Raw genomic sequence first — 144,179 nt, 5'->3', positions numbered from 1 at the left:
TCCAGTTCATCCTCAGTCCTGGGCCTCCAGCTGCATGCACTGCCTGCTGATCAGCAGCAAACCTGCAGGTTCCCTTGGGCAAAACACAAGGGGGAAAAAAAGAACATCAGGACTACAAGGGGGCTCAAAGGGTCTCCCAGCAGGCAGCCTGCCCACTACCTGGCAATTCCCATTGCAAATACTCTTGCAGCAGAACCTGCTTCTCCTTAGCCAGCCACAGGAGCAGACTTGGGCCAGAGAAGCAAGTGACAAAATTCCTGCTCATTTCAATGAGAAGCAGCAGGCCAAGCTCCAGTGCTCCAGATATTCCCACCAGACACCAATGCAGATTTTTTTCAAAGCTGGTTCCTGTTGTAGTAGAAGTCACAAAGCTGGCTTCTTCTGGCATCCAGAGCACTCTCCTTAGAGAGAAAGGATAAGTAAAGACTTTGGTAGTTGTTTGTGCAGCCAGGTCTTATGCTGCTCACTCCTCTCACAAATGACAACCACAAGCATGGTGGAGGGGACAGAGGCAGAGCCCTGAGATGGGTCTGGCTCAGCAAATGCTGCCCAAGACTTACCATGGGCCAGGGCCCAAACTCCTTCAACATCCACCCCTCCACAGTGTTAGCTCCTGTTTTGCTGACAGTTGCAGCTGTGGAGAGCCTTTTGCTGATTCACAGGCTTTGCAAGGGTTATTATTAGCTTATGGAGATGAAATGGCTGTTGATTTGAAAAGATTTGATAGAAAACCAGGGCAGGGTGATCTGAAACTGGGAGGATTTCATTTTCTTGATGGCAAATGTCAAGCCCATCATGCTTTGCCTGTATGCACATACAAGCTGATGAGGATTAATGCATGAGGACTATTGCCACTACTAAAACAGCAGCACCCTCCCCCTGAAGAAAAAAGGAGAGAAGAGAGAAATCGTTTTACATGGCTCCCCATCCCCCTAATAAACAGGGAGCTAGGACCTGGGGAATGACAGTTCTGGGAGATAAGGGAGTGGGGCTGATGGCCACTGACATGAGGTGTCCACCTGCTCTGGCTGGCTGTGTTTTATTATGCAATATTGTCTCCTAGAAAGAATGCCCAGTGTCTTTGCCCTCCATCTTCCATAGTCATCTTAATCCTTCAGAGCAAGAGCTCTTGTAGTAGTAGGTGGGAAATGGAGTGAGATGTTTCCTGAACTGTCCTATAAAGTTTCTCTGCTAGAGGGTTCAAGCAGCACTGATGCCATGGGGAAACACAGCAGGAGTGACTACATAGTCCCTCCACCACCTCAGCAAAACATTACAGGAAACCAAAGAGAATAAAATGGTCTGTAACAATTTATTTGCACAAATCATCCAACTCCACTTCAGAAGCAAATCAGATTGCTTCCTTGGTGCCTAATTAAGTTGATTTGCTCTCCCTCAGACACATGGGAGTAGGATTAGTTGCTGTCACAGCCTTGACAGACTTTTCAGGGTTCCAAACAGATTCCCACCTGGCTCCCTGTGTGGGTATCAAAAGGGAAGAACTGCTTTTAGTAGCTGATCCTTGGGAAACACTCCTTGACCAGCCACTGCACCAAGAGGTCAGAGCTGAAGTCCCTGCTGGTGTGACACCCCAGGGTCAGTATTTGGGCCGGTGCTGTTCAGCCTGGGCTTTGCTTTACACACCAATCCAGCTCTGCAGCCTCCTGCCGAGGGAAACAAGGGCGCTGCAGTGCTCCAGGCAGGCTCATGCTCAGCTGCATGCATCTGCCTGATGGATTCAGCCTGCGGAGCTACTCACACAGCTCTCCTGAATTTCTGCTCGTCTCAGTGAAAGAAGAGAGATCAGCAACAGAGCTGACAGCTGAAGCCAGACCTGTTCAGATCTGCTGCCACCGGTGAGCCTGGTTCAGGAATCTCTCTCTGAATTTCCATTTGGACCCACAGAATAAGTTTGAGTACAAGAGGGCAGCAATAACGCACCTAATTTGTTTCACCCTGGAATACATCACCATTTAAAAGCCTGGAATATTTATTGTTGGCAAAGAGATATTGATTGCTTAGCCACAGGCAGAGTAAAAATCATTCAGGGCAAAAAAAGAACAAGCAACAAAACAAACCAGAAAAATTGCTCCGGTGGCTTCCTTCCACACTAGTGTGCGATGCGTTGCCTTAGTTTTACTGCCTTCCAGCATCCCTCAGCCTTCCAGGGCAAAAAAAATGGCCTTTCCCTTTGAATTTATTGGAGAACGGATTCCAGCAGCTCCCGGGCACTTTATCACCTTCCTGCAGGGGAACATAAAACAGGGCCCCTGTCTCTGCCTGTGCCGTAGGAACAAACAAACAAGGGCAGCTCCCTGCGGCTCGGCCAGTGGCCCATCCACGCGGGGCTGCCTGCATTGTACCAGCGAGCTCCAGCAGCGCGCCTCGGAGTTCCCAATGCCCGCCGCCCCTGGATGTTTGGAGCCACTCACTTCCTCCTTAGGGTTCGCCCGACAGGAAGGCTGATCCCCACCCCTAAAACCTGGTTAAAAGCTAACGGTCCATTGTGGCTTTTGTAAAAGATGGATTTCCCTGCTAATGCGGGCTGCCGGCTTTCTTGTGGCGGCGGCTATTCCAGCGCTGCTCGGACGCCGCAGTTGAGTGCATGCGGCCGCAGCGGTTTCCTTTCAGCAAATTGCATTTTAATAGCCTGAGGGCAATGGCTCCCCTCACTGGGCTGCTGCAGTGGCCCTGTGGCAAGCCCCGCTGTCGCTCCATTTGCCACAAAACCCCTCACTCTGCTTCCTCGGTGGCCTCTGCTCAGGCACAGCGCCTTCTGGAGCAGCTGTGGGGCAGCTGCAGACAGGGACTCAGCGGCAGGAGAAAGTGGGGCTGATACTGCGGGCACTGGCCTGGCCATTCCCTGCCATGGGGGCTGGGATAAAACCTCCTGGGCGAGTGGGCAGTGCTGGAGGGCTCAGGGAATTGCCGTGAGGGCACCGCTGCTGGCCAGGGCCTGCTCCAGCCCCAGCCCCAGCCCTAGCCCCGGCGCGGAGCTGCCCGCGCTGCCTCAGGCCCGGGGAGAGGCAGGGTGCGCCGGGCCGCTTGATGGGATAAGTGAGGGGGCTGGCCCCCTCACCGGCTGCCTGGCCTCTGTAATCTGTCCCCTGGCACCCATCCATGGCCATCCCAGCACAGCTGGGCACGAGGAACCGTGCAAGGTGACTTCGGCCACGCGCAGAGCATGAGGATGGCAGTGCTGCAGCTCCCCAGAGGTGTGATGTACAAAGCTATGTTTAGTGTCAGGTATATACAGGCAATGTGTGTATTTGTGATTGTGATATGCATGGAAACTGACCATGGGACAGTTATAAAGACGAATTCTAATAATAATAACTGAGGAAAGTAAAGCAATGAAGAAGGCCTTTGAACCTATCTTTTGTTCACAATTAACCTTCGTTGATTTAGGACCATTTGAATAGATGTTAAGGATGTTGCTCTTTGCTTGTAGTTAAGCCTTATTAAAGAGTTTTGCAATAATAACCTTTTGAAGTATCATTTTAGAATATTGCATGTGTCCATGAAACTATAGCTTTGGAATATATATAAAGGAAACATGCTTATCTCATGCCTTAATAAAACAGAGAAAAGCAGCTTGAGAAAGGAAGATGAACATCAACTCAAGGATTAATAGTTTTGACCAAGGGAAGCTGGACATCACTGTTATGAGATTTATAGTCCTTGCAATTAAAAGATGGACCCACATCTGGGGAGCTGGACTTCACCAGACGGGATTCATCTTTCTTCTTTCAGAAATTGGACCACCACCATCTGGGATACTCCTTTTGGGATACATCCTGAGAAAAACTAACTCACAATACTGTATAGAATTGTGATGTAAAAATTTGGAATAGAAACTGCTGATGAGTAAAAATTGGAATAGAAACTGCTGAGAAAGCTGATGAGTACCCCTGTAAATACCCGTAAGCCCCAACTATCGGTGTGCAGTTGGAGGGAAAACTTCCCCCACTGTACCCAGCGCTGTATTGCTCATACTTTACCATATTAATTAATAAATTGATTGCTGCTTGAATATCGGCCTAGTCAAGCTTCTTATTTATAACAGAGGCAGGCACTCCCACAAACCCAGAGACTGAAATGTCAAAAGGGTTGTGCCAGCATCCAAGGGAGAGCAGGATCCCGGCACAGCCATGCTCCCCTCTGCCCTTTGCAGCCGCCCCTTTGCTGCAGTGAGGAGGAGCTGAATTAGCGCCTCCAAGGGTCTTTGCCACCCGCCTCTGGAGAGAGGGTAGGTGTTCCTCAAGGTTTTGAGTATTCTCATTTTTTGCCTGGTTTTAAAAGGAAAAAATAACATAAGGTGCCACCCATATTTCAAAAAGAAGAAATGTGGACTAACCTGTCAGTTCATTCACAGGGAACAATTTATTGTGTTCTCATCAAGCCATCCTACTATTTCTTTTATTTATTTTAAGTACTTTTCTCAGCCTAACCTTATTGATTATTCCTTCCCAAAAGCTATAGATAATTATTTGGTTCAACATTTATCACTTAAAGTGTAATTCATGTGCTAATACGCATAATCCAGCAGCACAGTTTAATTGCAAGATCTTAGCACTGCAGTTGAACTGCATTGTTGGGTTTAATTTCTCTTATTCTTTTATGGGCTCTAATTAGCCCCATGCAAAAACAGACTTTCTAGATGTTAACAGCTCTGAAAGCCTTTAGCAAAAACTACTGGGTCCAAATGTTTTGTTCTACTAAAAACACTGAGAGAACTTGAACATGTAATTTCACTTACAAATCTATTTCAAAACAGAAAGTGGTTTGGAGTCAGGTTTTTTTAAATAACTATTTTAGGAAGTTAAAGCATTTTACAAAACAAAATGTCATCATCCCTCAAGTCTGTCTCTGCAATGAAACTACCACCAGCTACTGAAATGTTTGTGCTGGTATTTTCAAAATTTGGGGGGAGGGTATGGATTTCTCTTCTTGCCTTAGCATCACTAAAAGGAATAGAAATTGAAAATATACAAGGTAAACCATCTGCTTATGAAAGACCTGAGCAAGGGTTTTGGGTGCCCCAGTGCCCCAGATCGTGTCTGGCCTTCCCAGTCATGCCACGTGACATGGCATCTCTGCTGTAGACATCAGATTTTTTCCCCAAACAGAATAGTAGCATTTGCAAGACAATCTCAGTGTAAAGCAAACAAACATGCTTTAAGGATCCTAAATTCTATGCAAGCTCACTTATCTAAAGTACACAGGGACTTGAGGGCACTTGGGGGTGCTACTGATGCCTCTGAGCTTTTTAGAAGCAGCATGAGAACATGGTGATTTATCCTTATGTTAGACAATGAGGTCCACAATACTTTTGTGATGCTTCTGTAGACTGCCAGCAGTCCTGGAGCTGGCTGTGACTTGGATGTGCTGCTTCCTTGCCCTGAGAGAGGACAGTGAGGGAGGCCAGCTGAGCGATCTGGGACAAGGTGGATTTACTCTCCACTGAACTCCACAGCTCTTGCTCACACCCAACTACAGACTCCTCATGAGCAGCAGGACAACTTCTTTCTTTCAGGCCCTCTGCTCCTGCCTGCGTGAGAAGCTGTGTGCCAGGGAAGCACTGGCTGCATGCAGATCGTGGAGGGCTCTCATTTCACCACCTGACACATAAAAGCAAAAAATAAAGAAGTCAGAAACATTATCACCATGGAACTGTTCTGGATGAACTTCATCTGAGATTAAAACCAAACCAGGAGCATTTTCAGCATGGCAGGCATTTTCTTTAGCTTCCAGAAAAGAAAAACATGAGTCAACGGGCTAAAGAAATCTCAGAAACAGGTGGTGAGAGACTCTGTATGGAGTTCAGTATTTGTGCAGTTGCTCTGGTTCTCACAGAGGCCTGTTTTAAATGAACCAAAATACCATTCTGTGTTTGTGGTTGACAGATATCTACTGTCTTACAAGCAATGGGCAGCTACCGTATCTTTGCTGCAGTGATGTTATTCATTTAATAAAACAGTCTTAAATCTCCTCTCTATAACCTTTAAGAAAATCAAAGTCTGACCAAATTAAGAAAAAAAAATCCCACCACATTCTTTTGGGCCTGGTTGGGTTTTTTGTTTGTTTGTTCGTTTGTTTGGGTTTTTGTTTCGTTTTGTTTATTTCCTGGTTCTTCTGGACATCAAAAAGAACAAAATTAGGAAAACCCTCGAGTCCAACTGCTTCTGTATCCCTCCTAATTGACCTGCACAGGAGTCTATATCACTTTCAAGCTGCTTTAGCTAAATTGCTTCAGGATACAAGAGGTTAAAGCACCCTGCTGGGCAGAAATCTTTTACTTTAGAGGTCTAGCAGCCTTTCCCTTAATCTGCAGAGTGGAGCTGTGATCATACAACAGCTAAAGTCATGAGCTTGTTAATGCTAAAATGACAGATGTTATAACAACAGGATATTTATTAAGTTTCCCATTACCCTGCTGGGTTGTCAGACCCTGATTTCTTTCTAAGACTGCTTTCTTTTAGTTTTTAATAACCAAAAATTAACAGAAGTCTGTTTCCAGCCTTCTGACAAGAAGTCACGTGAAAGGAAAAAACTAAAAAGAAAATATTTATGAACTCTCTGTCTCAGCTTGACTCCTGTTAAAGGAGGAAGCAGTACTACTAATTCTGTCTGTCTTTCTGCCTCCATGTTATGGTGTGGATTTGTTTTAGAGTAGGTATAGTTTTAACCTTTTACCTAAACACTGTGCAGCATTGCATGAATAGTCGGAGTCCATGTGATTCTGAAGTCCTGGAGACTTTAGTACCTATTAATTATTTAGTGAAGCACTGCAGACTCTCTTGGGGTGGGTGTTTTTCCTCACTGCCAGATTAGAAAGCATCCAGCAGCCCTGCCTGGAGGATACCTACCTCTGTGATCAGTGCTATGCTGGGAGGTGACAACCCCTGCCCAAGCAGGGCTTGGAAGTTACTGTGGAAAAAGCAGACAGCCTAGAAAAGCCATGTGCACAAGGAAACAAGAAATAACCAGGTTTAAGCAGTCATTTCTGCATAAATTGAGTTTCAAGTTTCATTCATCAGTTCTAAACTCAGTAACAGCATTAATCCCAGAACAGCTGGAGTGGCAGCCCAGTATCAGAGTTGTTGCACCACTGGTGGTGCCCTTTCCACCAGCCCATTGCTCCCTTTACACCTATGGCACACACGCTCTGGATGTGGAGGCCTTCCCTAGGGACTGAGGGGAAGTTTCAAACATCGAGGGCTGGGCAGTGCTGTGCTTGCCTTTGTTGGTAGGTGGGTGTTCTGTGGCAGGAGCTGCTCAGAGCACAGATTACCTGATTACAGCTGGCCTGCACGGCCCAGCTCATGGCAGTCGTGCCCTCACTTCTCCCATGTGCTGTGGCCCTAAAATTGGTGCAGCACAGGAGCAATCCAGGCCTCTCTGAGGAACGCTGCTGGTTTTCCATCCCTCAGACTGGGTCAGTTTGCAGTGCAATCCAAGAGAGAATGGCTTCTTTCCTTAGAACAGCTGTAGTCCTGCTGGATGCCTCTTGAGATTTCTACAAACCACCCCCAATCTCTATTTCTGAGGCCATCCTTAAACTGAAATTTCAGCTTTTGGGGGAAACTGAAATCTGTGTGGAGATAAAGGAGACCCCTCAGAGAAGCACAGCTTCTACTGTGGTCACGTTTTTGAGCCTCAGTGAGTACTTTGTATTTCTTTAGGCACTTTTTAGCAGAGTATGAGGGATGAAAAGCATGCCAGATGTCAGAGCCCTGCATGTGCTACAAACAGAGAGCACTTTTCACCTGTCAGAGTTCCCAATACAAGGCAGGCTCTTATATTCATAATCTACTTATAAGTGATGAAAAGCAAGATGGAAAACATGCTCTGAGGGGTCCTGTAACAATCATTACCATCCTATTCAAATTACTTAGTAAACATCTCAGACTTGCCAAAAGCACATCAGTGAAATTTCAGTGAATATTAAGTTCTCCTCCTCTACATATGAGTGGCTGCGTTTGGGGTTAGTCACAGATACAGAAAGTAAAAAAAAAAAAAAAACCAAAAAAAAAAAAATCAAAATCCAAGAGCTCAGCTTTTCTTAACAAAGGCTTAAAGTGTTGAGAATTAATCTAGCCTTATCTTCAACACATTCTTCCACATTTCCAGGTCTTTGATATCCTCCATCCAGCACAACTTGGTTCAGAGTCTTGCACTCCTACTGTGCACAGGAAAACACAGTGTCACTGACTCAGCCAGCCAGCATGTGGCCCCTGAAGGCATTATCACAGGAAGATACCCTGAAGCCAATTGAGTTAAGACATCTCCCTTCAAAAAGAATCTGTCAGAACAATGTTCCTGTCAGAACCAAGTTATTTGAAAAGTAGGATGGTCATATTTGGGTGAAACCCCAAACAAACTCTCACTTTATTTAAAAGAAGGATGACGTGTACTGGAAGGAGTAGCTGAATGATGTACAGTCCAGAAATGTATCTATCATGCTCTCCACTCCTCCCCTGCCATACTTTAAGTGGCTGGATAAATCAGTGCATAGGACAGGATCTAATCTGGTATTTATGGAATAAAGTCCCCATCACATCATTGAAGGATTAGTTTTTCAGAATGCTATGTATAGTACAAATGTATACGTATATACATATACATTTGTACTATACATAGCATTTTATGCATATGTATAGGCCAAAATGCAACTCAGGAACAGACACATTTTCTTCTGTATCACTAAAGCAGCTTCTTCTTCATGAAGTTCAAGCAAATATTTTTCCATCCCAATTTATTGTTGTGGTCCCTGTTTCCACAGCACATTCTACAGCTACTCAGAGCTCTGCAGAGGGCTGAAGTACTTGTTAGTGGCAAGTGACCTGCTACCAAAATTGTGTGGTTAGCTCCACTTTTTATGAACTGACACTTCCTCTTTTTAAGCTGATATTAAAGAAAAATAATATGTTAGCAAAAATTGGACAGGTTTTTGAAAATAAATTTTATTTCTATGTTCTGTGGATTAGAAACAAGGACACAGAATAAGTAAATAATTCATTAAATGTTTTATCAGGAGAATTAATTATTTAATTTTAAAATATTCTTAGTAATATAAAAAATAATTGCATTTGAACTTTAAAAGTCTAGAAATATTTCTGTTACCTGGAGGAACTTTAAAACCTTCATCATCATTGAAATAAGTTAGATCTATTAAAACATAGCTGCTTTCAGCAGTTGCAGACACACTGCACTGCATTAACCTCAAATTTGCAGTTTAAGGTTAAGGTTTAGAGATAAAGGGGAAGGGGAAGATGGCAGCAGTCCATCCTTGTTTATCTTGTTTAATTTTTGTCCTAGCCCAGACCAATGACTTTTTCTCTCCAAACCACTGTTTCGAAAGGGGAACTCTCATGTTGCATAAGAACCCTCCATATCTGACTTTACCTTAAGTCATTTGGAGAAATACTGCACTTTCAGGATTTCAGCCACTGCCAGCAACAAACCCCATGCACAGACATTATTTCTGCCAAGCTGCAGTCTCTTGCAGAGAGAGGCCACTCCTCATATGCTCGGGTGTGAAACTAAACTGCTGTTACCTGATTTTCTGCACCATTTCTCTAGCAGTGAGCTAGGCTTGGTACTTCACACTAACCTTTCCTGATGGAACAGCTGAGCCTGTGCTGGCTACCTTCTGTCTCAGGAAGATTAAGGTCTCAGCTTCAGCTGTGATCTGTTTGAACATGTTTTTCCATGTCTTTCACTAACTTGGATTTCCATGCACTCCAAGTGTAGGTCCCTCGGTAACAAGCTGTTAAGCACTGCAGAGCTATAGAGGAAAACCAAATAAAGTCATTACCCTCATTAAAGCAGCTGCAGGAGGGGGAAAATATAACCACTCCAAAATCAAAACCCACACACACTCCATTGGTGCCATAATTTCATTTGCTTCCTACTAACCAGAGAGACCACTATGGGAGAAGTGACCTGCCTTTTTGATACTATCAAAGATGAAAGAAGTTTTGGCAAAAATCTCATAGATCACAATTTCTATTATTAAAGAATAAATCTAAAGAACTCCAGTGTCTGCCCTACTGTTTTTCCATGCCACATTAATTATTGTGCACACATGCAGTAATAGTAACTCTGATTAATCTCTGGGCAGAGGACAGCAAATAAGAGCATCACAGAAAGCTGCTGCAGAAGTTGTAGACTTGAGTATCTCCCAAGCTTTCAGTAGAGAAACATTGTTTTGACATCACCTCAAAACATTGTTTTGACATCACTGTTTTTGTACTTTTAGGAAGGGCACACCAAGTGCAGTAGAGTCCAAACCCTGGTTCAATGGCACCTTTTTTCAGAACAGCACACAGTGTTACAAGGCAGTTGAGCTGCACACTCTCCCCTTGGCTGTGTGGATAAACTTCTCAGGATTAAGGGAATGGGAAAAGGGATAAAACCCCCATGTAAGTTTTCAATAAATGTTACTGAGGTTTTCAGTAGCACACAGAGCTTGGGTGAGGCTCTGGGCTGTTCACATGCAGCCTGTGATGTCACGCTGCAGCTGTGACATCAGCACAGCTCTGACACAGGAGCTCTGCCCACGCAGCTTGACTCAATATTTAGTTCTGCAGTTTTCCTGCTCCTTCAGAAAAAGATAACTGGGACATTATGGTGCCAAGTGTCATTCCACTCCCAAGCTCAAGCATATGTACCAAACACCTCCTTTTTAGCAGTAACTTGCCGACTAACTTGTCAGTGTCTCTACTGTGCTGCTGCTGCATGCAGGGAGGTTTTTAGCAAACTGGAAACACACCTACCAAGGCTGGGTAATAATTCTTGTGATAATTAAACATAGTTCTTTCCTTTTTTCTTTTCAAACAGCAATATAAAGAGAAAATCACTTCAAACTGTGATGACAGAGAAACCTAAGACCTCTGCCAGTATGGATATTTAGGATGAATTACTTGAGCCTAGATTTTACCTAGTACTTAAGCCCAACCCATCCTAAAGCTCAGCTGGAAGCATGCAGAATCAGCCCCATCCATCTGGGTCAGAACCTTCCCACATGCCCAAATACAAGTGAAAATCATCATCCCAATTTTGCTAATTCACATAATCTGTTTTTCAAGGAAAAATGTGCTTGTCTGCAATTGACTGGGAGAGAGCCCACGGCAGCACAGGATAAAACAATGGACTGAGTCTCCAGTCAGTGCTGCCTAATGAAAAAATCTTGAGGGTATAGCAATATGTGCAGCATTTATCTGTGGGAGTGTTGTTCACTCCTGAACTAAGGTATGAGCACCTAGCTCAGATGAGCAGCAGTGACCCAGTTACCTGCAGACTACCTGTGCTGTACTCTGCACCCTCAGCTACAGGGATCACACAGTAACATCAAACCAAGCGGTGAAGCTTGAATCCAGGTCTGCAGCAGGCCAGCAGCATCCTCTTACACTCAGCAGACACACTGTGCAGCACAGAAGACTGGCAGCAAGTGAGTATCTCCCTTGGCTGAGGCCTTACCTATACTGCAGAATGCACTTGCCTACAGCACAGAATACAGGCAACTGGAACACCTGTGGGCCAACCCACAGCAAACCTAATCCAAGAAATTAAATCTAACAAATCCACCCAGTGAGTCCAGGGGAAGATGAGGACAGGCTTCAGCACAGGCCAGCAACACGAGTACAAATGCAGGAAGCCCAGCAGGTTGCACATCCTGTTCCACAGCATCACCAGGGCTATTCTTAGCTGCAGGAGCTGGTGCAGGAGGAAAATGCTGGGAAGCCAACCAATGCTGTGACTAGAAACAGAGCTTGGGTGATGGGGGGTGGGGATTGCCATTTGGTCTCAGCAACACTTTAAGACTTGTGTTGATTGTCAAGAAAATTAAAAAAAAAAAAAAGGATAAAGCAAAGCACAAATATATATAAATGCTAGCCAAAGTCTCAGTGGCAAGGCTTTCATGCCAGGTTTGGGATGCTAGCACAGATCAGCCTGGGAAGGTGCCTGTGGAGTCAGACGCTCCCATCCCACCCCTCTTCTGTGGCACTAGCTCCTCCAATGGAAAAGCAGCAAGGAGTTGTTCTGGGGGCTGGATCTGGTGGTCCCTGAGGTCAAGCAACTATCTGCAGTCAGGCAACTATCTGCATGAATGACATGGCAAAAGTAAGCTACAGACGTGAAGCTTCCCTTCCTGCTAATTTAAAATTCCCACACCAGCATGTCTCATAAAGGATGTTCATAATAAGTTCAAATCACATCATTTCATGGAGAGGTAGAAGCAGCTTTGGGAAATGGCAAAACTGAAGCTCACATGCAGTGTTTACAGCACAACCAAACATACCCTCCTGCACATATAACTAATAATGTGGAATCGCTTTTCCCTCTTGAAGCAGAAAAATGATGCTGCTGAAGGGCTCCAAAATGAACTCATCACTACAAGCTTATTAACAGCTCAAAGCAGGTATTGGTCACCATCCTGCCCTCCTCAGTACTAGTGCTGGCATCTGCAGTCAGTCCTTTTCTCCCAAAAAACTGTGCAAACTGCAGTTTTTCTGAGTTGAAACAAATGAAACTGAAAAGCACCAAAGCATCTGCTCTAAAGCAGATTTCTTCCAAACACATTGAAAGAACAGTATCGAGTCCTGTTAGGAAGCCTATCTTATTGACCCTTATGGCAGATATTTAACCATGGCAAATTAACAGGTCAAGATGATTTTTTTATTATTTTCAAAAGCTGTTTTCATTTGAGATAAAAAAATGCCTTTTGCATAATTAACTCTTTACCATACTAGAACTGAGCAGCTATTCTTTTAATTGCACCTGGAACCCAGACAGTTGGAGGCCAGGACTTTACAACCCATTTACTAACCTCCACCTCCTCTATTTGTGCTCTTTTCATCTCTTTTTGATGTTCTGGGAGATAGTGAATGTATATTTCTACTAGTTAGATTCCTTCCTGGCAGCTGATCTGAGAAAGAAATCCCAACTAAAATGTATTTGATAGTCAAGAGCTCCATTTATTTTCTCAGCACTTTAATACTTAAAAACAAAAACAAAAAAAAAAGGAAAAAAAAAGAAAAAATAACATTACTCTTTATTTTAAAAGAAGGCAAAAAGAAATATCATTAATGAACAAGCTATGCCAATTATATTTTAACATTGTTCAGAAACAGGATCCAGGACATGAAAAAAAAAAGAAGCCAAATTAATCCCATGTGCTTTTTGGAGACATACAGATGAAAGATATTTTTCAGCTTTGTGGTTTTGCTTTTCAACTAGTTAGACAACACAGTGAGTGCAAAAAATATAAATGTGAGCCTGCTAAAACATGGTGCTGTACCTCACAGGCAGCTAACCACACAAAGCAAAGGTCACAAGGAATAATCAGACCTTCTGTCATCAGCAAAGCTACGTTTGATTTGGAAAATTGTCAACTCTGGCTTTAGCTCAGGCAAATGGAGCATCCACCTCTTTCTGCCTAGCAGAGAAAGGAAAAGCCAAAGATACTGTGGACCTGAACCACTTAAATGCATACCTAAAAAGGGTGTAACTGATGCTATGCTATGGAGCTAAAATAGTCAGAGCATATTTATATGCTTTTAAATATAGTTAGCAGTATTTCCCATTCCCTCCACGTGGAACTCAGAACATCTAGTTACAAAATTCACCCCCTCCATCCCTCCCAGTCTCTCCATAGCTGAAGAGATTAGAAAGTACAGTCAAAGCAGGGGGCAGGGGAAGGGGAATGGCAGGAATCTTTATCCCTCCTCCCCAAACTCCACCAGGCAGTGTTTAATAAATTCAGATGGCCCAATTTCAGAAGCTAACAGTGTCCATTTAGCTAAACTTGCTAACAAGTCTTAGGACACTCAGTGGGCTTTTTTCCCTTTCTTTTTAGAGAATGGGGAAAAGGAATAAATTCTGGAATTACACCAAACTGACAGTATTTCTACAGCAAATTTAGAAACACCATAGCAGTCCTGATTTTAATACATCCATAAAATCTAGGTACTTTTTTCTTTAAAGCTAGGCTACACTGGCAGAAGCTTTGGACTCCCTCCCACAAGTAATACCTGGTGTGCAAGTAAGCACTCGTCAGGCTGACGAAACTATTTAAGAATAGAGAAATTTTCAGGAGTGAGCCCTTGCCATGACTTTTGGGGAGTCACAAGCTGGGGCTGGTTCTCTTACATAACTCCGTGTACATCCATACCGCACACTGCGATGTGGCAACTGCAGACATTAACAAAGCCCACGCTGGCTGTTGAAAGCAAATGAGCTACAATTACTAGGGGTTGCACAGAAACAATTTACTCTGCTAAAAAGGAAGACTGATGGTACTGTGGCTAGCCCACTTAGTGTCTGAATTCGTTCTGCATCTCACCTTAGGTGCAGATATAATCTAGGAAGTGATTCTAAAATAGCATGTTCCTGGATGAGGCATGGAGTAAAATATTTCATCTGGTGATGTTTGGTGTATCTCTGACACATTTAATCAGAAGTCTAAACAATCTAGACACTGAAATACAAACTTATTTTTCCTTAAAATCAGTGTTCCATAATTGCTTTTATTTTAAAAATTCAGGAATGTGATACACAATACAATTAGCTCCCCACCACTGCAGTGTTCACTTACATGAGATTCACTAGTTTCATGCTTTGTGGAAAAAAAAATAAAGAGAGACTGTGCAGTGCTTTTGAATGCTCTCAGTATTCTTAAACTGTGGTCTTCAGAACAAATCAAGTCTGTATAACCCCAGACAGAGCAAGTTAAAAAAAAATCGAGCTATTTCACAAGCTAGTGGGCTACAGTCAGGTCTCCTACAGCCAGAACGGAGAAATTGTGTTCCTGCTGCTGCATAGCCACCATGCTGACCTCACTCTACTTTCAGGGAGTTTATCATCAAGGGCTAAGGAGACTAAAGGGCCCTGATAACACCAGCCGGTGCTGCACGTGCAACAGGCACATGACAGAGGCCACACAACTCCCCCCCTGCCCACATCATCATCACCATCATCACTGTCACCTCTCCATCCTGTCCTGATACTTAAAATAACCAGGGGGAGAGCTTTTTGTCTTTTTAGTTAGCCATTGCCTGCAATGGACACAGAAATAGAAAAATATGACTTCTGGCACCAAAAAAAAAAAAAAAAGATTAAATAGTTTAAAATGGAGTTAGTGACTACAACTCCCTCTATTCAGATGCATTTACTGAGACTATTAACCAATGATGATAACTGTTATGACTTACCAGTTGCCCTCTTTTTATAAGAGCAACAGGAAAGAAGTTAATCAGACTTCTCAGTGCTACCATGGTTAGATTTGTTGGTACTTTTAAAAATAAACTAAAGAACAGTAGTTCTATGGTGTGTTAGTGATATATGGCAAAACCTCAAGAATTCGTACTAACGACTGAGACAAATTTTAAGCTAGTGATGAAAATAATTAGTGAAAGTTTACCATAGAAAGCAAGGATACACATTTAAAAAAATAGTACTTTGTTCATTTCAAAATTTACTAGGTTAATACTCTGTAGTATAGTAGCAGTGGTAGCATACTCAGCAAATGTAGTCTCATACAAGATCTCCTTTAACAGTCAACTCTAGATCATATACAGGTAACAGAAAAAAGAGTTAAGATAATTCAGAAAAAACAAAAACATATATAAATACTATATTAACACATTTAAGTTAGTTTATGAGACTATACAACAAGCATAAACACAGAGGAAGGTGAGCAATGCTGGTGGCTCCGAGGCACCAACATCCCAAGCCAGGACAAAGCCAAGCCCACCCATCCACAGCTTCCTGCAGATGCATCTGAGCAGCCAAGAGGCAGAACCCTGGGCAGTGCTGTGCTGCACCCCAGCAATGCAGCCTGTGATGGGGCTCCCTGGCAGCAGAGGCAGCACCTCCAGCTTTCCTGTGCTTTGGCACACGGGGCTGGTGCTGGCCCTGCTCACTGCACAGGTAATGCACAACACTGTAACCCACCCCTGGATAATCGAGAGTTGACTGCAATGCTCTGCTGAGAGCTTGGGTGAGACCACTGACTGACTTGGCCAATCCAGGTCCGATGAGCAGCAGGACTATTTTTTGTACTGTTTAGGAGCAATTATGATGCAAGACACAAATTAGAAATGCAAACTAGGGAGGTGTTCTGTATCTGGAGGCAAAGCTACATTCTCTTCACTAACAAAACATTCTTTTTTAAAAAAATCTATATTTAAATACTGTTAAAAACCTGAAAACCACAGCATCAAAGAATTTCATAAGGCCAAAACTATCCTCAGTTCCCTCTGGTTGTGCCTAGGTATTGCAATGCATTTGTAGAAGTAGTAAAGGCCAGGTAATCTAGTATCTTATCCTCTTTCCAGTGCCTTCCAGTAACAGATCTCAGAGCTCTTCACACAATAGTTAAGCCTCACAACACCCCTGTGAGGTAGGTATTATCCCCATTTGAAGACAGGGAAACTGAGGCAAAGTGTTTATCGTGTCCAGAGTCATAAAGCAAAGAAAGGAAGATCTGAGTTGTTTTCCAGTTTTGCACACAGGAGCAATCTGTTAATCACAAGACATTAGTTCCCATACATGACATGAGAGTGGATCAAAAGGGCCAGGCTTTTAGAATAGATTTCTCGTATGTTCTGTCTTTCAACTCTCACCTCATCTCTGCCAAATTCACGGAGTCCACAGAGCAAGTTTCTCCTTTCCTAAGGTGTAAGTTGGCAGCACACTGTAACAGCTTCTTTAGAGACAGTTGTCAATTAACTGAGTCAAGATTTTAAACCATAGATGCAGATACTGAGTAAGTGAAATGTGATCCATAAGCATCTCGAAGTGTGAAATACAGTGATCCCTGCACCACTTCCTCAAAAGTCAGTGGAGGGCTCCTGAGGACATGGTGGGGGACCAGGACTGAAGTCACTGCAAGTGTTCACAGACACACTCAGCTAGAAGCAAAATGCACCATTATTTTGGGGGAGCTGCTGTCTGTGCTTGAAAGCAGGAGCTACACTGTCAGTGCTTGGCAGACCTTCCCCAACAGAGCACTTACTGACAGAACTTATTATTTTATCTTAGTAAACTCGGCATCAGCTGAGTATTTATTCATAGCACTGTTGAGTCAAGGGTTCCTTAAACCTCAAAGACTTTCATGACCAGACACAACTTGAAAGTAAGACAAAACAGCAGAAAATCCATAAAACAGAGAAGGCTGTGTTACTTTATCAACTAGTCTCATGTCTGGATCACAGAGCAGTATACAGTAGCTTGAACTGCCATTCTGACAGAAGAAACCCTTTCACTTCTGTTGTTTTCAATTACCTAGCTACCTTACCAGAAGAAGAGGGGACAATTTCTGACAATCACATGATGTTGTCTGTAAAATATGCTGTGCGATAAATTCACTAGAAAAGCCTTCACAATTTTTATTATTATTACATAGCTTTAAGAAAAATATGTGAAACTGCAAAGTGGTTTCCAGTTTTTAGTAGTTATATCTTTAAAAATGTTCTATGAACTTTGGTTTTCTTAGGGCTTCTAAATAAACAATATATTAAGGTATCTACAAATCAAATATTAAAGGAAAAAGTAGGTCCAAGAAATCTGTAACACAAATTGAGTTCCTACATGCTTATCCCTCAAATACCTTTTCACTGGAAAAAAGTATCTTAATTTGAAGCACAGCAAAAAGTGTCTCTGCTGAAATGTTGAAACTGGTTTTCTGAAGTGTTACAGCATGGATGCACTTTCTGTCTGTCCCAGTCAAACAAAGTCAACACAAACGCATTGTATCATGACAGTGACATTATATTCTTTAAAACAAGCATTCTATATTTAGCAATATGACAAGAACAAGGACTTCAGCAATTACACTATTTGGCAAAATTGCATCTCGAACGTCTGTCTCTTCCTCTTGCAACACAGCTGTTGACAAAGTCTCCACAGCTCAGGTAGCACCCTTCAGGGAGTTACAAAGATGACTCAAACTGCTCATTTTGATCGGCGTTCGCCTCCAGCTTCACTGAAGGGATGCTCTCCGACTTAGTCCTCCTCGTTTTCGGAAATTCAATGACAACTTCTGAACAAGAAATACTAAGTGATGATGACTTTTCTGTCTTCTTTGCAGTACTAGCTTCTCCTGCTCCACAACACTGCTTCAAAGCACACTGAGTCCTGCAAGGAAACTCGCATTTCCCTCTCCCTGACTCAGAGCCAACGCTGGCAAACTCGGGCTGAATGGTCGTTGCGTGAATGCCTTCGTCGTGAAAGATCTCTTTGATGCGCTTGGCCACCATCATGTACGTGGAAGGGTCAGGACACTTGATGTGAGCGGTGCCAATGATCCTGCTGCCTGCTAGCTGCCAAATGTGTAATTCGTGGATTGCTTCGACTCCTTCGAGGGTACGTAGCTTTGAGTTCAAAGAATGGACGTCTATTTGTTTGGGAACAGTCTGTAGAAGGATGAGGGCTGACTCCCTAAGCAACGGGTAAGTTGTGTAAAGGAGTATACAGACCATAATCAAACAGAGGACAGGATCTAAATATAGCAACCAGCAAGGACCAGCCACCGTAATGCCATCTTGCTCTGACTTGTTAGTGCTGCCAAGTGCTTGGAATAAAGTAACGTTTTCCATGCAATGATCATTGACACATGGATTATAGCAAGGCCCATCTTCAGGGCATGGATTCCACAAGCCATAGAAGAGCAAGGCATTCACTACCACAATTACTGAACCTAAGGCATCTCCAAAAACATGCAGAAAAACTCCACGCATGTTAAGTTGTGCACTAGAGTCTTCTTCAACTTCCTCTTCATCCAGAGGATAATGGCCAGCATTCCCATTCACTTGTACGTCACTCAGGTCATCCTTCATATCACCTGACAAGAAAACAATAAAACAGTTAGTCACGAGCTATAATACAACATGGTACTGTAATTCCTTATAAAATCATATCCAGCAGTAAGCATGGCACACTTAGTATGAAGCCGAAAAGCAGCTCAACCCACACACTTAGCAACATCTTTGGCTGAGGAAAACTCAGTTTTCCCAATAAGTGATCTAAATAACCTAGAAGGCTACTGTTTCTACATGGAGATTAAAGACGTAGAGTGGCACAGAATGAAGATGACCACATTTTAATTACTGTACTGAAAAACTACTTTCACCTTTCCAGCCATATAACCATTTGCCTATTCACTGCTTGTTTCCTAAACAAAATGCAGAGTTACAGAGCATATGAGAAAAAGCTGGTTTAAGTAGCTTAGTTAGGTACATTTGTTCCTTCTTTTGAAACACCAATAGACTGATCACATTGCTAAAATCCATCTTTACCCATAGCATTGCTATTTCATATTAAAATCTGAAGCTAGAAGCTCAAAAGCTGTGTGATACAGCTGTGTAGTAGCTTCTTTTCAGGTTTACCAATGCCTTTTCAAGAGGCTTCTGAATTCAAGGAAAAGGAAGATCTTCCAAGATGGTGCATGGAGTTAGCAGGACTATGAGATACAATCAGCTGAAATTTTAGGTCTAAAACACAGAATTTACCAGCAGAATTTACTCTAGGACAGCGTAAATTATCACTGAAACTCTGAGGACATGAATTACTGTTATTTATATTTCAGAATAAATAAATAAATAGTAAAATTATATTTTTATGCAAGTGACATATAGCTGTTGAGTGACATACAGCTTCTGATGTCCAAAGTCATATGCCATGGACTGTACATAAATTAACATTTCAGTGCCCTCCTTTGCCACAACTGTCTGCAGTATTTATCACTCCAACACACAGCTAACCAGCTACATGGGAATAAACATACACATCACTACAAAGAAGAATCCTTTCAGAAAGAAAACAATCTTCCAATGTTCAAATTGGAGGGAACTGTACATGATTAACCTCCTGCTTTTCTTCAGCAGCTCTTCTTTGGCTATTTCCAGTGGTAAAGAAAAGCAACAGGCACTGGTCCCTGGCCTGACAAACTGAAACAAGGAGCTCTTACTGCCTCTGAGGTTATTGAGTTCAGAGCTTTGTAAACATTAACAAGACGTGCAGCTTCTGCTGTTCTGTCCTTGTGGCTGCCATTCTGCAGTTGCAGAGTGCACTCAAGTCCTTTCTTCTCTGAAGAGGGAGTGGGCTCCCACCAAGGCTCAGTTCCAAGCCCCAGCTCTTTACCTCACCCAGTACATTTCTACCCTGAAGCTCCAGCTACATTTTCCACACTACCCCTAGGAGTTATGGAACATGGGACCTGTAACTTTCCAGAGAAGTAAATACATTAGAGGGAAATATCTCAGGTTACAGAGTTCAGACCTCAAGGTCCACAATGAGAGCAAGGAAAGAGGAACGCTCTACTTTGTACCAAGTACTTGGAATAATGGAAATCTAAAAAGTACAGCTATCTATGAGTGGGTAACAGGACACATAGTTGCAGAAAGCTCTTGAACTAACTTGGAACCTTTTTTAAATGGCAAATGGTTAAAACACGCCCATTTGAAATATGTTCATTGAAATGGAACAAAAACCAGATTATTTTGCATAAAGTGCATCCATAGAAATATCTGTGCAGGACTAGACCTTAAGGCTATGCCTATTTTTCACTTCCACCTTAGGAAATCAGGACTACCCCACTCTGTGATTTCAAGTGAAGGCACAGGACCACCTTTGTCATCATCTCTACATCTTTTATCTTCTCCTAAGCCTCCAATCACCTCTACCTGCAACTTTTCATAGGCAAACTATGAGTAGCTCCAAGCATTACATAATCATGACAGGGCACTGAAGGAAATACAAACTTATTTCAAAGTTTCACTGTGACCAAAATTATGACCTATTACCACCTAAACACCCACAACAAATTATTTGTTATTGCCAGAAGCACATCCATGAGACATTCCAAACAAGTTAGCTCACAACAATATGCATTTTAATCCATGCTATAACTTTTTTCTCTAACTAGTCCAAAACTTGGTTAAAAGCACAACTTTTCACCATTAAAGAATCATTCCCAAGCCAAGATATGTATGAGACTAAGGGTAAAGGTAATTTTACATTGTCTGAAACTAATTATTAGGATACCTTGCTGGAACTAAACCAACATTAAGAGCTTATTATGTGATCAAGAAGATGGTGTAGTGTTTTCAGAGGAACTTTCCTATCCTCTTGAAAAACCTGTCTTTCCAAGACCAACATGGAGTCAGAGAAACAGAAACTAAGTTTCTCAAATGTGTATTGGAACCTCTGATCACAGAAAACCTGAAACTGTAGCAAAGTTCACTCTGATCAATTAAAGCTCCCTTTAAGCTAAAAAAAACGGTCTGCTGATGTCACCCTGAAGCAGGAGGAGAGAAATTGGTTCCAAAGCCTGAAGTCCATTCTTTCTGGTGACAAGGATGCCCTAGGAACAGAGAGGTGGCAATCACACACACCTTTCACTCCGCTAGCATGCAATACTTGGCTTCGACCAAGCAGCTTCATTATCAGCTATCCAGGCTTGTGGATCCACTAAAAAATAACCCTAGAAATTCCTACCCATGAAACTGCTTAACCACAGTTGGGAAGGGAAGATTTTAAACGTATGCCTGTATGCAGGTCAGTGGGAAGGTGCATGCTTTAGAAAGCTAAACAAAAATTATTCCAGAACACCACACGTGTGTCCTGACACCAGCATGCTCCACATTCCGGCTTCCACAGTTCTGACTGGCAATCTCCAAGACTTTTTCCTATAAATACCGATGCTATGAAGAAGCACAACGTTACTGCAGTGGAATACACATCGGTATCTTTGGTTTAATGGAGAGTAGCTTCCAGGTAGCTGATAACCGACCCAATGGAGCAATCCAGCTGCTGGGACCGAGGCACTGAGCCGCGCTCCATTTGATGTGTAGCCAGTTGGGACGGCATTAGGAGAGCGTCTTGTGACAGCTCGTGTCGCTAGGCAAGGAACGCTTGTCATGTGCCTTCCCTTGCAGAACCAACTTTTTTCCCAGGGCAAACTGCTTTATCCTAAGACTCTTCTACACTCTGACCAGTCTGCAAGACAAACATGCAGCTTAGGGCATCCGAAGGAAAGGCGCGAGGAAGAGGTGCGACAGCCATGTGCGCCAAGAGCTGCCGAGAAAGTTTCTCGCCTCTTTCCCAGGAGTGGGGACAGATGGTCCCACACAGAGCCCTGACAGAGCCCGCACCAGGTGGGACCAGGACGGCCACCGCCCCACTCGGGGAATGGCCCTCTCCCGCTTTCCTACGCGAGGACGGGGCAGCGGCGCTTGCCCGCGGGGCTTACCCAGCTTCTCCTGGCTGACTCCGTTGGAGCTGCTGGAGTTCTCCACCAAGGTGCTGGTCTCGTCGCGGTTAAGCGCAGCCTCGCCGTCGCCGGGCGGCTGCTCGGGCTTGGGGCCGCCGCGGGGGTGCTGCTGCCGGCCGCCGTGCGAGTGCCCGTGGCCGTGGGCGTGCCCGTGGCCCCCGACGCCGTGGTGGTTGAAGAGGCAGAGCCCCAGCAGGTTGATGATGAGCCCCGCCACCCCCACGGCGATGACCACCAGCGGCTGCTGGATCTCGTGGGGCTCCGTGAAGCGCTCGATGGCCTCCAGCAGGATGGTGAAGCAGAGGGCGGTGAGGAACACGGCGTTGACGAGGGCGCCCATCACCTCGGCCCGCACCCACCCGAACGTGTTCTTCTTGGTGGCGCGGGTGCGCTGGGCGAAGCGCACGGCCACCAGCGCCACGACCAAGGCCATCACGTCGGAGAGCATGTGGAAGGAGTCGGAGAGCATGGCCAACGACGAGGTGACGCGGCTCACCGCCACCTCCACCACGAAGAACAGGAAGGTGAGCGCCAGCATGCACAGCAGCCGCGCCCGCCGGTTCTGCCAGCACCGCGGCCCGCCCGGACCGTGCGCCGCCATCCCCCCGCACATCGCGGCTACCCCGGCGGAGGCGCGAGGAGCGTGGCGGGCGGTCGGAGCCCCGAGCGCTCGGGCGGCCGCTCCGCTCCGCTCCCCCCGCGCCGCCGCCGCTCCCTCCGCAGGCGCCGGGCGAGCAAACTTTGCACCCGAGCCCCCTCACTCTTTTCACACGGAACCCGAGCGCCGCCTCGGCCACGCCCCCGCCCGCGCCCCATTGGCCGACGCGCCCCGCCCGCCCGGCCGTGCCCTCCCGCCCCCGCGCCCGGCACCGCTTGCCATTGGCCCGCGCGCCCTCGCGACAGCGGGGCCCCGCCCCCGCCCGGTAACGCCCAGCGAGCCGCGGCCTCCCCGTTCCGCCCGCCCGCGCCCGAAACGGGGTGTGGGCGGGGCCACGCGTGACGCGTTGGGGAACTACGGATCCCCATTGGCTGACGCCGCCGGCTTTGCCCTCCCGCCCCGCCCCCGCATGCCCCGCCCGCGGCGAGCGGGACTCGTGCAAAAGGTGCGCTTCACACGGCCCCTGCCCGGCGCGCGCCTGGGGGCGGGGCTTCCCCTGCGGGCCGCGGGGGCGGGGCCCGGCGTGAGGGGCGCTGTGACGTCACGCGTCCGGAGCCGGGATTGCGGGTGGGATTTGCGCTTTTCGGTGACTTTTTGCGGGGGGTCGGCTCTGTTTCATTCTTTTCGTGCCGCTGAGGGCAGGAAGATAAGTGCGGACGCGATCACTAATAACTGATGGGCCGCTAAAACAATTGGAAGAGAAGTTTTGCTTGAAGTTTTGAAAGGTTGTATAAAATAATAACATATTAATAAAATAAATATATAATTGCTAAAACGTTAAATACTAATTAATAAATTTTATAATTATTTTCCTGTAATAATATAGGGAAAAATATGTAAATGCTAAAAGGTAAATGCTAACACTGTTTGTTAGGCTTGTAGTCAGGAAAGGGAAAGCAAGTATTTGGAGACATCCAGAAAAATCACAGAAGCATAACCACAAAATTAAAAAAAAAAATAAATCACAAAGTTACGAAAAGGCAGAGCTGACCTCTTACTTTGCAACTAACATGGCAGCAAGAGAAAGAGGGTGAAAGAATATTCCATGAGCAGAACGTGAGGGGAGAGAGCAGCCCTGGCTCTGCAGCTGTGGGTGTAGCTGTGTGTGGGCCCAGAGGGGCAGGAGGAGAGCTGGTGCTCTGAGATGGAAGGGCATTTTGCCAGCCAGAATGCAAAATGTCCTTCCTGTACTTGGAGATTTCAAAGGGATTGTGATTCAGGGTCCAAGCAAAAGTTCCTGGCTTTGTTTGGGCAGTGAAATGACAGAAGGTGCTCACATGTCCACAAGGAAAGCATTATCAATGAGAATTACTGAGAGCAGTGATTCCCCTGTGCTCGGCAGCATCCCCATGAGTCCACACCTGGATACCACACTGTTATCCATGTATGCCATTCCCTCAACTTTGTGCAACCTTCCTCACATGGCACAGCTGGCTTGGGCACTGCTGTGCTGACCTGTGACCCTGAACGCTGTTTTCTGCTTCTTGTGTCAGAATCTAGGTATGCTACACGCTGGATGTAGCGGTAGCAATGCGCCCAGAACTCTTTAATGGCCATTGTAAAGAGAGTCAGCAATTAGATTGCTGTGACATTCTCCTCAGCTGCCTGGCTTCCCGTATGCCCTAACGTCACTCGCTGAGGAGTAAATAACCGGGAAGCTGGACGGTGATTACATGGAAACGCAACATGCCCGTGTTGTGTCGTCCTCACTCCCACACAAGGCCATTAGTTAACAAGGAAGAATTGCCCAAATTTAGGATATATGGGTCAAAGAAACTGGTACAGCTCAAGCCTCTTTTAATTCCTGCAGGTGAAGTGGGTCATCATTTTACAGGGATTGCTATTAATCCAATGGAATTTAGGTAGGAAGGAAGGGAGGACAGCAAGTTTGGTGTCTCTCATTGGCTCAGCTCCAGGAATTTGTGAAACTGGGTTTTAGTTGGTTGCCACTGGGGTGTCATAATTTTCTTGATTAAAAGTACTCAGTCCCCTCCTGAGAGAAATAAACAGGATATCAATAACAGTAGAACCCTGATGAATAAAATTTCATTAAAAACTTGTCAAGAGCTTTGACTGATTTAAGGAGGGGAGTTAGGGCTTTTTGGACTCCTTTGTTAGTATGCAAATGATGTCCAGATCCAGTTGTGATCCTTTCAACATCTCTCCACCATGAGACCTCCTGATCTGCTCCACACCACTGGTCAGTGTACTGCAGCCTTCCCCTTAGAGGATGGCATCCTGTTGATCCTTGGCCATGTCCAGGGATAGCTTTTTGTCCTGTTTTACCACACTGAATGCTTAATTCTACTTGGGGCCAAAAGCCACAAGACATGGACAATATACCCCAGGAGAATGGGAGGGCGTGGTTTCTTCCCAGGCAGGGAAGAAAAATGGTTCCTGAGGCCTTCCACTGCTCCCTGATGAATAGGGCTGGGCGTACAGTTTTGACCCAGCCACTGCTGTCTCTGTGGGCTTCAAACACAGGGACTTTGATGAATGATCCCCTGTGGCAGCCCAGTCCCCTTGCTGGACGTGCCAGGCATGGACTGGCAGCTGGACCACACAGGAGTTCACACTGCTACCTCTTCCCCCCACTCTTTCTTGTAAACCAGTGGGCTGTATGCTGCAGTTTCCAGGCTTTTCTATTGTATTACCATGCACCAGCAGCCAAGAGAAACAAGGATAGTTCCTAAACTTAGGGCTCTCCATCTGGCAGCATCATCAATTTTAAGATTAATGGGAAAGTGACTGATACAGGTACCTAATGAGACCATAAATGGTGTTTCACAGGAGACACAATGTTCCTGCTTATGCTTTTAGGGAGAATACTTTGTCTTCAGAGTAGGGAGGACTCTGGATTTTTTGTTGGTTTTTTTTTTTTTTTTAGGCTTCCAGGCATTGTTCGTGACTCAAAGAATTCTTTCTCAGCTCACTTTCCGGTCCACAGATGTGGAAGGACCTATCTAAAATCTGTTTACTTACCATAAAAGCTCTAGCTGTGGATGTCTGGCACACAGCTTCTCCCCCCCAGAGCCAGGTGACAAGTCTGAACAGAGAGCTGCTGCTTGTCACCTGTCCTGCAGCAAAACGTTTTGTACGAGTCCTGCTGGGCTCTCCCGAGCTGGCTGAGCCCTGTGTGAGGAGCAGGACTTTGGCTGGCAGTTCTGCTGTTACTCAGCGTGTTTGCTGAGCAAATAAAGCCACTGCTTTTTCCCTTTGAATTTCTGCGCAGGGTTGCAAGTGGAGAGGTCTCCACCACGGAGGGCTCTGCATCACTCTGTGCCTTTCCACTTGGAAAAGGTGAAACCCTGCCTAGAAACCATGGATGCAGGCACATATTACAGAGCACACTGCCTCCTTTTAACACCTAACTCTTCCCCTTTCTGTGCAGTCATCAGACCTGCCGGCTTTTAATGAGGGCTTTGTGGGACTGTGGCAAACATGTCTCCATCTGTCTGTTCCACTTCAAGGCTGTCAGCTTTCATTTTAGGCTGTGTTTCTCACAGGCAGTGAGTGTCTCTCTCTCTGGTAGCTGTCCTTACAAGGTTTCTTCAAATTAGATGCAGTCGGCATCACCAAAGCCAACAGAAGCACTCACTGTCCAGAGACCTGCATAAAAAAGGTTGTTCCTTGTAACAAAAAACAACACAAATGAAAAGTGAGTGTTTCTGTTCATGTAGCTGCAGGTTGGATTCACTGTTATGCCTGATTCAGGAAAGCAGCTTTATCAAGGAAAGGACTTAGACATGTGTTTGCAGTTAATTAAAAGGCCTTCTTTGAACAGAGGCAAGTTAAGCGTGTGCTTACATGCTTTTGTTTGTGACCTGTGAAGAAAGGCTATAGCTGTAATTGGCACTGAGATAGGAAATGAAGGATACCTTGCTCTACAAAGTGATTTCTTCTTCTTCTTCTTCTTCTTCTGCCTGATTACTGTGTCTGTGAAATCTGGGCTCTTTGGAAGTTGGTGGCAGAACTCCAGGCAAGTTGAGGTGATCAGTGTGTCATCCACTATACTTCTTCTGAACCTTGCAAAGCAGATTAAAAACCCTTTTTTTCCGTTCTGAAACATTTTCTCCCTAATGAAGAAACAGCTCATTTTTAAAATATGCCTCTCTTATGTCCAGTTTTGATCTTTCCTTTATTTTGCATTTTTACTTTCAAGCTGCTCACTTGATTCAATGGCATTCAGTTTCCTGTAAATGCTCTGGAACTTTGGGCACAATTAACTGTATGGCCAATCTGTAATTATTTCTAATGAACAGGCATGCCTTTTTTGGTGGACTAAACAGCATTCCCTGGCTGCTTTGATTACCAATTTTTCTGCTTATGATACAAATAGTATTTTCCTAAAATCCACAAGTAGGCAGGCAAAAGAGTTGCTCAAATCAGCTGTGAAATTAATACTGATAAGGCATTAGTTAGAGCTAATGCCTTATTTAGCCAGTGCTTGAGTGGATCCAAGTAGAAAAATCACCACCATATTAATCATTAAAGGAAAAAAGGCAGGAGAACTTGTGGTGTTACTCACTTTTGCACACAGTGTGGCTCTCTGGTGGAAAGAGTAACAATGACTCAAGAGGGATCGGAAAATTCTGTAAATATGGAATTCTGTAATGAAAATATGTCTTTGCATCTGATTGGTTCATAACATTTTTAATTATTACTGAAATAAATTACTATCCTTCTTATGGCATTTTTAATAAATCATACTGCTAAGCTCTGCCTTTTATTATCTTTAGGAAGAACATGAGAACAAGCCAATTCTGTTGGAGCCATGATAATGAGTATCAAGGAATCAACGGGTAATTGCTGAGGACAGGCTCTGAGAGAGATGTGTGCTAATCACAGTGGTGCCTGATACACCTATTTACAGTATCAGGTCCTCTCAGAGCTCACAGTACTTTCTGGGGCCTGAGCTGCTTAATAGGGGGCAGGAATTTCCTTTTTCACAGTAGCATGCTGGATTTCATTGGTGAAGGATCTCTGGATGGTCTCTTGTTGGAAGAAGATCACTCAGGTCCTTTGAGGTAAGTCCCTGCAGGAACAGTTAATACTGTAGGAACTTATAAACATGCATGTACTGGCATTGGAAAAGGCAGTTCAAAACTAGTTCAACAAGTGCAGCTCTGAGTTGTGGGAGGCTGCAGAGCACCTCCATGTAGTGCTGCAAAGAAGCAATGCCCTTTGGTGGCACATTTTGCCCTGAGGAATGGAGCTGTGCTGGTTTATCTCCCTGTCTCCTGGGAGCTCAGTGGCATCAAGGGCACACTGTGCAAAGACCTCAGTCCCAGCGACTGAGCTAGGCTGTGTAAGAGCATGGTTCCAGAAGAGGAAGATCCCCAGGCAGGTTGGAAAGGAAGCCATCCCCCTGGCTGTGTACATGCAGAGTTTACAGGCTGCTTCCTGGAACAGCCATGAGCACAGGATACAGCACATCCTCTCATTTGTGCAGTGCCTGCAGCGTGGCACAGAGCCTGGTGGCACAGGATGTGCAGGGCATGCTCGGGCTCGGGGCCCTGGGCAGCACCCCTGGCAGGCTCCTGCTCTGACCTGGCGCCACCAGGTCTCACCTGGAGGGCAGCCCAGGTGCTGCTAGTGCTCCCAGCCAGCTCACCTAGCCACACTCTGCTCCTGCTGCCACAGCACACACCAGGCAAGAGCTGCAGCCCTCTGTCCTGACACAAAGGCTGGAAAGCCATTCAAGTGGCTGAACTATAGCATACTCATCATTTTACCATTGATGGATTAGATATTTACTGGGTCAGATTTAGGTGGGTGGATTTGCCTTTATTACACAATAAATACTGATGCTTTGAATTGGAATGTGCTGCAATCCCAGCTCTGAAACCTGCTGGACACTGCTGCTTTTCCCAGACACTACATGCCCTTCACATAAGGATGGAGACATAAAGGCCTCTTTTTAAGGATCAATTATATTTGATGTTTGTCAAATCATATCCCAGGGCAGTAAACATAGACATGTTAAGTTTATGTTCTATAACTGCATCTATTAATTTTCCAGACTGTCTTCTACAGAGGCCATTTTGTTCTCAACTTAAGCTGGTTTAACTAAAAGGTGGTGCCAAAAGGGGCCATCGCAAGTCCCTTTCAGAAACTATATTCCTGCTCCCAACCAGGCCTCAGATCTAGCAGTTAGGGTACGTGATGCCATAAGGGCCATCAGCTTTGCCTGCCAGTGCAACCAAAAACCAAATTCCTTTTCATCTTCATTGCTTTTCATCAGTCCAGCAAGCTAATCCTATTTACCTAGGGCAGCAGGATTGCTAGAGCTGACACACAGGACCATGTGATTGGGGCAGGGAAAAGTGTGTGACCATGTACTTGCATCCACTGATGCTGGTCATGAAACCGCAGCCTCAACTGGACAAGAAGGGAGGGATTCATGTTTGGGAATGGGTAGCTGATACACAAACATCTTGTGATCACAAGTCTCCCTTTAGAGTCAGCAGAGATCTAATCAGCTTTGTCAGTGGAGTCTGCAACATGGTTTATCTCCTCCTACAACGGGCTGTGTACTTGATCAGATGAATTCCATCCTTAGAGTGCACATTTCTGCCCTGGGTTATAGAGACAGCCTGGTGTGAATTGCTTGGAGATTAGGTCAATGGTTAATGAAGTGACTCCTGCCCCCACCATTAGTTTTGCCCACCTTAAAACAAGGATTTTGCTCTTATTCTTACATTAAAGATCATGAGTTAAGTGAGTTCTTTAATGACACAAACTGAGTAATGCCAGCAGGAAGAGTGGAACCCAGTGGCCTGTCCTGCCAATACCAATGGCTATAGCAATATGCCAGAAATGTGATGCTCAAGGCTGGGTCTCCAAATTAAAACTCACAGGCACAGCGGAGGTGTTTTGATTTAATCAGTCCTGGGCAGGTGACAGTTTGCTCAGAAGCAAACATAAGGGGTGGATGCTTTTGGAAAGCAGGTCATTTATGTAGGTGATTAAACATGGAGGAGCCTCACTTGGGGAATGAGTTTTGAAAACACCTTCATCCAGATCTTACAAGCTAATTCTATAGAGTTCATTATCAATGGCTATTTGCATAGCAAAATAGTGACTGTGAGCATTGCTTCTTCCAAGCTTTATTTGTGTTGACCTGCTTTATACCTAACTAGATGTTTCTGCCTTAATGTTTGGGCAAATAAGGTTTCAGATGGGCATGGGTGGATTAAATGATGTTCTACAGTAGCTGCAGAGCCAATGGAGGGAACCCATTTCCATCACTGCTAAGATGACAAAGCAGTTATTAAATCCAGCAGTTACAGTGGCTGTCCCAGGAAGGACTTGTCAGTCAAGTTTCCAAGTAATCTGTTTGTGAAATACGTGTTCCATCTCCCTTATTGACTAACAATGTATATTATCTGTTAGTTAGTTAACTGTGGGGCTAAAGGTCTTTTTTCCTGTCATTTGTCAAGCTCTTGTGTAAAAAGCTGCAGTTAAACTGTGTATAACCTTAGGATCCTGAACACTGCCAAGTAAAGTACTAGGAATATGCTTATTCAGTTTTTTATTAGCCACATAAAATAGACAAACTTTGTGCTTTTGCCAGTTAAATAAACCAGGACCTATCTTTTTCTTGGGAATTCTGCTTCAGAAGGATATTCTTCTTGTAAAAAATGAAATGTATAAATAAGCAAAATATATATTTGAGGAGCAGTAGCATGGCATGCCCCTGTTGTTAAAGCTCAGTGCATGCATTTTATAGCACGGTAGTGATATAAAATCACTATAGGCATTATCAAAACACAGACACTAACTGTTAAAAATCAATAAATTAGGAGCTATTTTTGAAATTGGTCTTCAAAGCTTCTCTATTGTTGATAATTATATCCAACACCTTTGTATCTAATCCTAAGTGGGAAAAAATGTTTCCTGGAGACGGTTACAGCCTATGAGCACACAGAAAGTCAGCCAATAGTGTTTGTGTGTTCACATATCCCCAAGGAGTTGTAACAGGCTGGGCTGACACAGTCCTCCATGGGAGACAGCCATCCCAGTGGATTGCCCTCTAGGACACTGTGTGGGTGAACAAGGATTTGGGTGTGCACCAGTGGCCGCTCCTGAGATCTTCTGTATGGCAACATGCAGGCACTGTGTGGGCTGCAGGTGTTTCAGGAGGGACAGGAGGAGCTGCTTGATCGCTGTAATTTAATTTAGCCATCATTATCATTTGCCATCATCCTACGTGATGGCTCTGGCCTGATCCAGCAGTCAGGGCAGCAAGAGCCCAGCACTTCCTACCAAGGCGTGTAGCACGAGTGAGCCTTCCCTCTGCTCAGGTGATTCATCCCAGTCCCAGATACCACAGCATCCTCCTGACCTTCTCAGTCCTCCTGGCCTCCTTGGTGCCTCTCTGACCTGCTGGAAGTGTGTCACACAGCCTGGCTGTGCTGCTTGGAGTGGTGACACAGATCCCAGCGTATGGGTATGGATCTCTGGCAACCAAATCCCAGTGCTCAGCCTCCCATGGCAGGGAACAGCCAGTTACAGGAGCTGTGCTGTGCCCTGTGACTGCCGGGCCCCAGTGTAACCCAAACCTGGAGGCAGCCCAGTTCCATGTTTGAACAGCCAGTTACAGGAGCTGTGCTGTGCCCTGTGACTGCCGGGCCCCAGTGTAACCCACACTTGGAGGCAGCCCAGTTCCATGTTTCTGTTTTATCTGCTCCAGGCAGCGAGGGAGCGCTCTGAGGCAGCAGGATAGCACATCTGCCTGGGGACCCTCCCATTGCAGCTCCCCCTCCTCACTCCTGCACGAGTGTTTATCTGGGACAGCTGGAGCCTTGCAAGGGGAATGGTCACCTCCAGCTCTTCCTTTCCAGACTGCCTGCACAACCTTTGGGTGTGCCTGAGGGCCGTGATCTGCAAGATCTCCACACAGCCTTCTGAAGCCACCAAGGTGCAAAGCAGCTAATGATTAAACCTGCTTTCTCAGTTTTTCTGCTGGAGAAAGGCTTCTGTGGCAAAGCACGAGGACAGCACAATACTCCTTTCACATCAAAAGAATATGCAGACACCCAAGGTAAATACTGGCCTGCATTGAGCACACTTATTTCTGTGCTGCTATCTATTTACCCTGATGGTTTCAGTGAACAGAGTTCCTCAGCCCTCTAAAGAGTTCTCACAGTGGTCAAACAAACAATGTAATTTTCTGGGTTTTGTTTGTTTCAGTAAAAAAAAAAGCAACAGTGTGACTGAAAAATACAAAGGAAATGGAGCAGACAGTCAAGAAGGAACAAAGACAGCAAGAGGGGAAAGAAAATCAAAAGCAAGTAATTGGCAGAGTCAGAATTAGTTATTTCTATTAATTCCAAAGTTCTTGCTTCCTTCTGCCAGCCTCATTTGATTGCTGGGCAACAGGGGCAGTTGCTACAGGTTTCCCTTTAGTTAAAATGATTTGTTTATAAGATGTATTATTTGTAGTAAACATACAGGTATCACTTTGTAAAAACATTCTTCTTCAGGAAGTAATAAAACACTTGCTCAGTTTAAAGTGTGTCCTCAAGTGTTTTTGCTGGATGGGTGTTATACTCATGTGGTTTTACTCCCCTGAATCATCCCCAGAGAGAGTAGAAATGAGGGATGGTGGGGAAAGAGATTTGGAAACAAATAAACACTCTAAATCAAAAGGGCAGGACTTTGTGCACAGCCCAGGCCACAATGGCATCAATGGCTCCCACAGGGCCAGAACTCCTCCTGCATTTTCCAGCCAAGGACAAAACCCAATAATCCTGCCCTCATTTTCCTGTGCAGCAACTTTCCTTGGTAGTTTGCAAATCCCAGTTCATCGGTGTCTGACGCATGGCAGATGTCTCCCAGAGTGTGCAGCCCCCACACTGTCATTCTTCTGATGTCACTCACGCCTCAAACTTAAAGGACTTACCAGCAGGGGATGGGGGAAATGCATTTGTCAACAGCTTTTACTACAATAGTTCTTAGTAGGATTTATATTTTGTGAAAAAGGACAGGTTTTCTTAGGAATTCTCTATCCTTTGCAGATGCTCTAAGGGAGATGAAAGAAAATTTACAGAAAATCTCAAAGGCTGGCCCTGAAATTACTGCTCAAAGGCTGATCATTAGGAGCTGTGGCTTTGACATAACTTTAAACCTTGACTCAGAGATTCTCACATCAGGAACTCCTGCTTAAATTGTGTACTGTCTTCTTGAAATCCATCCAGCAGTGATGGAAAGGTTTCAGGTTGAGGGGAAGCCATCTCATCCCTCAGTATCTCAGCCCTGCAGTCTGGCTATCCCCTGGCTGCTGGTGTCTTCTGGCAAGAGCAGCCCCAATCACTCAGGTCCACACACTGGAAATGTTTCAGAAGTACATAAATAAAACATTAATGAGGATCCATATAAGAGAAAATCCAGAAATAATACACTGCAAAGAGATGACCTAATAAACAACTGGAGGGGTCAATGGATTTTTTATTATGATGTTAAGCCCAAATTTTATAAAAAAATAAAAAAGTTTCTCTGTAACTCACAGAGGAAGATGTAATAGTGAAATGGGTACTAAATAGAAGTCCCAATTATAACACATGCTTGAAAAGGCAGTTCCATGGAAATCCTTTGCTTCCAATTATGCTGAATTAGGGTTAATGTTTTCACCATCACAAGGAAATTACAGTGAAACCCCAAGTACCTGTAAATAAACTACCATTGTTTCAACAACCACTCTCCCTCCCATACCAAGGGACAATTAGCTTAGACAAGATTTTAAAAATAGAAAACATATCAAATATAGCCTTTTGATACCTCCTCGGTAATCTATGTAAAATTACCTCAAATTATCCTTCCTCTTGAAGAAGTAACCACTTCATGAAACACATAAGCAAGAGCAACACTACTCTGAGCAAACTAGGTGAGGAAGCAGAGCTCTGAGTGCACATCCAGACAGGCTCATCCTGTTAATTCAGGGTGAATTGCCTCTCATCAGCTACTGGGCTTAATCTAAGTAACAAAATTAGAAGGTTGGATGTTGCCAGAGAGACATTTTCAGGTTACGTTGTGGCCTGTGTTGATGTGTTGAGAGGAACCCAGTAGCTGTGCAAAGACAACTTATCAGCATGGGGTTATTTCTTCTAGCTACATTCTTAAAACAGACCAAAAACTCACTGCCAGGTAATGCAAGGCCTCAATGGGAATTTGGGGATTTCCTTATAATAACTCCCAGGTTGAGAAATGTCTAATACAAGCATTTATTTAATTCTTTGTTATATTATATATTTACATTACATACACATATTTATTAGATGCTATATTTTGTATTTTAATATTTGCATGTAAATGTTATATATTTATACACAAAATATTATATTATGTATTATGTATTATATATGATGTTCATGCTTATTTCATGCATTTATTATTACTTATTACCTGCCAAGAACAGGAAGGGACCCCACTTCGTGGGTGTTAATGCATTTGGGGACATGAGGTGTGAGGCTGGGCTCATGTCCTGTTCCTCAGCACTGCTGGAGCTGGCACAGCACAGGAGGATTTGCAGCATTGGAAGGAGTCCTCCTGGCATTAAAGAAGTGAGCAGCTCCTATTCTTCCAGGCTGAGTCACCAGGGAGAATGAGCCTGTAAATGGGGGAAGAGGATCATTGTTCTGTGTTTGGTTACTAACAAGGAGAGTAGGAGACAATTCTGTGTTTGCATATACTGAAAACTGTCCTCACCACTGCAAACACTCGTTATTATTCAGTGCTTTCCTTGTCTATGCTTCTGATTTTCTGTTAAATAATAATTGGTGATTTTACTGTAAGATCACAAAAAAATATTAATTCACAGCTCGATATTGTGGGATACTGGATTAGGACTGAAGTTGGCAGCATATTTGGTAGTGCATGTTTTTATAATAATAACAACAATAAATCCATGCAAAACATGCACAGCATTTCTCCAACTTTGTACCAATTATTTACATACAGGGCATCATCTACTACTAACTAGGAGGAGTTAAATAGTATTATTCAGTATGTACAGATCTCAAAGCACTTCACTACAGCATAGTAGTTTCTTCAATCCCACTTTCTAAAGGTGAGGGGTTTGAGGTGGGAGAGAGGTGGCTCTTTTTTTGTTGGTTGGGGTTTTTATTTTGGGTTTGGGTTGGTTTTGTTTGGTTGGTTGGTTTTGGGGTTTTTGTTTGGTATGTGTTGGGGTTTTTTTGAGAAAGTTGTTAGTTTTCCCAGGCTGAAGATGTGGAGAACCAGCTCGGTAAGGGATGCTGGGGCAGGACCCACAGAAAGGCTTTAGAATCAATCTCCCTGACAGGGAGTCTCGCGTGCCATTGAGGCAATGCAAACATGGCAAGCCACGAGCAAACGCTGCAAATCACGGCAATAACGCTGAGCTTAGACTGACCTCGGCAGCAAGTGCTACTTCACTTCCACGAAAGCAGAATACAAACTGAAAAAACAAGAAATTTTAGAAAAGCAAGTGACCAATAAAGCATCTGCAGCATCAGCAGCAGGAGCAGTGACTCTCCCGAGCGGTTTTCTGCCGGCTCTCCTCTCGTTATCCCGCCCATCCCTCCCATGCCCTCCCTCCGCCGGGTCTGCCCGGGACGCTGCGGGGTCACCGGGGAGCGTCCGGGCCCGGGCAATGCCGAGCGCTGCGGGGCCGGGCAGGGGAACACCGGGACATCCCCTCTGGAGGGTGGGGGATGGATCCGGACCCCCGAGCAGCATCAGCCCCGCTGACGGCATCGCATTCCCCCTCACCTGGAACCGGGGCTGCTCCTCAAGGTGTCCGTCTGTGGCTTCCGCGGCCGCCGTGAGGCTGCTGGACAGGTTCGAGCTCCCCGAGGGCTCTGTGCTTGTGATGGAGCATCCAGAGTGCACTCGGGACTTCTGGAGGAGCAGGGATCCCGGCTTTGTTTTCAGTCGCACAAGGATTTGGGCTGTTCTACTCCCATTTACAGCTTTGGCCTATGATATTTTTCTTGGCCAACTCAGGTGTAGGGGGTAAGGGGAGGGTTTTCCCTACTCAGCTGTCCTCTTGCAGCACCACACACTTTCTTTCACAACCCAGAGTTTGTGAACAAGAGCAGGTGCTGGTGAGAAGGCAGTGGGTGTGCCCTCACATCCCCAGGGGTGCCCAGGTGCTGGTGAGAAGGCAGTGGGTGTGCCCTCACATCCCCAGGGGTGCCCAGGTGCTGGTGAGAAGGCAGTGGGTGTGCCCTCACATCCCCAGGGATGCCCAGGTGCTGGTGAGAAGGCAGTGGATGTGCCCTCACATCCCCAGGGATGCCCAGGTGCTGGTGAGAAGGCAGTGGATGTGCCCTCACATCCCCAGGGATGCCCAGGTGCTGGTGAGAAGGCAGTGGATGTGCCCTCACATCCCCAGGGGTGCCCAGGTGCTGGTGAGAAGGCAGTGGATGTGCCCTCACATCCCCAGGGATGCGCGAGCAAAGGAGGGGCTGGGAGGGAGCAGCATCCCCTGGATGATCTCTGCCTGTGTCCCACAGGAATGCCAAAGTACAGCCCCCCAAAGCGGATCTGCTTCCACTGCTACCATGGCCATTTGGGGTGATCCGGTCCCTGGACATCCTGCTCCATGCCATGGTCTGTGGGGACCTTCCTATCACAACAAAGAGGGCAGGCCTGGCTGTTCCTCATGCCACAGGAGTCTCAGGTGGGTACCCGGCTCCATGGCACAGTGCAAATACCAGTGCTGGGAGGGTGCAAGGTGGCACACAAGCACCCCACTCTTGCATCTATGGAGAAGGTGGCATATATCCCTCCATCCTGCTCTTCTCCAAAATGTAGAATCCATTAGGATGCTTGGGTGCAACTCTGAGCAGCCCCAGTGTGGCCTGAGCACTGGGGGCACTGGAGACACTGGGAGAGGCTGGACAGGAGTTTTCTTCCACTGACCAGCAGTTTCTGTCTTCTCTTCTTCTCCCCAGAGTGCCAGAACCTCACCACATCAAAACATCATCACTCAGCCTGTGAGTTTGAAGGAAGGGGGTCAGGAGAAAACACTTTTTGTGAGGATGAAACACTTTATTCATTGTTAAAAATAAACTTTATGCTTTTGGTCCCCTTCCTCCAAGGCAATATTTTTGTGTCCTTTCTCACCAGCTTTTAGGAGGGGGTTAGGAAACCCAAAGAAGGAAACAAGAGCCCCTATTTCAAACTGCAGCAGCCACTTCAGTGACCCTGAACTGCCACCCAGGCACACATGTGTGAATGTGAAAAGCAAGTGGGTTGCAGGGACAGGGGTCTCGCCCCCTGTGAAAGCTGGGAGGAAATCAGAAGTGGCAAAATGCCATTTCAGCTCAACCCCTGCCCAAATTGTTCATCTTCCACCTGTAGGCCCCTGCAAAATGGCCAGGCGGAGCTGGTAAGGTTCAGTTTAGAATGCTTAGTGACCCCTGGCATGAAAGTGATCAAATAAACTATAGTGTGCATTGATAGGAAAATGGATACTAGAGGAAGAAGGGGATTGTGGCAGATATGGAAGTCTCTTCTTGCCTCCCCTTTCTGTCCCCAGGAGCTCCTCATGAAGAGAAATGCCTACCCTGGCATGACACCTGACACCACCCACCCATCCACCCCTTCCTTCACCTGTGTCTGATCCATTCTGAGGACTTCATTAGCTAAGCTAAGAGCAGTCCCAGAATTAATCAACACAGACTACAGAGAGATGAACCCTGTACAGTGAAGAAGGAAGATTACAAATCTTGCTTCAGGGGTAGAATTTGAGAATTGTATCTTTCAGGAGTTTATAATTTACCCAATAAACCACAAAACACTAAACATAGGCTATGAATCTTAAACCAAAAAAAGCAGGAGGTGTGAGAGCACAGGGATCAATAAACCATAGGCCCTGGACCACAGGGATAAGCCATAAACTTCTGGCAATCTGTGGCAAACACTGAAGGCTAAACCATCAACCCTAAGCAATAACCACTAAAGCTGGGTGAAAACCTGGAAATGCTGCTACTGGTGTTTTACAACTTTCTTTGGAGGTGAGAACACAACAGAGAATGGTGTGTTCTGGCTGTCAGAAGTGGTTTTGATTAGTTTTATATGCTATTACACCTAGACTCTATTAACACCCTGTGCAGGGGATACTGGATCTCTGGCACAGCATCAGCTCCACTGATGGCATCATGGTCCCCCCACATATTTTCCTCATTCCTTTGTTGAAATGGGTGATGAACAACAGGCAAAGGTCTGCCACAGGTGGAGAAATGCAGATTTACCGCTGTAGAGAAGACACTTCTAGAGTACAGGGTCCACATTTGCCACAGGGACCAAAGAGATGGAGACTCAGAAGTGGCACCTCCCGCTTTTACAAAGAAGTTTGATGGGCCTCTGTATTTATGTTTGATTTTCATTAAGTTTCTTATGTGCCCAGGTGGCCAGCACTTTCCCACTGTTTAAGTGCTGTTCAGCTGGCAGCAGAGGGGACAGGGCATAACTGTTGAAAACCAGGAGACTGGACTGTATTTTTCAAAGATGATGCAACTTCCCCTCCTGGCTATCCTTGATGTTTCTATGCATATAAAACTTCTGCAATTTCAGAGGTGCTCACAACTAATCATATTATTAAAATTCCTGTATTAAACAGTAATTAATTTCTCTCACAACATTCCACAGTGTACACCATTATTATCATTCTGTAAGGCTTAAACTGTACCATATCCATATGTACACACTTCCCTAAGACATTAGTATATCCATCAGCATGATGGCAATGTTTTGGAAGCACTCCATAAGCAGTCACCATTCCTATAAATGTTCTATTTGTGAATGTTCTATTTCCTGAATATATTTGAAAATTGCATCCTGAGTGTGATTCCAATGCTGCACACGTTCTGTTGGAAAAACAATAATGCCCTTGTAGGAAAACGTGAATTTCAGTATTCCAAAGCAGAAATCCTGAGAGAGAATGAAGACCATCTCCAGGATGCCTTTTACTATGTTTGACACTTACTGGTAGGAAGTTCTTATTTCAAAAACATCAAGAAATACTGCATTTATCATATTAGACTGATAATACTTCAAGAAGATGCTGTAAGGAATACAGTTAAGCAGCTAAATGCTACAGTTGTAACCTAAGCTGTTCTCATTTATTACTGCCACTGTGATTGATACAGTTGCACACTCTGTAGCACTTCGGATTCATAACAGTATAGTTGTTAAGCAGGACTTTGATTCAGCTCTTTTTATAATGCATGCATATAAGATGCAAAATGGCAAATCAGAGATAATTATAATTAATTGCACCAGCAAGTACTAAAGCATCCGTAGCCAAAGAAAGTCAGCATCTTGCAACAAAGTTCTTAAAACAAACCAGGTAAAAATAAATGTAAATAAGATATTAGATTTTGAATGTATGTATAAGAGAGGATGTTCTTATGAATGACAAGGCAACAGTGCCATCTTGAGGTTACTAGAGTATTAAAGGAAGAGGAATGCCAAAGGCAGTGCTCTCTTAAGGCATTTTACTTTTAAATAGAGAAACGTGTGTCCCAAGAGAAAAAAAAAAAAATGCTCTCAAGCCATTTTCTTACCTTGGTTGTGTTAAAGGAAAAAACATTTGCAAACGCCAGCCCTTTCACAAGAGGGTTAGAGGGATGGAGCTCCTCCCCTGTGAGGAAAGAGTAAGAGTATTGGGATTGTTCAGCCAGGAGAAGGCTCTGGGGTGACCTAACTGTGGCCCTCCCATACCTGGACAGAGCCCACAAGAAAGATGATAGTCTGTTCACTAGAGCACGTTGTGACAAGGGGGAATGGCTTTTAACCGAGAGTAGGTTTAGACTAGATCCTAGGAAGAAGTTCTTGCTGTGAGGGTGGGTGAGGCACTGGAACAGATTGCTCAGAGAAATTATGGATGTTTCTTGAATGGTCCCTGGCAGTGTTCAAGGCCAGGCTGGATGGAGTTCTGAGCAACCTGGTCTAGTGAAGTGTCTCTGTCCATGGCTGTGAGGCTGGAACGAGATGTTCTGTAGGGTCCCTTTCAACTCAAACCATTCTGTGACTCTGAATATAGTCTCTCATAAATCAGTATTCATTTTCTTAGCTGCCTGTTTTCCTTTCACTGATAGCTGCATTTTATAGACAAAACATTCTTGAATCCTTTTTTTTATCAATTGTACTGACACCACTGTATCCTACCCTTTAATGTTTTATGGGTTAAGCCATAAAGATCCACATGAAGGCCAGAACTGTATTGCAGTGCAATGCAGTAATTCAGGCACAGAACAGAAAAACCTGAGTGTGCAAACATGGTGACCGGGCGGATTTATCCTCCACATACGTGTGAGCAGCCTCAGAAATACAAATGAGTGCAGAGGAAAGCTGCACTGAGACACATTGGCACATTCCCACCACACCTACTGCTAGGGAATGACCACCAAAATATTGGTAGTTTTAGATCAGCAAACAAAATAGTCATGTCTAATTCTTTTAAGCAAAGGTTGTGGTGAAAACAGCAACCATTCCACAAGCAAATGTTAAGTTCTGCTGGGTTGTTAAGAATCTGCTAGAGCAGATCTGTTGTTGGGTTCCACAAGTTATTCAAGAACATAAGGATTTGCTGTTTAAAGGACAACTGCCCCACCCCAAAACCCAGATGCTAATACACTGGATGGTGTCCCATCCTGGACAGCAGTCTCAGGGGATCAGTTTATAGCACAGCTTCAAGGCAAGGCAAAGAAGGTGCTATTTCAAATGCCCTGCCCTGGCACAGGCCTTGTAGGAGGATGGACAAGACATTCAGCTGCTCAGGCAGAAAGGAATATAAACTCAGAAGTTACGTTATTCTGACCCATCCCACACATTAGTCAAAACATAAAAGCAGCCTACTTTGATAGAGCACTTACTTAGCAGGAAGAGATGGATAAAATCTTTGGGCTCTTTGGTTAAAAAATATTTACAAGTGCAGAAAAGAAGGCATTGTTTTCCCACATATACAGAATATAAACACTTCCTTTATCAACAACTGTGCATTACATACAACATTTTAACCTACAGACTGAAACTCTCTGTACATTTTTCACCTGAAAAGTTTTTCACATCAGATTTTAAACAAATAATTTACATATATTCATTCTTTATATTTTCAGAAGAGTAAAGTATGGTAAACAGGAGGACCAAAATATTTTTCTTTAATAGTACAATTAATTCAGTTTGTTTTATTTGGTATCAAAAGTACCTATTTTCATCATATAGCATCTTATCCATTTATCATAAACTACCTGTCATAAACGAAGAGTTTGTATAACTGCTAAAATAATTTCTCAGTAGGTTCTAGCTTAAGAGAGGGAGGCACAAGTATCTGCCTATACATTTAATCTTCTTTTCAAAGATAAATGTATCTGTTACAGTTTCAACGCATGCCCAAGATTTGTCTGCTCTTTAGTTGATAGTTTTTTTCCAGTTCAGCCAGTGCTTGAGCCCGTAGATTTGCAGCATAGAGACGCCTTTTGAGATCAGAGCTTTTTCCTTTGGAAAGGAAATAGTTTTCCATATTATGAGGTACAGCTTTCTCTTCAGTTCCATCATAGTGTGAATTCTTCTTGGTTGTAGAAAGGGGAAGCAGGAGTGTGTTATCTTAAGAAATCAAAAAGTACTGCATTAGTGCATCTTCCAGCATTTATTGCTTTTAACCCTGATGCCCAATTTGTCATCTACCTATGGCTTTAAGTCATCTAATTAAATGCATCTCTGTTAATAGCAACAATTATTTTCTATTTTTTGAGAAAAAAATTGAAAACAAGCCTTTTAAATGATCATGGTAAAAAGATATATGCCATAGTAGTTTTTAGGGTGCACCTCCCAATACCTAAGGAAAGATTAGTTGATTAAGGAAAGAAGACATGTTTCTTCTGAAGGACAGGAATTAAATAAACAGTAACATAAGCCAGTTCCAAAAGAAAATGCAGAATGAATTTTCAGCTACTGAAAAAAACTTGTCTTTGCTTCACAGCAAGGGTAGACTCAACCTGGCTAGTGGTTTTTGTACTTCACCCACATCATTCCAACTCCATCCTTGTATTAAGTCACTGGGGTACAAATTAGGCTCTGACTTGGTGAGTAATGAGTTTAGGTGAATTGAAAATTAACAGGCTGCTTTCACTGCAGCCTTCAGAACAGGAATTTTCATAGAATATCCTATAGCATGCCACCATCAAAAGGCAGTCAATGATTTAAGAGTAGAAAAACTGCCATCAAAAACTACTGTAACAGCTGAGTTGCCTCACATAAGAGCCAACTTCACAAGGCCCAACTTAAAGCGTGATTTTTACTTAATCAGAGGTCTCACTATTCTAATCTCAACACTGAAGCCTTAATTGTCAATTTATGAGGCTACAGCAAACATGCAATAAGCACAAAAGAGCAAGAATGAATTTTAAAAGCCAGTAAATATTTCAGCATTTTTTAGCTTCATCAATGTAAGTCAGGTCTGTTTTAACATTAAATGGTTCACTAAGAATCAGAACATCCCTGTAAAAATAGGGCAGTGTCTAGGACACAGTCTTAAAAACCCTGGATTTTTGGTATTCCATATTATTGTGAAGTGAACCACCCAATGGACTTCTAGGAGAAGTTAGGGATCTAAGAGATGTGTGAGATGCAACCCAGTTGTGAAAAATACAGCAATATTTGAGCAACTGAAAACACAAGCAAGCAATCTTAGTACCACTATTGGAGAAACACTTGGTCCATTTGTATGAGAATGGGCATAATTTTAGAAACACTGTTACAAGAGCACCATGGAATGAAATAGAAGGGCAGCAAATCACATGCTCTACAGATAGTGAAAAATTTGGTCAGTTTTATAATAACTATGTTCACTTTGCTGCATTATCCAGCTTGAGGTATTAACCACACAAACAGGTTTTGCCTATCCTTAAAAACGAATATGCCTGGTAAGGTCAAATATCATGTAAAGGAGTGGGAAATGCAGAAGAGAACAGAAGTAAGAGCTGAAGCTCATTTGCCTTCAGTCATCCAGTTTTAGATGCAACATCAGAAAGCCAAAAGCAAGTTTGTTCTCAAATTCTTTAATGTGTCGATGTCAGACAAGATGTTGAGACAGGTGGAATTCCCAAAGTTGACAGAAATGTTAGGTACAGCTCAAGCACTCCCTTGCTAGGGGCATTTTACTTGTGTCCTTTTCTGCTCTGATAGGCATTTCTTGGAAAAAAAGAAAAAGCTACTTCAGTTTTATTTGCTTTGGAGGCAGTGACATGCTTATCTTGCTTTATCAGACCAAAACTAAATGAAGAGAGGGTTACTGCACGTTAAAGAGTGTTCACACATCTTTGTTCTAGAGTACTACTTCTGACCCAGCCCTTCACTATCCCTACCACTATTTAAAAAGGCATTTAGATACTTGAATATTATTTTTAATAATAACAGATGGGAGCAATTAACAGATGATACCCTTACAATAGCAAAGAATGAACAACCAAGGGCAAAGTGAGTATAAAATACTACCATAAAACAGATTGGACTAGAGGTAGTCAGGAAGTGTTTTAGTACATTTTCAAATATGAGTTTTTCTTTCTATAATAGCAATGTGTATTCTTCATAGTTTATATGATGCATCCACCAGTCACAGCTGGGTCCCTTGCAAAAAAATAGTACTTCCCATGCTGAAGCTTTTGGAAGTTTAATGAAAACTGAATTTATTAGACATGTACAATTTTATTTAAATTAACCAAATCAAAGGTCTGTAAAAAGACATCCACACATAAAATAAGTGCAACTCTGAGAAAGGTTTGGGTCACCACAACAACCTCATTTCTCAGACAGCACCAAACTGCAGTGCAAACAGTGCTAACTCAGGCTTATGGTTGAGCATCACTCATTAAGTCCTTTTGCAAAGCAGAAAAATCAAAAGTCTCTTCTCAACCTTGCAGCCATAAGTGGGCTTTGCCTTTCCCCAAGGGGACTGTGGTGAGCACGCTGAGCACCAGGGGCTTTCTTCTGCTCACACCAGACTACATCGACCCGTGCAAGCGCCTGCCGGAGTATTTGCATACCTGGGCCTTCCGCGCACGTTACCTCCTGCTGCTGCTGCTTCTGGAGACTGCACCTCTTCAGCAGGCTTTCAGCTCTGGTGTGGGAAGAGAAGTTTAAGCTTTTTGTTGTAAGACTGTAGAGCTTCTAATATAGACTATTATAGGTTAGTAAGATACCTAGCAAGTTTGTCCTCTGCCAGTCTCTCCCGAACACTGAGCTCCCGTTCTCTCTCTGGAAGCAGAAATACGGCAGTATGCAGCTTGAACATGTAAATGTTAGAGTGACTGTGCATGGTGGGCTTCTCTTACAGGGAAAGAAAGCAGTAATAGCCAGTCAGGTGCACCCACACTTCTGATTCTATGGCTCTAAACAAAGGTTACTGCTGTGTAGATACACCTTTATCAATGCACTAATAAAGCACTGACAAGTACTCTGAAATGCCAGGCACGCTTCTGTCCCAAACTCTGATGTGTATGCAACAAAGAGACAGCAACTTTCTCTTCTGCACATTAACTCGTGGCACACATGACACCAGGTTTAAATATTTATATATCAGATATTATAATCCAACTATGATTTAACACCCTGCTTACAACAGCAGCAGCTGTTATTCAGGCTCAGACAAAAAAATCCACATGGTTAAAAACTGTATTGCAGAGCCTACTGCATATGCAGAGAGATATTTCATGTGGAGGAAATACCAACACTTGAGGACCAGCCATCTATAGACTCACAGGTAAGCTACCTGTGGGGAGCAGCTTTTATAAAAGCAATTGACAGTTTACTCAAAGATTTTTTTTTTCCAGCATGAGGCTCATCTTAGGTTACATGTTAGAATAAGCAATGTTTACTTACACAGTAGGTGAAAAAGCAACTTACACTGCACAGTGCAGACCCTACATTTCTGTATACTTTCCTAATTGCCACTCAGGTTTAACAATCTTCACAAACCAGATTTCCATATCCAAACTACCAAGTCTATCTTAGTAACTTAAAAAAGAAGCTAGTATAGCAGAGTAAGCCCCTAGCATTCTTGGTTTGGTCTTTAGACACAATTCTAGTGGTGAATGAAGTACTACAGTATCTTAGTGCATTAAAATGAGGGTTGTGAAAACTGTCTACTTTTTCTTCCTCCGACTGAATCAGAATCCCATTGCCACCCCCTTCCCAAAATGGAATAGCATACGCTCCAGACGCTGTTCTCTCTCTTTAATGGCTTGCTCTCGCTCCTGTAACTGTTGCTCCTTTCGTTTCAGCTCATTTACTACAACATCTGAGAACTGCAGCCTTTCTGGCTCCCACAGTTTGAGGCATCTTCTTTCAGAGTTCTGCTTTTGTTCTTCTGTTGCCATATCTTCTATCAAGGGATGCCGCAGAATATCTTCAACAGAAGGTCGGCAGTAATCCTAAAGGAAATTAGGAAATGGAAAGGCATTAGCAACAGGTTCCATCTGTAAGGAGAAACAGTGAGGTCAGAGATTTCCAAGCAAGATCAGCTAAGGTGTTACAAAGCAAAGGAGAGATTGGAGAAAACTGGAGTTGGGAAGCTGTAGCACAGCAGGATGATAAAAGCTAAGGGAGAAGGCTGTTCAGCTTTCAGCCTTCAGCTCTAGAGCTGCATGACTGTGTCTCCCAGCCCAGGGACCCCCTTCCCTGCAGAGTCAGAAGGGGGCGAGTGAGCCTGTAGAGGCAGCTGCCAGCACGTTGCTCAGCTAACACTCTGCTGAACAGTCCATGCCTGCTGAAGGCTTGGCACTTGTTACAACTTTATTGCCCCTGCCGTATTCTCCTCAATATCTCCTCACCAGGTGTAGGGGAACAAGATATACATTAGCCATATAAAGCCAACCCTAAAATGAAGAAAAAACGGCCCCTTCCAGCTCCTAAACACACTGGAACCATTTTAACCCTGAAGTTATAAGGCCTCAAATAAGCATGCAATCAGGAAACCCCATGTAAGCCAATATTGAGGCCACCTTTTGGCACTCTGTGACCCTGGCATGACACTTGAACTGCTGCCTCTGATGGACTCAGAGCAAACTCCTCCCTCCTTCCTCTACAAGTGACACTGCCAGTGACAAGGTGATAACAACCACTACTTCAGGTAGGTATGTTTCATAATTGAGAAGAAAAACCAGTATTTCAGTACTAGCTCAAATCACAGGTGGAGAAATTAGTAATTGGTTCTTACCTTTACATTCAGCATGTCCCTGAGAAGGTTGTTCAGCTCATCTGAGTAACGATATGGTATTCGCCTGACCCTCCCTTCCCTTATCTTTTCTGCCAGCTCCTTTTGGTTGAAAGCTGTAAATGGAGGCCTGAAGAAGAAAAGTTTTCTTGGATTCTTTCACTAGTTTTACAGGACTTATTTTCAGGAAAAAAAAAAAAGTATCAGACTATGAAAAAAAAAACTGCAGTCAAGGTTTGTTTTGACTATCTAATGTCAAGACCAATAGAGAAATAAGAATCTAGGACTAGTCTCTGAAACTTTTAAGCTTTCATCTACACAAAATACAAGCACACCTGCATTAGCAGTTATGTTTCCACATTTGTTACCACACTACCCTACTTACGAGAGAGCACATAATTCATACACGATACATCCCAGCGACCAGATGTCAGATTTCTCATTGTATGACAAGTAGTTCATTTGTTCCTAAAGAAAGAGAACAATCTTAGGTTTATTACAAAGACATGGTTCCACTATTGCAGGATAATCAGCTACTATTCAAACCTGAAATAAACCATTATATACTGGAGCAATTTCTAATATTCCATCTTAACTAATATCCATATCTACTCTTACTAGAAGGATTTTAACTATTTGTAGCAGTACTACACTGTAGAAGACTGAAGCGGTTGCAGCAAATCTTTAATTGATGCAACTCTATTTCAGTCAACATTAATTTTTCCCACACAAAGTGCCCTGTATCAGGGAAATAAGTAATTCCTGCTCATTTCCACTATAATTTAAAATCCTACCATTAGAAGATAATTTAATAAGGTCTTTACCTTAACAGTATGAAGCATAAAAGGTCTCTAACTTCCCTATTCCTTTTCAGGAACAATATACTCCAACACTTCTAGTGTCCCAAGAATATAACAAAACTTATACAGCAAAGAGCAACTGTTATTAGAAGGCAGTTGATTGTGTGGGGAAGAAAGGAGATGAAAATAACTGCAGGATAACCTTGTCTCCAGAGCACACATACTTTATGAAAAAAGTCACCTGCATTTAAGACCAATAAGGCTTCATTAAAACCTCCCAAACATTCATGGACTCTGAGACCAACAGAGCACACCTTGGAGGGGCAGAAGGGAAGATAAGGTATAGAAAGAGGTCTTACTGGAGACATGTAATATGGAGTGCCGACAAACGTTGTGGCAAAGCTGGTGTTATGGCGCAATATCCTGGCCAGCCCAAAGTCTCCAAGTTTCACATTCTGTTTGCCATCTAGAAAGACATTTGCTGGTTTCAGGTCCCGGTGCACGGCAACTGCACCATCGCTCCGTCTGTGACACTCCTTCAGGGCCAACGTTAACTGGGTCAGCACTCGGAGAACAAAGCTTTCATCCAAGAAATGCCTGCAAAACAAACACATTGTTTAATGGATTTTCTGAACACACATCAGTTTGATAAGTCACTGCCAGTTTTAGTTCCATAACTTTTTTCATGGTAATGTCATAAAACACCACTCAAATAAGCACTATCAGCAACAGGCATCTACATATTCAACCTTTAAAACTAATTGTTTTTAAAAATCACTGCAAATATGTTAGATGACATTGAGGCTTTCATTGCAGAATAACTGCAGTATTTCCTCCCTCTCCCATACCATCTAACAAACACATAGCATTTTCATTATTTACAAACATCAATTTGATGTTTTTGTGATGAGATCTGTCCCTTTGATCACTTAAGATAACAATATGTTGGCACTTATTAATAATGAGCACACATATAGTAACAGCCAAAACGGGGCTGATTTTTTTAATACAAACTTCCTTAAATGAAAACAATGATGCTGGCAGGCAGCTGCACAACTGTTTTAGGCTATCCTCACAAAGAGGTGGAGTCATGTACTTGTTTTGACCTAAGAATGTGAAAACTGACACTATACTTCAGTAGGAGATTAGACCAAGATGAAGACTTATCAACTTGATGTCTCTCCAAGCTTTATATATAGGCAGATAAAACAGCTTTACACATTGCGTTCAAAACCACTCCTCCCTTCCACACACTTTGGCGTCCTCATAAACCCCGGGAGTTTTACTCAAGGGGAAGACCATGTTGCCTGTCAAAAAGAGCTGTAACCTCCTGGTTTATGTTCCTAACCCCATTCATAGCCAGAAACCCGTCAACAGCATCTGCCTCCCAGGAGAGCTCGGGGTTTCTTATACTTCAGCACCAACACCCAATCGGGTGATGCAGCCAATAGCACAGTTCCCATCGCTGTCGTAACTTCGTACAAAACCTTTCACGTTTGAGAAGAGTTGTCGGGCCCAGAGGTTTAAACCCGAAACTGCTCAGAAGTTACAAAGTAACTTTCCCTTCTCCCCGGGCTGCCCAAGTCCCATACCAGACACTCCAAACACACTCCACATGCCTTTCTTTGGCGCACTTGGCGATGAGGCTGGCCAGGTCTCCCCCGTCGCAGTACTCCATGACGATGTACAGGGTGGTGCTGCTCCTGTCGATGATGCGATCGTAGTAGCGCACGATGTTCGGGTGCCGCAGCTCCCTCAGCAGGTTCACCTCCGACACGAGCATCTGCTTCTCCGACTCCGTCATCGCGCCATAGTCCAGTTCCTTCCATACCAAGATCTGCGAAGGCACAAACACCCTGTGGAGTGACCGGGACAGCGGCCGGGCCGCGCGGCTGCCAGAGCCGCTCGAGTGTCGCGGAGAGTCGCCAGCACCGGGCAGGGACGCACGGCAGCGGCAAAGCTGCGCTGCCGCCGGTTCCCCTGCCGCTCACCTTGCCGTCGGCCTTGCGGCGGACCTTGCGGCACTTCCCGTAGGAGCCGGCGCCGATGGTGAGCAGCACCTCGTAGTCGTCGGGGCGGCCGGGCATGGCGGGGAGCGCACGGACCGCGCCGGGCCGCGCGGGCCCCTGCGCTCGCGCCGCGCCGTTCAAACGCACCGCCCCGCCGGCCCATTGGCCGCGCCGCCCGCGCGCCGCGCACGCCCATTGGCTGCGCCGCCGTAAACAGCGCCCGCGAGGCCCGGCGGGTACGGCCGTTACCCCTGGGGGCGGGGCCAGCGCACATCGCGAGACCGGGGCGGGGCCGTACCGCCCCTGGCCCCGCCCCCCGGCTGAGGGAGACGCCCACGGCTGCTTTGCCGGCTACTTCCCTTTCGTTTCCCCGACTTTTCCCCTTTTTCCACTTTTCTTCCCTTTCCTTTCTTTTCCTTTCCTTTCCTTCTTCCTGGTTAGACAAATCACCGGGCCGGCAGGTATCAATAAGTCACATATTCTTAGCTCCTCAGGAAGGGGCGGTTTTTTCCATCAAAAATAACAGCAAATCATCACCTTTCCTAAAATGCTTCCATCTGGTGGACAGATAATGATAGATAATTTCAATATTCAGAAATGCTAAAAAAACCCTCAAGCTGTTTAAAATAATGTAAATCTAGTCTGATTTACGTTATTTACTGATTTATTGTAGTCTACAGCTTCTTCGTGAGGGGAAGAGCGGGGGCAGGCACTGATCTCTGCTCTGGTGACAGTGCCAGGACCCGAGGGAGATGCCCTGGGCTGCTTTGCCGGCTGCTTGCCTTTCCTTTCCCCGACTTTTTCCCTTTTCCATTTTTCTTCCTTTTCCTTTCTTTTCCTTCCGTTCTTCCTGATTAGACAAATCACCGGGCCTGCAGGTATCAATAAGTCACATATTCATAGCTCCTCAGGAAGGGACGGGTTTTTTCCGTCAAAAATAACAGCAAATCATCACCTTTCCTAAAATGCTTACATCTCTTGGATAGATAATGATAGATAATTTCAATATTCAGAAATGCTTAAAAAAAACCTCAAGCTTTTTACAATAATGTAAATGTAGTCTGATTTACATTATTTACTGATTTATTGCAGTCTACAGCTTCTTCGTGAGGGGAAGAGCGGGGGCAGGCACTGATCTCTGCTCTGGTGACAGTGCCAGGACCTGAGGGAGATGCCCTGGGCTGCTTTGCCGGCTGCTTCCCTTTCGTTTCCCTGACTTTTTCCCTTTTCCATTTTTCTTCCTTTTCCTTTCTTTTCCTTCCGTTCTTCCTGATTAGACAAATCACCGGGCCTGCAGGTATCAATAAGTCACATATTCATAGCTCCTCAGGAAGGGACGGGTTTTTTCCATCAAAAATAACAGCAAATCATCACCTTTCCTAAAATGCTTACATCTCTTGGATAGATAATGATAGATAATTTCAATATTCAGAAATGCTAAAAAAACCCTCAGGCGGTTTAAAATAATGTAAATCTAGTCTGAGTTTATTGCAGTCTACAACTTCTTTCTGAGGGGAAGAGGAAGGGCAGGCACTGATCTCTGCTCTGTGCCAGTGACAGGACCTGAGGGAATGACTTGAAGCTGTGTCAGGGTAGGTTTAGGATGGGCATTAGAGAAAGGCTCCTCACCCAGAGGGTGGCTGGCCACTGGAATAGGCTCCCAAGGGAAGTGGTCACATCACCAGTGTGATGGAGCCCAAGAAGTGTTTGGGCAAAGCTCTCAGGCACATGGTGTGACTTTTGGGTTGTCCTGTGCAGGGCCAGGAGCTGGACTCGAAGATCCTTGTGGGTCCCTTCCAACTCAGTATGTTCTGTAAAAATCATCCTTTAAAACTAGTGTGGAAAATTTCCTCAAAAAATTTTCTTCAAAAATTCCCTGATTAATAACTACCAAAGTCATGGCAGCTCTCCTGTCCCACCACATATGAACAGCCATGCTACATCATACACAAACCACCTGCTGAAAACAAACCAAAGCATGCAATGGCTTAAAACATAACATTTGGAAAATGCAAACTGTGGGTCCACATCCAAACTCTGAGCCAGCAAATACTGTGGTTACATTAAATGGCACTGAGTAACACCACAATCTACTAATGGCATTATTTACATATTAAGAAGAATGTAGTGTATTTTCTAGCATCATTTATGATAAGAATGACACCAAGGTGCAGTTCTGGATGCAATTTAATCTCTATCCATGTGGCAGTAGCTGTGACTGGAACAAGAACTCCTTCAGCAAAGCATTGTAACAATACAGAATCATCGTGGCCTGGGCTGGAGGGGACCCTGAAGATCATCTTGTTCCAGCTCCCTGCCATGGGCAGGGACACCTTTCCTGAATCAGGTGTGAAAGGAACAGTTGTATGTCCTGACCTAGAAATTCAGCAACAGGACAGAGTAGTTCCTCATTTTGCATCTCCAAGTGGTCTCAGTTATTCCCAATTTTGTTTCAGCTTTGAAATAGGTTTGAGTAGGTGTCATGCTATGACTGAATATTTATGAAATATTCTTCTATTAGTCTTTAGAAAAATCAAAACCTTTACTTTTTATCATCAGGAGGCACAAAAACTCCTGCTGGCCATTATAAAAATTGTATAGACTTCCATCTGTACAGAATGTATGGTCATTCCAGGAGAAAATGAGCAAATGAATTCTACAGTGTGAAGATATTTTGGTTTTGTAATTAATGAGTAACAGGGTGATCAAAAGGGTTCGTGTTTATTACTGATTTAAATTGCCTTGAAAGAAAATCCTCACCTGCACCATTAGCATAGTGAATAAATGATGGCATTGCACAATAAGAGTGACAAGCAGTGCAGGGTGTATTATTCAGGCTGTAAGCTTCATTACTGGTTTCAAATATCTCCATTTCCAACTTCTGTGTGTTCAAATTAGGAAAAGGTCATCGTGCATTCCCACTGGTATCAATGGGAGCCTGTCTATTTATATTTCAAAAGAAATGGAGCAGGATTTCAATATTGTGTTTTGTCTAGGCACTATCTTAAAAGTTTCTTTAGAAATGTTGGTTTGAATCAGAGAAATGTCAGAATGTCATGCTTCAAAAGCCAGCAGCAGAGTAATTTTACTTTTTATTATATTATTAAGGGCTGGCTAATTTTGAGAAAAATGCATTTCTGAAAGGTTATTAGAATTTTTGACAGACACTCAATTTTCTTTCTTTCTGATTTTCACACTTATAAAAATAAGATTATTTTCCTTTTTATATATGGACAAGTGAGCCCAGACACAGAGTAATTCCAAAACTATGTCTCAAGTTTGAAATGGGGGCCTCTTTTGTCATGTATTTTCAGTTCTGGTCTCTAGTTCAGGAGCAACTCTCAGGTTTCTACTCCTGAAAATACATGTGCTCAAAAATCCAGGCCCTCAAAAGCCACCAAATAGTTCTCAATAGCATATTTATAATGTTGCTTCTAATATTATATTCTGCTTTTTAATTTTTTAACATCAAATTTCACAAGTTAGTTCCCAAAACTTAAACAAAATAAAAGTACTCTTTGGTAATTGCCCACCAAAGTTTTTCAGTTTTGATGACATCTGTCCTTTGTGATGTAAGGAGTACATTTTCTCTTCTTCCAGGACCTAGTTGTCTGACAAAATACTAAGTGTTGAAGATAAATAGTATGGTAGGCAATTTGATATTTCTCTAAAGATTTTTTTTTGCACATGGAAATGGGTAAAAATAAATGTGTAACACTTTGCTGTGAAAGTCCAACACAATATAATTATACAGATTGATAGCAAAAAAAGTGTGGTAAAATACTGAAGGAAATTAAATTATGTTTCTGGCAGCTTTTTTTTTTGTTTGTTTTCCAATCAGAGAAGATTGCACAGGTTCAGAAAGTGAAAATAAGTTCAATAGGAAAAGTACTGAAAATGAAACCATAATAATTATTAATAATGAAAAATAAATGCACTTTATAAAAATAATTAGAAAGAACAACTGAGATAAATGTTGGTTTTTTTCTTTTCAAAGAGGTGAAAGACATGTAAAGTCACAGTCCAGGATCTCAGAAATGTGCCAAAGTCTTCTAGCAAAAAAGAAGGAGTTGAGTATTCAATATTAGATAGGTAAGAGGTCTTAGAAATATTTTTACATGACAGCAAGAGGATTTATAAATACTGGAGTGACTGAGACAATGAGTGGTTTATTTGAGTTCATTTTCACCACAGAAGTAGTCTGGGATTTTTCACATTCAGTTGCTTTTGTCCTTACTTGGGTTTTTCCCCCTCCCTTTCTCTCATCTCTGTCCATGCCCAGACATTTTACATTTACCCAGGACTGTTGTACACAGATGACATAATTTTTTTTGGTAACGTTATGTTTACTGACTTTCACAACAAAAATAATCCACAGGATCAACAAAAACATATAAAATATAGGCATATTAGAGAGAAACACTCTAAAAGGTACCAGAGGATAAAATTTCCCTCTATTGATTTATGAGGGAAGCAAAGAACATGTTGATTGAATAAATTCTGCACAACACAGCTGTGGACAGGACAGCAAAGGAACAAAATTGAGCAGCATTAATTCTAGTACTTGAGACCATGCTATTTTTCATCTTCTGAAATGCTTGGATTCAAAGGCAGCTGAGACTCCAAGAGCAATGTGTGCAGCAAGGCAGGCTCCAGTGAGGGAGTTTGTTGCAGCTGCTGTACCTTGAAAGTTTTGCATTACAAACCCTTCAGAGGGGAAAAGCCCCATGAAATAAATTCAGCAGCAGGTCAAGTTTTTGCACAAAGGACTGTAAAATTGACAAGCTGAGAGGATGGGAAGCAATGAGGAGGAGACTGAGGAGAAAATACACATTCTTGCATTCAGAGAGGGGAGCATATGAATTCTACTAACTCCAGGTTTTTATTATCCATTCCTTATGTTCTGTAAAGTAATATTTAAATACAGTGCTCAGCTGGACATTTTGAAAGTATGTAATTACTTACTCTCTTTCTTGTAATGAAACTAATAGCCCTATATGTTATATATGTCTTCATATATATGCTAATTTTCAAAATAGTATTCATTAACCTTCAGAACAGAGAGTACTTGAATTATCTTTAGGACCACAATTTAAACTGATTAAAAGACTGATTATTTGATGAGTATAGAACTTCAAAAGTGAAATTACAGAGTCTCCTTAAATCCTTAATAAGTCAAAATTTAAAGTATTGGGATTGTCTCTAAGGAAGGATTCCAGTGTGATCATCCATGATTTCTGTTGGTTTGCTTACCAAGTCATTCCTAGAAAAGCAGAAAAGTTTAGGATCTGTGCCTAAATTTAGTCTCTTTTGGAAGGGAAACTTTTCTGATTAAAATTCATATCTAGGAGCTCTCAACATGCTCAAAAAAGGCTTTAAGTGATTCAGTAAGTAAATATTTTGCATTAAGTGATACAGTAAGTAAGTAAAGCCGCTTAATTTTTTTAAAGCAACAATATTAGAGTTTCTTATTGTGGAACAGCTAGTCTCAAATGTTTTTCCATTAATTTATTTGTACTTATAGTCCCTTCAGATATGTTGGGAGAAAGTTTTTCAATATATTTCAAGAAAGTTTTTCAACCATCACCAGAATTCCATGCACCATTATTGTCACAGATATTTTCATTATGAGGTCAGTCACTATTTCTCTAACTCCCAATGCCTACAAACCCATGATATAATCCCAATAATAAGATTCCTCCCTGCCTTGTTTCTCCTGCAGGAGAAAATGCACAGAATTCACATTAAAGTTACATCATGAGCAGTGATGGCAGAATCTCTTCCAGGTTCTGCAAAATGTGGTGCAGCTCCAGCTTTCCCTGAATGCAGCACCTTTCTGTACACCTGGAAGGGATGGTCCCAAGGCAGTGAGGGAGTGTGCAGAGCCTCTGGGAACAGGTAACACACAGGAGCTGATGGCAAATGTAGTCACCTACCTTTGCTGGGAGCTCTAACAACCATCCTGGGGGCAAGAGGCCTTCATTCTCAATCATATGATGATAAAGTTGAAAATACTGACATAAAAAAATTATTGGAAAAAAAAAAGTGGCTTGAGATTGTGAAATATTTTTTGAAAGTTTGAAATGTTGTGCTGATTATCCTGTCACCCAAATTCTGAGATAGATTGTAGCCAGGGAAATGTTAGGAATTTGACAGCTTGGGAAAATCACTGACATTTTATGCACTCTACACAGTATTTTGTCTTTTACATTTTTACAGAAATGTGTACTTAGCTAAGGACTATTCTCCTTGCTTCCATAAGTGGCAGAGCAGTGTCAGGGAGACTGTCATCAGGGTTTTGTTTCCAGTAAACAAAGACTGATATTCATCCTTCTGTTACTCACTTCTCCCTCTCAGAATCCTCTAGTTAGAGTCTTTTCCACTGTGCTGTTTCTGTTATTAAGCTTCCAAATAAACTGTTGTATGCATCAATAAAAGAGAGAATTACAAGAGTAGGAGGAACAAAAAATGAAAAAAGCTTTCTAGCACTTTTTTGTTGACAACCTATGTTTTCGGGAAAGTACATAGTAAATGAAGACTTACACTGCATAAAATCCACACAAACTCTGTGGGTTTCCTAAACCAAAATTATGTTAAATCAAAAATCTGTCATGTGCCTCAGTAGTGTGCAGAAAACTGTGCTGTGGAAGGCCAGTGTCCACAAAGGAGGCAGAGGAGCCCTGCAAGGATGTGCCTTGCCTTGTCTTGCACTCAGGAAAGGGTAAGCCACAGTCATGACAATCAGATCCTGAGACCTCTTCAGATGGCAAAGATTTATATCCATGGGCTCAAAGTTACAGGGGAATCTGGTCCTGCTTTGCAGTCAGTGAGTTTTGAGGTGGGAGAAGAAAGAAGGATTTCTTACAGATTTTTTTTTTTGACTGTATAAATAAGGACATTTTAATGTATGTGAATATAGTAATTCTTTTTTCTGTTGTGTTGAGGACCTCGAGATCCGTGACACAAGGGACTCTCTCAAAACTCAGGGACAGGACAAGGGGAAGTGGCTTCAAACTGAAAGAAGTCATGTTTAGATTAGCTGTTGGGAAGAAATTCTGTACTGTGGCAGTGGTGGGGCACTGGTTGCCCAGAAAAGCTGGGGATGCCTCATCCCTGGAAATGTTCAAGGCCAGGATGGATGGAGATCTAAGTGACCTGATCTAGTGAAAGGTGTCCCTGCCCATGGCAGGGGAGTTGGAACTGGATGATCTTTAAGCCCCCTTCCAACTCAAACTGTTCTGTAATTCTGACAGGATTGTTTGGGCGAGTCACACCGAGCTCCCAAGCCACAAGTTCAGCACCATCAGTACAGGGATGTTTGGTCAGAGCTCTCAGGTACATTCCCTGATCTCTCAGGGGAAATCCCCAAAGGGACCTTGGCACCTCTGATGAACAGAGCAGAAAGTATGTCCTCTGCATAAGCTGGTGGCAGTGGCACCAAGTGTGCATCCCTGTGTCTGCTGGCAAGAAAAACTGAAGTGCTTCAACAGTGCTGATACTCACAGGGCTTCCAGTCACCTGCCAGAGGAATGGGGCAGCCTGCCTCTCTCTGAGCCACCTTCAATCTGTGGGATCTCAGGAAACCTTCCTACCACAGTGACATAATAGTTCTGATTCTGTTTTGCTGGTCTCTTTGTCAAAACATATATTTTTAAAAATTTTTTATGCTTTCTGCGAGAGTCATTTGAGAATGACAGCTGTCTAGGAAGTCTTAAAGTGGTGCATAGGATCTTGGAGCAAAGTTGGAGACTATGGCAAATGAGCCACATCAGTACATCATTAAGTTCAGAGCCTTCACAGAAGAGCTGTGGCTTCTGAGAATGAAGGAGACTTTCTCTTCTGCAGCTATATTTGCTGCTTTTTAAGCTGGCTTCACAGTTAACCAGGATTTCTCTATCTCAAAACCTTTTTTGTGATGCTGAGTTTCTAAGACTTTCTGAATTTGAAGACACTTAGAGACTTTCTGGATTAGAAGACCAGTCCCAGCTTTATCACACTGCAATGCTGGGTGTGGTAAAAATCCCTAAAACCATAAGTGAAAAAAAAACAAAAAAACCCCACTCATCAGGTAAAGCAAAGGAAAAAAATTTGATTTACAATCTGCTTCTGCAGAAGGCCTCATTAATCCTATATGTGCAATTAATTATTCAAATAACTTGTTGAAAATTGATATAATTATTTCTAATTATTCTTGGTTAGAGTCCTAATTATGTGATTACATCTAGATGCATGCATTATAAATGCAGAAGGTACAGCCTAGATGAGGAGGAAATGTCATTTTATTTTTCAATTTATTCATTTTTACTAGTTAAAAAATTCACCAAGTCTAATTTTCATGATCCTAAACAGAGGTTCACTGAACTTATCTTTATTACATTTCTTTTGGTAAGTTAAGTGGTAGAACCTCTGTGGTTATGGAGGCAAAATTCACTGGTTTTTTAATATTTAGGAAGGCTAAAAAGCACCTTAGAGTTGAGTGATTGACATGCAAGTAATGTGATTGTGTGTTTCCTTTATAGAAAATCAAGCCTGTAGTGTTAATATGAGTAGGTTATTCCTAGGAGAATATAATTATTGGAGAAGCAGCAGTTAATTCAAAGTTAGTTTGTTTTTAATCCATCTGAGTCTTTGCCTTTCTTTGCCTTCATGACACACGTTTGAATTTGACATTTCTTTCTACAGTAAATTCAGCTGTGTTCTTATGATTGTCTAGCACAGCAAACTTTAGTGCTCAGAGCAATGATACTTCAGCTGGAAAGCACTTTCTGCCACGAGGCTGCTCACTAACTCATGCTAACCAAGAGGACAAAGCATCCATTTGTGAAATCTCTCATCCTCTTCAAGTTACTGAAGAACCTCAGACACAAATTTTAAAGTGTTATCTAGAGATACCACATCAAGCCCAAATCACATCAATACCATTATTCTTAAAGTGTTATCTAGAGATACCACATCAAGCCCAAATCACATCAATACCATTATTCTTTTTCCCATTTAAATGACAGCAAGTACTGTTAGACACAGCAAGAAGTGTCTCTGAAGTAAGGTAAACTACAGAAACACAATCTGTAATTTATGTATGGCCATTAAATAACAATGGAAGAGAGTTCCAGCTCCATTTGGCACAATTTTCCAAAATCTTTGATACAAAGTGGCCCAAATTTAACAAGACACTGTTCTAGTCCTGATGTACCTGAAGATGAGAAATGTTCTCAAATAAGCCCAATGAAAGAGGCTGCACAAGAAGAGACAGACATAAAGACAGCAAGATCCTCTCCTCTTATTGTAGTCATTTAACAGTGTTGTTTCAGAGATTTTGAAATCACTCACCAATACCAAAAATAAGGATTATAAGAATATATTAATACTTTCATCTCTTAGTCTTATTGGAGAGCAACTGGAAATTCTTGTCTTTAAGGGAAGTGCTCTGATGATCTTTAATGGTCAGGTCTACCTTCTATATGTAATGAGGCATGAAGATTTTTCAGCAGAGATGGAAATAGCTGGCCACCACATGATGCTTATGAAGACCATGGTTTGGCTCATTCCATGTCGTTCTGTCTGTAATCTAACTTTCAAAGTTTCACATGCACTGCTGTCAAGGGAGGATGTTGTGAAGCAGAACATAAAATGTCTTACAACCTGTGCTACCTGCACACACCAGAAGAGAGCATCAAATGAAACTTATTTCTCTTCACACAGGATGACTACCATCTTTCAGCTCAAGGATTGGTCATATATTTTTTAAAAAAACAGCTGCCAGCAGAGACACAGTGTGACCCCTATTCCTATCGTTTGAACAATGTCCAAGTTCAGTCCTCATCAGTCCTACATTTTGCTTACTTAGCAGCAAAAGGAGAAGAGAAAATGGCACTTATCTATTACAAGTGGAATACCTGTTTCAGGTGTGGTTTAAACTTTACGAGCAAGCAAGAGGTGGGCAGTGAGGCTTGTAGGGACATTGTCATCAATGGAAATAATAGAAGGGAAGGGCATTTAACTCTTTAGGGAACTCACTGCCTCATCTCATCCCTTCTGTAAGGCAGGACCCATCTATGCCTCTAGAACATTTCCACTTAACAGATACATTTTAGCAAATTTTGCTTTCATGTTCATATATGTTTAGATATTTTCAGCTGTCCTGATTTGAAACTGTCAACAAACACTATGGGTAGACATAAGTATTTAAAGAGCAAGGTGGCCACCTTACTTCTTTTTTCTCACAGTTTTTGAGCTTTATTTCTGTAAGAGGCTTCCAGGAAGACACTTCATGACATCAATATAACCTCTTGCCTGGGCAGCACCAGCTTCTGAGGGGAACTCATTATGGAATTCAGGTTAATAGGAGAAAGCAGGGAGCCAGCAATTGCAGGACTGGTACAGCCAATGATTGTGAAAGCTTGTCCTTTGCTTCACATTTTGTTCATATAGAAATACCTTGAGAAGGGAATTTCAAAACCAAAAGTACATACATACAAACTTCCACACATACATACGTATGTACGTACATTTAGTGGGAGTCCTTTAGACTGTTTCTTAACTCTAGCACAGTCTCCAGTAGTCACAGTGTATTTGCCTGTTCTGTATTTCACCCATGATCCTGAATGCCGTCCTGTAGCACAGCCTGATTTATCCCCTCAGAGCCCATTCGGAGGGGATGTGTGCTGACTAGACACACATTACCCTCACTGCAGAGGAGGGGTGTGAGGCTGGAGCTGGGAAAGAAGGCTCAGAACACTTCAGTGAGTGAGCTAAGGACACCTCTGATAGAGAAGGGGAACCTTTGCAGTTCCTGTGCAGCCACAGGCACCAGGCAGGCTCAGCACTAAGGTCACAGCACTGTGCCACGGTGCCTGTCACAATGTGCCAAACTCTGAGACTCAGCTGCTGGTGGCAGCACAGGAAGTTCAAGGCTGATCTTCCAAGTGGAAGAGAAGAAACAGATCATGATTTTACAGGTCACTGAAGCTGTTCCTGTCATGTTCAAAGGGGAGTTATTCTGGCACTCAGCGAATCCAGCAACAGAAAATGTCAGAAGCTACCTCGAAATATCTGGGACCAGAGGGAGAACTTGCTGCATGGAAGATCTCTACTCAGGATTTTCCAGGGGAATTACCTGTCAGTTGGATTATTTGCCCTCTGTGACAGCTCATAGAGGGTAAAAAATGTCACTGCAATAGAGAGTAGTTCTATATTTTTATCTGGCTATCTTTTGTCAGGCTTTCCTGGAAAGGCTGGACTGCACTGTCAGAAATTAAAAGCACCTCAGAGTGCTTAAGGAAAATGCTCAATAGGGACAGAACTCAGTTACAGGTTATGGCTGTGCTTCACTTGTCTGTGCACAGAGTGGACCCTCAAACAAAGCAAGGGCACCTATAAAATGAGCAGGACTAAAAGGGCTAAATGCATCAGGAATGACTCTGAATTTTGAGTGAGGATGAGCCCCTAACACAGCAGCCTAAACCAACACCAGTCTTTATCATTCAGGGCTTAATGTTTGAGAGAGCATTATGTCAGAATCATATCTGATTGTTACACGCATTCCAAACCCACTGCTAAGGATGACTGGGAAACATGAAAAGCAGTTCTGGTCTGGCTGACTGTGCCTTGAGCCAGCAGCACTCTGGGGCATGAACAGCCACTTGCTGATGGTTTTGGTCTCATGGCGCTTGCCAAGGCTTTTCCTAAAAGATCTGCAGATCTCCTTCCTGAGTCAGACAAACTGCACTGTAGGCCCCTTCTGCAGTTTGCATGACTGGCACTCCATCAGAAGTTGGCTTGATGGGATCTGTGGTTATTGTCACAATCCAAACTCTTTCCCACAAGAAAGAGTAAGTGGGGCACTGCAAAATGCTTTTGCAAGACACCTAAGACGTTTCTATTTCCAGGGTAATAATTTCTGAAAACTTCTGCAAAGCACAGTTTAAAATGGTCTTCAAAAAGTGGGAAAGAGAGGGTGGGAAGGAAGGAAGGAAGGACAGAAGGAAGAATGGAGGGAGAGGATGGGAAGGAAGGAAGGACAGAAGGAAGAATGGAGGGAGAGGATGGGAAGGAAGGAAGGACAGAAGGAAGAATGGAGGGATAGGGAAGGGAAGGGAAGGGAAGGGAAGGGAAGGGAAGGGAAGGGAAGGGAAGGGAAGGGAAGGGAAGGGAAGGGAAGGGAAGGGAAGGGAAGGGAAGGGAAGGGAAGGGAAGGGAAGGGAAGGGAAGGGAAGGGAAGGGAAGGGAAGGGAAGGGAAGGGAAGGGAAGGGAAGGGAAGGGAAGGGAAGGGAAGGGAAGGGAAGGGAAGGGAAGGGAAGGGAAGGGAAGGGAAGGGAAGGGAAGGGAAGGGAAGGGAAGGGAAGGGAAGGGAAGGGAAGGGAAGGGAAGGAAGGAAGGAAGGAAGGAAGGAAGGAAGGAAGGAAGGAAGGAAGGAAGGAAGGAAGGAAGGAAGGAAGGAAGGAAGTCCCTGTCCTTGGGGGAATTTCTTCCCATTTAAGTAGTCTTATTGCTGGAAAAATTGACATGTATTTCTTTTATCAGGATTATTTCATGTCCTGGCAGAGTCCCTTTAAATGCCAGCAGTAATTCTTCATTGCCCTTGCTGTCTGCCACCTCCAAAATACTCATCAGCAAGTGCAGCTACCTATCAGCTGTGTTACACAACCATCTGTGCAGCTTTTGATTATGTTTTTTGGGTTTTTTTCTTCCAGGTTGCTCCTATGCTTCTGGAAAGAGAGAAAGGGACAAAATGTTACAGTGATGCTACAACAGGGTGATACATTGTGAGTAGCTAAGGTATACGTGAGACAGTTTGGGGTAATGGCTGCTGACACCTCAGGCAGTCCACAGCCCCCAGGTCTGCACAATTAGGGTGATAACAATTACTGTGGTATGTGACAAACAAATGCTTAAATCCATGGAGAACTGCTCTTTCAGAATGTGAAATCTGATTTCTGTGCTACTTCATTCAGTTTCGGAGAGGCTGAAGGTCAGGATCTGAGACTATTTTGCTTCCATCTTGGTGATTTCAGTATCATCTTGAATTTACCTTGAAGCCTGGAAATGTGTAATAAAAATTCAGATTGGAATGAATTTTACGGATCACACTGATCTGTAATTGCCCTCTCTTTTTCTATTTAAAAACAGAAAGAAAACATTACTTGTATTGTTGTGTAAAACTCATTTCAAACACCCTGATTACTTCTGTCTGTCTTTCTGTTAGAAGCTTATCTCATCAATAAAAAGGATGAAGAGGCATAACAAGCTCTGAGAATCAAAATTCAAGAGCAGTCACTCAGATCACTGATGAATTAAAGCAGAAGAAATAGGGGAATTTTGTAGAAAATAGATGCAGAGTTTCAGTGGGAAAAAGATGCAACCCTGATGTAGGTTTGCAATGCCAGCTAAAAATAACATTTTTGTGGTCAAATGCATGTTTAGCTAATTAGATCATTTGATTCACAGAATATTAGTTTGAATAAATACAGGGCTCCAGAGCTCTCTGGAGCTCATTCCCTTTTGTCCTTAGGGAAGTACCCACATGGTGTAATCCTAGTGAAGACAGCAGCTTTGTCTGGGTCCCTGGGGCATGGTGCTCATCCCTCAGCACACATGAGTGCATGAAGCCCCTCACTGGCTGCCATCCTGAGAATCTGCTAATTCAATTTCTCAGTGACTTTCAGCATTCTCTCTGATCCTGTAAGTCCTGAGTGCAGGGAGTTAATGTGTTCTCTGCAAGAGGTGATTATTGTATTAATTAGTCACACTCCAAAGCTTTATATGGATGAGACTGAAGCATTTAAAAGTCAAAAGTTACAATGCCACCTCCCAGAATTATGTCAAAGTGACCCCACAAATAAAATCTTCACTGGGATTGCTCAGGAAAAGCAATTCCCCCTCTGGCCACAGGGAGCCACACGGCCACCGCTGTGAGCCCAGGGAAGAAAGCAAGGGAGAAGGCAAAATATGTCGAGTCTGTAAGGTCCCTGCCAGAGGAGTTTGCAGCAGGGGTTGTTCTCTCCTTGAGATTAACCCACCAGTTACACCTGCTTTCTCACCAGCACCTGCTGGGACCTTGCACTGTTCTTAGTCTGGCACACAGAGTGCATGGATAGCAAAATACTTGCACACAAACAGAGTAATTAGTGCAGACTGTTGTAGTAATATCAAGTTCATTTTTGACTGCAATTTTAAGGTCACTTTGCAAGATGGAGAACGACCATTAATCTGTGAAGCCCTAAGTAACAGCCGCAGTTGCTTGACCCCAGAGAATAATCCAGATTTTGTGTGATCACCCCAAGTATATGACTCTTAAACATCTAATTCTCTCTGTACCAGTAGCATTCTCATCAGTAACACCACAGATCAAAAGGCCTGGTCATTATTTCACACTCCATATATCTAGGATAGTTCTGGAATTAATGTACAGGTCTGGTAGCACTCAGATTCATTGTGCTTCCTAGACAAGAGCATCACATTCAGCTCCCTCAGCACCCTCAGCTTCTTTCTCAAGATCTCTACCTGGCTCTCAGAGACAGACTTGCACTGCACCTTCCCAGTGTCTTCCTCAACGTGTTTCCACAAAATTTCAATTTGGTAAGCCTGGAGATTCAAGAAAAACTCCTATAGATCTTTTCTTGCGAGGGAAGGAAAAAACCTTAAATGAACCAGCAGCCCAACAGAAAAGCATCCAGGGAATTATTCAGGTGCACTGAGGGATCAGTTTCCCTTGTTTCAGCCTGTCCTTATCTTTTCCTTTCTCTAGACACAGTACATGCACTACAAAGGTAGAAACAATATTCTTTGGGGATTTAAATTCTAACTAGGCATCTAAATAGATAATATTTAATTTTTTTCAGGTCCTTAATGCAATCTCAGTTACCAAAGTGTGTAAACATGTGGAGATATTGCCTAAGAGTTCAAATATTGAGATAGCTGGTTTGGACTGGAAGGTCTGCTGCATTGATTCTCACTGTGCCAGATCAGAGGAGGAGTACTGATAATGCCATGGACCTGCCCAGTGTCACATGCCAAGTTAATTGTGGATGCAGAGACTGAGCCTGCTAAGGCTGAATATCAGTCTGGTTTTCCATCTACTGTTCTTTGCTGCTCTCAAGGCAGAAGTTTAGCTGCTTGGAGGTGCAGATTTGACCTGTAAAATCAAATTACATTGTCTCAGTCCAAACATAACCTCAATTCTAAGTATCCCCAGCTTTGTCTGAAAGCTGATACTTCCTAAATAAAGAGCTTCCTCTGTTTTATATATCTAGTGGAGATAAAGTGTATCCTCCTTGGACTCTTCCTTGGAGGACTTTAGAAATGCTCTCTGACCAAATGATATTTGACATTTCCTTTGCCACTTTGCAAGGCTCCTCGGAGGGCTGAGCTACTGTTATTTCTGCCATGGAGGCAAAGCCACCATTTCACTGCCTTCAAGCTAAACAGTGTATGATGGGCAACAATTCAGAATTAATTTGACAGTAATGGAGTTGACAACTATTACTGTGAGGTATTTCTGCTATGAACATTGTCATCCTGTCCTCATTTCACACATACCCCACATCCCTCCCCAAGTTTTGGAATCTCTGAGCAGCAGACAGCCCTAATGCATACACATACACCCTGCTGTCCAGGCACAGCAGCAACTTTGGACTTGGCTTCTTTGGATACAGCAGCTGGAGGTACAAGACAGCCCCATCAGCAAGGGGCTTCAATGTACATGTCACACACAGGTCCATGGGAAGGGGCAATTCCTTCTAAACAGGAGTCAGGCCTAGAGTCATAAACTAATTTTGGCTGGAATTAATTTTTGGAGCTCGTGTGGTCCAACACCTTGCTAAAATCAGAGAATATCTTAGGCAAAAATTCTTATTGTTTTCTTTCTGGCTCTCTTTCTAATTAAAATGCCCAAAAGAAACTGGTGATGGGAGGATGCATTCTGGGTACATGACTAGAAAAACAATGCAGGTTTAATTTAAAATATGTGCCGTTCCTTTCTTTCTAACACAGGTATCAGTGCAGAATGAATAGCACTGAGACCAATATAATTATAAAAACAGATACAACTGGCTACAATCATTACACAATATCAGAGTGGTTCCTCTCCCTATCTGCAATGATTTGATGTATTATCACCCACATTGTAATTTGGGTCTTGCAACTCTGAGAATGAGGGCAAAGTCCTGAAATAATGAATGGCATAGGGTGAAAAAATCTGAGCAGCAGACTCTTTATACTGCACTCAAAAGCACTTCACTTCCCTTGGACTTCTCTTTCCATTTCTCAAATGAAATGTGATTCCAAGGTGCCTTGTGGGAGCTTGGCTCCTGCCATGCCGGATATCCCTGCTCAGCAGAGGCTGCATTGCCCCCAGGCTGCAGCACTTAGCACAGGAAGCACGGCACAGAGCTGCTCCAGGCTCACTGCCAGTGACTCGGACATGGCCTCTCCTTGATCCCAACCTGCTGGACATAATGAATTTGTGCCCTGCTTGGGGACAGCCAGGCTAAAGACAGATGCTGGAGCTGGTCACTGAAGAAACCCAACATGGCAAAAATGCCAAGATGTGTGAGGACAGGCATTGAAAGCAAGGACAGGTTCCTATCCAGCTGATGAAAGAAATTTCCTTAACTTTTAATGTCTCAGCAGCTAAATTTGTAAAATCAGAACTTAATGTTCTACTAATGTATTAACACAAAGTCTCAGCTCCATTCAAGTCAATAGGAGCCTCTTCTCTGACTTCACTCTGAATAGCTGGCGTAGGTTTATTTTAGTGACTAGCCCTGTACCACAACAACTATCATAAGATATCACGTATAACAATTGGTTTTATGATTTTTATCAGTATGAACCTTGGAAAACTTCAGGAAACAAGATGATTGCAGGAGAGCTCTGTAAATGTAATTTCTACAAGAATAACAACACCACCTACTTGGTCTAATCTAATAATGTTTGCCAGTTCTAGGTAGCAAATATCTCAAGTAGACTCAAACAGAACACAGTCAAGTAAGTTCTTCCTTTGCTTTAAACACAGACAACAGGAACATGAGTTATCCCACATGCTGCTGATAAAAATGGGGTGGTTTGTTTTTACTGAAACCCTCCCTGCTGGTTTCCTCTGTGGCCATGGGCAGGGCAGGCACAGGGCCTGTGTGTCACTTCTGCTTCTCTGGAATGAAATGAGCTCTGCTACCTTCACAGATAATGATCATTATTTTGATCTTTTGATAAGCTGCAGCATAGAAGAGCAAGATGCTTTCATTATTAATATTCTCATACATTTATCCTGTAGTAATTTATTGCACAAGACAAGAATTATTCCTCAAAGAAGTGTAGAGGATAAATCCTCTCAAGCTGTTCTATGAGTGACAGAACCAGGGAATGCTGGATTCCTGCAGATTTGAGTTCTTTGTCTCCTGAACTCCCTCCTCCCTTCATAGCAGCTCTGCTGCATGTTCCCTGCAACAGCCACATGCTGCAGTCACCACAGCCATCACAGACTGGCCAGCTGACCAGGTCAAATAAAATGCCTGCATTCTGCCCACTTCTTTCCTCACATGGGAGCTGTTCATCTGGGGAGTCTGCCCTCTGTGTAGCTCTTATTTTTTTCAGTAAAAAGCCCTCTTAGGATCACACTTGCAGGATTTAAAAGAAGCCGAGGATGGCCAGTATGTCTGAAATCTGTGAGGCAGAGTAACAACAGATTAATCAACCACAAAAATCTTCTCCTTTTTGGAAACTGGGGATGTTTCTCCCACCCCTTATGTGTGGGATGGAAACGCAATATCAAGACTCTGACAACCCTCTGTTTTATGGCAATAAGATGCAATACAATCAGCTTAGGGCATTTTCATGTTTTTAAGATAATTTCCATATGTTGTCATGATAGGGTTAAATCCTTTTTAATGTTCTAGATAAGCATTTAACAATATTACATCTTAATATAATCATTATAGATTTTCAAAGCTCTTGGTTTGGGGATAGTTCTTATATCATATTTTATTGAAAATTGCTAGTATGATGGAGTGAATAGAGGCTGTAATTTTGTCTAAAATTTCATACGGGAAAATGTCACATATGGAGAGTTTATTATAGACATTTATAATACCTTGAAAATATAAAGTATTGAGCCTAATCCTAAACCTGTCCTTTTTACAATGGAATTCAGCTTTCTGGCCTTAAGATCAGTATTCAATTAAGTCACAGGCTGAAGAAAGATGTGTAGGTAATAGGAGAAGCAGCAGCCTGTTCTTTGTCCTGGCTAACTGCAGACAGTCCAAATAGTTATTTTAATACATCTTACTCTGTTAGGGGTGTTACAGTATTGTGCATTTGTGCTTACAGCACTAGCACTAGCAAGGTCGTTGGTAAGCTCAGTTTTTTATTTGAGTGTGGCTTTACCTAAGCTAGCAGGAGCACCCAGGAAAGCTCACAGCTGTAAGGACACCAACTATATTGCAGCTACATGGATATGACTCTACCAAGATTGGATGAGGAGACTTTTCTTATTCAGTCCAGAAAATACAGTTCTTTTCCCAAAAGGCCCTCCCTAAGTTCTTTAATGGAAAAACATACTACATAATTATGTGACTCCTAATTAGCAAGAGCTGGCTCTGAATTCTTGTTTAAGATATTCTGGCCTGCACAGTTCTAAACTGACAGCTTTAACTCAATATGTTCAGTAAGGGTGTGACCATGTGCTCTGTGCTTCTCAGTGGTTCAGATCACTGACTTTGCACTGTGATTCCCATCAATTCTGTCTCCTGGTGGCTCACACAGACAGCTTAGTCAGCTCCATGAAAGGTTTCATTTTTTAAATGAAAAATTCAGATGAAGATTGCTGCTGTCTGTGATTCAACTGACTGTGAAAACTAGCAATGTCCTCTAATATTCATTGTTTGAATAGTGCTGGTGTACTGGAATGATAATCAAAGTAAAATCAATTGTAATGTTGGCTGCAAATAAGGTCTCTGTGATTAGATGATCTGAGGACACAGTTTGTGGTTTGTGAGACATCCAGAAGAAAAGAGGAAGCTTAGAAGACATACCACAAGGTGCAGGACCCCAATTTAAACCTCATTTGAAATGGAGTTGTTAATCCTTTGTTTCTGAGGTGAAAGTCATGCTGGTCACACCCAGCGGGAAATGCTGACCCATTACCTGACCTCTGTAGTTTCACATTAGACAATCACAGAATCTGGTGTCTCTTTGATCCCAGCACAAGCTAATTTAGCATATTGTGCTGACAGAGAATAGCTAGCTTTGGTTTGGGTGGGCTTAAAGTTTGTGTCAGTGCCATTCAGTGCAGAACACAAAAGCACAGGGAGGCAAAGTGACTTGGCAGGCCAGAGGGGAATGACTTCCAATGCTTTTCCAAGGCCAGTCCAGTGGAGAGACCACAAGGCTTCATGTGTTGCTTAAAATACTGAAATGCCTCCAACATTTCAGTGTCAAAATCAATAGCATTCTGATGAATTGGGACATTCATTTTCTTTCCCCTCCCCCCTTCCCATATTTTTAATCTCTTTCTCTCTGCTGGTATACTAAATTTGTTTTGAGGTTTCAGACAAGTTTGGAACATTTTAGCTTTTAATTTTAATTAGTAGACACAAGAGGACCTGACCCTTTTTATAATAACTGGAAGAGTTGAATAATCAAAGCCTGAGTAGTCAAGGTCAAAATATGTTTCTTAATGTACATCTTAGAGTTCTCTAATTCCAACTCTATGCACCACAGATGTTAATCTACAAAATGTTCAGAACCCAAATATTTGGGTTCTTTTTGTGAACAAATTAAACAAGACAGAGTTTTTAAAATTAAAATTAATAATATCACAGTTGCCTAACATTGCATGTAGTAGCAGTGCATCTGTCTGTGTTTAGGTCTGTTCCCATCAGCAATAATACTTAGGATAAAGCTGCTTCTGTCTTTAATACAGGATCTGTAATGTCACAGGAGGTTCAGTGTCTGCACCACAAGCACAATTACATAATGATGCATCACCCACAGCATCTATTGCTGTGCATTTGTCAACAAGGACGAGAGCACATGCTTAGAGGGATCAATGTTCCTGTTAACACATTGCGTCAGAGGGATGAGCAGCCACCCCCATGGAAATGGATCCAGGAGCAGGTAGCCTGGGTTTCTTAAGACATTGTTCTCATTCTTCCTGAAAGTAAGAACAAAATCATCTCTGCTTGGTCATGCTAATCTGTTTTCAAAGGTTGACACAATTTGTCAGAACAGGCTATTTCACCATTAAAAAAATTCTGAACTCAGGGTGCTGCTCCTGCAGCAATGGCTTTAGGAGAGAAAAGGGAGAAATTGGCCCACACACAGAGCTACACAGCAGCTCCAGTTCATGGCAGTGCTTACAACACTACAACTGGTGCACTTGGGGACCTAGGAGGAAGCTAACTAAATATGCTTGCACATGCCTGAGCCAATTAACTAAACCATGGCAAGCCTGTATGTAAGTACACAAGATCTTTTCCAGCCCTAATGATTCTATGATAATTACTCTACAAAGCTGCTTCCTATGTCTAACATTCAAAATTGCTTCAGCCAAGTAATTCTTCAGCTTTCTGGAAAGAACAACCGAGAAGTAAGGTGCTTATATCAGAAAAGAATAAAAGGCAGGAAGAGATTGTAATTGAATAAAAATACTGAGTCCCCTAACAAGGAACTGCTCAAAAGAGGGCAGGGTGGGGCATTTAACTGCTGCTAAATGTGCCACCAACCCCCATCAGGGTGAATGCTGAGTACTTGTCCCATAAATTCATCTTCAGTGGTGAGCTCACCAGACCCTCATCCTAAAATCTGTTTCTTTCACTGAACTTTCCTCCCCCTCCTCTGTGTCTGTTTGGAAACCTCCCGGAGCAGTGCCGTGAGATCTAATGAGCACTGTTAGCCAGCCCTCTGCTGCCTTGGTTCTTGGCCTGGTGTGTTCACACAGACTGGAATCAAAGCCTGCCCAAACCAATAAGCCACACTCTGGATGGAACATCTGAAGGCAGAACAGCCACCTACACTTTTTAATGTAGTGGTCACCACTGGCAGAGAAACTGAGAGGTGTAGGAGGCAAGCTCTGCATCTGCCACAAATAAATCAGACAATGACCATGAATTAAGACCCCCAGTGCTCCCATCCTTTGGGAAGCCTGGGAGAGCCAGTGCTGCAGATAGGAGAGACACTGCTGTGAGGAGGCAGCTCCAGAGGCTGCTTTTCATGGACTGCATGCAGCACTGACTGCAGGTTGTGTTTTGAACAGTACCCAGCAATGTCTATGTGACTGGGTTTGAGAGATTGTGCTTGAGCAGTTCTCTTCCACAGGGTATCTCACCTCAGTGAGCCAATCATCTGGTCCAGATGCAGCCTCAGGCATTCACTTTGTAATTCACTCCCTCCAATAAAAAGATAAGAATTCATGTTTTATACAGCTGGAAGAAAAGACTTTCTAGTACAGTGAAAAAATGTAGTGTATCCCTCTCATCTTGTCTACTTATCATTATAAATGTCACTTCTCTTTTTCATTTTGACACATATGCACTTACTGCCTTTTATTTCCACTTTTGTCTGAATGTTAAAGCAAATTTCAATTTTAAAATATCTTTCTAAGTCTTTTTTGTAGGTCTGTGACTCAGCTGAATAGAAGCACCTTCCAGCCTCTTTATTTTCTGTGTTTTAGGGTGCAGTCCTGAGAGATAAGTAAGCGAGCTTTCTCATCATTTGAGGCTTAAATGTGAGCCATTACTCAGCTAAATATCCAGATGGAATGTTGTCAGCAGAGTTCTTACCCAGCTCTGGGACAACAGGTGAGCAGGAAGAAAGACTGAGAAGAGAGCAGCATCTCACTGGCTATTTAGCTGAAACATTTCTTGTAAAATACCTCAGTCACTGCTTGAGCAGAAGCTCATGATTCCACAGATCTTGGCCTGAGAAATTCCTACCTGGGCCAGCACAGCCCAAGAGGTGGTACCAATGCTAAGCCAATGCCACAGAAGCCCAAGCCTTCCTGGTTAATCTCTTTGATGGTCAGTTTATCAAACACCTGATATCTGCCAGGGATCAGGGGGATGCAACATGATTAGTAACCTGCTGCATCATCAGAGAAAACTGAGGACAGCAACCAGTTTGACAGATCTTATATAACAAACAAGTGGGGTCCAAAAATCTCAGCACAGATATAATAATCTTCTTATTTATATATCTCCTTTTGGAGGGGATGAAGGACTCTTAACATTTCAGTACTGGAAACTTCCCCTGGTGGTGCAAGTTGGAAGAAAGAGAGTGTCCTGAAGGACTGAGTAGCTGAGCCTCTGGAGAACCACAGCAGGACAGGTAACACTGTCAGGCTGCACTGCCAGACAAAAAGGCACTGAGCAATCCAGGTGCAGCTGGTGCCTATGGGATGTTCTTTGGGAAATGTTCTCCAGCCTTCAAGAGGAAGTTAGATAGAACAGCACATTTCTCTCTAGCTGTGGCAGATAATTTCTGGAAGGATTTTGCATTTGGGATGTGTTCAGCAGAGATTTATCATCTTAAGGAAACTGGGCTTTGCTCAAGGTCAAGATAGGATGGCCTGTGCAATTGTTTGTGGCAAATCCTTAAACTACAAAGTACAAAAAAAAGTGAGCAGCCCAAAGCCTTGTACAAGCTGAAACATTCATTTTATCCTTTACATTAAACTTTAGTTTCTCTAGGTGTTCTTAAACTCAGTTTCAACCTAAAACAGGATCCTGGGCATGAAATAGCAATCCAAAAGTTAAATCACCGAGTGATTTTTAGTACCATGGGACTTTACTCAACTAAGAGCAGCACAGTTTAAATCAGACACCCAAGTTAAGTTTTTCTGACATTACTGCTAAATTCTGCTACAGGAAAAATCCTGTTCTATGTTCTATCTGAAAAATTATAAATTATCAACTGTTAATAGAAATTCCAACAGGATACCGTGACTCACCCTACCTTCCCAAATAAGGTGAATCACCAGAAAATATTGTGTCCACAGCAATGTTTGTATTTCAAATTGTTCAAACAGCTCATGTAGGATAGTGGGGTGCACTTCATTATCTTTTCAGCTCTCTGGAAAATGTGCTGGAATACAAAGCCCTACCAGAGCGTGCGAGTTTGTTGAATTACATATCCAGGGAGATGGTACACTCATGAGATCTGGTCATCATAAAAATACACGTGGCTTTGATCAGGTGGAGATAAATGCAGTTACACAAAGCGTGAAGAGTTTTACTATGGTTTGGCAGGACAGGAGAAAGAGTCACACTTTACTCTTCTGACCCCAGTCCTGGACACTTTCAAGAGCAGGTGTAAAGCTGCCAAAGTGCAAATGCACTTAAGTGCCTACCCACTTAACCTGAGTGGGTTGCAGGTTCCTGCAGGCTAGGCTGCATTTAGAGAGAGCCCGGTGGGAGAAACAAGCTGGCTTTCTATCCCCATCCTTTTCTGATTTAATGATCCTTTAAGTGCCCTGTGTCCCCTTTCCCATCTCCCAAGATGTAGAAAGTTGGTTTGACTTTCCCACTGATTTGGTTTTGTTTGCCTCCAGCTCTGCAGCAATGCAGATGTGTTCCTGGCAAAAGGAGACCCCACCTTTGATGTTTAATTACCAGCAGCCAGTGCACAAGGCAGGAAAGAGAGTAAGCAAATCCCAGTGCAGAGACTTTGCATACAGAGAACATATATTTTACATATGCATGTAAGTCAAGTCCTACTCCTTATGGAAACCCCTCCCCAAGAGCTCCTTTTTGCTGTTATTTTTGCCCCCTTTTAACAGTTTTAGCCTTCTTAGCCTTCAATAGCAGATGATGCAGTAATTAGAAGAAATAAGTATGATTAACCAACCACTAGCAAAATGTATTTTCTCTTCCTCCTGACTTGCAAACACCAAGGAGATAAAAAAACCACTGACAACTTTTGTAATACTAACTTCTGAGGTGGGTGCCATGCTTGTACTTCACCTTGTCACTGTAACACATACTTTTGGTACCAAGTAAGGGTTATTGCCCTAACCTGGAGACTTCCATGCAGTGCTGTAAGGAAGGAATGTTTTGCTCCTGCAGTTTTGATAATTTAGCTGCAGCTCTGGCCTGTCTTACTATGCAGCTTATTCCTGTTTCATCTTCTGAGCTTACAAAATACCAGATAAAAATAGATTATTGTTCTATCTAAATTCCCATAATCCTTGTGCTCATTAAAAATAAAGTCATGTAACTGTTCTTAGTCAGGATTGCACTAATTAGTGCAACTGGCACTTCTGACCTTGTGATTTCTACCCTTAATATACACCCAGGTTGGCTGTGCTGCCTGCATTAACATACCCAGGATATATAACACCTCCTTTCACAACAAAGTGCTGCAGAGAGAAATGCAAACCAGAAAATAAAGGTCAGGAGCCTGTATGGAGTTTCTCCACATCCTTATCCTTTGGCTTTATTGAATATTTCTGTATTTATTTCCATATAACAAATTAGAAATTCACAAATAAAAATCAGGAGCCAACTTTTCATAGATCCTTTAGGAGACAGGGCGGCTCTGGTTCAGGTTAGCAGTTTGTTGGTTTCTGTATCAGCTCCTGGGATCTCAAAAATTTCAGGGAAATAGCAGAACAAGCTTATTAAACTTGACCCCATTTGACTATTTTTTTTTTTCAATTTTAGAAAGAAGGACAGATTAGTATGAAGGAAGCAACTTCCCTGTTCTCCCTTCACCTTAGGGAACAGCTTTATCTTTTTAGCCTTCACTATGCAATAAAATTAAATGTGGATACTTTTGTGTAGGAAATTAAAAACTGTTGGCAGCAAATTTTTGTTCTGCAGCTGCTGACTTATGTATTGTTTGATTTATATGTGTCACTGGAGTCAGGAAATTACTAATCCATTAATCAATCTAATCCTCTTGCCACCAAGCTGTATGGATAAGTATTTAAATAAATTATACTGATAGGACAATCAATTCTCTGAATGTTGTAATAAAAAGCAGAAGGAACTTAACTATGCAGGTGATGGATCTACCACAATGAGAACAGAAATTTAAATAGTTCAGAGAAATGCTCAGCTGTGGTGGACTGACAGGGGATACAAAAGCAGGAAAGGCAGAGGGGAAAAGCTGCATCAGGGTTTGGTTTTTTCTTTTAAACCTCTCATAACACAAGAGGAGAGAAAGAACCAATGCAAACCAAGAAGATTTATAAGGAATGAAACTTTTTCTGAAAAAAGTGCACTTCTGATAGAGTTTCCAAGTGGCCTGCAGGACTCATTAACCTTCCCAAGCTCAAAAATCATCAGGTCAACAAAATAAAACCAAAACCTGACAGGAAGGAGGTAAACAGAAAGTAAAACAAAAGAGGGATGTAAATTTCAGTGGGCCAGGATATAAACCAACTTCTAGTGGAAGGATTAGGAAGAAAATTCCTATATATAGCAAGGTTATTTGGTGCTTGTCCACTCCAGGGATCCTTACAATTTTCTCTGAGGCACTTGTCCTGACTATTCTGGTGTGAGGATAATGGCTCAGACATATCTGGGGCCTGATTCTCTATGCAGCTCTCTATGCTCTCTATGCATCTGTGCTTATGTAAGAAAGGAAGATATTTTAATAGTTACTCCAGAGATGCAAATGATTAATCTGAAAAATTAGCATTGTATTTATTGCTATTTCTTGCAGAATTGGGGTTTGTAAGCCTGGACCAGAAAACAGAAATGTTGCATTGAGAAGATAAAAGCATAAAAAAAGAATTTGCCATCTAGCTGCTAATGAAATTCTAAGCTTCACAGACGTTTGGGCCAAAGCCCATGAATTATTTAGCCTTGTTACCTGCATAATGTAGGTCACAACCTCCCTCTGTAATTAGGCTAAACAGTACCTACTTCTATTTCAGCTCTGTAATAAAACATTTAAGGCAACAGTTCTGATTTCAGGACTTGAAGGATGGAGAACTAAAAACATGCCCAAGCTGGGGCTTTCCCTCCCTTCCTCATCCTGAGCTCAGCTCATTATATTCTGCATGGAAGTGCTGCCTCCTCAGCGTTTTTTTTTTCCAGCCTGGAGTCCATGACCGACAGCACCTGCTGAGTACTTGTACATAGCAAAGTGGTATTTTACTTAACCCTTGGATAAGCTAAGCAGACAAGGCTTCCTTCTTTCTCTAAGATTTTGCAGATTAACTTTGTGGCTTTAATTGCCTCTGCCTGGGGTCTTTTAAGGGTTGTGTTGGTACAGCTTCACTTCATGTGTGTAAGGCTTACTCAATGATTAATGCTAAAAATCAATCTTGACCTAGATCCTTCTCTCAGCAAACAGACACTTGGGTAAGGGCCTCACAGGAGCAGGTGTCAGAGGCAACCTTTGGTGACTGCTCTCACCAACAGGTGCTTCTGCCTCTTAGCAAATCCTTAGCTGCCTGTTCTGAACTTTAGGGATCAGCTGTGGTACAAACATGGAACATCAAACTGCATCTTGTGAGTATTTCCCATGAGGTTTGGCTGGAATAAGAAAAACCATCAGTTACTGCCTTAAGTGACAGTGCAATCAAGACTTAATATTGGAATAAACAGAAGTGGGAGAAAATTTTTTTGGACAGAAATTAATCTAGTGCCACCTAAGCAACATTGCTTCAGCAAATATTACTGCAGGCCTGTGGGCAATTAACAGACCTTAGTTTTAGGACTCTACTAAATGTTAAATATTATTCACATCTGTTTTTGTCATCAGTTTTGGATAAGGAATCTCCTGAAAAAGCAACCCCACCCACCTTACAGGATACAAGGTTCAGCTCTGAAGGCTCTTAAAATTGCTTGTCCACAAGGTCCTGTAAATTGTTTGGCCATGGTGTAACAGAGCAGAGCACTGCACATAAAATGTTCCACTGGTTTTGCCAGCTGCAAGAGAGTATTTAGTCAGAGCAGTGGCAAAATCCAGAACAAAACAAAACCAAACCAAACCAAACCAAACCCAAAACCAAAAAGCAAACCAAACCATCAGTTCTGTTCTAACAGATTCTAAATTTGGCATTTTCATTGCAGGAAAATGTCAGTCTCATCCAGTGAAGGGAGCTTTTTCTCATCTCTTTCTGTCAGGCATCTTTCTGACATCTTGTGCACTCAAGGCAGAAGTGCAGGACAGCCCCTAACATCTCTGGGTTTCTCCCCTTCAAATCCTTGCTGATGAGGAAGACCCAGTGTGTCTGCCTAAGAGAAATGCAGAGAGAAGGGAACAGCAGAACAGTATCAGAAGCATCTTCAGTGTTGCCAAGAGCACAGAAGGAGTAAAAAACCCAACAGTTTCACTTAAGGGGAAAACACTGACAGGCTCTTCTTTTCTGTCTTGTCTTGCCACTTTGAGTCAATATTCAATACATGGTCTCACTAATGTTGCAGAGGGAAATCCTGCTACCCTCTGCTCCTACTTGGTCTGTCTGCTCAAAGGGTCAAATCTTCCCTTTTATTTACTTCCATGTATTTATAGTGGAAATGCCATGCAGCCCTCAGTTGCCAGAACTTCTCAACTCTTGTGTTTCTGGTTAATTTCTCTTCCTGGAAGACATCTGTTCCTAGTGGCTAGATGACCTTCCTTTTGCTCAGCATCAAACATACACTGCACTAAGTGACTCAGACCATTCAGCAACATGTTCTCCTTAATAACAATCAGTAATAAAAAATGCTTTATTTAATAGAATTTATGAAAATATAGTACATAGTTCAACAGATCTGCAGAATTGTACTAGCTAACTGCAAATGAAAAAATCTTCTCTTCAAAAGTAATTCAGTATAAATTAACCTTTTCATTTTTTTTCCTTCAGGTTCTCAAGTGAGATTATAAAACACCAACTCTATTGTGGCATATAATAATGAGCCACATTTGCCATATGATTTAGTCTTGTAATTCTATTGAGCAAGACCAGTGTTGCTTTTTCCCAAAGCCACACAGAAGAGCTCTACTGAGGTTACCTTATTATTTACTCTTTGTATAGACCCAGAGTTTGATCTTATTGATCCCTTTCACAACATCCACTTTCTTGGAACTTCCAGTTTCCCAAGAAAAACTTAAAAATCTGCATGCCACAGTACTTATCTGTTCTTAGCAGCCTTTAATACTTACACAATAACACCATTTACAACAAACTTGATGATTTATTTTTAAGCAAAAATATTGGCAGCCTTTATTCAGCTGTACCAGATCCCAGCACCAGCTGCTCTGAAATTCCTGATGCACCACTTCTCCAAGCCCATGGAGAAGTCTTAGTCAGACCTGGCACAAAACCAGATTGACATTAGAAAGGACAATTGACCCAAAAGACTTCTTCCTTATTCCACAGAGTGCCCAAGGACATATGGGAAGTTTAAGTTAACAGATTTTGGCTACAGAAAAGTACTGACCAGAAAACCTCCTTTTTTCTCCCCCAGGAGACACCTTTTCTTTGCCTTTGAGATCAAAGTAACTGCAGCATGTAACACCTGAGCACCTCAGGGGCCTGTAACCTTTGTTACCTGTAATCTTTCATTATTTTTCACAGGATGATTTTTTTTTTTTTGTTAAATCAAGACAAAAATGTTTTTTTTGTAAACCAGAGTAGGCACTCAAGACATTCACATACCTTTTAAATTTGCTGTTTCTGCTGAAATTAGTGGTCTTTAAGAATGAAGAGCATCCTTTCAGAAAAGCTGATAGTTACAACAACAGCAAAAATGACAATAGAGTCCTGAGAGATAAAAATTTATTTATCTGATCAGCATGTCATGATATGGTCACAACTCATACAGCTGACATTCTTATAGCCAAGAGGGATGTTTTTTCTTTTTAAAAATACATTTTTCTTTCCAGCAGGAAGGATTTTTTAAAAACAAACATTTCATACTAGGCAGGAATTAAAAACAATGGCTTTTTCAATATGACAACACGGCTGGTAAGCACTGGATACCCCACCAGTGTCTTAATATTCAGATTTCAAGTTTTCCCTCCCACTCCCCAGTTTCCCCCACCCCACACAGAAAAACACCACACAGAAAAACAAGACAAAACCCAGATGGGAAACAAAGAGGTAGACATCACTACAACTATGGCGCTGTTTGGAAATTGTGCGAGATGTCTCACGGTGCTCCAAGGAGCTCCTTTTCCCTTCATCAGACATTGCAGAACTGGGCCCCAGCACTGAACTCCAGAGGTGCCAGGGCTGCAGAATGGGTGGGGCTGTCCCACCTGGCATTGCTCTGCCCAGCTGGAGTTGCTTAAAATCAGATCCCTCTTTGAAACTACGGATCTCACAATGACAACAGCCTCTCCCCAACAAGGCTGGAGTCACATCCTTCTAGGAGGCAAATGAGGCTCAAGGGGGCTCAGGTTCTGCTCTTGGCATGCCCTCAGCTCTCAGAAACTTTAAGAAGACTCATGGCTACAGTGACTTCCAGAGGAACTCTGCAGCTGGGCACTGGCACAGCTTCTAGCGGGTGCTGCAGTGAGTGAGGGCTGCAGAAGCTGCTGGCCCCTCTCTTCCCTAGTGCTCCACTCCTCCTCTTGCCACCTCTGGCACTGAAACATCTGTCTCTGTGTCCTTCCTAATGAGCAATGTTATCTGTCCCAAATTAACACTGCAGCTGTACAGTGAACCAAAGAGTTATTTTACTATTTGTTGTGTTTATAGTAAGCACAGTAAAAATTGTGTATCCATTAGTTAAAAGCACAATAAATACAACCATCAAAGAAAATCTTCTCGTCTATTAAGGATCAGAAGCACATGAAATAGTCTTGAAAAAAAATCAACTGTATTTTTGCCACAGCAAAAAACCCAAAACAAAAAACAAACAAAAAACCCCCCAAAACAAACAAAAAAACAAAAAACCAAACAAAAAACTCTCCACAACAACAAAACTCAAAAAAACCAAAACAAAAAGCCAAAAAATCCCCAAACCCCCCCCGCAAAAAACCCCAAAACTCCCAAAAACAAACAAATAAAAACCAAACAAACAAAAAACCAAAACAAGAAAAAAACCAAACCAAAATGAAACAAAAAAAAAAAAAACCCAGCCCAGGGAAAAGAAAGAGAAATGCTGCTTCTGGTATCTTTATACATTTCTGAAAGACATCTTGGCTACTGGAAAGATTTTATAAAAAAATACCCAATGAAATAAATTCAGTAAAATAATTCCAAACATCACCAGCCCTTTGCAAAACCATTGACAGTCACTCCAGGTTTCCACATTTTATCACACGAAACAAAAATGCAGGTAACAGAGAAGGGAAGGAGAAAACTGGAGGTGAAGATAACTGCTATAAAAAAACCCCTTTTCATCATACAGTATGAACATCATGGTGGAGTAATTTTAAGTAACTAGCTCATTTTAATAGGACAGTTGTTCAGTGAATAATTACTTCATTATCTCATGATAAAATAAAAGGTCTAACTTTAAAATGCATAAAGTCCTTCCAATGACGACTTCTATCACAGCCAGGCAGTCTACAGCTCTTACAGAAAAAGCAGAGCTGCTCAGAAGCATTTCTAATGTATGCAGACATTTTGAACCAGAGTATAGTTTCCATTTTGCTCTTCCCATCTATTTTTTAAAAGAAGTGTAAAAACTATCAAGTATGCAATTTTGCAAAATAACCCTTTATTTCATATGGCTCCATTATTTCCAAAAAATACAGAACCCCAGATGTATAACTATTTTGTGTGATTGTATCAGATCACCACAAAATCTTCAGCTGACTGTCAAGAGAATGTATCCAAGCCTGGGCTCGTGGTTTGGAAATCCCAGTTTTAGGTACCTTTGGTCCCAAAATTTACGTCAAGGCAAAGCGGAGCAGTTGAATCCTGTCACACACAGTGATCGGTATCTGTTATTATCTTGTACAAACAGGTGAGAAAAGTTAACAGCACTTTATGGCAGTGTCACACAAAGAAAAGTTCTACCAACTGCAAGCCAAGTGAACAAGAACAGTACACAGTGATCGCTTTATTTTTACTGCAAGAAGATGCACCTTATTTGCGACGTGGGGGAGGAGGGAGATGGAAGCTTTTCATTTTCCAGGAAATCAAGGTAAACTGAAATTTCACTTTTCAACATCTGGTGATATCAACTTTAAAAAAGGAAAAAAAAGAAGAAAAAGAAACACAACTGTGGCAAGATTCAACAGAACCACACATGGAACCCAAGTGAGACTGAAATGATGGCGCACTCACCCCAGGGCACTGAGGAAACTGCTTGGTGTGGATGGACAGGTGCTCTTCACATCATGGGATTCACAGAGCAGCAAAGCTAAACCATGAGGACTGACACAACTTCAACTCTAACAACTTCTTTATGAACAATTAAACATAGAAACGTGGAGATGTTTTGTGGGCAACCCTAGCAGAGAACCATCTTTATTCTTATTATCTGCAATGCACTCAAATCGCTCTGTTCTCACTTCTGTGTGCAACAGCTTTCAGCTGGAATTTTTTCTGTGAATTTTTCATTTTTGATAATTTTACACATTTTTCCATTATTTTTCCCCTAATACAAATTCAATGTGATATTAATTTGTGATCAACTGTACAGTTCATTCATGTTTGTGGCAAAACACATTTTGAACTCTCCAGAGGAGGCAACCCATGGATGGTGCAGCAAAATGCCCAAACTGCAGCAGACAGAAATTTGTGTTTTACAGACTCACCTGCTAAGCTCCAGACAGTCTGGACCAGCACGGTATTTTTAGCACTGAATTTCCTACATATTGTATCCATTTTACATTCTTCCCTTCATAGCAAAACTTATTTTATCCAATTTATTATCTTTCATGAAGCAGCATCCAGGATCATGCTGGGGGGCTCCTCTGGTGTTGCTTTCCCACAGTTTCATTCCGGTGTCACCCACAACTTGGCTGTACAGAGCTGTGGTGTCAGGCGCTCTTCACAATTCCCAGTGCAGGCATGAGAGAAGCCTGGGACTGACACTGTTTCCACACCCTACTGAAACAACAACCAGTGCTTGGAAACAAACCTCTTGTAAGAGTAAGAACTACAGAGGAACAAAGTGAAAATGAACAGGACCAGATCAATCAAACGCTTGTCTGAAACATGACTGCGCAGTGCTAATTTCTTGAGGCAGCACGTGAACACTTGCTATTGACTGCAACCCACTGGGAAAATAAAAATACTGCATTTGACAAAACAAGATGCTCTTACATGGAGTTCACAGGGTCTATAAGGAACAATCTCCTGATGGGAGTAACTGCTGTGCATTCTGCTTATATAAACTTCCCTTTTTGCATCAGTCCAGTCTGTCCTAGCTCAAAATAAAATGAGCTGTACTCAGGGCATCTCTGTGGCTCTGATCGAACTACATGGGGGAGGATAGCTAGTGAGTAGCTTGCCACCTGCCTTTTGGAGTTGAGTCAGTCCCATGGGCAGCAGAAATAACCACTTACACACAGCAGTGCTGGGCTGCCCCAACACCCCCCTGTCAAATGGCAGATTAAATACATTCATTCCATCAGCTGAACTTCAGCAAGAACAACATGAAACAACAAAACTCCACAGACTCCCTTCCCTATCATGGCACAGCTACCTCTTTTTAATGGTTACACCAGAATTCAGGTGCAGAGATGGTATTTATAAACAGCATCCTGCCTCAAACATGAAGCTATTGGTAACCACTGTACTTTTCCTCCAGCCTCCTGTGGAGTCAGGCAGGGAACACACACTTCAGGGGACCTCACTGTGGTGTCATTTTGCATCCATCCCCACTGATCAACCACTGCTGCATGGGGAGGGGCAGGGACGGCATATCTGACAAAGTATTTTTCCACAAAGCCAGGGGAAATTGGCACTGCCTCGTGTTTTGGTATGCTCTTTGCCCCCCCCACAGAAAGAGAACACTGGCAAGGTTTTGTATTCTGCACACCACCTCCTGTGATTCATGTAGCAGCAGAGGGAGACAGAAGGGGAATCAATATTGCTAGCTCAGAGCCAAAACTACTGAGGGCTTACTTTGTTCTCAACAAAATTACTCTGTAGAAGGCAGCAGGCCAACATCTGAAGTTCTGGCTACCCTGCCTGTATTTAGAGAGATTAGTTTTATTTTAGGAACCGTTCTCGCAAATCTGTGCATAATCACATAAACACAATGCCAACCAGACCTGCCAGAAGTAAGGCTGTACATCACTGACATCCTTTCAAAAGGATCCTGCACTACACATCTGAAAGTGTCCTCTGTTCCCATCTGCCCTTCAGTTCAACCCCTCCTTATTCCAGTAAGATTTTAGTGGTGAGCTAATTAATACTGCCTTCCATGTAGTTATTCAGAATATTTACCATACTTATTTTTTCAGTAGTATCTTTCTACAGATTTATGATAGCAATTTTACCTATTTTTTTCTTTTTATGAAACTAGTTTTTCTTCTATTTCTCCTTAGCAAAACATTAAGATGGTTGGCATTTAATTATTGAAACTCTCCCACAAGTATATTTAGCACTGTTGCAACTAGCGGGGAGAAAAAGGCCTCTATAAACCACTCCAAGGTCACCTTGGTTGGACTGCAGTATACAAAATACAAATGTGGCTAAAAATCACCAGCAGCACCAGCAGACCTTCAGAAACAGCTAGAATTGCTCTGCCTTCCAATGTGTGACAAACAAAGCTTCCCTCTGTTCCCTACGTTTTATGTCTTTCCTTCACTGACTTTTCACCTTGGAAAGTGCATTTTCAAAACTGGTGGTGACGGTTTAGCTGCATTCTGAGCAAAAAGGGAATTGAACCGAGTGACTTTGTATTTTCCAAGTTTCCCTATAACACGAGACACTGGTAGCACATGGAACTCGGAGAGCTGATGGCAAGACCACAGCAGGGATGGGCTGATTCATCCCACGTGGACAGCTTTTAATCACACCGTGATGCTGCAATGCTTGTGTGAGGACCAGGGCCTCAGAGGACAGACCTGACACCAGATCTTATTTGGGTGTTGGGCTCAGATCGATGTGTCTGCTACAACAACTGCTGACTGCGTAGCCACAAGGACACCTCCACAGCTCTGCTGAGGATTTTGACTCCAGCACAATGAGCTGCAGTAAAGTACACGTTGTGCAAATGAGGAATCTCTACCACACCAATGCTGTACACACTACTGAAGAGACAAGTTGCTGAATTTTCTGAGCTCTAACTACAATGCCAAGAAATACTTGTGGTGACAAAGCTTTCTTGTCACAGACATTCTTCTACGGTGGTTGTACGATTGCACCTTTTGTCCAAATGCTGAATTTGCTTAAGTGTGGGTGAGAGTATACATTTTTAAAAATACAGACAATTCTTAAAATAATACATCATCAGGTCACTATGTTACTGATCTTCACTTTTAGTGGAGTTTAAAATTCCCCCAGAGAGGTAAAAGTCCATCCAGTATTTTCCTTTACTCTTGAATATTCACATTTGCACATACAACATGATACTCATTTGCAAGAGCCTGGATTCCCATTGTGTCCTCAGGTCCCATTCCACTTTTAAAATAGGCAATGGTACAAATACTGAAAGAGGCAGTACCACATCCCTCCTGACAAAAATGCAAATGATTGTATGGCAACCAGCCACAGGTTACTGAGGGTCATCTCCCGAGAAATCGCTTTTGTCTGACCCTGGGGTGGTGGAAAAGCTCCTGCAAGAGAAAAGAAAACACATTTAATGCTTTGCCCAGGGATGACAGCCTTAATGCACTTTATAGCTTCTCTACTGCTTGTCCCAGCCATGGTGCCCACACACAATTAACTGGGTACTGCTCTATGCTCTAATGCCATCAAATTTATGAAAGATTCTCCAGAAGCCTTCAAGAAAATAAAAAACCCCAAACCAAAACACAATCCCTTAATTAATAAGAGTAATTTTCATTTCCTTATAAACTGTAAGCATAAACCTGAAAGCATTCCTTAGAAGCTGCTATCACTGTACTACAACCTTTGCAGAGAAATCCAACTGTCAACTAAGTTTTGTGTTATTTTTGAAGTTCTATTAGTACCTCCATGATCAAATTGAATGGATTCCATATTAAACTCTACAGCTGTTTGGTGGTGATGCTGTATACTGTGAAGAAGCAACACACATATGTTCTTGAGGTTCCTCTTGAAAATGTAAATACACACACAACACCCTCTTCTTTAAAGAACGGCTCCCATATATTGTTTGAACACTCAGCCATACTGACTAAGGAAACATTATCATTTGCCATAGAGCTTTCCAGAAATTCTTTACTGAAATCCTTGCTTAGATGGGAAAGACTGGAAGAGATTCATCTGACAATAAAATTTGTTTTTTCCATACTTTGACTTTTTCTCACTTGCAACACTAAATTAAATGTGCCTGAATACATCAGAGCTTTATGACTGTAAGCAAACTATCTGCATATATTTACATCAGCATATTAAATCATCTGTGTTACATTGTACTCAGATGCACAAAGACTTGATGACACAAAGTACTTTTATTGCTGTTAATCCCGAACAGGGGATAGAAAACTCTGAATTACACCAGAGAAGATGATGTACTTGCTGCAGCATTATGGAGTCTCAGCTTCCCTAAGAAGAAAATGAAATTAATGATTCAAAGAGTAAAGATGCAGCAATGTCAATTTTTAATATTGGGAACCACACAATTTGGGCAATTAGATACCATCAGCAGCTTATCTCTGTGCTTCACATTTGCAATCACTGGAGGAACTGCAATCAAGCATTTGAGACAAAGCTTTTCTTCCTGCATGAATGCTCTTAATTAAAAAAAAAAAAAAGTAAACAAGGAAAAAGCCTAAAAACATCCTTGGTGAGTCCCATCCACCTCTCCCTGACAGGTATTTCACACTTGGGCAGATTTGCTACATCATTATTCCCCAGTAACTCACAGCTAAGCTTCTTTCTATCTGTCCACTCTAGGCTAGATTTGTTCTTCCATGGCCCATTTGTTTTTCTGTACCAACACTGACCTCTGCTTTAAATACCTTTTCTTTTTCCCTGGTAGGTACAGAGAGCTGTCTCCCCCTCTCCCTCCCAAGGCAGCTCTGCCCCTTCCCTTTCCCAGCTGAGACAAGCCAAGTACTTTTAGCTGTCCTTCACAGAAACTACTCCTCCTTCCCTTAATCTCAGCTCTGATTAGCTGTCCCTCTTCCCAGTTCCATTTATATTCCTTGACAGGGAGAATGGACAGCATGCAGATTTCCAGAAGAGGTTTCCAATCTGGCACAACAAGGAGTGTTTCCATAGCATTAGGGAAGCCATTCCTTACTCTTTTCATCACCTCACACCACTTGGCTTCTGAGCACAGGGAATGAGGAGCACAATGATTTCAGTACACCATCACTTTTCCAACTGCTCCTAGCCTATGGTTGGGTTTTTTTCCTTAATTGGTCCCCAAGGGTTTTTGTCCTGCTAAATGAAATCTCACTTGTGTTACTGCAGGCTTCAAGGTTGTCTTGCTGAAGAGTTCAGAGAAATCAAGAACTTGCCAATACAAGTTTTCCACTAACTGCCTAAAACAGGAGTCTGTTACTGCAGCTATTAACTTGAAATGGTTCTAATTTTATAAATGAAATGTGCAAAATGCACCTGTAAAAAATTATGAGATTAGCTTAATGTCAAATTGTAGGCATACTTTTTCTTTTGGTTTGGATTTCCAGAGGTCTAATATTACAGATGATTTAAGTTCTTGACACTTAAGAGTACAGCAAAATGGAGAAAGGTGCTCTGGGTTTTGTTTCTTTCTCTTCCCAAATAAAAATAAGCCAAGAAATGAATTCTTGGCTTAGTCAATGCAACCTTTTAAAGTTTCACAGAGCATTAAAATGTTACTCCAGCTTTTTGAAGTAAGCTTTATTAAGAGAGAATAGTTCCCAAGCAGTGTGTATTGTAGAATAATATAATGATAACAATAATAATGATTGATTCTAACAGAAACAGCCCTAAGTCTTAAAACCACCCCCTCCTGTGACCATGTGCCAGGTGAGTACAAAGCTGGCTCTTGAGCAGCCTCAGGGACTCCTCTCAGAGTCAACCTCAGGACCTTTCCAAGGGGTTCCCAAAAACTGCAGCAGCACTTTTTCAATAGGCCAACTAAAGCAATGCAAGCAAGTTCTCAAAAAGTATAAATGGCAGTAACTCTAAATTATACTAATTTATGCCTAATAAGGTCCTATGTCACAGCATTTACATTTAAAACGTGTTTATTAATTTATACTGATTGCACTGGCAAATTATTACCAATTATGCTATTTTTGAAGTGCATTTTAATGAATAAACCTGATTATATTAATTATACTCTCAGAAATTCTGGACTAGTTAGATTTTCTGGGTATGACTTATTTCAATAGCATAAAATAATGTCACAAAACCAAGAATTCTTTATAATGTATTTGCTACACATGTATTTTAAAATATATTCACAAAGTTATTTGTGTAATAAAGTCCAATATATACATTTGGATGTGATTTATATAGCAGAGTCTGAACTCTGCCATCAATGGTGGCTGAGTGACAGCAACATTTCATAAAACAGAATACAACTGTGGGGTGTTAAAGAATTCTATTAATCTCTTTAAGCACTTGGATTGATAAATTAGGTACTCAAAACTAAATTAAAGCAGACTTTGCAATAAATCATCTCACAGAAGAAGCATCTTCATTTAACACAGTCACCCAGGAATACTAAACTCAGCTGATTTGAGACAGTGAACACTTCCCATCAACAACTGTGATGAACAGGGCTGCAAGATCACAGCTCCAGAATGTGAGCCATGTAATTCTCACAGGCCCTTCCAATCATACTTCAATCATGGAGCTTTGCCATGAAGTCCCAGAGCAGCACATTTCACAGCTGAGCTGTGTGTTACTTTTTTGACAGCTCCCAAATGCTACCCGGCTTCTAGTGTTTGCCCAGGTAATTTACCTTTCCTAGATAGTTCTTTAATCACACTTTTTGCCACATAAAAAACAGTAATAATAGCAGTAATTGTAATAGCAGTAATTGTATCACACATGTGAAGGAATTACACATTCCTGAACCATTCTGAGATCCTTGTAAGGAAAGCCATTAGCAAAGCACAGTTCTCTCTGCTAGGTAGCATCCTACCTGTTTCATAGAAATGTGTCAAGAGGTTCTCCTTTTCAATGAATCGTTGATACAGCCAGTTTGTGAGAGCTTCAGGCTCTAAAGGTACATCCTTCACTGGAAAAATCCTATCAAAGAAACAAACACAAATTAAACCTAGCAAATGTTTTCTGCATGTGGAGAACAAAACTCTTCTGCCCCAGCCCACCACAAACCAGACAGAACAAGACTTTTATATAAATCTAGCTGCATGATTTGCACTCTCTCCAACTCACAGATCACAGAGGCATGAAGGGTACAAGAGTGGGAAACTCCAGGCTGCCATCCAGAACCACACAGAAGACACTGGCATCAGTCTCCACCAAATGCTGCACTACAGCTTTTGATAAAAACTACTAAGGCACTGGTTTGTTATTTTTTTAACAGAATACCACCACACTATATTATTATTCCCTAAGAAGAATACAAACCAAGGGGAATGAAAGAAATAAAAAAATGAGAAAGTTGATTCACAGCTTTGAAGAAACAATTGAGCAGGCAGAAGCCACATAATGACATCACTAAGTACCAACAGCTCTTCCACATCCCAGAAAACAAGCTCTCTGTGCTTTTCAAAGGATGCTGGCACCTTTCTCTGAAATTCACAAGGCACATTTTACACTGAAAACTGACCCTGTACTCAAATATTGCTGCTCTGTTTTAAAAACACCAATGAGAGAATTGCTAGTGATTTTGTACTTCGGTGGCTTAGACAAACAGACACCCGGAGCAGAATTCACTGGGGTACACACACCCTGAAACTCCCAAATTACCCACCACACCTCACTGGATTATTTCAAAATAGAATTTCCAATCTCACAGTAAGTGTGAAAGCTCCTCAGCAGACCCTCAGTGCCTTCTGATATATAGAAGAACTTACACATCCACAGTGCTGTACTGGCAGGACAAGGCAGGAGAGATTTGTGTACCAGGCTAACCTGGAAAATTAACACTCTGAAATGCAAGGCCTTTACTGTAGGTTTCTCTTTCCAGGTGAGCTCCCACTGAGCTTCTCATTTACACCACGCTTCTATTTTCATTAGTGAATTTCCATTTAATTTTCAACACAGTCTTTCTCAACTGACCATACTGCAAAGAATTGGAAGTAACACCACAATCATCTGGGAAGTCTCTGGACAGATATGGGAATTTCAGAATAAGAAAATAAGGCACTTCTGAAGAATGCTTTGTTGCTGTTATAATTTCAACATCTTTGCCAGCTTTGTTCGTTTGTCATCTGTCCTTCCTCCTTTCAGTCTGATGCATGGAAGAATAAGCTGGAAGTGGGGGAGTCAAGCAGCAAGCATTGCTCTAAGGAGTGAATTACAAACCACAGTGCTTTGGCATATAAAGACAACTTCAATATAAGGAGATGAACCACTTTATTTACACACCATGGTATCACCATGAACTCAGCTATCTCTGTAGCCTTTGGAGTAACTCTATCTACACCCTCCTGGCACTGTGGAGCTCTCTATGCTCCAGTAAAGCCAGTCTTGGTAACCAGAAATTAGCAACTGTTATCTCAGATAAAACAGAGTTTGAAGGAAAGTCTTTGCCCAAAGACAAATGTTATGAAATGGCGCTTCAGTAATCAGCTCAAGTATTCAGTCTGCATATTAGGAACAAAGACAAACAATAAAGAACTATTTTATCTTGAAGCCCAGATGCTGTACAGCAGGTTAAAATTAAACCACCTAGCAGCAAGTAAAAAACACACCCACAGAGTAAGAACTATTTTGCTGAGGGCAGAACACTAAGAAAGACTTACTCTGTGTCCCCAAACACAACTGGGCTGCCAAGCACTATTTTTACTCTCTTCTGCCAAGCTGCTGTGAAGAGATAAAAGGCTCAGCAACTGAATATTGTGTTTCACAGAGTATTTCTGAAGGACAGATGCTTGCTTACACAGGTTTTAAGAGGGCTCAAAACTAAGAGAACGTGTGTTGCCTCAGGACAGAAGTGCAGGGTTACCTGGCTTCACATGCAGTCTCCATTGTAGACTGTTAAGATGTTCCTCACCTCTGCCTTCATTTCTCCCTGACCTAATGGGTAACAACTCTGTTTTGTCAAGAAGACTCCTCCTAATCTGGAAACATCACAGGATCTTGCAAGATACCTGCTACAACAATTTCTGAGCTGGCAGTTTAATGGAGCAGTGCAGTAGCACAGGTGATAGCAGCTCTGTGAGAGACTAATGGAAGCACTGCACACCAATTCCCTGCTTGAATCCATCCAGGCTCTTGTGTGGATCAATAATGCTACCAGAATGCTTCAATCTCTGGAGATAAACTCTGCTGCTCTGAAGTCTGAGAAGCAGCCACTGCTACACCCAGACTGAACAAACATTAACAGACTGAAAAACAACTTGTTTTCCAGTAATGCTACACTGGCTGCCACACTCAGCAATGGTAAGTGCTGGTGTATTTAGAAGCATTTTCAAATGTATTTTTAGATTATCCAGAGTTATTTTTACCAGCAGAACATTCTTACTAATGACTGATCTAAATTAGAGATTAAATATTAAAAAAAAATCCTCAAACTCTGGAAAGAAGCCCTTTCTGTACTTGATAAGGCAAAGTTAAACCCTCCTATATTTAACCTAAACATACTGCTAATGCCATGGTTCTCTGCCCATCAGATGGCTCAGCTGGCATCTGTGTCTTACAAGAACACTCTCTTGAAGGAGACTGGGTTCAGGAAGGTGAGTGAGCAAGTCTACTGTTACAGAACTCCCCACACAGGCAATCCAAAAGAACAGCAGAGAGCCACTGCTCTGACAGGAGCTGGCATCTGCCAGGTCCAGCGTTAAAAGATGCAGAAGAAAGTTCCCTATTTTCAGTGAGATAGGGAAACAGGTGTCCATGTGGTCAGGCATGAGCATCAGCTTGGCTCCACCCCACCTCTGGGTATGCAGGATCAGGAATGCCATTGGAAGCAAACAGCTTGCTTATCTCCTCAGGGGAATAAAATATCATTGCACAGAACTGCCAAGGCAAGGAATAACATCAACATGTAACATCTGGAGCTCCTGGAGTCTCTGGGGCACTTGGATCTTTCTAGCTTTTGGGTAAAACTAACTTCACATTCATTAAAATAAGAGCATCTTTATTCCTGGTGTGGCAAACAAGGAATTTAATAGGACTGGATAAGAACTTGACCAGAAAATTCAAGCAGAATGGAAATACCTTTTTTTGCTCCTCATCACAGGAACAGCTGATTTTCTGTCCCCAGGAAAAGTGGGGAAGGGGCTAAAAGCAGTGGCAGCATAGGCTGCACCCTGGGAAGTGAAAAGTGGTGGTGGAAATAAAGACACATTTCAATGGGAATCTGCAAAGAATCTTCTTCCAGTAAGCATCACCCGGCAGCTGGAGGTGGCAGCAGCTGCAGGGACAGAGTGGGTACCTGACTGAGGGATGGCCACTTCTTAAACTGCTACACACATTTGTGTCCATGTCCCAAACCAGATTCTATTACAATAAATGACAGTCCAGGAAAAAAAAAGGATTTTAAAAACCAGGAGATCTAACTGCCAAAGACATGCTGGTATATGTGAGAATTGTGGAGAATTAGCTACTGATAGGCTGTTTCTCAGAAGACACCAAAGGATTTTTAGAAATATTTAGAAATATTTGTAAGTTTTATCTTATCTATCTTAAGAGATAAGATAAAACTTATCTCTTTTAAGTTGTTCTTACCGGAGAAACAACCTCTGATTCTGTATTTAAATTCTGAAATTCATGGCTACCACTTTAACTACTAACTGCCTTTTATCACCTGTCCTACCCTGAATTGAAGTCCTGTATTACTTGCTACTCCATACAAGTATGATATTATTTGCTGCTTCAATGGCTCTAAATAAACCCAGGACAGTGGAGGCTGTTGGTAGATGTCAGGCATGACCAAAAATAAGTTACTTGCGTATAAAAGTGCATGAAAATACACTGCCAAACGGGATGCCCTTCTGCAACATTCATTCAGCAACCACAATGCACTTCATCTTATTTATAGCTCGGAGCCTGGCTTATTTCAATAGCTCTGTATCAATGCAGACACAAAAATAGAACTTGCTCAGCAGCTGACAGCTTGTTTCAGCAGTGGCACAGCACAAAGGCTGGCAGGGGAGGAAAGGGGACAGAGTGGAGCAGCGTGTGTGACTGCCATGCACGGCCAGCCCTGCGTCACAGCTGACTCAGGCTGGCTCTGACGTCAGGGCTGCGGCACACAGCCACTGTCACACAGCCCAGACGTGGCATGGGAGCAGCCAAGGGCACCACCCTGCAGGAAACCAAGGCAAAAAAACCATCCCTGACCGAGGGGACGCTGAGCACTGAGCCAGCTTCACAGCCAGGGGGTTTATATTTGCAGGTCTCAGGTTCTGCCAACAGAACTGCAGCACACAAGAAATCACTGCTGGAGAAAGCTGGTGTTCAGCTAAGAAACACCAAACCAATCAAACTAAACAAGTGCCTGGTGTGAAATGAAAAGAAATAAAGCCCAAACTCGACTCATGGCACAGAAATGGTGGGAGCTGAGAAGGGCAGCCAGTCCGTGGCCTCGCTACATGGTCACCAAAGCACTCAGCTTATTTCTGCTGAGAGCAATTGCAGTGAGCCGGGATTTACAGGCAACACACAGCACACAAGGACCCAAGCATAAACCTAAACTCTGTGAGAAGAGCAAACAAACGTTTCCAACAGACTCATTACAAGGCAGGTCTTACAGTGATGCCTCTAGTTTGACATGCTTTGCATGCATTGACATCTCCCACAAAAATCTCAGTGCCATTTGGCCTGGAGGAAGTTCATTAGATATTTTCTTGAGTATTTTAGAGAGCAAACTGAGTTTTGCAGCACTTTCCAGTAAGTTATGAGAAAAGTCAGTCAGGGTCAAAAAGCTATTCAATAGATGGGTAAAGTTCTCACACCTTGTGTTGTTAGATCCAAAATGGTAACTGTTCTTTTTTCTAGGGAGGTTTCTTTTGACATTCTGAGGAAAATCAGGCCACAGCTTAGTCTAATTATGAACTTCTGAAAATTGTGTCATTTGTACTGAAAATTGAAGTTTGAAAAGCAAGGTTCAACTCATTATCAAAACTGAGCTTTCAAAAAAAAAAAAAAAAGATTATTGGATTAAACCAAGCCTTCTCTGCCCTTTCCACCAGCCAGAAAAGCACCTAAAAATTATAACATAAGACTCCTTGCTGTGTTCTTTTCTGCTGCTCCCTGAGCAGGATGAAAAAGAAGTAATCCTGCAGCAAAGGCCCAGGCTAGGAGAAAAGGCAACCACCAGATTTTACAGTCTGTAAAGCAGAAAGAGACAGGTGGTGATCCAGGGGCACAGCAGAAGGGACTGACTGAGCCACCAGAACAAAAGCAGCTCTGCAGTCTCTTCTGCTCCAGTTGGAGTGGCACAGAAAATGCTCCTTTTTTCCCCACTGCTGTCAGACATCAATACCTCACTCTGGACTACTCTAAAAGGGAATAAGCATGTTTAAATCCTGATTCTTCTTCCATACAACACAGATGGCATTTGGACAAAACTATTCTTCACTTTTTCCAAAGGGGTGCTTTTTTCCCCGCTATAACTCAGTTACAAGAAACTACATGAGAAACTATTGTGCTCTCTTCCCAGTTATTTCCAAATTACCCTTAAAATTTATTTCAAATGTTATCTCCCAAGACATTCCAAATTACAAAAAATGAGCAAGGTTTTATTTCACTAAATGCAGGAAAGTGTAACACCAGTACAGACAGACTAGATGTACATTTAAAGAAAATTTCAGAGGACGTCCATGTGCCCACCTGCACCCACCTCAGAGTGCAGGGGCCATGTGCCCCAAGAACTACCAGGACTGGAGGACAGAATGAGCTCCAGGCAAACCCAAGACATTCTGGGCTCCTTTCAGAGCCGTCACACCCTGTGTTTCGCCAGGGAGAGATACTGCATGGCTTTCCATCTGGGACACACTTCAACTGTTCTTACAGGGTCAGCCATGACAAACAGAGCTTATTAAAAACACACAGAAAGCAGTCAAACAGAGAGGCTTGCCCCTGCCTAACCCAGTGACTTAGACCCTCTGGAAGAAAATAACAAACTTACACTCCAAAAAAAAAAAATTATATTTTTCTTAGAATTTCAGTACTACAAGAATTTGAACATTCAAGTTCAATGCAAAAAAGGTTGCATCATATTTATGCTTGTGATCAAAGATAGGTCTGAATATACATTTAGAAGCAGGAAATTAATTCAACTTACATTAACTTACTGTTGTTTTCAAAGAATGTATTTTTGGAAATATTTTTCAGAAGAATTCTAAATACATTCAACTTGCAATTATCCCAGAGATCTGAGAGAGTACTAAGGTGACCTGAATAAAGGACAACAGATATAATGCTATCTTACATAAATTAGGGTGTAAGTATGTTCACCTTCAGGGAAACTTGGAAGGCAGCTTTCTATAAAAAGTAAGGACAGATTTAAACAGAGCTCCTGTACTCTGCATCACACAACACTGCCACAGCTGTGATGATGGAGAAGGTCATTCCCACTTAAACTGCCACCCAGGGGATCCACACAAGAATACTTGAAAGCTTTCTGTAAAAAAAGCTCTCCAAATCATCAAGAGGGAGTAAGACAAAATAATGTGATTTTGGGATAAAATTCAACACCTTAGTATAGGAAAAGTGTTAAAATACTCATGGAGTGACTTGGAACTCACTGTAAACTAAAAGCAAAATTCAACTTCTCTCCATCAGTTTAGGTCTTGAGACAAAGAACTGCTGAGGAGAAAAGTTTTAATAGTCTCCCATCCCAGCTGTCAATGAGAGTTGTAACTTTTACAAGCTGCTTTTTCCAGTTGCTTTGCTCAACTACTAAAATCATTATTTGAGTGAAAAAATCATTCTCAACTACTAAAATTATTCTTTGAGTGAAAAAGCTGGCATTTCTTTGTCAGAAAGTTAAATAGAATATTTTAATAGGAAATCTGTTTACTTAACAATAGTGATTTTTATTTAGTTGTCATTACTAAAAACAAAATTTTAAAAAGTTGGGTTTAGCAGCACCTTAACACTAAAGATGACCTAGTCTTTAGATATATTTCCCACAACTCTATTCAACCACAGGACATTAGTTCAAAACTTAAATGTCTGTCCTAAGATACAGAATAGCCACTAAACTTAAAAAAAAAAAGATTGATTGTGTTTAAATGACATGAGTTGCCCACCTGTATGAGACACAAACACCCACTCCCACTACTCCTGATTTCCCCTATCCTGAAATGCCACAAGGGATTTGTGAATCCTTGAGCTCAGTGCAGGAGGAGCAGCCTCATTTCCCACCTGTAATGTACGTGTGTCACTGCTGGTTGTCGGTAGCCAAGAATCCAGGTCTGGATGTCTATAGGTTCACCTTTGGGATATGCAATGGTTGTATCTATCACCCACTGGAGGCCTTTGGATTTGCTCTCTAGGAACAAAAAAGAAAATTTCACATCACTTATTTGAGAGTTATGCAATTTTTGTATCACTTCATGATGTATGAGGCACAAATAAGACCATCAAAAAATCAAATCCGGATTTCATTACAGGGCACAGAAACACCCTTACAAACTTCAGCTGGACCTAGATTTTATTTCATGGTTACTTCTGTTGTTCTTAGATACTGTGGTACACAGAACAAGTTCACTCGCCAGGTTTGAGTACAGTCACAGACATCTTGGCCCCAAGGTCAGGTGCTTCCCCCCATTCACCAAAAGGAAAAATCCCAAAGTAAACATCCAAGCTTCTTGGTCTGCACTTCAAGCACATGTGCACCTGGGCCTTTCTAAAAGATCACTGATGGAACAGCAGCCATTCAGATCCCTCAAAGGCTCTTAAAAATGTGAGTTGCAGGATGAAGAGGAAAAGCATCACTTTCAGGGTGTGCTCAGGGTAAGAAAGCAAGGAACAGAAGCTGGTCAGATTTCACAGTGGGGAAGATACTGCACCCACAAGGTTCCAGGAGAGGCTGACCCATATGCTCATATGCTGCTCAGCTCATTTAGAAACTGGAAAAAGATCAAAGGAGGTGAAAATATTTGCTATTAAGATGAGTAAAGAGAATCAAACCTGTGGGTCCCTTCCAACTAAGAATATTCCATTACTCTATTAAAATCTGAACATAAGTTACAACCACCAACAGTCCAGGTCATAAATCAAGAACCCCTCTCTGGCATGTCTTCAATTCCCAGGTTTGCTAAGAGGAGAGCAGCAGATCTGCAGAGCAAACCAAGAAGGAAGGCCACATTGCCAAGATGGCACTTGGAGTTTAGCCTGTGAATTTTCTCTCTGTTCTGGAGCTGTCCTGTGTTTGAGGTCACATTCTGCCCAGGCCAGCAGAGTAATGCTCACTTACTGCCTGACACACCAGTACAACATGCTCACACCACACCAGGCAGTATCTCTGAGGATTTAAAAAGCTGACTATCACAAACAGCCACCCATGGGCAAGAGCATGTAAGAAGTGTTAGCTTTTAGTACAAAGCACAATACTCTTCAAACCTGCAGCTGAGAAAGCTACAAGAGAAATGTAACAGAGGTTGACAAGAACATTGTCAGCACCAAGAACATGTATGGGGATTGACTGTTCACCATCCTTCCCTATACAAGGACAGACACTCAAAATTCAGCCAAGAGGAAAAGTTTTCATAGAAAACAGAAAAATGATTCACTGTGCAGAGGGGGAAAAAAAATTTTGGGAATCTCTTGTAAAGGGTGTCAAGGATGCCAGGAGCTGGGAACAAGAGGGAACTAAATAACCATGGAGGGTTAACTAACCAGGCAGAAATCCCAACCTGGCTTGGGAAACTCACCACACAGGAAACTGCCAGAAACTTGGAGAATATGTGGGAGAAGTGTGAGGGCTGCTTGCTGTGTTCTCACTCTGTAATCCACCTGGAGTCATGGACAAGATGTTGGGCTAGAGTGTGGCCTTGCCCAGAGTGGCCACTCTGATTTTACAGACCTACCACACACCTGAAGAAATCTGCAGCACTGGGTCTGAGCAGCACCCTGAGCCACAGTTCCTGACTCCAGCTGGAATGTGCATGCAAGGACTGGCTTGTGAGTTTCTACCTGCACTTAATTTCATTTCATTTGCATTTAATTTAATTAAGTGTGAAAATTACAGCAATGCTGTCACATCTATCTATCAATTATTTTAACAAGCAGACAGTGTTTTCTTGCTGTCTGCTCATCAGTGCAGTTGCACTGCTTCATTACAAATGCACTACTCCAACAGGGCTAGACAGCATTTCCTAAAATTTCGATTATGAGTTCTTAGCAGCACACAACATACTATTCCAAAACTTGACCCAGGGCAAGCTGCATAGGTAACACTGAATGTTTCAGCGTTACCTTCTGGAAATACAGTGTTTTAGAGCCCTGACAGACACATGAAATGAGAACTGGAGGCTGCAGGCTTGCCAGCATCATGACAGAGTGCTTGTCAAGTCTCTCTTAAGAAAAGCACTAACTACAGAGTGCTTCATTTTAAAAGTAGCAATGAATCAGAGAAGAGCCAATATGAAATTAATATTAAATCAACAGAAGTATTAATTTAGAAACAGATTTTGAAACAAAGTCATTCAAGTTATTATTTTCCCAGATGTAAAGCAAGAATGGATAAAGGCAAGTAAATTGCCAAAGTTAAATTGCCTAAGTGAGTAAGCAACAAAGATCATTAATTGCCTCGAAAAACTGCCAGATGAATATGGGCACATTTTCTAATTATTTACAGTAAAGTGTTTCAAAATAATTTATTCAATATTTAGCTATATTTAAAGCTGTTCTTCCAGTGGATAATGGTTTGCACTTCATTAAGGGAAGACTCCTGCAGTTCTCTGCTGTGCTGATTTCCTACCTTCTGCTTTTGTGGAGAGAGCTGCTGCAGCACTGGATTCTTCAGTCCAGCTCCAAACTCACCTCCAACCCTTGTCAGGGCAGGGTGAGGGAAAAAACCAGACAGCCCCCCAGAAACCCCAGGCCAGGAAAAAAAAGTTCTGAGAGACCTCCATTTAGAGCAAGCAGGTGTTAGTGCAGCTACCTCCACGTGCTCTCAAATCACTGTATTGGTGCATGCTCTGCTTTAAAATAAGCCTTACATAATCATCCAAGATACATGACTGCCAAAAAAACCTACATCACCAAGGATTTAGGAAAATTAATTTTGAAATACATCTTGTAATTTTTTTTGAGGGGAGGGAGGGGTTATACTGTGTTGCAACCTGCTCATAAGCGAGTTTATTTTAAAGCCCAGGAGCTCTGACAGATCCTGAAACTGGAAAAGAAACTGACACAAAACACAAAGGAGTGGTACCTAAATATCTCCAAGGATTCTGTTTTCAGGTGTAAGCAGACCTCTGAGCCAGAATAAACCCTATTATTTCTTAAATGGAGCACATTAACAGGAGCTCAAACCAAAGCCTGCTGCATTAGTTATAACGTGGTGTGAATCTCAGGTCTGGCATTTGCACCTGAGAAATCAGGGAGCTGCACATACCTGTGCTAAAGAACTGCTCTCAGCCAGCTTGCCTTGGCCAACTCAGCCACACCTTCTGACAGCCAAACTCTTCCAACTTTCTGCCTACCATTGAAAGACACTCTTATCTTCCATTTCTAGTACCTGCTGAAAGCCTGAGCAGCCTGGCTGTCAGAGGCCCCAGCAGAAGAAGCTGCTGCACAGACCATACTTCAGCTGATCTCTGCAAGCACTGGATTTTCTGCTGCAGTGTCAGTCTGCTTGTCACTTCCAGCACAAGATACAGATTTTTCAAACTCCTTGAAAATGTTAACAGTCTGATTCTTTTTAAATGCCACATAAATCTTCTGAATATGCCCACAGGCACCTGCCTGCACAGCAGCACCCAAACCCTGCAGCAGTGAGGTACCTTAGTGTGAATGGTACATACTCGTCTTATGAGTGCTAAGACAAAACTGAACAATCAATGGAACAGCAGCTTTCTGGCCTAGACAAAAAAAAATCAAAAGTAAAATTTAAACAGCTTCCTAACTTGTTTGTTGTTTGGGGTTTTGGGCTTTTTTCCAAATCATCAGCTGAGGCAAATCTTCACAACTATTTTCTTCACTGTGGATTCAAAGGTATTAAGTTGCTCCCTATCTACTTAGAAGCAACTCAACATCAGAGTCTTCAAGGCACTCGAGCTGTCATTCTCTGAAATCCTTTCGCAACTTGACTGTCTACAATCACAAATTTATGGGGGTTCAGAGGTCCTCCACATTCCCCCTCTTTGTCCTTCCTGGGGTTGCTGTTTCCTGGGCTCAGCTCATGCTAAACACCAGATCAGACAATGCACAGAGCCCCTCAAACCCACCAGCAGGCTGTCAGTGTTTGCCACTGAGAAAAAGAATAAATCACAGACATATTTCAGCAGGAAAGCTTGCCTCCAGCTGAGCTCTGGATGGTGTCACACTGCCACACTGGATTCAGAGTGGAAGGAATGCACCAGCCAGATGTGCACCTGAGGACTGCAGCCTGCACTTGGAAAAGAAAGTATTTGTTAGCATTCACCAGTATCCAGGTGTGGTTTCCTGAACACTTGCACCACTCTGAATGCAGCCCAAGAGGCTGCTGGCTCTCCCTGCACAGCAATCTGTTCTTGTAGCTTGTCCCTTGTTCTCTACTTGTCCTTGTGTGATCAGCTGGACCACTGGCCCCAGAATTAACTTTTTTCTCCAAAGATTAACTCTCAGACTGAACATATTACTCATCATTCCAAGATTTTGATGCAACAAACCACCTGGAACAAAACAAGAAGCCTTTTTTTCCAGGGTGAAGAAAAACAACAATCAAAAGCTTTCTCACATGTTATTCAAGTCACGCTCCTCAGGTAACAGTGAATGAAAAAGTTTGATTTTTAAAAAAATCGATTATGTAGTTCAATTTACAACCCTGCAGAAGTGAAAATTTAATTTCTCCAAGAGAATCAGCATCAGAACTGAATGTACTCTGCTGCATTTGAAAACAGTAAGGTAAGATTTCAGTATGGCTCTAACTATAGTAACCTCTTATCAGACAAAAAATTGCTGCATGGTAAAATAAAACAGACTTTAAAAAACACACTAGAGCAAGTTTGATCAAAAATAAGCTCTGGAATGTGCATCTTTGAAGAACAATAGCTCCACACCCCTTTGAATTGTCAGCTTTTGGCATTTAGAACATTTTGATAGTTCTGAAACTCACAAAATCAATTCTTATCAAGTGAAGAAACAATGTATTTGCAACCATGTCAAAGAGTAAGTGTTGTGCTAAAAAAAATTCAAAAAGCTGTAAAATATCCCTGTGAACACACCCCTGGGTCACTACTGGGTAAGGGTGATGATGGCTGCTCATTAAGTGTTTTTACACTGCCCATTTTCTATTCTGCACTAAAACCTTCTGGGATGCAGGGCTGGCCCATCTGTCCCATCTGGAGGCTTTCATCAGACATCAGGAGTACCTTAAACTCTCTTTTCAGGGACAGACATCACTTACCTACATTCTCTGCATTATTCAGCTTCAACAGTGCTCATGCTATCAAATGACTGCACTACCTTTCCTATGTTTTTCCATCCTTCTATTAATTTAGGAATACAATTACAGCATTTTGTTAAACTAAACAAGAGTTTCAAAAGGCAGCAAAAGCAATAAACATTTCAGTAACTTAATTTAGTATTTACCAGCAATAAGTTAAAATTCACTCCAATGAAGATGGTACTTCTTTTAAATATGAAAGAAAACTGTTAAGAAGAAAAAATTAAGACAATAGAGACTTCTTGTTCTGGAAAAGTCCCTGATAAAGAACTGATCACTTTAAGTACAAAAATTATCAAACAGCAATAATTGTCTAGCTCAGGAACATTTCTTCTTCCTGTCACTTTACAGAGGAAGAATCAGCTCCTAAACTGTGAGAAGTTCATTACTAGCATAAAAATAAATTGAAAAGGAGATTAGATATTAAGATCATAATTAAGACTAATGAATTTTTGGGGAGGTTACTGAACCTTGCACTTCTCAACATGAACCCACCTCTACCAAAGGGATGCCATAAATCAGATTAGAGACCTTGGAGCAGGACAGATGATGTAGCACTGAGCTACAATTAGCTCAATTCTTGAACTACAACTTGAAGGCCACAGCTTTGGTGACATGTGACATACAAAAGCCAGCTGGGCTGAGGAGCTGGGCTGTGACACAATCAAACAACTGTATCTGACTTGGTTTGTGTCAAACTGTAATAGCAGGGCACTAAGGACAAACCGCCTTTTATTCTAGTTTCTTTTGTCATCTTTTCTTCTTTCACCCAGTTTTACACATCTCTCCAGCTCAGAAAGTAGAATGGTATCAAATTTACAACAGTATAAAAGCTACAAGGATCATTTAAAATGAATTAAGTACTAATGAAATGTTAGCAGTCAAGAACAGAACTGTGTATCATGACTCAACATTAAAACAGCTACCAAGGAAACTCAACAGGAAGGGGACATAATTTTTGGTGAGGAAAACTCTTAATCTATAAACCAATTGAACTAAAATCATGTGGGAGAGGAAGGTGAATTACCATGAGTATCAATAAAGCTTGGTGGAAACAAAAGGACAGGGAGAATAATAAAAGATGGAGTAGAAAGCTTATTATAGTAAACTGAATAAATTGGCAAGCCAGGACTCCAGGAACACTATTAAGATAGTACAGAGCACAAGAAGTGTTGCGTATGAAAAATGTGTCCAGCAAACCATGAAGCTCAAGTGTGATGCTTCTGATAGAGAAACCCCTTCCCAAGCAAAGGAGAAGAGTTACCATGTACTTTTAAAAGGTTTACAGGCAGTCTCTCTATGGCAGCCCCTGGCAAAGCCTTTACTCTGTGCACTACACCTGGCTCTGGCACCCACAGCTCAGCAAGGGCCACCTGAATAGGAGGGAAGCTTGACTGCACTAACACGGGTGCTTCATGGGATTAAAAAAAGGGAAAAGACAGAAGAGATTAAAAGTAAAGATATTCACTAACTTTGTCAGACTTCTAACTTTATAACATAAACATAGCAATTTATAGAACTATATTTCATTCAACTGAACAAACATTTTCTGACGTGGCAAGAGACCAATAAAAGCATTCAGAAAGCAACAGATCAGAGGAAGACTCTTTTATACAAGATACAATCAAGAACTAATATTTCATACATCTCTGAAAGGGAAGTTTTTACAATCCTGGAAATATTTTTGTGAGCTTAAAAGAGGAGAGGACAAAAAAAATCTCAGTGTCACTATGTATCAAATACTACTTTTTCCTAGCATACAAAATTTACTTTCACTTTTCTTTTTCATCCCTTTTAGTACATTTTCAAGTCCATTACTATGAAAGAGTGACAGCTAAACCCACACATTTCATTCCTATTTCTGTCCAATTATCTTTTCTTGAGTAGGATGGACAATATGGTTCCATTTTATTTCTGAGAGAATTCCTTTATTTTAGTACTCAGTTAGGTCCACTACTATCAAATGCTCATTTCTCTAGAGTCTGAATGATGCCACTCAGAGGGAAAAAAAAGGAAGCCAAGTTCAATGTTCAGCTAAGTTGATAGCAACCTAAGAATAGGGAAATATAAAATTGGTATTTAACAAGCACTTTTGGCCTCCCTCCAGAACCAGACAACTTATAATTAATTTGAGGAAATTCTTACTCTCCATATCTTTTTAAGACAGCAAGAAATAGAACAGGAACAGGCCAATCTTTTCTCCTCAGAAAAACCCAAACTTTTTAACAAGGACCAGGGTATTCAGTTTCTCTTTTAAACCTAAGATATTTTATGACAAGAGCTTTCTTCAGCCTTTCTTTGCTGAATGTAGCCTGACAGGAAACACTCTGGTGCATTCCACAGCTTGATTTTTCATCTCATTTTAAATCCTACCTTCACTTCTCCAAGAACATCATCTCAATTTATTTCCTATGTTGGCAACAATAACTTCAAAACTAAAAACATGGAAGCAATTTCTGTACAAGGGTTCTTGCTAACCCTAAGAGTTGAACTTCAGACAGAAAATAATCCAAAGTCTTTTGCCTATGTGGCTTCATTAGTAATGATCTTTGTTTCAAATTGCTAAATGATTATCAGAATTTGGCTGTGAAACACCAGCCCCACCCATCAATAAGAAACTACCACAACCCCTCAATCCATTGTTTCTTTAATAAGTAACAGAAATCCACAAGGAAATTAGGAAAGATCTAACCCTGCTCTTGAACATGCCAAGAAGTTAATTTTAAAAACCAAGAGACAAAAGCACCATGTCCCTTAACTACAGGCATTATTTATATCCCAACTATACCCGCCCCTACAGCCCAGGCACCCAGAACAATAATGTTGCAGGAATATTCTTATTCCCTCGTAACTGTTCTGACTAGGGATCAGTGACAGTTAACTCCAGAAACAATGGGCACAGGCAACACGAAGATCTGTACAGAACAGAAGGACCTGAACTCAGTGGAAAAGAGTTCAAGAAGAGGAATAATGTATACAGCAGTGGATGCAAAGAAACCCCTAAAGCCTGGAATAAAAATATGAACACAGCTAGCATATTCCAGAAATACTTTTACTATAGTTCCACGCTGTCACAAACCAGTGCAAACCATCAATCTTACCCAAAGGAGTAGATCACCTTCTTGCTCACTCTGGGTGCTTATTCCAGTATCTGCTTCACTCATCATGTGAGCCAAGCCAAGCAGTCATGCAGCCATACCACAAACTAAATCAAATTAAAACTAAGGTGGTTTCTTTGTCTCAACATCAAAACTAAAGTCAGTGAACTAAAACTAATTATGAAAATATTTTTACAATGTATTTGATATTTACAGGGACCAATTCTACACAATGCTTTTTTAACTCAAGTCTGACATTTAATTTGCTTTATCCCCACAGAGTGAAGTGATCTTTACCTCTTCTCACACCATCTCCAGCTGGTGGAGTTCCATTTTCTTGTGGCGCTACAAGCGTCTTCAGAATTACTTGTGTTGCCCCAAGACGTGGCAGGGTGACATGCTTAAGAAATGGCAAATTGTTTTTCTTGGCAAATGCCTGGCTTGTTTCTCTTCTTTTCCTAAGAAAGCCACCCTCTGGAAATAAAACAATCCATTTCCTATTGCGGCTCCTGTAATATTTTTCTAGATGATCTTTGAGTAACACGAGCTGCTGGTCACGGTGTGTTCTCCCCTGAAAGGGTAAAACATTATCGAAATAAAATGATTGCTTTAAAGAGGTAACATCAGACATGTTTATTATACTTCTAAGGTTCCTCTCTTTTCAGAGATAAAATTAAGCCCCTGAGACAATAAAAAGCAATGTTCTCCTTGGAGTACCTGCTGGAGGCCTATGGACCTCAGCTGGGTTAGCCCAGCAGAACCACAGACTTCACTCAGATCTGCCCTGCTCCAAAGACCCACTCATTTCTCCTCTTTGGTGCATTAGGACAACTTCTTCATTCGAGAACAGTAAGATACAGCCTTAATTACTGCACAAATATCTTCAGGAACAATCTTTCCTCTTCCCATCTCTGCATGCACCAAGCTATCCAAATTTTCAGAGGAATCTCTTTACATTAATTAGCATTTTTGAGTGTTTCAAAGTGACCTTGTCAAATCACTCAAAAGACACAGGAGGGAAAAATTAAAGCTCTCCTCAGCAGAGGTGATTTCAACTCTCTGAAATGTCAACTACACTGCCACAAACATTGCACTGTTTGGTGGTTAGCTGGGTTTTCTGGTCAGAGGAAGGAAGAGGGAACATGTGGGGTTCAATGAAAGACAGTATTTTACTGAAAGTGAGTTTTGTGAAAGTGCTTCTCCTACATTTAAGTCTCCCCACTGCAATTACTTCCAACTTAGCACGAGAGGGAAGGAAAAGGCTTTGCCTGCTCATATTAATGCAATTATAAAGCAACATAAAAGTCCTCAGTTAAGCCAGTACTTTCTTATATCAGACCACAGGACTCCAGGATAGCACAGTAGTTAAGAAAAGAGCAGTGAACAGTAATAATCCAAATATTACTAGAGTTAGGCAAAGGACCATTACTCACTCAAATGAAGTATTTTGCCACACTCAAAGGCTGACAGCCTAGAAACATTATATTTTCAATTGGCTTATCTTTAGACTCACAATGACATCATTGTATCTGTGATGCTGTCTATGTCAGCCACTTTACAAAAATGAGGAAAAGCCTTTGTTTTTGCAGCTCAGTGCAAAAAACTGGTTTGGTTTCATGACTGGAATTGCAACCCCACACTCAGAAATTTTAACTAACAAGGTGACAGACTTGTGTACCTCAAAATGTGCATATTGTAAATTCTACCTATTGGAACAGATTTATATTTTACACAGCATCCAACCCTGTTCCTTCCATCCATCCTCTCACAATACACAGCTGTGTGCCTCTAGAGACCTTTGTTTTCTAACCATGCCTGTAGTGTTAGTGAATCTCACTTCAGCTGTGTCCTGCTGCGATTAGGCATCTCTCTATTTCATTTTGGGTAAATTAACTTCTCTGCAATGTGAAAATTCATTAATTCTCTCTGGCTCTCTACACATTTTATGTTCAGACAAAGGAATAAGGAGAGCAAAGAAACATGTATGATGGATATTGCAGTTCATGTAACTGGAAACAGGTTCATGCTTTTCATTGGCCTCCTGAGGTACTACTTGGAGAGTGCAGTTTGATCAACAGCCACCACACAACAAAAAACCTTACCCAAGCTGTATGAAATAATCTGAAGGTCTCATTCATTAATATTTCAGATGTTGAGCTCAACAGACATTCTTTCCTAATGCTCAAATAATAATTACCCTTCAAGAACCAATTAATTATTATTTACACAGGTTCATCACCACCTTAAATTGATCCACTACTATGTCACCATCAAAAGGGACAGTCCTAATTTGAAACTCTGCAGCCAGAAGAGTGACCTAACCAGACAGACTCCCTGCATGGCTTCAAGGTCACTAAGGAAAGATGAGAGGCGTGCTCAGAAACAGAGATAAAAAGGACTGCCCATGTATTTTGCTTGTACACCTCTCTCATAGTAGTCCTTTCACAACTGGATTCCCTTATCATTTGTGTCTATGCAAATAATAAAAACAGCTTGGAAAATAAAGTAGCTTCAGAACAAAGGCCTCCTCAAATATACACATCACAGCAAAGCTATTTTATCATGCAAACCAGCCACAAGGTGATAAGTAAGTCCCATAACACCATGATGTTCCAAATATAAGGATAAATCAAAGCAGTATTGTGTGTTTCCATTTACCTGTCTTATAAAGAAGTCTCCATGGATTAGAGACACAATGCCAAAGTTTGTATACTTAAAAATATGGTCCATCAGCCACATCATCTGACGGACAACCTGAAAAGTAAAAAGAAATTTTAAAAATGAGTGAATTATCAAGTGCAGAGAATGATGAGTTATGTATATACTGGTCACATTCTTGTCACTCTTACAACAGCAATAAAACTGGCAAATAAATAGAATAAGGTCCTTTATGCCCAAAATATAAAGCAGCACAGGTGCTATGCTTCTCCCTCGAGAGTAGGATTAAATAGTTGCCTTTTTGTTATGTAATACACAGTTGCACAGCATGAGCCATGGCAGAACAGCCACTTGTATCCCTGAGGATTTAATCAAAGCCTGCTGCTTGTCCCAGTCAAGCAGCACAGGGAAGGCAAAACCAGCAAGGTTGAGCAGATCAATTCACTTGGCCATCGCTTCTTACCGGACAGTGAAGGCAGCTACTTGACCTGTTCAGTCCTTTGAGATTTAAAATAGGAGAATTACTCCCAACAAAGTAAACAACAGCAGGGAAAAGCTTCTTTTCTCACAAGATCTTTTTCCTCAATCTCTCCTACACGTAGTTTTTGAGAGGGGTAGGAAGTGGTTCCCCAAACTGGAACACCCAGTGTCTCTTACATGCTCCCCATCATGGGCTGCCTTTTCTCTTCCCTGGGTAATGAGCCCACATCACAGTTGGCACAAGTTCAGTGAGCCTGAAGTCATGTAAGCCTGTACTCTTCCATTTACCACTATCAACAAAGAATATGAAGCAATGTGACATTTTTCTGGTGGTCAGAGGATCATGCAAGCACCTTCTGCTTTGCATCTTTCTCATGCACTTTGAGGAAAACACAGAAGAAAGCAGCCTAAGAAATAAAGATAACATGCTACTATCCCTTCCTGTCTGCCAGTGGTATTCCTTACTAGATGCATCCAAAGGACCAAAGGCACACTATGTATTTGTGAGTGACAAAAGAAAAATTAGTTCCTAGATCCTTACTTGAGACTCATATTGGTGAAATCGTTTATCCTACAGTGATCTCTGGGCTGTGTTAAAGTGAGCCAAAATTCTTCTCTGCAGACATTAACATTCTTTCCATTTCAGTAAACTAAAAAGCTTTATGCAAAAAAAACCAAGAAAGAAGCGTGTGCCCTAAGGACAAGAGTCAAAAAAAGCATCACCAGAGGTGTTACTGCTCATCAAGGCACCACAATAAGCTCATGCCCATGCATCACCCAGAGGGGACAGGCTGCTGTAGGGAACCACATCCTTTGATAGAAACACCACCAAAATTTCACTAATGATGATTTAGCCTGCAGCAGTACTCAGGCCTGCCAGTGTTCATCTACTATGGCATTCTGACAACTACCTTCTATTGTCTCAAGCAGAAGTTAAACCAACACAATCTATTTTACTGGAGGAGATAAGCAAGCTTAATACTCTGCTTTGCTGGAAAGAAAATGTGTCTTTTGAGGAGTCAGCACTGGTCCCAGATGTTCCATGGCAATCCTGGATGAGGAACCCTTGCTCAGCAGTGCTACAGCTTCTCCCCTGCCATACCATCTGATGCTGTCTTTTAATTTAGATTTATCCTGCAAGTTGGTCACTGCTTTTCAAAGTCTGAAGTCCATCTCACCTTGTTTCAGGTGCCACAGGGCTTCTATAACTAGCATCCCTGAGCTTCCCCAGTCTTTCTGAGGGATGAGATTTTGCCAAAGGTAAGTGTGACACACAAATTACAACTGAGACACTCACAGTCTGCAGTGTGTGGGCTACAAAGAGACAAACTTCAGAGCCCAGTGATCATAAGTCTGCCTGTGAGCCTAGGCAATGGTAAGAAGTACAAAGAGAAAGTATTTTTATGTATGAAGCAATATATATACACATACTAACATACCAAATCAAAAAGCAGTTCAAATAATAGGACACAGTTCTCTTGTCTGCTATTCAAAAGGCAAATGAGATTAATAGATATTCCTTTTATTCTGCTAGCAAGGACAGAATAGAGGACACTGCAAAATTTTGCTGGTAACTCTTCTATGTAGTGACTCCTCTATTTGGCATCCTCAGGAATAAAGCAACGCTTATGAGATGAGCCTCTTATCACTTGCATTTCAAGGAGGTTTAAACAAAGACATTCAGAAGTATTCTGAACACAAATTAATAGTTGTTGATGGCTTCAAAGAACTTTTGGATGCCACTTCAGGCCCTGTTTCTTAAATGCTTCCTGAAGCTAGCAAAAGCTTTTTCCAACTATATAAAAAAAATATCTATGTGCCTTCTATTCACAGGCCCGCTTCAGCCTACACGGATCTCATAACAAAGCAACCTGGACAGACTGACTTTCATCTTTCAAGCACCTGTAACTTAAAAATGAAACCTGAGAAAGCACAACTTGAAATCTGCACACAAACCACTGCAAGCTGTACTTTTGTCCCCACTACACCCTTCCTGGCACTGCTTTCTGTTCCAAATCAGAAAAAAACCCCATATTTATCAGTCCTAATCCTGTCAGAAAACAGTAATAGCAGAATTTTACCCTACTTCTTTGTAGGGTAATATAAATAAAAATAAAATAACCTTCAATAAAATAATAAATAATATTATAATAAAATTAATATAATAATATATAATAATAGTAATAAATATAATATATTATATATAAAATAAATATAATAATAGTAATAAAAAATAACCTTCAATATTTATGAGACCACAATTTACTTAATTTTTTTAACTCTTACTTTCACAAAGAAATTGGAACAATTTCTCAAACTTTTATTAAAGTGTAATTAGGTCACTTCTGGTTCACCTGAAATTTTGCTGTTTGGCTTATATTATGGTATAATGTATTAATCAAATAATGCCAATCCAGTCCTTCTACTAAAATTCTAATTTTTAGCTGAAGTTCCACTTCTCTGATTAAAGATCATTCTTTTCTTATTCATGCAAGTGAATCTAAAAAACCAGAAATATCTCAGCACATGTATTTTATCTTACTGCTTTGTGAGATTAATTTTACTTAAAACAGACAGGCTACACTCTGATTGGTATATAAGGATTTATAAAATACTGGAAAAAAAATTACCTGACACCACCCTTGGGAAATTCTGTCAAGTTACAAGACTGTCTCATGCATTTGCCTCACTACATAGAAAAATCCAGAACTTTAAACTGAACACTTCTGATGTCTTGCATGACCATTTTTTTAAAAACAGCATTCAACTCTAAGTACTTGCAGATTACATCTGGTTTTGGTCTGTACTGGCAGTTAAAGCAAGTAAAAGAAGTTCTGGACTAGCACAAGCTTAACCATCCTAAACAAAAATTCTTGAAAATTACAGTCTTGCTGATAGATTAGTATCAAGCTTGTGAAGGACTCCATGTTAAGTTTAAACAGGCTTTAAGGAAAGGTGACTAATTTAGGCATTTACATACTGTACAATGACTATTTCTGGACAGGTAGGTTTATTTTTTTTTCCTCCAGTACTTCCAAAGTCACACTAAGTAAAGACAATTCTCTTTAGAAATACAAAGCATGCTATTTAAAAGCACCTGATCCAGCAAGTTCTAGCAAACATAAACTATCCTGATCTTTCTCATTATTTTCAGCCACTTGTATTACTCATGCTGTATTTTAAGCATGTATTGAAGCTCATATTGTTTTTCTTCTTAATTAGCTAAAAAGATCAAAGCCATACTAAGCTGGGGACATGCACATTCCAAGAGCAATGACTACAACTACTTCAGGGAAAAAAATAAGGATTTTAGGGATTTTCTGCTTTTCTGAAAACATGCAAACATAATAATTTCCATGGTGAAGATTATTTGTGATCTCAATGCCTTCCTTCATTTTTAGCATCTCCTACATTCACTGAAACTTACTCTGCCTTGACTGAAATGTTTGAGCTATGGGGTCAAACAGAATAAGCATGACTTAGATTTTATATCTATAAACCAGTGGTTAAGATCATATGCCATACATACCCACAGGACTACACCCTCACAGTCACATCTTTACCACAAGATTGTCCTAGGTACGATTTTGATGAGGGAAATTAAAGAGTTTATTCTGTAATTCTACTTGTCTGGGTACAGCACAGAATACCATCTATACCAAATATCCTCAATTCCAAAAGAAATGAAAGCAATCAAAAGTACTTTTACAACAGCCTGCTCTAGCCTAGAGTAGAAAGAAAGAAAGGTCTCTGCTCCATCTTGAGTACCATTTTCATACTTTGTGAGGTGGGGTTGTTTAAAAGTTGTGGTTTGGTTTTTTTTCTCATCAGCTTTGCAGTCATAAGCAAGATCTGGAAAACTTTTAAAATAATGTTACATCATTGATAAAGGTAAGTGTACCCATAACTCTATTAATCTGCACTAAGAAAAACAGTACCAGGTACAAATTGTGCAGATGCAACAAAAACCAGTTCTTGTTTCCTGGTTTCTTCAGGGTATGAAGAAGGAATCAACACTAAGACACTTCAAGAAAGAAGATAACACTAAGACAGATACAGCTGCTGCATTTTTACAGCTTGACAGGTATGCCTCCTACTCTTTGTAGCCTAATCATGCACACATGCCCTTCTTCCTGATTTGTACAGAAATCTGATCTCCTGTTTAGACCCTCTACTCTGTTTCCACTCCTCAGATGTGAATTTTCTGAACAGCAATGCATGGAACGATTAACATTAGTTAAAACTTCTCACCAAGAAATCCTTAAGGGCTCGTGAAATAAGAGCTCAAGCAATTTGGACCTTAGCTAGGTAGCTTAGCTTTGGCATGCCCTCATCCTACCAAAATCCCATACACTGCTTGCTCTAACTTTGAGAAAAATTCCATGCTGCAAAAAAATCATAAGCAAGAAGCTTGACCTGTGCTGGTGTGAGCAGATTTGGCTTGAGTTGCACAAAGGCATGAGGTGAGAGGGAAAAGTCAAGCACAGGATTGCTTGTGAGGAGATCTGCTTCCCTCTGTGTTAACCTTGACTGCACGCACAGTGACTCAGCTCACAGCTCACCTTCTCCAAACAATGTCCAGGGTCTATACCTGCTCCAAGCTCCTGGCTGTCACACTGGACCAAATCCAAACAAAAAGCTCCCTGCTGAGGTGCCCTGGTGGGTTATCAGGGCTGCACAGGGATGAGAGCAGGGAACCCAGCACCACCCCTGCCCCGGCTGTAGCCTACCGTGCCTTTGTCCTGCAGGCACATCATCAGCGTGCACACGTCACCCGTCGCTTGGTGGTTCACCAGCACCATGGCTTCATCTTCTGACACTGCTTTGACATCATCACCCCATTCCACTACTATATTAAAAAAAAAAAAAGGTAAATTTAACAATGAGAACATGGACATTTTTCTATCAACAAAACGACCCCACACCCAGACTACAATAATAAAGAAACCTACATGCTACATGTCAATTTATATTGGCACATAGCATAGGGCAGGAATATTAGCAAGAGTATTTATCCAAGCATGGGGTATCCAGCTTCGTTTGAAACTGCATGCGCAGAATAACAACAAAACAAAAATACTCTACCACAACATGTGCACAGAGATTGATCTTTTTGTGTCATTACACCATTCTATATTTAGGGTCTGAAAATTACATAAGCTTTATGACCCAGCTTTCATATTCATCTATCTCACCTCATTAGATTAAAAAGAAAATTATATTGTCAGCTGTGGGTTTTGCTGGCTGGGCTTGTTTGTTTTTTTTAAATTTAGCAAGTTTTTTTCATTTCCACACTCACTGTTATTATTCTACTCCAGTAAAAGCAAAACAAAAAAATCTGTATTTGGATCACTAGGTTTAAAATGCTACATTAAACAAACTCATTCATTCAAATCTAAACAAGTTAGCTAAAGGCAAGGAAGCGGTTCAGAAAATGCTGCTCAGATGACAGAATCTATTAGTTAATACTTTATAGACCAAATGCTCCAGTGGCAAGAATGATGTCAGAAGGAAGATACAGTTGATTATCACCCAACACTTAAACTGACTATCAAAACCATGCTGAGATAAGGAAGAGGGGTTAAAATTGATAGTCCCATCATCATGAAGTAAGTGGAGAAAGAGAAGACTGCCTCCCAAAGAAAACAGGATGGGGAACCAGGAAATGTGTGCTGTAAACTAAAGACCAGAATATGTCTAATGCTGCTACTGGGGCAAAGAGACAAGTAAGTACAGTTTGTCTTTCTTCAGTGAGAGGGATGGACACTGCACTAATGGACACTGCAGTGCAGGGTTAAGGGAAAGGATGGAGACAGGCAGAGGAGCTCTGTGAAGTTCAAAAAGAAAACTAAGATGCATTGCCCATGCATGTAGGACATAACTTCTTCTGTGTTTGCTCTGTACCTTGAGAGGTCCTACTGGCTATTATTTTCAGTTCTGACAACAAAGGAAATATTTCACCTGCACTACTGACTCTTTTGTATAGTTAAAAGTTCTTCAGGCAGTGAAAAACTCTCAGCACAGGCTAATTACTGTCTTCTAAAAGATGGTTTAACTGATGCAAAGGTAATAGGCTACGCACTGAAGACAAGAAGCAATAATCCATGCATAGCTTCCATGTCCTTGAAGAGATCAATTAGTATCACACTTTTGAAAATTGCCACTTTATTACAGCTCCAAAATTAGTACTGAATTGAGACTTGACCACAAGATAAAAAAAGAAAATGCTGTGTTTGGTCACAAATAGATAAAATCAGGGTAGAGACATGAGGGTGAAGAGCACTACTCATTCCATAATGTTCAATCTCCTTTCCCTTCCCTGGGAAAGCTAAGCACAGATCTTTCCTTGTTTGTCTCACCATGAACTTGGAAGAGCCCCTTTGTCCCTCCTCCCCACTGTGTGCACATTCCCTGCAATGCCCTCTCTCACTCCATGAACGCTGGAAAATGCCTGGCCATGGCAGCTGGAGTCGATGTGCTCCTTCCTAATCAAGTGTTCCACATATCTCACCACGGCAGTACCCCACAGAGCAAGAAATTAAGATGAAAGAGAATTGTTTTAAAGGGAAATGAATCAACCACATACCAACTTTGAAATTATTACTTCAGTTTTTCTATTAAGTAGCTAATATACAATAGTCTTATTGAACTGTCGCTTTCTAAAAGTAATAAAAATTAAGTACTAAATATATCAAGTATCTACAAAACCACATTTCTCACAAGTAGCTAATTGTTTCCAAATAAAACTATTTTATTTCTAGATCACTCAGAGAAAAAAAATGCATTTCTTTACTATAAGTATTTCCCAGGAACATAGCAATTTAATACTAATAATTTGAATTGTAGAACAGTTTGAAATTAACCTCTCCAAAAATGATTCAGAAATCTAACTTCACAATGGATTAAACTGAAGGTCATGACTGAAAAATACAAGCCATGAGAAGCAGCATACAGTTGAAAACAGCTAAAGAGGAGGCTGTTATTATTATTATGAAGCTTATTATGAAGCTCAATTTGCTATAAAAAAGTACACTTTTAACATACTAGGTGAAGACTAATGTCTGACTTTGAAACTTCAGATAGGCCCAGTCAAAGAAATAGAGGGGGAAAAACCTCTCATTACCAATTTTACCTACTGTTGTTAAATACAAGAGGGTATAAAACAAACAAGCAGCTCACAATGCACTAACAAGTAACAAAAAGGTGAGCTCTGTGATCCCACTCCAAACACAAGGTGAAGTAAAATGAAGTTTGATTTAATTCTTCAAGCTGATTGACTCCACTCACTGCACCTATCAAGCAGCCAAGCCAAGAGCTCAGCTGACAGGTAGTGGGTTATTAAATCCCAGGGTTCCAGCCGGCCTCCCTCTTGCTTCTTCCCTCTCTGTCACTCCTCCTCAGGCAACCAGGCTGTCTCTTGTGCTTCATCATGCTCTATGGTCAATTGATTGACCTGATTATCGAGGAGAACAGAATCACTTTGTCCACGTCCTTCACTGGATTGAAAAGAGAACAGCAAACCACAGAAGTGTGCAGAAAAACCACTGTCATTACTACAGTCTTATAAAGAAGAAAAAACCAAACCCTCAGATCTCTAGAGTTTAAAGTTCACTGTGTGCCTTTAAATTCAGTGGGGGGGAATAAATGCTCATCTTCAATTTTGTCCCCACACAAAGGAGAACATTTTGCTTTAAGAAATACTTGAACTATTACATTCCTCCACTGCAGCTGAAAACATTGAAATCAAAACCTCAGCTGCATGGCAGCAGAACCAACAACACTGCTTTGCTCCACTGTAAGAAGACAAAAAACAGCTCAAAGGCAAATATTTGTTACTTGAGGTCCTGAGATCCAGCAAACTTTCCTCCACAGCTTCATTCTACTGCCAGAGCACATTTTTTAAAGACAGTAGTTCTGTGTCTACAGCCTGACAATAGTTAGATTTCTGCAAATGCAGTTTAACATTGTAACATAAAGGGAGTAAAGAGAAGGAAATCATTTTAATGTGGCAAGACAGAAGTGATTTAGCTTAAAGAGAGACTTCACTTGTGACTTCAGGTTGTGAGCAAAAGGCTTCACCAGAAATGAAGACAAATCTACTTGCAATTACATGAGCCCCATGACAGAAATATTTATCCTTCTCTCATAAAAAGAAGCGCAAGATGTACAACATCAAGAAAATATTTCATTTAATGAGCTGCAGACTTAGCTTTTTATGACCTAATCCTTATAGAGCTCCAAGAAGAGAACAAAAGTAATACAATTTTTCCATATTTTTACTGAACTATTACTTGTTATTTCAAGTTCTCAGAACACTTGGCTACTTTGTAATCATGTCCTTAATGTAACTGTCTGCATGCAAGTGATGCTATGAATAAATATTCAAGCACTTCAATTACAGTATGTCAGGAGGCTGAGCAAAGAACTACTAACCTAACTAACCATTCACTAGATTTATTTTATAGTTTTGAATATATCTGGAAGAATGGCACTCTACTGATTTGTGCAACTTCCCAGACATTAATATGAACAACTTCATTCTGCAAACCGTGTTTTAAAACTTTAAAAATGCTCTGAAACTTTCAGCATCTCTTCTTTGTTATAGTCAGTAGCTTCACTACAGTGTCCCCTAAGAATTGGCATAGATCTCCTTGGCCTCATAACAACTTAAGTCCTAACTTATTATTTCAAAAGGCACTGAGTTTTAAAGACTGACATTTTATGGCAAGGTCAGGGAAGTCACCTTAAGCATTCTAGTCACCACTACTGAAACACAAATCACCTACATGTTACAATATACGTAAACATGTCACTGATTTGGATATCCACTTTATGTGCTACTTACGCTTGAGTCCACACAATATTCACAACTTTCTCTAGAAACTGCAAGAAGTTAAGAACTTCCACTCCAGAACTTTGCGCAGAATCACAGAATGGGTAAGGCTGGAAGGAACCACAGTGGATCATGCAGCCCAAGCATGCTCAAGCAGGCCATCCCAGAGCACACGGCACAGGACTGCATCCACACAGCTCTTGAACATCTCCAGTGAGAGAGACTCTCCACAACCTCTCTGGACAACCTGTTCCAGTGCTTGGTCACTGTACAGTACAGTTCTTCCTCATATTCAGGTGGAAATTCCTATGCATCAGTTTCTGCACATTGTCCTTGTCCTATTGCCTGATACCACTGAGCAGAGCCTGGTCCATCCTCTGACATCTCCCTTCAGACACCTAAGAATCTGGTTGATGAGATTCTGAGGTGACCTCTCAGTCACCTCTCTCATCTTTTCCTCCTAAGACAGATGCTCCAGTCCCTGCATCATCTTTGCAGGCCTCCACTGGACCAGCTCCAGTAGCTCCACGTCTCTCTGGTACTGAGGAGCCCAGAACTGGACACAGCACTCCACATGTGGCCTCACTAGAGCAGAGCTGAGGGGCAGGATCACCTCCCCTGACCTGCTGGCAATGCTGTCCCCAATGCACCCCAGGACGCCACTGGCTTTCTTGGCATAAGGTGCTGCTGGCTCAGGGACAGCTTGCTGTCCACCAGGACTTCAGGTCCTTCTCACAGAGCTCCTCTCCAGCAGGCCAGCTCCCAGACTGTGCTGCTGGTGCACAGGGTTACTCCTCCCCAGGTACAGGACCCTGCCTTTTTAGACCCATCCATAGTTTATTTTCCCTTCTGATCACTTGCATCCATGTCACAAGACTTCATGAAAACTTGTTCCAAGAAGGTGCAGACTGGCAACTGTTAGAACTGAACAGAACCACCTTTAGTCAATCACTTGGAAACCTTCAGCAACAAATAAATAGCATTATTGAGGAACAGCCTTCCTCAACAGCTATCTAGCAGAAAGAATGCTATTGTTAGGTATTGAGCAGTGACTAATGCCTGACAACCAGGTTTCTATGTTTTAAACATTTCCCCTCTTAGTCAAGCATTTATGTCTGGCAAGTTGCAATCCTGCTTTACTGTTATTCACAAACAACTCAAAGCATGTTTCAACTGGACTAACCATGTACAGTTGTTCAACTCATTTGTCTCTCCTTAATAGATGGGATTCTTTGATAGCTGGCATTATGAAATCCCAGAAATGATGCCAAAGGTTAAATACTACTTAGAGGTTTTTTGCCCTTCACAAAAAGGTTAAGGTATTTATCTCTGAGAACTGTTTGTCTACAGTGAAAAAAAGGAAAACAAAAAATGGACTAAGCTAATTATCATACAGTTAGTCTTTTACACTTACTAAGCACGTATTTTAGGGTCAGAATATATTTTAAAACACCTACATAAAATCAGACCTATACTACTTGAAAGAGAAAAATAGCTCTTCTTTTCCCACCCATTCCTTCCAAAATTCCTACTGCCAAGGAAGGCTTCATATCATGTTTTTAATAGCACACATAAGAGGTACAGATCATGAATAAAAATACAGCACAGAAAGGAAGAAAAGAACATACATACAATATCATATCTCATTAAACATATCTTCACTTCATATACTGTCCTTCTTCTATTAAAGAATGTATTCTTCCTAACAGAAGATTTTTTTTATTTCAAGACTACCACAATTTCCATATCTTTAGGTCGTAAACATGCAATTTCAAACCAGATTTTGCTAACAAAAAGAGCATCCTTTACAGATAACTTGATTCAGATTTTTATGATGATAAACTGACTGCAGTGACAATTTTTCCCTTTATTTCAATGAAGAAAAATACTTGAAATAGAAAATTCACAGTAGGAACAGAAGATAGGGAAGGGAAGGCTGCAAATAAAGGGAGGTTATTCCTACAATATATGTTAATAAGCCAAGGCTGGGTTTAAGATGTCCCAGTCACCATCTTTGGTTTTTTGTGACCAACCATTTTGCACACCTCTATGCTTCATTGTATGAAACAACACAAATTTCTTTTTGTTCTCAGTTCTTCTTAGCTTCTGTTCCGCTCCCCCTCCTGCAGTTTAAAGTAAGATGTGCTTTGTGGACAAGAACACTTCAGTAGTCACCCTAAGTCATCCCGCCCTCTTACTTCAATTAACCAACAATCCAAAGGGTTAAAAACAGGAGACAATTACAACAGAGATTCCCTGGCTCTGTCACCTTTCTAACCAAGCCAAGAACCAGGTTTTTCCTAAAGCACAGCAGCTCCTTTTGGAAACAGGCTCTAGCAATGACTGCTTTTGAAGATTGACTTAATTTTCCTGGAGTGCACATTCAAGACCTCAAGGGTACAGTTTATTTGAGTTCTATAATTCACTGGCACAAGAGATGACGCTTGTGGCTGAAGAGAGGGCTCCTTTTACCCATATGTGAATGAGAATCAATAAACAGCAAAACCTGAGCTCACCTTCAAGGAAGCAAACCTTCCACTGACTTAAATTCTGCCAATACCATTTCAAGAGCTTCAGCACTTTGCAGTTGTATTAGGCAAGCAGTTTACATGATGAGAAAACTTTTAAAATTAAAAATCCTGTCAGAATACACAAGCTATGACCACAGCAGATATCTAAGGAAGATTTCCAATCTATCTTAAGTATTACAAGAACACGTCTTGCACTGGACATACCCCCCACATTTTCTGGAGGTCTCACGCTGCTCCCATAAAACTGCCTGACACGTAGAGGCACCCAATTCCTGTATCTCATAGTTTTGATCATCCACACTGGAAGCCCAGGAAGCCCAGCTGTAGATGTGGTGTCTGCTCCCAAGGAGCAGTACAAGTCACAGTGTTTGCAGCTCCTCAGGTAAACAGGAACTGTGAGATGTGAAGATGGAATGTCAGCTTTCATGACTACAGCAGTAATGAACTGTAGCAGCTGAGAAGGAACCCCGCTGTCTGTTTTGCTGCTTCTATTCTTAGAAAAGCAACTGCAAGACTGAAGAAGGAGATGGAGTGCTGAAATCCTTTTGAAGCACCTCGCGCTCATGAGTCACAGCACTCGCACAAGGAGCGAGCTGAGCAGCACATTCCTCCCCAGTGACAGATAAAATACATTAACCACTCACAAGAACGTCAATGCATTCATGAACTAATATCCTAAAGCTTTAATACCTTACATACTGCAGATGGTTTAATGGCCAGGAGAAAAAAATTAGTTTTGTTTGAAGTCTAGAAGGAGAAGCGAAACAGTGGGGTAGTCTAGCAAGTTTTCTCACCATTAAAGAATATTTCAAAATAAAAAATCAGTACAAGTAAAGGTTATTAAGGGATACTGCAATCAAATGATTAGGCCTTAAAGTTGAAAATGATCCTGACAAGTTTTAAAGTACACATACAAAAATTACCTAGTTAGAAGCACGCTGTCACCAAGACCCTAAAAAGGCAGACGAACCTGAGCCAAGAGTAAACACAGTTTAGATTAACTGCCACCACTTCAGTTTAAGTGCAAAGCTGAAATCCTGCACCATTCTGGTCATTCCCAGTTACCGTGTGGAAAGAAATAATGTCAACCTATGTTCAAAACCTATTTCCAACATGAAATAAAGACTAAATTTACAGGACTGTCTTTAAGATTACCATAAAACAAAAAAAGGATGTAAGCTAAAGAATAACTTTTGCCTTTTCCTGGTCAAAAGCCTCTAAATACTGGGGATGACCAAAAAGCTGTAATGCTGTAAGTGATGGAAGCAAAGAATCACATTTAAAAAAACAAATATCAAGAGGTTCTGAATAGAAGGATCTCAGCTAAGTTGTTACACAGTGCAAAGATAAGATTTGCAGCTTACTAAGACTGCACAATGGAAGTAACCTCATTTGACAATCACTAATCACAAGACCTATCTTATGAAAAAAAGGTCCCATGGAATTTCGGTCCAGAGATGTTTTACTCCTCCTTAAACAGAGAGTATGGATTTGAAAATTTTAAGAGACAGTCAAGACATACAATTTTTTTACCACTCAGCACTTTGTGATTCAAGTCCAAGGTCAGAGAAGATGATGGAAACAGCACAGACTACCTCCCATCACACAGGTCAGCACTTACTTAACTAGACCTGGTTGTCAGACAAGGCTGTGGGTCCTGTGTGTTGGTCTCTTTATCCACAGGAATAATTTTTACAAGTGAAAAAGGATTCTCACCAATTAAGCACATGGGTTTAAATACTGAATCCATATAATACTTTTCCATTGTTTTAAAATGCAAGAGTCAACATTCCAGGGTTTCACCTGCAACACTGATGTCTGCTTTTAACAAGAGGCAAATCTGATGCTGGACTACCCTAAGTGGATACCTTAGAAGTCCTTTTCAATGTACTGTATATTGAAATGACAGTAATTTAACTATGGTTACAATGCAAACCATATCCTAATTGCAAAGAAAACTCTATCTGTAAAGCTGCTTTATGAAGAACAGCCTGGCTTTTCTAGAATTAAGAAGAAAAGTTACCTTGAAAGCAGCAATTCTGGAATACAACACCACTACAACATTCCCAGCACACTTTTTTGCAAAAGGTTAAGTACTACAGAGGAGCAAGAGAGAAGAAAACAGTGTTGGTCTTCTCTGGTAAAACAACATACCAGTGCTGCTGGGTAAGGAAAATATGCTACAAATACAAAGTATTATTGTTACCCTTATCACCCTTTCAAGCAAATAGCAGTTGGCTGAGGCTCTGTATTTTTAATGACCCGAACCCAGCAGGTTGCCATAGTACTTTACCCATGCTCATCTGCCCCATCACTGCTGTGCCACTAAGCAAGCAGGAACAGAGCTGACAAACAGGCTCTGACTCAGCAAACACCGACAGGAATGTAAGTGCTATGGCACTGGTCTCTATTTTCCCTTTAAAAACTACTGCTATCTTATAAAAAATACCCATCTGCTGCATGAGTGGAGAACTTGTTCCCTCCTGGGTTCAAGTCAGAAAATACCCTATGACTTCGTGCTCAGTAGATGAAGTGGGGGGAAGAGGGAAGAAGCAGGATGTTTGCAGGGATGGTGCTTGTCTTCCCCAGCAAACACTTGTGTGATGGAGCCCTGCTTTCCCAGGGATGGCTGAACACCTGCCTGCCATGGGAACTGCAGAAAGACTTCCTTGCTTTACTTCACTTGTGTGCCCAGCTTTTGCTTTCCCCATTAAACTTGGTTCCAACCCATGGGTTTTCTCACTTTTACTTTCAATTCTCTGCAGATCCTGCTAGCAGGGGAGTGACCCAGCAGCTGTGTGGGGCCTGGGGGCTGGCTGGGGTTAAACCACAACAAAGAGCCACTGAGATGATGAAGGGACCAGAGCATCTTCACAGGAGAAGAGACTGAGGGAGCTGGGACTGTTCAGCCTGAAGAAGAAAAGGCTTCAGAGGGAAAATTGTACCCATGTGTCAGTACCTGACACAGGCCCAGAGAGAAGTGTAAAGATGGCTTATCCAGACTCTTCCCTGCAGTGTCCAGTGACAGGCTGAGAGGTAACAGGGACAAATAAAAAAATAAAGGATACCCCACTTCAACACAAAGCAAAAAAAAAACCCACAACAACCACACCACCAAAGCATCTTTACTATAGTACATTTCCAGGTTGCACAGTGAGGTTGTGAAACGTCCATCCTTGGAGCTGTTCAAACCCTGACAGGACATGAACCTGTGCAACCTCTGCAACTAACCTGGCTTTGAGCTGTATGATCCTCAGAAGTCCTTTCCAACCTAAACAGTTCTAACAGCCTGATACCAGGAGGAAAACACAGTGTTAAGAGAACTCTCTCTTAGTGGATATGCACAGCTACAACAAAACCTACAGCTTCATCCTGCAGCATGAGAAGGAACAGCCTTTACAATCACAAAGCACATATTGCAAATAAAAACTAGCAGCATTTTTCTGTCTTACTGCTGCAGAACTGCAGCAAATATAAATCTGAAAGATAGTGGAAATCTTAATATGAAAGAAGCAGAATATTATTCATCTGGGATCATCAAACTCAGGAAAAAAGGTGGGACCAACCCCAGGAGCTGGAGGCAACAATGCATTTTAGCCATTCAGAATAAGCTATTGTGTTCACTGCTAGGAAGTCTTGATAATTTCATCTGAAGATCTTCATTTAGGTATTTTTCTCTTTAGCTATACTATGGAAAAGTGAACTCCTCTATGGAGACTGTTTTGTCTGCACGACAAACATTACACATGAAAGCAGAGAGACTGAAACTGGACTACTTTAAGTTACTTGAACTTAAAGATACTCAAATTACTAGTTAATACTCAGATACAGCTAGTGACACCTACTCAAACACAAAACTTAAGAGTAATAAAAAGTAAACAAAAAACCCCGACATGTAAAGTGAGAAAGGCCCCAATTACTTCCCACATTATCTTTATCCAAGATATTTATCTAAAATAGTTACCTAAGCTGCTCTTATACTTGAGAAGCAGAAGAGAGTCACTGCAACATCACAGGACAATCTGTGCTGGTGGAAAAATAAACAAAACCAGAAGGGGCAAGCCAGCACAATCAGGGCTATCAGAAGATGGCATGATGGGGCAGCAAGCACCTGTTGAACCAGGATGAATCCTTACAGAACTGTGGTTTGCCACGCTGGAAGACCTGCTGGGCAAGTCTGGTTGGCCCAACAAGAAAAGCACAATCAGGACGAGTCACCCAGGTTACCTTCAAAATTGCTGTGAATTTCCTTCTGAAACAAACTTGTTAGGCATGTTGTGGTCTCTAAAGCATAGCAAGTGTAGAGTTTTGTTCTTTTAAAGAACATGCTGAAAACCTGCATCCTCCCCACTCTTTTTTGTAGGCTGATGTACAAGGTAATGTTAAACATCCTTGGCACAAAATTTTTGTAGCCATATGTCACAGAGATACAGAGCCACTACTTAGAAGGCAGGGACAGGGTGATGGCTGCTTAATTTTTAGTGGGCTTTGGATTTGTTTGGGGAAAGCAAAACAAAGAAAAAAATTTCTCCCAAAGAGAGCAGTCTGAAAGCACACCCTCTGTCACAGTTAAAGCACTGCATCCCAGCAATAACCTGAGCTGTCTTTGCAGCAGCAAAGACTAGGCAGCAGAAATCACCCAGAGGCAGTACCAAAAACCACAGCACCATTACTACGGTTTCCTTTTGAGTCACTAGCAATGGTATGCATTACTAATCTGATCCTGCTGCTTGTCTTTCCAGATGTGAAACTCCCCTGATGCCAAAAAGACTCATTCATAAGGTACTGCACTTGCCTCAGCTGCTGAGGTGGCTCAGAAAGCACAGCCCACACATCATACAGCCTTAACAAGGTAATAGATAAGGGATAAAGCAGTCAGACAAAACCCAGTCAGGGCCTGGGGAGACAATGCCCAGAAAAGAGAGCCAAGGTTTTTGGCCCTAGAGCAAAGGAATACACCTCAGATTGTGCCATCAACACCAAAAAACAGTGTATCTAACCCAAACGTGCAAAAAATCTGTGTGAAAAATGGTCTATGCACAACAAACAATTTGTGAAATTGCAGGCCTGTCTCCTCCAGACAGAGAACTCTCTCTTTCAAAGTGGGGGAAAGGCTGAAACCTGCTTTGCAACCTCAGCTGTTCACTCTGGGAATCCTGATGTAAACTGGCCAGCCTAGAACAAGCTGGCCAAAACTAATAACCAACAAGTCACTGTACAGGAAGACAGCACTCCCACTGCTCCCATTCAGCTGTTCAGCTGCATCTCCAGAGGTGCATGCTGTTTGGGATCAAATTCTCTTCTTTATATGACAGAACAGGGCCTGCACTGTGTAGTCCAGAATAATGTAAATAACGGGGAAACTGGATAAAGACTCATTGAAATAAAATGCACTTGGCAAGGCAAAAACAAGGCTTTAAATAAATAATTGGGAAAAAAATCTGTAATGCTGTTCCAAGAAGAAAATAAAACATGAGCTGTTTTATGGCTATAAAGTCTGATGGCTATAAAGAAATAAAGATAAGAATCATCTATTATCATAGATAGGTAAATAGGTGGATGCAATCCACACTTGATTTTTCTGCTTTTGAAGTGGACAGATTCAAGTCCTGGTTGATTCTGAGAGCAATACATAAGACTTGAAAGAATTTATTACAGAAATTTAAGTATATTCTGCTGATAACTGCTGAGGTGCTCAAAACAAATCCTGATAAAGACTGCACAAGATTTTCATTGTTACTTAAGAAGAAGCAAGCTTTACCACTGCACAGTCCTGCAAAAATTGCTGTTTTACTCTTCAGGGGGATAAAAAAAAAGTGTTGAGGTATTTTGAAAGCCACAGTTCCAGCCATACAGAAAACTCTGCTCTCACTTAGTCCAGATCCTCCAGTAAGCCCAGTTAAAAGTAGGGCTTTAAAGAACAAGTAACTGGTGGCAGATAGCAATGAACCTGCCTAGGAAGAGATGGCCACTTCCTCTCCTTTTCAGATTTGCAGATTGCAAGCTTCCAATAAAATAACAAGGAAACCAGGGCATCTTGAAGCTTTTCAGATGTTTTTCCCAAAAAACACAGCTGTAGAAATGACATGACATATGCAGCAATTTTCCAACAAATATCCCAAGGCCATGCTATACCAAGTCTTTCTGGGGACAGCAGAAGAACTCAGCCAAATTTAGTTATTCCATCCTGCATGGGGACTGAAGAGGGTGGCCAGCAATGAAAAGACACTTGTTGTAAGTCTCATTCACATTTTTCACTGGAAGTTTTAAGTTACTGTATGAGTGGGACTACAAACTTTTCAGAGCACTACCCAAGAGGCTCTTTGAGGTAAAAGGCATGCAGAATGCAGGAAGCTGTCATTGCTTTCTCCTTTCTTGCAACCCAGTTTCTCACAGGAAACTGATAAAACACAGCTATTCTAGAGCACTTACATAATAGTTAGAGAGGTAACTCATCAAGGGTTTTCTGGTAGACATGAAAATCTCTGAAGTGCCTTGAGGTTTATGAAACACAGGAACCAGAAAACTGCCATCAGACTGGAAGTGAGCAAACATTGCTTTTTCTTTATACAAGATGTGCAACTTGCCTGAAGTCCAAGTGAGAGTTTGCATTAATCTCTCCCTACATAGAAACCCTAATTAACAGCATGGTGAAAAGGCCTGATCAGCCCCAAGCATTCAACTGCTTAGCTCTGAACTGCACCACTGGGACCAGGGGCAGGCAAGGGTTACAGCAAGAAAAGCTGCCAGAGTGACAACAGCTAAGGACTGTGCTTTTCAAAATGTAAACTACATTAAAAAAAATCTAATTACACTACTAAGAAAGGAAACCATTTCCTCAGTGAAGCAAATTGCATGACTTTAATCACTGGCTGAAGGTTCAAGTCAAGAGAACAATACTATTAGTGGAAGTCAAGATTCTACCTGAGGTAAGCCCACCCCATATCCCAGCTCTGATCATTACCTTCTGTTTGCCTAAACCAAGCCGACACCTTGCAGTTACCTCTTCATATTCTTCAGTTCTTGCCTGAGTTACCACAACAAGACATGATGATGTCTTGTTATACAGCCAATGTTTTTCAGCCCAGCTCACTGTCCAGTACAAATAATCACCACACAAAAGCAGTGCCAGGAAAATCCTGTACTTTTAGATTACTTTGGTCAAACAGCCTACATGTGAAAGGCAAAAGGCCCTTATCTGCATTTATGTGTTGTCTCCTTACAGTGACCTCAGAACTGAGGAGCTTGTCTCCACTTGAAGGACATTGACCATTTAAATCTTTTCAACTTTGTCTGGACAATAAAAATGGCTACTGAGCACCTGAATGAGCACAAGAACACTGAGAATGCAGACGTAGCATAATCTGAAAATCAATATCCCCAAGCCATAAAACTGGCTGCTAATCAGCAGCTGCAGCATTACTCTCCTCTCCACCCACACACCTCTGTGCCACCCTCCAGCCCCACCAGGACAGTGTGGCCATGTGCCACAGAACACAGCCAGGCACTGGACATGCTCAGCCTGCAGCACGGAGGGGCACACTTCAAAATGAAAGGCCTGCAAAGAATCACAAAATAACTAGATTCAAATGCAAGAAAAAAGGATAAACCTTTCAAGAGAAGTGTTAAATGTTTCCATCATTATGTTTCAAGAACATTAAAAAAACTTCTCATCTAAAAATACAACCAGGAAGTTGTAACATGAACTGTGAAAACACTGTTCCTTGGACCTGTTAGATACCAGGGTAATTTTTTCCAAAAAATAGATTTTATAAAGGCTGCGGTAAATGATGCTCAGTTACCACAAATTTAATGAAATAATTTGATCACAAACCAATTAGAAGCTAATGATGCAAATGAATATAATAGCAAATTCCTATATTTAGTTTTATGTTTCTGTTTATGCAAATCCCATTGTTAAAGCAAGAGGCCACAGTAAGTTTGAAAAGCATGCTGGAATGTGTATGATACCAATTCTAGCTGGGAACTTAAGTATTACTTTTGTTGGTATGACACAACAAATGATTCAAGAGAACAAAACCTCTTAATAAATTTGCCCCAGGTTATCCTATACCAGTTCAGTGACTTTTAAGAATTAAGTGTAAGCAGAAACCCACCATAACATCAGAAGTAATACCTTTGATGGCATAGTCAGGCTATCACAAATTAAGCAATGAGCAGGAAAAAACAGCCTCTCTCATTATATTATTCTAGCTGATGTACATCAAAGCAGCAGCAGAAAGTTTACTGCTCCTAATTTTACAAAAAGTTTGGCTCTCTGGCATATGTTACTATTACAAAACAAATAATCCTCTTACACCTGCTGACAACTGCAAGAAGTACCTTGGATTTGTGGCCACTACTTGGAAGTACTTCAGCAATACTTTTTACTAACATGAAATGGTCAATCCCTAGAAACAAATTTATTGAAACATTCTGAGTGGATGATTCCAACACCTAACCTTCATGCTTGGTGCACAGATCAGTACTGAATGCACCTTTCAATGAAATACTCAGGCTCAAATTGTGAAATATGCTACTGCAATGACAGTAATTGAGGCTTCTCCTCTCTTTTCACTCCTCACATTAAAGAAGAATTCACAGCTCAAATAAAAAAAAGTTTCAATAGATTTAGAACAAATGGTGGAAATGACAGCAGAAAAAAATGTTAGGGAACAAAAAAAGAAAAAGAACAGACTTTAGAGTAGTTCAGTTAAAAACTACTTTAGTGCAGAGCAGTTTCTCTGGAGGGCACCCATAAAGGGGTTGAACAACAGAGCTGTGAAAGAGACTGTGGAAATAAGCTTTTCCATTTCAAATATAGAAGGGTGCCACAAATGAAAGAAGATATGAGGACTCTCAAACTTCTGCTTTACAATTAAATTATTAATGTGAATATTTTTAAGTCTGTGGGTAGCAATGGGCACTGTAAGCACTTTAAATGCACCTTTTTATGACATGTGGCTACTAGTGCCTTGGCTTATCCTACTCCTGGAACTCTTGCCAGAAGTCTTACAAATGACTTTTTCTTCAAACAAAAAGAAAGCTAGGAAAAAAAATTAAAAAAAAAATTAGGCTACACAAGTCTAGCACTCCCACAGAGTAAGAACTTTGGTCAGTACCACTCAAACACAGATTTCTACCTACCCAACCAAATCCTCCATACTCTGCTCAAAGAAAATGTCTCAGATCAAACCCAGTGAGTGACCAGACAGCCAGATTTGCATTTACCAGACAGTTCTTGCAAAGTATCAGGAAAGGGTGGGAATGGGACTGGAAAAGAAGGGAGGAGGCCACCTGCTAGGGTTCCTTCCCACGGCAGCCACCCAAGATAACCCTTTGCCTTCCTACAGTGACACCACTCATGGTTACATGAACTCAGTAGTGCATTTTAGCTTTTAAAGTTCAGTAGGATGTTAGAACAAATCAGAGAAGGTGAGCAACAAAGGAAAACAAAAGGTATGTTTCAGTATTTGCTCCCTTTGAAGGAGAGGAGGAACAGAAGTGCTCCTCCAGCTTGCAAAAATCTCGCCAAACTGGAGAAGCCCAAGATAGGCATCAAATGATCTTGAGAGTTTTGAGATGTGTTAACCAAGACAACAGAATTATCTGGGCAAAGGCCTTGCTGCTGTCCCATTCCCTTCCTCTGTTACTACATTAGAAGAGCAAAGTATTAGGTCTGATAATACAAACAGAAGAGTTCCAAACACAAAAAATCATCTGTTCATTTTCACATCACCCACTCCATGCAAGAGGTTTAACAGACATTTATATTAACCATGCCTGCATCTGGAAACATTTTTACAAATGTAAACTGAACCTCACAGGTCCTTCATTCTCTATTAATGTATACACAGACGATGGTTCTATTTATTTCCAAGTAATGCTGTTGACAGGAGCAACAACAACTGAATTTCACGCCAGAGACAACCACAGGAAATAAAAATGGGTAAGAAAGAAGAATGCATTTGGAAAGCAAACTGGCAGCTACTGGAGTTGGAGATTTGCCAGGCCATCTATATATATTTATGCATATCAAAATAGGACAGGCTCAGGTACATAACTCAAGAGGCCACACTTTTAATGTGATGCCTTCAAGAGTGGTGCAACAGTGGCACAGAACCCGTCCTGACAGACTCTCATGCTCCTTACAACCCACACCATTGCTCTCTCCCTGGTTTTCCCAAATATACTCAAATATGCCTTGACCTTCATGTTTCTACATGTCCCTGGGTCAGATTCACAACTGACTTTCTCTTTGACTCTGACCTGCCTACAGGAATCTGAGCATCACTGCTCTTTCTTGAGAGCTTGATGTGGTTTTAAGAGGAAAATTAACACCATCCTAGCCAAAATCAGGATGGAGTTTCAGTGAGGTTGATGTCCTTCCAGTCCTCTTTTTAGGAGGCTACATGAACTTCTGTTTTATACAGAGTACAAGCTATTAAAATCTCAATATATTAAGTTCTTTTACCAGTTAGCCTTTTTCCTAATATTAGGAGTAAAGAGTTTTCTGCATATGCCTTTTGGATCTAAAATACTATGATAAGCAAGGTCCCACAGGAAAGGATGCTGCTCCCAGCACCATCTGCCACTGCCAGGTTCATGTGTTGCTCCAGAAGCAGAAGTAACAAATGCTGATTTCCCAAAAACCCACTGTCTAACCTGCTTCTCCCAACAGGGTGGACAAGATATGCTGGCACTGTGGCAGACCCTGAATCACTGATGCACTGTTTGAACAAGCGGCAGATGTCAAACAAGACATACAGTGGCTGAGTCTGCCTGCAGCACCCTCAGCTGAGGCACAAACTTGGGTCTCTCTCCTCTGCTCAGCTGTCAATTTTCACAAAACTCATGCGAACACAATTATGCCTGAAATCCGAACCATCTGGTCAATTGCAGACAGATTTGGAAGGAAGCAAATCAGAAGTGTGGGAGAGCTGAGAGAAAGGATAGCTGTTAAACAAGTAGCTGAATCTCATCAGGAAACTATACTTAAACATGGTCACATTTATCTACATGGGTAATAAACACCCAAGTCAGAAAATTACATTAAAATGGTGTTTGATGGCCCACCTTAAACACCACACTCAAACATAACTGGTGCTTAAATTAACCAAAAGTATGTGTTCTTAATATTGATGGGGTTTTTTCTCCCCCATTTCTGGAAAACATATATAGACACAATGGACTTCCACAGAAACTCCACATGCTTGTAACTATGGGATGCTAGAAAACAAATTAAACTAAATTTTAAGAGAAGTCAGACAAAGTCCTCCCTTTTGCCACCAAAAAAGCCCCAAATCCACAAGCACTCATGCCACTGTCCTAAAGAGTCAATTTTCCTGAAGCCATGTCCTCCCAAACAGCAGCAGCTCTGCTCCTTGCTCTTAGCACACCACTTCTATTTTTAGTTCCACACAAGTGAGAAGCAGTAATAAAGCTATTAATCTTTCCTCTCCTCCTTTACTTAAATTACAAAACTGAGGTGAGTCTCTAAGCTATGAACTATTACACTCCTTAAAAAAGGACAATTCCTTACTTTTAGAACTGTAACATTTGAACAAGTAGTTTTACGGTTATGTTGTACAAATCAAAAGAAGTAACACCACTGGCATTACCTGGCAAAGCATTTATGAAAAGGTATAATGGAAGTATTTAAGGAAAAAATTAAACATAAGCTCCAGGTACTGCTATCTTATTAAATCTCATAGACTTGCAATGTTCTACCTTTTAATGGGGACACTAAAAATTACCTTCTCCTTTACACAGAGTCAAGGAGACTGAATCTTTTCCATTCTGCCCAGGAAGCAGAATCACTGAGTTGTCCAATTTGGTTCTGCCTTGAGTTCAGCTGTGAGTGAAATGGTTCTGGTTTGATTTCAGCCTGCACTAATGAGGCTGGTGACCCTCTTACAGAGGTCTTAATTCTTCGATACCTTTAGAACAACTGAGATGAAACTACTTAACTGTGAAGGTGAACCACTGATATTTTTTTAGTATTATTCTCCATTCTGCTCTGTACAAGTTTTGTAACAGAAGGTATAGTTGTTCACTGGGATAAAAGTTTCCCTAAGCTCTCCACCATGATACTCATCTATTTCCTAAACTGCTACTTTACTTAAATGTTTATTTCTTTATATTGTTCAACACCAAACAACTTCTGCATTGTGTTGGCTATTCATGCAGCTTAAGTACTTTTAAAGTTTTCTACAACTGTCTCTGTAGCTGACAAATTCAAATAGTACACATACAAAACGTTAGAGAAACCCCCTTGCTGTTTGCACCAGAACCACCACCAGAACTTATTTCTTTATGAACTAGTTTTCAGTTTATCCTAGCCCTTTGTTCTCACCCTAGGCTTAGTTTTCTTCTCTAAAAGAATTTGGCAGAAGGCACTCTTCCAGTCTAAACAACATCAACCAGTTAAGAAAAGAGTAAGAAAATATGAAGAAATCTACTTCAGTGACATTCACATACTAAAGCCCTGACCTGCATGGGACTGCTCTCTTGAATTGAGGCCATAAGCACTAGTTTAAAAAATACACTACAGCTGCTGCTGCCACCAAAAGATGCATTTCCTTCCCCTTTCTCTCTGCTGTTTGTACCTACTTTCTCTCACCACACCCACAAAAGGAACTGGGTTAGGGCCTGTGTCTTCTATGTCACCCAGCAAAAAAAGGGGAGGATGTGTAGTGTTAGCACAGGCCAGAGCTGGCTGTGATCCAGACCACCACACATCATTAAATATTTGGCCAATACAACTGAAGCAGTGGTTGGATGAGTCTGAAAGGCTGGGACTGCCCTTCTTCTGTGGCACTCCCTGCTCGAAATGCTTTGTGGAGGGAGAGGAAAAACCCAGAACAGCCTCATACACAGAACCCCTCACTGGTGTCATGGAACATTTTGGGGAATGCAAACATACTAGCTTTATTTATCTCAGTGAGTGCACCCACAAGTGGCTGGACTGAGCTGTGTGGCTGCAAGAGCAGGGCAGTTCTGTGCCTACACAAGCCCACATCTGACGTGCCATCCCCAGCAGCAGCGCTGATGTCCCACTCCAACACACACAGCAGATTGCATATCTTGGAGCTGTACTTGGGCTCAGCTCACCCTGCGGAGTTACAGCAGTATGATTATATCCCATAAAGGATTTACTAACTACCCTGTCTAATTAGAGTTGCACAACTCTTCCATTTTTCAGCACCTTCAAACCTTGCCAAACTAACCTTTGGCAAGACTTTTCTGTCCCTCACACACACATGACAGAAAAAGGGAAAGTGATGTATTCTGCTACTCATTCTAAAAAAGTAATTTCCCAGAACAAAACTTTAGAGAAAAAGAGTTTTCTTCTCCACATGAAAAATTCAATTTTATTTTCCTCCAGCTTTCTTGAAAATCTCCAAAACTTCCATGCTTTAGTTACATTAAATGAGAGTGAGAAATTGCATCTTTGACATAAAGGCATCATTTCTCACATGTTTCAATACACATGATGACACTGTTCAAGTGCAAAAAAAAAATTCACTGCAAAGAATTTGTGGACAAAATATTTAACTCTCTAAGATTATCCAAATCAGAGCTGGACAAAAGCTTTCCTGTAATTATTTCACATGATTCCTAAAAGCCTACCATCAAGGAAAAGAACAGCAAAAGGTAAAGAGAATAGAGACACATCTCTCAGGTATTCTTAGTCATACCCCTTCAGTAATGAAGGGAGAAATAAGAAGACTAATGTGAATAGATATGCTAAAAACAAAGGCCCAGATGAACTAGGGGGGATAAAAACACATGCTAAAAAAAGCAAACTCAGCTATAAGGAGGAATGGAAGCCAGAATTGCTAAAACTTCACTTTCCTTTGGCTGTGAGCATATGAGCTAATTTAGAAGCATTCCACAGCCATTGCTGGACTTGAAATTATAGAATCATACCTTTTTGTGTATGTATTCATCAATAATTTCATCTTTACTATGCTTTGGTATGCTTGCAATAGTTCTTTTATTATCCACAGTAGGTGAAACAGGAACAGAAACTAACCTGCTGTAAAAAAGGGGAAAAAAAGGAAAAAAAAAACCCAGACAAACAAGACATTTTAAAAGTACTTAAATAGTAACAAACTACAAAAACAATAGTGTGAGCTTTTACTCTAAGCTTTGTGCCAGGAGGCAGCAGCTTCCTGAAAAAAAAAAATCAACTCAGAGAATATTTCATTATCTAATCTTTTGGAATGACCCTTTACAGTGAAATGATACAACAGAAAAATGAATTACAAGCTTTACTGCTTCTGACACACTAGATTACATTTGCTGGCATTAGATGAAGTACAAAGAAGTATGGTAACTGTAACACATGTCCCCAGAAGGAGATATGGGGAGTTTCTGATGTGATTTCTCATGCCATTAGAAAAGGACAAGGGCCTTTGTGCAGCACTCTGCACAGACACATGACAAGCCCAAAGAAGATGACACCAAGCTCAGTGCACACCTTCCCTCCGCTTACGCAAAGCTGCCTTTGGGACGGGCCTTTGCTCCAAGGCCACAGTGGAAACAGCTCCAATGTCCCCAGCTCATCCAACTCTGACCTTTTCTTATCCAGTCAGCTCCAAAGGTAAACACAAACTTCCTCTTACAAACAGCAAAATGAATGCAAAACCTCCTGCTTGATCTCAGCATAACCTACACATCAAGGAAAAGCTTAATTTAAGTCAGAGATTGCCTAGAAACTCAACACACACCCCCAGCATAAACCAGAAGTTTATGCGCAGTACTCTGCTACCCAAATCTACTGAGTCAAATCAGGTACTTCTGCACATTCTATGAAAATGTTATCAAGAACCATTTTCCTTCTCCATTTCTCACACTGCCTGACCTCAAACCAGAAGTTGTTCCCCTGTGCCTCTCCCTGCCCAGTCCTCAGAGTAGTGACCAGACCCAAAAGCAAAACACTGCCAGTGAAAAATCACACCCTAGGCACTGAGGAGAGCAGAACCAATGGCAGGGTTAGAGGCAGGTCTCCTGAAATAACACTGCCTGCCTTGTATGGGACAAAAAATTTACTTTATCTCATCTGCTGTCCTTCAGCTTCTGCTGCACTTCCTGCCCGAGGAGAGGGGCCAACCTGTCACAAGAAGCAGCACAGACAGCACATGTTGTCTGCACCAAGGAAGTGTTGTCACAGCAACTCCACCTGTGTCTTTTACAGCTCTGGAAGACAAAAATATTTGCATTCTTAGACGATTAGAGGAATTAAGGCTGTTGGCTGATAAAACGGAAACAAGATTTTGCATTAGAAGGAAAAAAAAAAAGTATGACTGCTGAAAAAATTATAGAGTGGTCTCATTCTAATCACATGTATAAATCAGCCAATAAAAGCTAAATCTCTTGGGAGGAGAAGAGATGGGGACAACTAAAAAACAAAATCTCAATCTCAGCTTTTCTTTACTTGTCTGAACAGAGACAGAAAGAGAAATTCTCCTCACTTGACAAAACCTGGCAATTCTTACAGACACTCTTTAAAATTAGTCACCATCCTGGCTGACACAGAACAGTAACACCACAGGATGGGTCCACTTTTAATTAAGCACTGCATCATTATACCAGCAAGGACAGTCACTGCACTCATAGTTTTTAGTGTGAATTAACAGGTGTATTACTCCCTTCCCCCTGCCCACAGCACTGACCTATCCAATACTGCTCTGTGTGTCACTGAGAGGCCGAAACACAAGGTTTTGTCAAGGTCTTCTCTTTGCTGCTGGAGTATGAAATACCCCAGGCACAGTTCTGAAGAAACCCCCTGCCCAGGTGCACACAAGCCTGCAGAGCCCACAGCTTCTCTCCCCTGGTGCTGACAGAAGAGCTGATGATTGCTGCAGCCAGAGGACACTCACTGTGATGGTGTTCACAGGAGTCTTAGGGTGAGGGAAGAGACGAGAATGTTGATTTTATGCTTCAGAAGGCTTGATTTATTATTTTATGATATATATTATATTCAAACTATACTAAAAGAATAGAAGAAAAGATTTCATCAGGACAGAAAAAGAATGATAACAAAAGCTTGTCACTGACTGAGACAGTCCGGACAGTTGGACTGTGATTGGCCAATAATTAGAAACAACCACATGAGACCAACCATAGATCCACCTGTTGCATTCCACAGCAGCAGATAATCATTGTTTACATTTTGTTCTTGAGGCTTCTCAGCTTCTCAAGAGAAAAAAATCTTAAAGAAAAGATTTTTCAGAAGATATCATAGCTACAACTCACCCTGGCAGCCCCTCCCCAGCCACAGCCAGAGGCAGCAGCCCCGCTCCCACGGTGGGATGAGCTGCGTGGAGCACACTGGAGCAGAACATCAGCATCCCCAGTGCCAGGGCTGCACTGCCAGCTGAGTGCTCTGAGTCCCAGAGACTCCTCACTGCAACACTGCAACACCACCATCACGGGCTCTGACCGACTCCTGCATTCCGACTGCACAGAGGCAACAACACAGTTCCTCTGTGTGTAATTAATTGAGCAAGCTTCTCTCTGGCAGTCCTATTTTTGGTGATTCAATTAAGTGCATGGATATTACACTTAGTCTGCAATACCTGACCAATGAAGATGAAATCTCTAAGATGACTGCTTTAAAACTAGTTTTGTAGGCGAGCAAGAGATCGCCAGAATTCACCACCACAGATATGCTCCATCTCCCTCCCATCTACCACACTATTTAGTGCTATCTGGTGTACTCATATATTAAATGACAAATTATAGTACAGGGGAAAAAGGTACTTGCCAACAAAGGATCAAGCACTCTTGAGTTTGCTTTTTATAGAATGCATCTTCCAACAAATGCAGGAAAATATTTAGAAGTATTATTCAAAGGTGCCTTTCAAATCACACTAATATGCAGATTCCAAGTGCCCTGGCTGAACAGCTCCTACAAGAGCAATACATTTATTAAAAATGCCTTTAAAAAGGAGATTTAGAAGAGTTATAAGAAGGCCCTTATGAAATAATATAAAAATAAAATAACATTGCTAGACTGTCGGTACACTCTTCATAAAAAGATATCCAGTTCTCATTTTTGTAAGAAACCCTATGGAGCTCAAGAGAACAACAGAGATATTTATCATACTCTGCCCTTTAAAAATCAAAGTAAAGCAATTATGCACAAGTTCTCTCTCATACTTGCATCTTAAGAAGAAAAAGATCAGGGAGATGACAGTGACCTTTACAATTTCTTTTCCAGTCCCTTCTTTAATTTGCTTGTCCAGTCATATGCTATTTCTTTACATAATACCAAGTGCATCTGCAAACAGAAACACCTACCTTTATCAAAAAGCACAGATTAGAGCTACTGATACAGACACAGATCAGGTAATTTCTGTGATCATAAATCCTCTATGTTCCTAACAGAAACCCCCAGGTTTAGACAGAGAAAGAGAAGGGCAGACATGATTCAGGAGTTCTTTCTCAGCTCTTCCAGCTATATTCAATAAAATATACCAACAATTATGCAACAGCAGCAAAGCCTAGAAGGGTAAGCAGCACTCACCATATTCTCTTAATTTGGTGTCGAGCTTTCTCCTACACATTACACACAAATTACGGGAGCAAAAAAAGTCTGCCCTGAATCTATTCTGCAGGCTCAGTTTAAGTCCTTAATTACAAATTATTTATGTCGCTTCTTACCCAAGAGATTACCCAAGCTTGGAAAGGGAAAAAATAAATAAAACAAAAGAACTAAAATATACTTGCAACACAACTGAAGCAGACTACGCCCTCCAACTAAAAGACAAGTAAACTTATTTATCTGGTTACCCTATTAAAGACAAACAAACCAACAAAAAATGTTCACCAACTACTAAAAGACAAAAACTTCAATCTTTTCAATGAACCCATGCATATCTATTGTCTTGTATTTACTTTTGCAAAGATAGGACATACTGAAGCCTACCTTTCACTTAGTTTTTTGGAATTTAGAACAGAAGAATTCTGGAGCAATATCCCTTTCAGATGCACCACTGCAAGTCTTGGACACCAACTCCAATAAAACAGTATTTCAGTTCTGAGTTAGTTATGTCATACTGTATAAATAACAGGGGACCTAGTGGCAGGTTTTTATGAAACTATTAATCTGGAAAAAGACACAGATTACTCTGTCTGCATATTTTGAAGCCAGAAAGATACACTTTCCAGGCCGGTTCTGCAAGTGGTAGAGAGCACTGATGAGGTGAAAGAAAGGACAAAGAAATAAGCTGTTCTTGCTAATTCATATAATTTCAGTATAAAACACACTAATGACTTAATGTCAAATAAAATGCATTTAAACTAAACTCTCATACAAGCATTTGCTCAAAATCCTCCCCAAAAGCCATGCTTCATAGTGAAAAGCAAAAAGAAGGGCCTCCTTACCCGTACACCATCCCTTAAAACACTTCTGCATAGCAGTCTGTAAATACTTCAAACAAATATACTAAGACATTTCAAGACCATAAAATAAGTGATTTCAAATCCGTAACACCAACCAACAGATGCTTCAGAAGATTCTAGGATATGCAAGTCATGCTAAGACCACCTTCCAAGCAAAAGGCAAAAGAAACCACACAGTTCTGCAGTCAGCAGTGAAACTACCCTGAGGAAATGGCTTTCAAAAATTGTCATGGGACAATGAATTTTAACCAGCACCTTCAGTACACATAGTGGATCCTCGAGGTCAGGAGCTGCATGACTTTAACATCACCATTATGGCCATAAACTTTCCCATTTCCAATTAATAGTACACAAGACACCTTGAAAGTCACTCCTTCCTGCTGGAAGGCCTGTGTGCTTTATGACATAAAGCAGACTTTTACAAGTGTACCTGCCACTGCAAACACCATGTGGACTTCTTTTAATGAGCAAACATATAAAAAGGCCTTTAAACAGCATCTCTGGATAAGCTTGAGCCGTACCAGGCAAGGCATTTTGAAGCAGTGCAATGCTGCAACAGCTCTGGCCCGACAGATCAGAGTCCAGCTTGCTGCTGCTGCCACCATGTCCTTAAAAAGCATGGAAAGCTCACCTAGAGTATCCACAGAACCTCTGTGCATCTTGGAAAGGCACAGGACAGGGCACCAAAAGCCACACTGGCACTGAGGCGTCAGCTCTCGTTGCCTAACAAGCCTCCGTCTGGGCCAGCACTGACTTTCTGACTAATCAGGAGTCTGACCAGACTCCAGAGCTGGCTGCTGCCATTCCTTGTTTTTCTTGTTTACACAAGACCTGCAGATGCAGCCTGGGCAGAAGAGAAGGAAAGAATTTTAGGAGGGCTGCTCACACTTTGCACTCAATAGATTAATTTCTTCCCTTTCCAAAGCTCGTACAAAGAACTGATGGCTGGTTTTTTCATGAAGTGCAGTAGCCAGGATGAAAATCAGTGCATTCGAGGACAAGACCAGAGCCTTCCTTAATATTTCAGTTCAGTCCATCACCTTGATGAGCCTATGAATACTAAACGAGCAAAAACAAGTTCAGAAATAACCACAAAGCAAGCATGCAGAGGGAAAACCCCTACAGATACTGTAATTAGCTCTGCTAACAGTAAATGAAGAGTCGTAGGGGTGGGAAATATTCCGTATCACTACTCGAATGAAAGAGGTTCCCTCTGCTTCCCTCCCTTCTGAGACGGCACAAAAGACAGTCGCTGCTGCAAGGAGCAGAAGACCTACTCTTCTGACACGAGCTTTGTGTCAAACTTCTCAGCCTTGGCTCCTGATCCTTCTAAGGGGAGATGATTTAGAGATGCACCCACTTAATATAAGAAAAGTTTAGTTCTACTAGCTACATGCATAGTACGAACCAACTCTCTTCTGAGGAGATGTATCTTTTTCGTGAAACACTAAAATAATGTGATCAAGATACTAAGGAGAAGGCATATTTCCCATTTCACTAGCACAAAATACTGACTGCAAACCTCTTAAAACATATAAAGTTTCTAGCTATGACTTAAAAAATGTTTCAGTACACAGCATCTCAACCCAGAAACACATCTGTAAGACAACTGAAAGAAGAACATCCTGTGTATTTACTACATTCAGATATTCCCCTATACATCCCCTTATCAAAACAGTCTTTTAACACATTAGTATGTTTTAAATTAAAAAGACATTCTTACCTGTGTATCCTGCCCACCAGCCCCAGGAAGCCACCATAGCTAAAAGCCATTTAAATAACACTCCTTCGATATACCAGAAGCTTTTGCTGTCCAATATTCGGAGAGGCTGCAGCACAATTAAATACAAGACGTAGGACGGAATAGCAACCAGATTATTGGCGACCATAAAAGCGAACCTGAGGAGTGCTTTCAGGCAGGTGTAGCCCAACTTCTGGGCCTTCTCTACAGTCACGGCCATGCTCTTCACAGCGGGACCGTCCTGCGGAGAGAGGGACAGCAAGGTGGCACCAGGAGAGCTCCTCGAGTGGTGACACCAAAACCAAGGTGGCACGGGGAGCGCTCCTCGAGTGGAGACAGCAAAAACACGGTGGCACAGGGAGGGCTGCCCGAGTGAGGACAGCAAATCCACGGTGGCACAGGGAGGGCTGCCCGAGTGAGGACAGCAAATCCACGGTGGCACAGGGAGCTCTCCCTGAGAGGGGACAGCAAAACCACGGTGGCACAGGGAGCTCTCTCTGAGTGGGGACAGCACAACAGGGTGCCAGGGGAGCGGAGCCCGAGGGGGCGAGGCGCGGGTGTCCCCGGCCCGGCCCCGGCCCTAACCCGCTCCCGCTCCGGCCGTGGGTCCCCGGGCAGGCAGCGACCCCCGCCCGGGGGTAGGCACGGACGCTCCGGCGCGACCTCCGGCCGGCGCCGCCTCCGTGCCCGGGCTCCGGGGCAGCCCAGCCCGCACTCCCGGCCCGGGGCACTCACGCGTGCTCCCGGCCGCCCTCCAGCTCCCCCTCCCCGCAAAGGCGGCGGGCGCTCCGGCGGCCTCTCCCCCGCCCCGGCGCGGCTGACAGGAGCCCGGGCCCGCGGGGCGGGGAGGCGGCGGCCCGGCCCCGGGACTCACCTCCGGCGGGGCGGCGGAGCGGCGGCGGAAGCGGCGGGGCTGGGGGAGCTGGGCCCGGCGGCGGCGGCGGTGTGGGCTGGCGGCGGCGGCTGGCGGCGGCTCATGGACCCGGCGGAGGCTGGCCCGGCCGCGGCAGCGCTGCTCGCCCTGCGGCTCCCTGCGGAGGGAGAGGGGGGCGGGCGGCGTGAGCGCGGGGGAGGCGGGAGCGCCGGGCCGGGCGGGCAGGCGCAGACCGCGGGTTCACCTCGGTTCTCCCGCGCCCGCGGCCGGGCCTGGCACGCTTCGCTCTGCTTCGCTTTGCGTTCCCTTCCCCTCCCCTCGCTTACCCTTCCCCTCCCTGCCGGCTCGGCGCTCCGCGGGCGGGACCGCGCCGAGCCCCGGCCCCGCAAGGGCAGGCGGTGCCGCGGGCGGGGGGAGGACCCTGCACCTGCCGGGGGCGGGGGTTCGTACCTCGGCACCGCCGCCGCCTCCGAGCCCCCGCCGCGGGCTCATGCCGGGCGCTGGGGCCGCGCTCCCCGCCCCCGCCGCGTCCGCCCTGACCGCCCGGGAGCGGGGCTGGCGCTGCAGCGAGCGCCGCCCCCGCCGGGCAGCGCACAGCCCCCGCGCCGTCCCGCTCTCACTCACACACCGACGCGCACACAGACACACACACAGACAGACAGACACACAGACATCGGGACGGATGCCGCAGCGCATCCCGGGCCGGCCCGCGCTCCGCGGAGGGGGCACAGGCAGCGGCTGCCCTCAGCGCCCGTCCCGGGCCGGGCGGGGAGACACCGGGACGAGCCGGGGAATGGCCTGAAGCTGTGTCAGGGCAGGTTTAGGATGGATGTCAGGATAAGGCTCTGCACCCAGAGGGTGTTTGGGCACTGGAACAGCTCCCCAGGGCAGTGATCACCGCACCCAGCCTGGCAGAGCTCAAGCCGAGTTCGGAGCACACTCCCAGGCAGGCACACGGGGTGACTCCCGGCGGTGTCCTGGGCAGGGCAGGGAGCTGGATGGGATAACCAGTGCTGTGCATCCCGGATAACTGTGGTTCTGTGAGCAGGCAGCAGCATGGCTGGGCCCCACCACTCCCCCCCCACCCTTGATGTTTGGTTAAAGTTGGGCAATCGGGGAAGGTAGGAGAGGATGCTCCACAGGTTCCCTCAGCACCACCAGAAAAGCCCTTTGGGCCCAGACAGCAACAGTGCATTTTGTCTTGTCCTGAGTGCCTTGTGTGTGCTTTTTATAGCTCTACTTCTCCAGTCTTCTTCCTTCTCTCTCATCCCTGCCCAGCAGCCACAAACATTATCTACCTCCAAAGCAACTCTGTGATGGTCTCCAGCCTACAGAGACACCTGATGCCAGCACAGAAGCAGCTGAGGGCAGAGACTTGACAGCCCCATGCAGAGAACCTGCACCTTTACAAAACCACTCCAGGGTGAGGCTGTTTTGCCTTCTGTGTAACTGCATCTTCCCTTGTGGTGATACAGGACTGTTGCCTCTTGTCTGTTCGCTGTGCCTGTCAGACACAGCTCTGCTCCTGTCCTCTCTGTAACCCCTGAAGAGGCCATGGAAGAGCACAGACTTCCATCAGCTCTCTGGCCTGACCAGGCTGCTCCCCCTGCTTCCTTGAGCTGTTAAAACACTGAGCAGAATGGCTTTGCAAGTGATTTTAACTCTGCTTGCGTTGCTAAGGAAGAGCAGCAGCTGAAAACACCTTAACAAGGAGATATGTTAGAAGGTCTCTTGTGCTGAAAAAAGAAAAAAAAGTTCAAATTGTAATATGTGGACTGAAAAACATATCAGTTTCCCATACTATGTGTAAAGCTAGTCTACTGTTTCCTAGACAATGAGGCTTCAGAGATGACTGTACCATCAACAAAATTAAATCCCTACCTCTATTCCAGGAAGCAAACAAAGTTGTTATTGCAGATAAATTTAATTTGAGAACTTAAAAATGCAAATAACCAAATAATACCATCATATTCTATTTGAGAAAAACAAAACAACACTAAACTTCTGACCTTTTTGACAAAAAGAACACATCTTGCATAAGTGTTTCCAAGTCTGGGCATTTTTTTGCCTGTGTTATTTTTATTCCTAGGTTAAACCTGACAGTTGTGCTCAGTAATCATTATGCAGTCGGCTTGAGCTGTTCTGAAGTGCTACCAGCATCAGTAGAACTTGAGTTTTATGTTGGTTTGGGGTTTTTTTTCCATATATCTCATACAAACAACTCTGGGCATACACTTGAGGTTATTCTCAGCAAAATTTTGCTCCAAAATTCTCAGATAGAAAAAAGGACAATTTTTAGGCTTTTATTAAGGATACATTTTAGGTTTCTTACATCAAACAGCAAAATGAAGCTTAGTTTATGTATCATTCCAAGATTAAAAATATTTATGATAATAAATTTTTAGAAAATTTAAAGTCTCTTAATTTTATTCCCACTGCACAGTTTGGAACACTATTCTGAAGCCTGATGCATCCAATGAGGGACTGCAGAAATGATGTTAGACAAGTAATGAATTAGGCAATTTATCCTGCAGAAAGGAATTGCACATGGGGAAGCAGCTGTACAAAGCATTCATTCTTTGTCAGTGACTGCCTTGAAGCTTAGGAAGCTGTGGTTTAGCATTCTGCTGAATGAGCTCCTAGCAAAGACCCACCCCTATTCCTCATTTCCTGGCCTTCCCATGGACAGCCCAGTCCTAGGAAGTGTGAAATAACCCCACTGCTCTGGACAAGCAGCTGCGCCACCCAGTCTGAGCCTCTGGAGAATCCTTTCTCCAGTTACCAAGTTACATGTGTGCCATTACTGCAAACAAAAAGAAGGAGACAACTAAAAGCAGCAAATTTTTATTTGGTCAGTAACTCTGAAGCCCAGAAGTATCACAAGTGATTTTTGGTTTCGATTTTAAGAAAAATAAATTCTATTTTCTGGAAGTCATTCCTCAATCTCTGAGCTTTCATTATATATAGTTTGTCTTTTTACTACTATAAATGCAAAAAAAAGGGCAAAGTATTAATATAAGCAGCTCTCACTTTATGGCCTTTTTAATAATTTCTCTAAAGTTTACATGTTTTTTGACTGAATACCCTGCCTATAACGTCTCTTTTCAGCCTCACAGAAATACTGACAGGGATGTCACTATTGATCATTGTAAAAATACATTTTAATGTGCTACGGATATGAACATTGGTTAAACTAGGTCATTAACCAATGTCAACAATTGCTGGAGCAAATAAATAAATATTGGAGTTGTGTCCCACTTACCTTTCTAAAAAACCCACAGGCCACAAACACAGAAGAAGGCTGGGCTTGAGCACATGTTAGAGGTGTGGATGTGACACAGTAACAAACAAACAAACATCTGTTGTGTTTGGCTGCTTTAACAATTGTCCAGAGGAGCACTCAGCTTACTGCACAGGCTGGACCTGAGCTCTGGCTCTGATTCCAGTCAGGTGCCAGCCACAAACTCCTCAGAGGCCTTTGAAGAAGGTAACATGTCTCATGTCTGGGTGCCCTTCCAGAAGTGACTGAGCAAATCAAAAGCTGCTCATTTGTCACGACCAAATTCAATCAGCTCTCCCTGCTGGCTCTCCTTGCAGCAAACTGAAGCTGCAGATGCCATGTGGTTGGAGCAGAAAGGGTTAGGAGCATGCACTCACATGCTGACAACTGTAAAAACAAAATGGCCTTTTACAAATCATAAGCTCTGTCATACAGACAGCAAGGACAAGAAAATAAATTTTCTGAGAAATCTCAGAAATTCTACAGAGCAGAAAACAGCTACTGCTTCCAGCCTCTCAGAAAAAAACAGCTGGCTACTTGGGGAATTAGCTAAAATTTTATTTTAAAAAGAGAGCATGATAGAAAACATGGAAGAAGACTAAATTGCCATGAGGAACTACAGAGATGGGAACATGCAGGGCACAGGCTGCTGGAAGATGCATAATATGAAATATGGAATATTCTCAAGGGAACATAAATACAGAAAGTATCTCAAGTGAAATAAGTAGTTAGCATTAGGTTTGGAAAAGTCACGGTTTAAAGAAGCATCAAGAACCTATGTTTTCTATAATCTGCAATGAACAAAGGGGAAAAAAGATAAAGCCACACAAAAGCACAAAAGGGAGGAAGTTTTAGGATATGGAAAAAAATAAATTACATTTAACCTTCAATTCTGAGCTGCTTTGCAGCGTCAAATACCCCAGTGTGAAGGATTTTTAGCATTACTGTCTTCAAAACATTTAACATTTTCATTACAACAGTTAAACCTTCCAAAATACTCTGTAACAGTAGTTTCTACTGCAACCTCTGTGAGAAAGGCAAGATCCTTCCATTCTCCAAGGAGATTCTCAGATTTAAAGGGCAGTATCAGTTACTCCATCTCCACCAGCTGCACCTCAGGAGGAGCCCTGCTTGTCCAAGTCCCTTGAACTTCAGTGGCAAGAGAATCCCATGTTCTTTCCTGCAGTCACCCAACAGCAGCCATGCTTCTTACAAGATCTATTTTCAGTAATCTTTCAGACACACAAGTTCCTTTGAAGGCTCACTTTCATTTATCACACACAAACATAAAACCCAGGCCACTTGCCTTTTGTCATTTCTCTCCAGGAAGTAAATGTTATCAGCGTATTTGACCTTTTGGTCAAAGATGCTTTTGTTTGTACTCTAATTCTTTTAAGGACACTTCAGGGTAACACGAAGCAGCAGTTAAAAAGGAAGTAAATTGTGGCATTGACTTTACCACATTTCACATTCCTGAATTTATGCAAAAAGGCTTTAACTGAACCTCAGCCCCCTGATAAGTTCCCTTCCCTTGCTTGCACTTCCAGATCCCTGCACCAAGATGAGCCAGCTGCAGCCTTGCCAGTTCCCCTGGCTCTAGCACACAGAGTTGTCATTTTTGCTCATTTTCTCTAATACTTAAACCTTTGGATGAAAGGCTAAGTTTTTTGTGTTAAAAAAATTATAGGCCTCAGAGGAAACATCACAAACATGACCAAAACTTCCAGGCTCCTGATAAATGCACACTTTTCTTCTCCCTTCTACTAGCTTCAGCTGACATCAGATCTTAGACAGTGCTCATTTAACAAGACTGCAGGATGCCAGGTTAAGGTCTTGAGTTGTTTTAAGGCCATTTTTTATCTCTAGTGTAAGACAGACTAAACAAAATGTATTTTTTCCTGAGTGAATAAAAAGTTGAAGCATTGAAGTAGCAGCATTTGACCTGAAATGGGTTTTGGATGTTTGTTTGGCTGTTTTTTTTTTTAACCAGGAATCATTAAATATGATGCAAGTTGGATTGTTACATAGCTCTTTAAGTTAATATTTCATTCCAAAATTTTTGTAAGCCTAAATGAGACCAAGTAAACATTTTATAACCAGGCATTATTGCATTTGTAATTTTGCCCAAGGGAATTTTATACAGTTAGACACAGACAGAAGAAGAAACTCTGGCTCCAGTGAGGCAACTCCAGTGCAATGCTTGAAGCTCTGTCCAACATAAAGTAAAAATTAAAGTTTGACACACAGCTTCTGGGGTGTTCTCAGAGCAAACCAAGCCAAGGAGGCCATGCAACATGGAAGACACAGCTACACAAAATCAGGATATAAAAATACCAGTGTACAAAAATGCTGGGGAAGAGAAGAGACTGCTGTGTCTAATGCTGGGGCTGGCTGTGGTCCCATCACTCCATCTACTGAGCCCTGCGTCAAACTGGGTCTTTATATAGTGAGATTGTCAAGAACGTGGACTGCATCCTCCCTGCTCTGCATTTCAGATGGAGCTCATCTGGTGGATTACTGCTGCTCAATTTAATTGGCCAGCATAGTTGGGCGTTCTCTATGGGAAGGTATTTTTGTCCCATTTAATACCTAATTTTTATTTATCACGTGCTTTCTAATTGTTTGCTGAGTCCAAGGCAGTGTCAAAATAGATTTACTGG

General features: G+C 42.1%; 3 protein-coding genes across 4 annotated transcripts; all 3 read right to left on the bottom strand.

Annotated features, from left to right (window-relative positions):
* Positions 1-13,044: 13,044 nt before the first annotated feature.
* Positions 13,045-23,013, bottom strand: SLC30A1 (solute carrier family 30 member 1). Its single transcript, XM_059467415.1, has 2 exons — positions 22,259-23,013; positions 13,045-18,850 (listed from the first exon to the last, which is right to left on the bottom strand). Exons 1-2 carry the CDS (start codon positions 22,890-22,892, stop codon positions 17,940-17,942), a joined length of 1,545 nt encoding a protein of 514 aa, XP_059323398.1. The 5' UTR covers positions 22,893-23,013; the 3' UTR covers positions 13,045-17,939.
* Positions 23,014-40,877: 17,864 nt separating this feature from the next.
* NEK2 (NIMA related kinase 2) lies at positions 40,878-49,079 on the bottom strand. Of its 2 annotated transcripts, none has more exons than XM_059469576.1 (9): positions 48,932-49,079; positions 48,560-48,777; positions 47,300-47,537; positions 46,526-46,608; positions 46,144-46,270; positions 45,139-45,358; positions 44,129-44,183; positions 43,973-44,046; positions 40,878-41,534 (listed from the first exon to the last, which is right to left on the bottom strand). In XM_059469576.1, exons 1-9 carry the CDS (start codon positions 49,025-49,027, stop codon positions 41,311-41,313), a joined length of 1,335 nt encoding a protein of 444 aa, XP_059325559.1. In that variant the 5' UTR covers positions 49,028-49,079; the 3' UTR covers positions 40,878-41,310. The 2 variants fall into 2 exon arrangements, with proteins under 2 accessions (XP_059325559.1, XP_059325560.1); XM_059469577.1 differs by having other exon boundaries at positions 46,547-46,608.
* A 30,453-nt stretch (positions 49,080-79,532) lies between these two features.
* LPGAT1 (lysophosphatidylglycerol acyltransferase 1) lies at positions 79,533-138,407 on the bottom strand. The gene is made up of 8 exons (XM_059467612.1): positions 138,240-138,407; positions 137,348-137,606; positions 110,577-110,695; positions 105,367-105,462; positions 103,006-103,279; positions 94,381-94,507; positions 87,020-87,126; positions 79,533-83,567 (listed from the first exon to the last, which is right to left on the bottom strand). Exons 2-8 carry the CDS (start codon positions 137,583-137,585, stop codon positions 83,416-83,418), a joined length of 1,113 nt encoding a protein of 370 aa, XP_059323595.1. The 5' UTR covers positions 137,586-137,606; positions 138,240-138,407; the 3' UTR covers positions 79,533-83,415.
* Between the last annotated feature and the right edge of the window lie 5,772 nt (positions 138,408-144,179).

Source organism: Ammospiza nelsoni, chromosome 3, assembly GCF_027579445.1.
Source record: "Ammospiza nelsoni isolate bAmmNel1 chromosome 3, bAmmNel1.pri, whole genome shotgun sequence".
NCBI classification, from domain to species: Eukaryota; Metazoa; Chordata; class Aves; order Passeriformes; family Passerellidae; genus Ammospiza; species Ammospiza nelsoni.
Note: the sequence above shows the minus strand (reverse complement) of the source record. Positions and strands in the feature narration are given on the sequence as shown.

What these genes read in the sequence shown, in the direction of transcription:
- SLC30A1 (XM_059467415.1), bottom strand. Translation starts at nt 22,892, where the DNA reads ATGTGCGGGGGGATGGCGGCGCACGGTCCGGGCGGGCCGCGGTGCTGG. An exon ending in AGTCAGCCAGGAGAAGCTGG is followed by an intron (nt 18,851 to 22,258) that starts GTAAGCCCCGCG and finishes TTTTCTTGTCAG; the next exon opens with GTGATATGAAGGATGACCTG.
- NEK2 (XM_059469576.1), bottom strand. Translation starts at nt 49,027, where the DNA reads ATGCCCGGCCGCCCCGACGACTACGAGGTGCTGCTCACCATCGGCGCC. An exon ending in CTCCATATTACATGTCTCCA is followed by an intron (nt 46,609 to 47,299) that starts GTAAGACCTCTT and finishes CTCTTTCTTTAG; the next exon opens with GAACAAATGAACTACTTGTC. An exon ending in GGGACATGCTGAATGTAAAG is followed by an intron (nt 45,359 to 46,143) that starts GTAAGAACCAAT and finishes AATTTCCTTTAG; the next exon opens with GATTACTGCCGACCTTCTGT.
- LPGAT1 (XM_059467612.1), bottom strand. Translation starts at nt 137,585, where the DNA reads ATGGCCGTGACTGTAGAGAAGGCCCAGAAGTTGGGCTACACCTGCCTG. An exon ending in GTGACACACGTACATTACAG is followed by an intron (nt 87,127 to 94,380) that starts GTGGGAAATGAG and finishes TTTCTTTGATAG; the next exon opens with GATTTTTCCAGTGAAGGATG. An exon ending in GACACATTTCTATGAAACAG is followed by an intron (nt 83,568 to 87,019) that starts GTAGGATGCTAC and finishes TTTCTCTTGCAG; the next exon opens with GAGCTTTTCCACCACCCCAG.